At 37.8% G+C, this 144,179-nt stretch overlaps 1 protein-coding gene across 1 annotated transcript; it reads left to right on the forward strand.

The window, feature by feature from the left end:
• The first annotated feature begins 25,671 nt into the window (after positions 1–25,671).
• PLCL1 (phospholipase C like 1 (inactive)) lies at positions 25,672–92,729 on the forward strand. Its single transcript, XM_030916935.1, has 5 exons — positions 25,672–28,158; positions 30,784–30,987; positions 44,530–44,605; positions 47,076–47,185; positions 89,625–92,729. Exons 1-5 carry the CDS (start codon positions 25,738–25,740, stop codon positions 89,805–89,807), a joined length of 2,994 nt encoding a protein of 997 aa, XP_030772795.1. The 5' UTR covers positions 25,672–25,737; the 3' UTR covers positions 89,808–92,729.
• Positions 92,730–144,179: the final 51,450 nt, after the last annotated feature.

The following is a 144,179-nucleotide window of genomic DNA, read 5'->3' on the forward strand; positions in this document are numbered from 1 at the left end:
GATACAGTATAATATTTTTGTAGTCTTTTTTCTTTATGTAACATATTTGTATAAATAAGTGGCTGGAAAGATACTTGCCAAAGTATTAATAGTGATACCTCTGCATTTTTGTGATACTGGTTGAATTTTACTTCCCATTTTATGTCCTTCTGTGTGGTTGGTTTCATATAGACATTGCTTTCCTACAATTCTATAAATAAAATTCTATTTTTTTAATCAAACAGTACCTTTAATCAAAGACAGCATCCCAAATTAAGTATATCCCTTCTCAAGGTGTCTATTGTGAAAGAGGAAGAATTCATTTTAGTGTATGAGTTTCGATACTCAAAATAATATTAAGTTACTTTATAGTCAAATAATAGAAAAGAATTTTGAGGAATAAAAAGTGCCATTTAATAAGATCAAACATGCAATTACCAGGCTGCTTGGCTTCTGTGAACATTTAAAAAAATCATTTTGAGGGATATAGTTTATCAAATTAACAATTATCATAAACAATTTTAATTATATTAATAAATATAATTAAGAACTACTTTAATTATATTCTATATAAGCAAGTTGCTCTATCTGCCTGTACCAGATATCGTAGCAATCTAAAAAATAGCTGTTTTACTTATACAAATATATGTCTTATATAGGTCAGTTTGAAAAATTCTGCATTCTTTTTAGACTTTAGTATGAAGATAAAGACATATGATTGCTTTATTTTATTTTATTCTATTTCTTTTTTGTTCTTGAAATGGAGTCTCGCTCTGTCACCCAGGCTGGAGTGCAGTGGCGCCATCTTGGCTCACTGCAACCTCCACCTCCCAGGTTCAAGGGAGTCTTCTGCCTCAGCCTCCCAAGTAGCTGGGACTACACGCGTGTGCCACTACGCCTGGCTAATTTTTTATTTTTAGTAGAGACGGGGTTTTACCATCTTGTCCAGACTGGTCTTGAACTCCTGACCTTGTGATTCCCCCGCCTCGGCCTCCCAAAATGCTGGGATTACAGGCGTGAGCCACCGTGCCCGGCCTATTTTATTCTATTTCATTCCATTTTAGCGATTCCTTCAGTCAGGCTGAAGACAGAATTAAAATTATGCACATTAAATACTCATGCAAAAACAGATTATAGAGCAGGATATGACTTTCATTTTTGTCTTTTTCTTAGAGATTTCCAAGGAACGAACCTAAGAGAATCCTGAGTACATCATACTGTGGATGTCATTAATATATGCTGTTTCATTGCCTATAACCCCCAACAGGAATCATGAGCTCTGGCTGAGTTCATATAATTACTACCCCCTGAACACTTAGCAGTCCTGCCATTTGCCCCTTCTGGATAAGCAGGTTCCCTATTCTGGCTACTCTCCCGTATTCTTGTGTGACTTTATCCATCAGAGACCAACTCAAGCTTTTGGGCCATAGCCAACGCTCCCCTCTAAACATGTATACCTATGTAAAGGGACAACATGACCTGACAAAATTCTCTTTCTGATTTGTGAGTTGATACATATGAAAAGTCTTAGAACATATAAAAAGAAATCAAAGATTTAAATTTGACATATCTCATTTTTAAAAAATATATGAGGAATCAGGATGTTATTATCTGGAAACATCTGTTTGGTTTCTGTGTAGTACAGTGAAGTTGATTTTTATGTTGTATATTTTACATACTTTGAAAAAGAAAATTATCTTTAGGTTAACTATGTCTGACAGACATCATCTCATTTACTTAGGCAAGGCATTTCATGTGTGGGAGAAGAAGTACTTTGCTTGACAGAGAAGAGACCCCGAAGAACCTGGTGTAGTTAGAAGAAAGCAGTTTTGGCACTGAGGGAGGAGAAAGCTGAGAGAGGATGGGAGAGTGGGTTCAGCCAAGCGAGCCCTCTGCCTCCTCTACCCAGGACACACACAATCAGAATCTTATGTACAATCATGGAGTTTAATTATGTGTGGATTTCTCAGGAAATTGGGAAAGGTTCTGAATTCTCCGTTTTGCAGGCAGGGAGACCTTTGAGAACAGAGGTAGTCCAGGCAAACAGAGTAGGAAAGAGATGGCATTCTTGTTGCAGGAATTCCGTCGATGCACGAGGACAGGGGGGCTTTGAGCTGTCGTGGGCTGTGGAATTGGAGACAGGCCATGCTTCAACTGATCTCTAAAGATGTCAGGTTGGCAGGGCAGCGCAAGGTTATCTGGCTGCGTGCACTGTTACAGGCCTGGGGTGTCCCCTCCCTGTGTACAAATACAGGGGCCACAGGGGCTGCTGACAGCTCACAAGCTTCTGATACCCCACTGAATTTGAGTCCTTTGAAAAAGACCACTAGTTGGCTTTTCTCACTTCTTTTTCATTAAAAATGAACAAATCAGAAACGACCATTCGCTTAAAATGTGGAGAAACAAAACCTCCGATGGTCTGTCCATTCATTTCCTGCCATCTTCACAGCCGAAAAGTGTACTAACTTTAAGTGACTACAGTAAAGGGCAGTGTATCCCAATTCAAAATTCAGCAGAAAATTTCTGATCTAATTTTGATAGAGATATGTGAATTATCAATGAGTTGAAGCTGTCTCTGTGTTAAGTCATTACAGATGTTAAATTTAGCAAAGACCTATAAACTCCTGGGTGTGGAGACTGCTGAATATTGTAGTGTTAAACACAAATGCACTGCTGTTGAATTGGTCTCAGATGAATTTTCCTGCTGAGCTGACACAGTAGTTCTGGCCGAGTTGGAACGTTTCAGTCCTACAGTTCACCATCAGGCTGTCAATTTATCCATGGAGATAGTTTATGGGAATGGTTTGACACACATGTATCTGCTGTTGGAATCTGGATGGATTTCATTCTTTCCTTCCTTTCCACTGCCCCAAACTTTTGTACAGAACTTTTTGATTAGCATATTTCAAATTTATGTTTTGAAAATAATATATTTCAAATTTATGTTTTGAAAATAGGTTCAATTGATCAGAGCTTTCTACCTTTGCATCACTGTTTGTTTAAATAAATAGTTGATTTTTTTTGTTGTTATAAAATGGTAGATTTCATCCCTTGAGGTGACTTGAAAAATGCCGCCTTCCTTTAAAGTACCATTAAGTAAAATGAACATAATGAATGTTAATCAGATTGTCTCAAGATCAATGCACTGATATTGATGTGTCAAATATTGTGGTTATTAGCTGAAAGTATTTATTAACCCTAATAAGCCAGCAACTCTATGGAACTTTCTATTTAACTTTTCTTGTAAGCTACTTTGGGGGTAAACAAATCCCAATTGGAAGTAAGGACTGCAAATCAACCCAGCCAAGTGTGATGATTAGCAATGGAAATGTCCCATTGTGGAATTCTGGTTCCATCTGCTCGTGAAAAAAAGATTACAGATGATTATAATTAGGAACTCAGTGTGTGGGAATGAAAATAATGATCATGGTGGGAGTGGGGGTGTGTTATAAAGATGTGAACATTTTATCTAAAATGTGCACTCTGTTAATTAGTAACTTCAATACAACTTACATCCTACAGGTACAATTTCTATTATTTCTTGAACACTAGGAAATGCTTGAGGTGTGAATAATGTTTTCCAGTGTGATTTGTACTGCCTACACATGATAAAGGGATGTTAACTGTTCGAATCCTCTTTAATGGCCCCCAGAGTGAAGGAGGGTGGGCAGGGAGAGGAACAGCTGTTGCCTGAGAGGGGAAGGAAGGGAGGGAAGGGGAACTGGAGAAGTCGGCTTCATTGGTATATGATCTGGGATAATGAGAAGCACTGATTTAGGAATTATCAAATCATTCCTCCATTGCAAGTGTATTATTATTATTATTATTATTATTATTATTTTTGAGACAAGTCTCGCTCTGTCGCCCAGGCTGGAGTGCAGTGGCACCATCTTGGCTTACTGCAACGTCCACCTCTTGGGTTCAGGCAATTCTTCTGCTTCAGCCTCCTGAGTAGCTGAGATTACAGCCATGTGCCACCACGCCCAGCTAATTTTTTGTATGTTTAGTACAGATGGGGTTTTCACCATGTTAGCCAGGATGGTCTCGAACTCCTGATCTCATGATCTGGCCGCCTTGGCCTCCCAAAGTGCTGGGATTATAGGTGTGAGCCACTGTGCCTGGCTGCGAATGTATTATAAAGGTCAATAGGTATGTTGATTCTTACATTTTCCCTCAATATACTTAGCACAATACTGAGAAGAAATGTATTCGATCCTGTCTAGCATGGCAGTGGTGGGACTTTAATCAATGACAGCTCCCTTCCTCTTCATCTGAGTACATTGAACGGCTACAATTCATTAGTCAGAAATTTGAATTGTTTAGAACATGGTAAGATTCTGGAGCCTAATTCCAGGAAATGAAGTGAAGATTCAAAGGAAGCCCCAGAATGCTCCAAGCCTGCCCTTCAAATTATTTGTCTAATTTACACGTTATTTTTTTGAAATGGCAAAGATTATCCATTCTGATAAATTGTGTGCATTGCAAAACAAGTTTTATCTATTCTAGGGGAGCTCCAGATTTATACAAGACAATTGTGATAAATTCTTTCTTAAAGGAAGAAATCCTTTATTATGCAAATAAAGCTTCTTTATTAACTTCTGTGTATTTGAATGGAGGTTGGACTTTTCTCGGTTACCTACAGTTTACACATAACTCAATTATATGTACTTCTCTAGAACTGCTTATATAAAATAATATTTCTTAACGCATTTAAAGTGGTGACTCCCTATTATATTGCAATACCCTTCCTCTTTTTTTTCTGAACTAACAATGGAATTAAAATTCAAGTGCTGAAAAAATATGGTTTCAGTATCCTTATATTCTTAATATGGAACCATCATATAATTAAATGCAATGTCTAATTTTTTTCATAAGTGTACGAAGTTGAATATTCTGATTTGGTGCAGTGTTTTCAAATTTCCCTGACCATAAGAATCACTTGGAGGTTAGCCTAGGGTATCAATAAATTCCTGGCCTCCCCACTTTAACCTACTGAATCAGATGTGTAGAACCTGGGAATATACTAGGTCAATGAGCTATCACAGGTGATTCTTATAATCAGGTAAGCCTGGGACCAATGATGTAATGCACTAAAACTTAAGGGTGTATCAGAATCACCCTTGTCTTATTAAAACCAAATTTCTGAACCCCACCCCCAGATTCAGTGGGTGTAGAGTCTGAAAATCTGCAGTGTTAACAAGGTCCTTGGTAATGCAGTTGCTGGCAGTCCAAAGATCACACTGTGGGAACCACTGATGTGGAGGAAAGAATGTAGTCTTGAGATGAGACACTTCTGGGTTCCAGTCTCATTTAATAGTTGGAAATTTGTTAGTATATTTACTTAATACTAAGTACTTAATACTGTAATATACTGAGCTTTTTCCTCTTTATTTTCAATTTTTAAAAATATCTTTAAATAAATTTATACACTCATACATATATATTATGCTTGGGTATAAATGCTAACTGGAATAAATATGGAGCACAGATGGAAACCAAGAAGAAGGAGGCAGAAATGAGAGCAAGGAGGAGTCTGATAAGTAGGTTCAAGGGAGAGTGAGTGGTCTGCAAAGTAATAACTGTGTCCTAGAATTAACCAGAACCCAGCAAAACAACATAATCAGAAGCAAACTCAAAGTGAATTTATTAAAAGTCAAGCTAACTGTTTACTTTGCAAGGAGAAGAGAAAGGTCACTTTGCTGTATGAGTGTGATAGCATTGATTAATTTGAATGCTTTGTCTGAATCATTACTGTCGAGATTCTGAAAGTTCAGATACCGAAAAGAAGAAAATAATGTTGACATGGAGAAACTAATCATGTGAAAGCTGTGTTTCATGTCAGTGAGGATAAAATCATTGCTACCTCCTCTTTTTATACACATGACTAATGACATATTTGTAAACTTAGTTTTGTAAGAAAGAAATATAGCCATCACATTTCAGGTTCAAACCATTATTTAAATACGTATACTGTGTTCCATCAGCTTTTCATGGGAAGTATTTGTATTCTCTCTGATGATGTGAAAAACATAAGCCAATTAGGGTGTAAAATCCAATGTTCAGGCAGAAGCCTTATGTGGAGATAGTGTTCCCACGGAATTGAACTCCTGGAGTAGTGGTTAAGAGCAATCACCCCAGGAGTAAGATATCTGGGTTCCAATCTTGCTTTCACCTCTTAGGGTCCATCCTGTTGCCATAGGAGTGTTTAATAAACTAGTAATCATCATAGCACATAGCTATGGGATTTCTACAGGCTTTTATTCAACAAGTATTTATTGAGTGCTTGAGAAGTGCCAGGCATGGTGGCAGGTACTGGGGATATCCACTCTCAGGGAGCTCTGGGAGACAGGCAAGAAACCTGTGAATAAGAAAGTTAATATAATAATAGTAGGTGTTAGGGATGGAGCAACTAACAAAACTAAAACATAAGTCCCTGCTCCTCCAAGTTCCAGTATAGTGCCTTGTATTCTAATTTGTTTACCTTCCATAAGCTCATCAAAAGTCACATGTGACTTAGATTTACTGACTAGGTTGCTACTTTACTCATCAAACTGAGCTCCTTAATTCAGGGATTTAACAGAGATTAGTTTGCAACTTAAACTTCATTTCTATCCTCTCTTGGGCATTAATAGATTTTGTCCATATTACAAGTGCAAATAACAGTGAACTTTATGTTTTTATTCTCTATTTGATGTGCTTGTAATTTAAGGCTTAGCCACAATTAAAATGTATTTATGTTCACTTTATAATCTATTAGAAATTCTATATAATTTAATAATTTTCATTTTTTTGAGGTCAAATTTAACTACAAAATCTAGGAAGCTATTGATTCCCTCTAACTGCACCATTTTTATAGACTTAGTTTGTTTGAAAATTTAAGTAAAATGTGTTCCCTGGGCCAAAAGGAGAGTACTATTTTAGTTTTGCAGAACTTTGCCAAAATTGTTTTAATTATTAGCTGTCACTCATTTATGACTACTTCTTCTATAGGATTTTAACTAATTTAAAGCAAAGACTGAATGAAAGTCTTTATGTTTTGCAGACAAGAGAGCACCCATTTATCCTCAGCAAATGAATTGTTGGAGCAAATAATTTCAGTGAACCATTTGATATAGGAAAGCTGATGGAGACGGAAGCTTATGGAGACAGAAAATTCAAGGGATTAGGATTTTTGAAATGCAGAATAAGAATGAGGGGCAACCAAGATTTATGTGGTTTTCAAGAACATAGATTATGCAAATGCACACACCTACATTCTATAGACTGCATTGTAGGGAATAATGGACATACTCAATATCCTCTAAGATTAGGATAGAGAGAAAAGCTCCACTCTATTTGAAGGAAGGGGAATTTTTAGCAAATCAGAATAATATTAATCTAAGTCTTTCATTTTCTTCGGTGGTAGTCCTTTCTCGATTGGTTTAGTTGCCACCTTGCCAGAAAACTTCAGGAAACTTCTTTAAAAAAACTTCTTTAGTCCAAGGGGTACTCTCAATCCGGGATGAGTAAGGTTTTCAACTTTCCAGACCAAATAAATAAGTCAGCTTTTCTAGTCTAAATAACCTAATTCTTCTTAAAGAATTCTCTCCACCAATTGCTTGGTAAATGTCAATTCAATGAAATGACATTCGCATTCAGAATCATGGTAAATTTTTGTTTTTCATATCCTTCAGAATCATTTTTTAAACTTTCCCAAATCTTTGGCTTATCAATGACACATTATTTTGTCACCCTATTAATGTATGTTTTCTTTGTCATTCATAAAATGGTTGTATTGTTTGGCCTTATGCAAGGATGTTGATTAAGCACCTGTGAATGTTTGCTTTATTGGCATTGAGAAAGAAGAGAAAATGATTTGTTTTGCCAACAATGAATTATTGCATCTGTTTGTGGCTGTTAAATAATTTAATAGAACTTAAAGGGCCTGTTTTCTGTTGATTAAACTATAGGAAAATATCAGTCTCTGCCTCACCTTGGATACAAAGTTGGATGTAAAACATGTTTTTAATTTGCCTTTTGCCAGTTTAGATGTTGGTAAGACTCTGAGGGATTTTTATATTATGCCATTTTTACATTTAAGTTGAATATCTCTTTAAGCTTGAGACAAGAAAAAAGTGTTATAAACAACTTTATTTCTAAATAGCTTGTTCACTTTTATCATATAATATTAATAATCATGTCAAATTCCTAATTATACCAAATATCAGAGGGCTAGGCATTATTATTACTGAAAATTTCAAGGAATATGATTTATTTAGTGGAAATCCTGAGATTACCGATACCACCATTTTCCCTCTCCTTTGTTAGCTTTTCTCCTAACCAAACTCAAAATGTTCTACATTCTCAAAGGTCAATGCTAGGTACTCTTCTCTTTTTATTCTGCCTTCTTAAGTTATTTCATTCAGCCCCATGATTTCGAAAACTGCTAATAACCTGACAGTTTCTAAATCCCATATTTTTATCTTAAACTCAGAGGTTTATCTTGGGATCTAGTTCCTTATTTACAATTGTATTCTCAATACTCTAGAGCCACTTACAAGTATGTTCCTTCTATAGACTTCTCTGTTTTTGCAAGTGGCTCCTCCAGCCTCTCAGTTGCCCAAACCAGAGATCTGGGGATCCTTTTCCCTCTCCCCATTGCTCCCACTCCAGTTCATCTGTAGCTCCTCAAATAAATCCACTTCTCTCTTGTTCTCACCCTAGTTCAGTACACTCAGAACTCTCTTGCAATCACCAAGTGGTTACTCCATTAAATTGTATCTCCAAATCCATTCTCTAGCAGCTAGACATACTTTTTTTCTTTTGAAAACGTAAGAACTTTTACTTCTTTGCCTTAAAAACCTCCATAGAATAAACTCCAGATTTATAAAAAATGTCTTTCACAGCCCCTTGCCACAGCTTCATTTCATTTCCTTCCTCCTCTCCTATGCATTTGCTATAGGGGCCTGTGTTAGTGGAGTCTCCTCAGGCTCTTCCCGTGCTATTTCTTCTGCATGGAATATTTTTCCCACACTATTTGCTTGGCAATTTGCCTAGCTTGTGTTAGTTCCTCAGGGGATGCGTAGTACCCTGCTCCAGTCTAAATTAGTTCACCTCTACCTAAAATACCCCATATTTTCTTTCAGAGCAGTTCTTATGGTTTTAAATTACATGTTTGTGTGATTATCCTTTAATATATCTTTCTTCTACAGATGCCATTACAGTATATGCACTATACATCCAGCTCAGTGTCTGGCACTAAATTGGGACTCCATAAATATATGTTGAAGGACTTCAAATATTCCAAAATATGAAGAATTTTCCATACCATGTCCTCTTTTTTGTGGCCCTCTTTTTTTTTTTTTTTGTTAGAGACGGAGTTTTGCTCTTGTCACCCAGGTTGGAGTGCAATGACTCAATCTCGGCTCACTGCAACCTCTGCCTCCCGGCTTCAAGTGATTCTCCTGCTTCAGCCTCCCGAGTAGCTGGGATTATAGGCGCACGCCACCACACTCAGCTAATTTTTGTATTTTTAGTAGAGACGGGGTTTCACCATGTTGGCCAGGCTGGTCTCGAACTCCTAACCTCAGGTGATCTACCCGCCTTGGGCTCCCAAAGTGTTGGAATTACAGGCATGAGCCACCACGCCTGGCTTTTGTGGCCCTCTTTTTGAGTGGCATTTTTGCCGAGTAATATAGCACTGTTGAAAAGAGATAATTAGTGTAACAGTTCTTTTTATTCAACATTCAGTGAGGGAAAATATCAATAATGGTAAAACTTGTATTCCTTCCCGTAGTGAAGGGTGAGAAAATACACTGGGAACTAGAAAAGTATAGTAGTAAAATGCAGAGGTAGTATAAACTTAGGGGAAAAAATTTCTTCAGGAGTAGAAATACCTGGGTTTGGCATTCGACTCTGCCACTGATTTATGTTTTTGGCATGTTTTGTTAGTCTCCTGTGTCTTGCATTTTCTCATCTCAAATCTTGAGAGATCTCAACAGAAAACAAATGTGGAAACCCTTTAAAAAGATTAAAACTTCTTAGAAAGGTGAGATGCTCTTACCCTCCTTATTTTGATTTTCATTTTTGAACATAAAGTGGTTTTACTTGGGGGTTCTTAAAATAATAATGAACACAGTCACTCTCATAGATAAGACTAGCTGTCACTTTCTCCCAATTCATGCAAGTTATTAAGAAACCACTAGGGATGATAATATGAAATTAAGTGTAGTGAATTCATTATGGATTGCCTTTCTCATTTTTTACAAGGTTTCCTGATAGCAAAGCTAATAAAGTTTAAATATGTTGAGGTGTCAAGTCTTTTTTTCTAAGAGATTAATTAGAGCTCAGTCCCTAAGCTATTTGTAAATTACTATACTTTTTCATTGTAAAGTGTTTAGTGGAAATGCTGTTTTAATAACATGATTATAGATTATAAATGGTTTCATTAAGTACTTTATTTCCCTGTCACCATACCAGTTCTACAGAAATAAATGACTTTAATGTTCTTTTTACTGATAATTTAAATGAGATCTAAAAGATGAAATATTATTTTGGAACAAATTGAATTCAATTGGCCGAGCATGGCTTGGAATCTTTGCTGCCCATGATCCTTTTATGATTAAATACTAAAGAAGAATGTGTAATATGAATATTTTTCTTTTATTTCTACATCATGAGATTCACACTCCCTGGGGTGAAATATCTTATTCTTTCCAGAGAATATTAGTAGATGTACTAGAAATTTATCCTCTTAGGGGTTGTGCTGGTCAATTTCATCAACGAATGGGAATTCAAGGTCCCTTAGTAAAACGAATGAACTTATGTAACAACCACACCCTACACACAATCCAAATGTGTGTTAAATATCTTTATGTTCAGACAAATTGATAGCCTAGAGATCAGTATGTGCTAGCTTATAGTCCTGCAAACAACTGTGATGTTTATTCCATTTAAAAATTGCCTAGATAACCAAACATAACTATGTGAAATTTCGTAAGAGTTTGTAAACGTCTCTCAGTACCAAGAAAGCAAGCCACCTGGCAGTTTTTTTTTGTTTGTTTGTTTTTTAAGTGAACCAACACACAAGGATATATGCACCAGAGTTGGGCACGGTGGCTCATGTCTGTAATCCCAGCACTTCGGGAGGCTGAGGCGGGAGGATCACTTGAGCCCAGGAGTTTGAAAACAGCTTGGACAACATGGCAAGACCCTGTCTCTACAGAGATAAAGAAGCAGCCTGGAGTGGTGGTGCATGCCTCTACTCTCAGCCACTTGGGAGGCTGAGGCGAGAGGATTGCTTGAGCCCAGGATTTCAAGGCTGCAGTGAGCCATGATCCCACCATTGCACCCCAGCCTGAGTGACAGAGCAAGACCCTGACTCATAATAAAAAATATGCACCAGAATTGAGTGTTAATATTTTACCTGAATTTGGCTCAGATTTACATGGGCTATGAGAACATTTTTTTAAATTTTAGTTACCATTTCTTATTACTTGTAATTATATTCTCATTCTGCAGATATTCTCAGGAGGAATAAGCCTGGTGGTAATTGAACAGATTTAGTTTTTTGAAAAAATATATTGACAACTATATTTTTCCTGACAGTGTAAAAATGATTTGGAAAGTATCTGCTATTTTAAGTAACATTTTGGGTGAAATATTGCATTCATTAGTTGAATGTCCTGAGATTTCACATGTTAAATGTAGAGTTAAGTACAATTAGTAGAAGAGTGTTTTAAGTGGCAGAGATGGGCAGAAATTATTTCGAGGGGTGAGATTAGTTGAGTTCAGATAAGGACCCTCTATTAAAGAAGAAATAAAGGAATGCGGATTAGAAGACAATGAAAGACTTTTTGGTGAACTAAAGTATACTTTCTGAAGATTTGGGAGTGTACTGGGGGGCAGAATGCAAAGGCAAATTTGTAGTTACATATCTAGACATGAAAATAGAGGGATAGGCCAAGTTCACCTGATGGAGAACTTTTAAGGCTACATTCTATATTTGATGATTGTGGTTGAAAATTTTATAGTTATTAATAGTATGTATGCTCTGAAAGGTAAAAGACCTTGTAACATATGGAATTCTTACTGAGCCCAATACTTTGGGATATACTTAAATGCTAATTCAATATAGCAGATTTGAATCTTATTATCAGTGGAGTGCATTTAATTGAAATCAAATTGACTTAAACATCTAGTAAGGAATTCTCAAGTTTAACCTTCTTTTCCTCCTCTGGGAACATTCATATGCTTACATCTACTCTCAAAACTTAGAGGTAGAAAAAATTTGATTTAAGAGAAGATATACATTTTCATTCAAATTGATTGTTTAAATATTTATGAGACTAATTTTCCAGATACATTATAAAACTGAATTGTGCTTTGGACATTCTTTTCACCATAGCTAACTAATATTAGTAGTTCTAAAATGTAAGATAATAAAATAATTTCCAAATCAAAGATCTGACATGATATTTAAGGGCTATTTTTATATGTTATATTAGAAGTGCATTGACCATTCCCAAGAATAATAAATATTTCAAAAATTATATTTAACTAAAATAACACCAGTGTAATTATTTTAATAAAAATAATTTCAAAAGAGCCCTTGAATTCCTGGGCTCTTTGACATTTTAACCATTTTAATTATGACTCAAAAAAGCTTAAAAAGATGGATGTCATTAATCTCTAGAAGGTGTAGCTATCTTTCTGATAATTCATGAGGTAATTATAGGACTAATGCGTTCTAATTGTCTTTAATATGGAAATATCTTTAATATGTTTTCTCATAATATATGCTAATATATGTTAATTTTAAATAATTTGAGCAATACAGAGAAAGAAAATTCCATAATTTTGCTCCCTTTTTCTAGAGATAACCACTATCACCAATGGGAATATATTCTTCCAGATTTGTCATAGGTAAATGGTAAGCTCTCAAGCTCTCATATTATACTCTAAGTACTGTTCTGTTATCTGCTTTTTAAGTATACATACACACACACACACACACACACACAAAATGCATTTTAAGATTTATAGGTCTACATCACCCATTAAATGGGTTGTATAGAATCCTGTTACATGAAATGTACCATAATTTATTTTTCCAGTCCTTACTGGGAATGGATGTTTAGTTTATTAGTTTGTATTTACTTTTTAAAATACCAGCAGCATGGCAGTGAACCACCTCTTATATCTTTGCTCATTTACTCAAGTATTTCCTTCAGATTTCTTTAAATTCCTAAAAATTAAATTGCTGGATCAAAGTAGATGCATCTTTAATGTTTTAAAACATGTTATTACATTACCTTCCAGAAAAGTTGTACAAGTTTATATTCAATGTACTGTTGTATAAAAATTTCCATTTCCCTACAATCTCACATTTTTTAAACTTTAGTAATCTGATAGGCAAAAATAGTCATTTTATTTGTGTATACCTTTGTGTGTATATATATACACATAATGTATAATTATTTGTTTGAGCATCTTTTTATATATTCTCTAAACAGTTGTATAATTTTGTGAATTTGTCTTTTCAAAATTCATTTGTGAACAATTTTTATATATTAAGAAACATGTAGCAAATATATTCCAGTTTGAATTTTTTAAAAAATATTAATACAGTTTTAAGTTTCTCTATGGTCAAATCTATCAACTTTTTCCTCTGTGCTTTCTGGTCTTAATATGTTTGTTAAGAAAAGGTCTTCCTCACCCAAAACTATACAAAAATAGTCTTATAGTTTTTCCTAGTATTTCTGTGTTTTATTTAATCTTTATTTAAAATTATTTTTTGTCTGACATGAAGCAGAAATCTAGTTTTTTTGTTCAAATGAATACTGAATTTATTAACACTAATAATTGAATAACATATTGTTTCCTTTGTTATTTAAAATGCCTCTTACAACTGCATCCATTGAAACTATCCCATTGGGCTTTTCATTACAATTTTATTGTGTTTGTCTGCTAACTAATGAAGAATTTGAATTTTGCCAGTAGTATATTTTTGGTAATTTTTAATGTTTTTATTTATTTAATTTTTCCTTTTTAACTTTAAGTAAAATAAAATTCTGTATCTAAGTTTTGCAGACACCTTGTTAACTTTATTCTTGACTTGTTTATAGTCTTAATTACTACTTTGAATGGGATTCCTCTCACCCCTACTTACCCCTGCCATTATGTTTAGAAACAGGTCGGCATATAAGGCAGCTATTAATTTTTCTATATTTATATTATATTTTGCCACTATCATTTTTATTGGTTCTAATAAGTTTTTCATTTGATCTTTTGAGATTTTCTAGGTAAATAGTTATATTTTCTGCAAGTAATAATGATCTATCACTTTCTTTACAATATTTTACACTTAATTTCTTATCTTTATCTTATTGCTTTGACTTAACTATCCAAAATAATATTAAAATATAAAGTAAATAAATAGTAGGCTTTTTAATTTTGTTTTGCATTTTGATTTTCATGAGAATGCTTCTAAATCTTCACCAGTTGGTAAAATGTTTCCTCTAGGATTCTGAAATGGTTTTGATTATGTTAAGGAAGTTTTCTTCTCTTCTCAGTTTACTGAGTGTTTTGTTGTGAATTGATACTGCATTTTGTCAGATGTCTTTGGGGTAGTTTTAGTTATGATCAATTGTTTTTCTCTTTTGACCTGTTTACTTATTGAATTTCATTGATGGACTGTCTCATGTTGACTCATTCCTACATTCCTGGAATAAATCTGACTTTTTGAAGAATATATTTCTTTAACACATTGCCATATTTTACTTATTTTCATAAAAAGATCTATAATTCACTTTTGTGGAATTTTATCAGACTGTGGTCTGTGTTTTACAAAGTACTTTAGCATGCTTTATTTCCTTTATTCCTTGACACAGCCCTATGAATTGGGCTAGGAATTATATTTTTTGACAAATAAAAATTATAGACATAGAAATTTGCTTTGCAAAAAGTCATGCAAGTAGGTGGTGCTGATGAGTAAAATTTATTAATCTCTAATCCAATACTTTGGTTTGGAAAGAAGGAATTTAATTAGTTCAGTAATTTCTATCAGTATGATATTTATGGACTTTGAGTTTTATTATCTCAAATAAGAACTATGCTTACATAGTTTTCTTTTACATTTTTCTAAGTTAAGAGAATGAATTTGTTTCCATTATGACCATGGAGCCTTTACTGGATATGAATGGGGGTGAGGGAGAGTTCACCCTAAAGGAGTCCCTGAGCTGAGAATATTCATTCTCTGAAATCTGCCATCTGTTCCTTCAACATAAGCAGATGCTGATGTTCAGTTAATCAGAGGTAATGCAATAAGGATTAAAGTGTTAGATAGTTCTAACCCATTCCAGAAGTTATGGGTAAAACTTAAAACCTTTGATCAGATTCATCTTGACATTCAAGCCAAGTTGGCTATTTGAGCCAAAGATGATAACTAGTCCCAAAGGACATATTCTATTATTGTCCTAAGAGAAAACATATTAAGGATGTGTTTGCACATAGCATTGGGTCAAGATAATTGACATTCTATTTTATATGGGGTTCAGAGATCTGTCTTATGGAAAACTCAGAGATTGCTTTAAGGGGTTTATTTCTAAAGAAATATTCAATTAGGCAGTTTAAAATAATTTAAATGTCAGTTTTACAATACAGACTTAATACAAATGCAAGAAGGAGTCCATTTGTTAATATATATACCAATTTATTAAATGGTAGACTACACTTCTCCAAATCTAGAGAAAGATAGAAAGATCAGTTTAGACTATTAATGTATTATTTCTTAAGTTTGAATAGAATTGGGTTTTTTAAAAATTGAAATTTAGTCTCCTTGTCCCAAGTGACACACATTTATAAAATGTTTTTAAAAAGCAAATTCACTGTTTTTAAATCTTCTACAGAATATTTTTTGTAATGAAAAACCTACATGTGTATATTACTGTACAGTACAATAGAACTGATTTCATTTCTAAGAACTACCACTAGTAGTTATATATTTTATATCATTGAGTTGAATTTGTAAGTGATACATATAACCTGGAGTTTTGTCCTTAGCAAATGTTGCACAGAAAACCATAAATTCCTGGAAATTGACTATTTTTCAAACAATTTCACTGATGAAAACTTTATGCTCTGAAGAAAGGCTGATTATGTCTCTTATTTCCACTTAAGCTGGTATAACTGTGAATGATTTTATTTTTATAAATCATATCTGTTCTAAAACTCAGCTCCAATAACACTCTATGTTAATAAATGGCAAAACTCACATAATATTGAGGCACATTGGGTATTTCCTTTTCAGTTTTAAATATGCTTAATTCAAATTTAGATGACTAAAGAATATATTTGGACTCCAAAGTGACTAAAATCAATGTAAATAATATATTCGTGTGTCATAGTTGAGGGCAAATATTACCATTAAAAACTGAAAAGTCGCAATGAAGGAAAAACGTTTCTGTGAACTCACTACATAGGACACAAAGAGAGGTGGGAAATTTTGTCAGGAATGTTTGTGACATGAACTCTATTTAATAATGTTTTATTTCTGTTGATATTTTAATTTTTCAGATAAAGTATTTTAAGTAAATATGCAACAATTAGAATAAAATATAAAAGTACGTGTCAGTTTGAAAGCCTACCTAATTACATATAATTTTCTGATGAATGCCCTAATTAAGCACCAAGTTATATGTTTATACCTGTGAAATAATTGGAGCATTACATTTAATCTTTATAACAATACATTGAAAAAGATGTGTTAGCAATGTGGGTATTAGAAGTATACATTTAGCTAGCTTTCATCATTGATTTTCCTTTTAAAGGGATATGATATCCTGTTTTCCATAAAGAGAACATCCAATTAATCCTCACACCAGAAACAACAATCAGTGCTGGCATAAGCTCTGCCAGGATTCCTGGGCCCTGCTGTGCAGGGGTCTCCTGAGGAAGGACAGAATCGTATCTCAGTCTCCAAGCCCGCTTGGTTCTTGGCACCTCTGCTAAGAGTTGCGCAGGCTACCTATTAATTTTAAATGTATTGTTTTTGAGTGTGAGGCAGACATCTGTCTTAGAGGGACAGGACTGATAGACGCAAGTTGTTCCTCAGAGGCCGCTGAATGAATCATCAGATGACCTTTATTGCTGTCACCCTCATTTTGTTCAAGTTGACGCAGCTAAAGCACAGTACTAACAAAACTACTCATTGCATGCAGCGGTGGGATTAGTGAAAAGGACCATGTTGTTGACTAGAAAAATGGAAATTCATGTACCTCATAACTGTATACGAAGCAGTGGACTGTGAAGGATATAAGAGGAGACTGGCAAGATTAAAATAAGAAACGAGGCCTTTCCATGAAAGCAGCTGACACTACAAAGGAGTGTAGTACTTCTGTTTAATATGCCTCATCAGCCTTTTATGCTCCTTTGTGGACTTGGCTCATGAACATCTTTAATGTTATTTAAAGCTGCTTTTATTGTTTATTTAGAAGCATTCTTTGTACATTTTACCCTAATTATTAAATTTGATGATCTTTATTCTTATTTACTGATTTAATTAGCTACAAAATTCATACATTAAAATTTATTCCAGACAACATTAGTGTTGGGATTAATGATTTTTAAAAGAACAAATCACTTGTACAGTGCATAGCCCAGAGTAGGAGTTCAGTGAATCTTTGTGTAAATGAAAGTTGTATTTGAAATAATCCATGGAATGTGTATAATAAGAATCATTCTTGCAGAAAAACCCTAACTGGATGGAAACTATGTAGAAGAAGAGCTTGAGATAATCACTTTTATTTAGAGTGTCCCTTCTTAATGAGTTCTAATGAGCAAATGATTGCAGTGAGGTACAGCACAGGGGAAGCTTCTTCTGTTTAACAAAATAAATCAATGGTACTAACTACCCACTCTGAAATGGACTGTTTTGTTTTTGTTTTTTTCTCTGCACTGTATTGCTAGCCTTGCCTGTAGAACATCAATTATTTTTGCTTCCAAGTGAAGAGAGTCATTTCAGAGAAGATGTGTAAAATTTAGAGGGTCACTGGCTGCCTATATTTTAATTAGTATCCCATCCCCACCACAGCATATGTATCAGAGTGGGTTTCCTAAAGGAGATGGCTTTAGTGCATTTTGTGAAATGAATCACCTTTTATAAATAAAATTTAATGGTAAATTCAGACATAGAACTCAATTTGGCTAGAGAAATGTGCGTGCATACACTTAGCGTTGCCTTTAATTAATTCTGTTGACTTAGAAGATGGTGTAGACAATAAATGCTTTCTTTATTGATCATAAAATAACTGTTCAGATCCTCACCAATAAGGCACACACTAGGGAAGGTCAATGGTTTACTTGGGTTATGCTTCAGCTGCTTCTCAATAGTGGCTATTAGGACCTCCACTCCCACTGTATCACACAGTGACCCTGGGCAAGTCACATGGTGTTAACCATAAATAAGTGCATCACCAGTTTGTGTCTCTGCATTAAGTAACTGGAGTTGACCATGGGAATAATACTTGGGAAATTTTAACACGAAATTAATGGTATCATTCTACAGTTGTAGGCTTTCCTTTTCTGAAGCTTGAAGGCAACAGATATAGTGATGATCCCGTCTCCCCCACCACCTTGAATTTTGTGTGAAGAGTTAGGCCTTGTGTATGGGTATGGGTTTTCTCCAGACCACTTAACTGCCAAACATGGATGTGATTTTGGGCATAGGCCCATTGGACAGGCAAAGTGTGTGCATCAGAACTGAATTCCATTCTGTGATCACAATCCAGGTTAGTGAAGCCAACATTTTTGAGGATACCCCTCTTCTGGATTGGTTACTCTCTGCCTCTGCCTGTTGTTCAGTCTCACTTGGGGCCACTTTATCTCACTTAGTGTATGGTAGCCATCCTGGCTGTCTTTCCCACTGCAGGACTTTTGTTCCTTCCCTGGAACCCTTTACTCTCAGCTCATGTCATGGCTGCAGTTTGGGTCTCATTTTGTTCTCTATCCTAGGCATCTTAAAAGGAACATAAGACGTTCTCTTGCCCAAATTAGCAGTAACTGCTTAACTGCTGAATTCAGTAAGCTATCTTCAGATCTTAATTTCCAGTACGCTTTCCTTTTAGTCTTGGCATCTGTGGAAGCTCATGCTCCTGGTTTTCTTACCCTTCAGCTCTTTTTTTCTTTTATCTGCCCAGCCTCTACATACTGGTGTTCCTCTGGGTTTAGCCCATCTCCAACTGCTTTTATTTAATAGGTGACTCTACTCTGCTCAAGATTCTGTTTATCCCTTTACAGGTGTAACTTCCAACACTGAAACTGCAGCCCAGACTTCTCCCTGGAGGTTTGACTCATATATCCAACTTTCCATTGGACAACTTCACCTAGATGGCCCATAGTCATATAAAATTCACCATGGCTCAAAGTAAACTTAATTTCCACTTCAACTTCACTTCCCCTGATATTTCATAGCTCATTCAGTAATATTTCCATTCACTTCTCACTCAAACCAAAAACCTAGAAGTCATCCTTTACTCAGTCAAGAAGTTCTTGTTTTACCTCATGTTTCTTGATATTTCCTACTCCTCTTCATCCTTTTTATTAGGAACCTACCTAATCCCTTCATCCTTTTTATTAGGAATCCTTTTTATTAGGATACCTTCCTAATCTACCTAATACCTTCATCCTTTGTATTAGGAATCTAGCTCCGGTCATCATTATCTCTTTATTGTAATGCTGAATGAAATAGTCATCTAATGTATCATCTTCAGTTTTGTCCATATCAAATCCCTTTAGCACATATGCAGAATGATGTATCTAAGATAAAAATGAAACCTTATCAGTTTCCTCCAAACTCTGTAATGTGCTAGCCTCTATCACAGAGTAGGTACCTATTCTTGTTTGTCAAATGAATAAATGAAGAATAAGACCAGAGGCCTCTCAATATCCAAGGTTGGAGCTTATCTGGATTCTAGATTGTATATTGTCTACCATCCTTTGAGAATGTCATGTATCAACCAAATTTTTGTTTCTCAGTTTTGCTTGGAACTTCACAGAACCAGAATGAATAGCGTATTTTTATAGTGTGTAAGTTGTATGTAAGAACAGATAGGGTCCCTATGGTGAAAATCAAACCTATGTGCTATATGCTTATCTTTTAGTATAATCTATTAAATTTTTATTAATCATTTCTTAAGATAACTTTTCAAATATAAATCTTTCCCTCCCTTACACTACGTAGCTGGAGTTCAGTGTTATGAAACAAAGATTCCTTCTCATCACAGTTTGACAACTGGTGTTTTGATTTCTAGTCTTTAGAGTTGTGTAAATTTGTTCTAACAAAGAATCATTTTAGAACTGTTTGCTTAAAAACAACTTGCCAAAACACCAAAAAGTATATGTGATGATATAATTAGATGTTTAAACATGCTCATGAGGTCAAAGGCAGGGAAGCTTGGGCTTGGTATTTCCTTTACTCACTTTTAAATTTTTGTACAATGCTTCAGTGTGCATTTTTCCCCCTGTGTGTTAAAATATGCATAACATAAAAGTTACAATTTAACCATTTTTAAGTGTATAAGTACACTTAAGTACATAACCATTTTTAAGTGTATAAGCATTAGGTACATTCACATTTTTTGTGCAACTTCAGTATACTTTTTCCTGAAATTATATTTAAATAATTCAATATTTTCATGATTGAGACCCAAAACTTCCATTGAATAAGTAGAATTTGGGGGGGCTTATCAATGTGTTTTGAAGAAAAATGATTTTTTTTTATTTTGGTAAGGAGCTTGCATTATATCCAATCTTATTGGGCTTAGGGAAAGCAAATGTCAATGGAAATTTATTTGATTTATCTGAACTTTGTTTCCAATTTTAGCTTAATAAAATTATTAAACATTTTAAAATAATATTAAAATATTAAATATTTAGGAAGCTGAAAATCTTTTACTGTTGTGAAGAGTCTCATTGAATCATGATTGGTATCCTATTCCTTTTTTTTTTTTTTTTTTGAGGCGGAGTCTCGCTCTGTCGCCTAGACTGGAGTGCAGTGGCCGGATCTCAGCTCACTGCAAGCTCCGCCTTCCGGGTTTACGCCATTCTCCTGCCTCAGCCTCCCGAGGAGATGGGACTACAGGCGCCCGCCACCTCGCCCGGCTAGTTTTTGTATTTTTTTTAGTAGAGACGGGGTTTCACTGTGTTAGCCAGGATGGTCTCGATCTCCTGACCTCGTGATCCGCCCGTCTCGGCCTCCCAAAGTGCTGGAATTACAGACTTGAGCCACCGCGCCCGGCCAATTCCTAACAGTAGTCGATAAGCAACAATGTTGTAGAAAATAATTAAAAAATTAAAAAGACATTTGGCCATTTCCCCCTGTATTTTGAAATGATTTCTAAGTTTAGAAATCAGACCTTATAGCATAAGATTAGATAGAAATTATCTTTATTATATACATATATTAGAAACAGTGCATATAGATAAGTCAGTCTTGTGTTGTTTTAACAAAAGAGTAAAATATTTGTCTATTGCTTTACTAGTTCATGAGACTCGTCTTGTTTCTGATGATTGAATCCTTTATAAGATATTGATTGATTTCAAAAGACAGTAGATCCAAAATGTGAAGTATTATTTAGAGATGTTCAGAGACCATATAAACCCAATTTTGTTTATTTTTTTATTTAACTTATTGAAATGTGATTCCTTTCTTGAGAAATGATAATGTGGAAACTTATGTATAGAATGTTAGAAAGTAGAAAGGATTGAATTCAATGTCTGACTAATTATTGGACTCAACTGCAGTATGAGGTTAAGCTTTAATTTAGGGGACAGAGGCATGACAATGCACTATTTATCTTAATAAATTTAAAGCTTTTGTTGTAAGCTGCTCAAAGAGAATCTTTGGTTTTGGGACAGGAGTCGGGTGGAAGTGGTATTGGTACTTTAGCCTCTTGCCTTCATTCTCATGTGAGGAGAGTTAGCTTTGAAATAAACTGAAAGACCTTGGAGTGTATAAAAATCTCCTGGAAAGATGTTATGGTCATTGGAATCAGTTCAATCATCTAATGAGCTAGACATTGACTGGAGCACACCTGAACTGATAATAAACTTGGTTTCTTTTGGAAAGTGCCAGAAGTACCCATCTTCCCAATACATACATAACATAAAATTTACCGTTTGACCATTTTTAAGTATATAGTTGAATTGTGTTAAGTGTATAGTGAATCAAATTGACTCTCATTCAATCATCATCATCATAATTATTATGTTTTGTATTTACCAAGAAGGAAAACTGATACCTAACCTTCAACTTTTTCTAGTCTGTTTACCTTAATATTCCTTCTTTCCCACCACCAATCTGCCAAGTTCTTCTTGAGGGAATACAGATGTAGGGGTGTAGGACTGTGGTGGTGAAGAAGCTTAGAAGGTTTGAAGTCTTCCACCCTTCCTGTCTGCTGGGGCACCATTTCCACCTCCCCTCTTCTTTCCCAGCCTGTCAGAGCCAATTGCATGGCTATTGAAAGAACAGCATGATTGCTCTCTGAATCCAGACATTTTCCTTTCCTGTGGCAGACCTGGAGAAATATCAGAGTCCTGAACCTTTTCCAGCATATTTTGAATGTACATAATCTTGGCTGTAGTCATCAGCAGACAAACTAATTATTCATTCACACATGCTCTGGCCAAGTTTTAGCTCATTTGGAAACTTGTAATGACTTTGGATTCTGTCCTTTGTAAAATGACAACCTAAGAATCATATCTTTTTTGCTGGTTCCAAGTTTTAGGTGGGATTTTGCTATAAGTTTTATAATCATGTAGGAATTGTGGGTCAAAGCAAGAAATTAGCATTATGGGCAGGTGGATTCTTTTGCAGGCTAGATATAAAACATATATTTCTTGAAGGCTTGTCATGCTAGGGGGGAATGTCTTGATTTAAGGAGATACGGCAGAGGAGAGCCTTGTAAGAGAAAGCTATTCTGATAAGAGTGATTTTGTTCTTACAAATAAACAGTGGCTCAAATCAGTAACAGAGCGATAGACTATGGAGAATGCTAGCGTAATGTCATACTTGGGGTATAGGAACCATATACATTCATTTAGAGTAGCATTAATTTCCCATTTAATATTTGTTAGAAACTGTTAGAGATTTTATCACTCTGCTGACAACAATTCTATTTGGAACATGAACTGCTTATATAAAATCATTTTTAATGTGAAAGCTCTCATTAGCTTAAAACGTAAGTCAAATGGTTAGCTTTAAAAGCTGAGTCACAATCTCATTTACCATCAGAATTCACAGTTTTCTTCTTTATTTTACTTGGTAGATTAATCCCATCTCAGCAATGCCATTAGGTGCCTGCCTTGATGGTGTGGAAAAATACACACAAACATCTGATATTTCTAAGCATGTGGGTTGTGACAAATTTAAATGTGTTCTAATAGAGCATCTGTGTATAACTAGCTGAAGATTTATAGGTGTTTTTTAACTTAAGGATAAGGAAATTGACCACTATAAGATAATTAAAAATAGCTACTCTTTGTAAAAGCAGGAGCTAAGTTGTTAAATGCCAGGACACCAACAGGCAATATTCTGTAATCTAAATTGAGTAATTTCTATCATTGTCACTTGAAGATCTGATATATATTGGAGTCAATGAATCATCCCACCAACATCTCATAACTAAAGCAAATTTTGTTTCCTTTTCATGGGTAGAGTTTTAGTCAATTGAATAATAAATTATCCTGTCTTTTCTGAATCATAGGATAGGCAAGCTTATATAGGCAGAACTGATGAAATGAGGTCCCAGAGAAGATATTCTACCCTGTTTTAAAATATTTCCAATGAAGGATACGGTCCAGACTACTTTGGTTATAGTTTTCAGTATTTGAAATAGTAATCTTATGTGGTTGTTTTAAAAATATTTTCAATTTATCTCTGAAGATTTGTCTGAAATTTCAGAAGTCAGGAATGAATTAACTTCTGTATAATACCCAATATCCTGGTCAGTACCTACTCATAGTCCTACAGTTACTGGGTGTATAAGGCAATGCTCCTCTTCCTTTGAAAAGCATAACCTTTCAAGTGCTTACAGTTTATAAAGAACAGTCATGCATATTTTCTCTTTTCAGTCTCACAATGACACTATGTTATATAAAAAGATTACTAATTCCTATCAGAAATTAAGATTGAGAGAGGTTAAGTGACTTACTCAAGGTCATATATTTAGCGAGTGGAATAATTACAACTCAAGAACATGGTGGTATGTGCCTGTAATCCCAGCTACTTGGGAGGCTGAGGCAGGAGAATCACGTGAACTCGGGAGGCGGAGGTTGCATTGCACTGAGATCATGCCACTGCACTCCAACCTGGGCAACAGAGCGAGATTCTGTCAAAAAAAAAAAAAAAAAAAAAAAAAAAGAACAGTTATTTTTTCTCCAAGGACAAGGTACTTCGTACTCTACATTTTGCTGACTCTTTGGTATGCTTATAAAATTGGGCATGGTAAACATGCATTATGATGCTTTTGGGAAATTTGTTCCTGGGGCAGTCATGTGAATTGGGATGTGGTTGGGAGCATCATTAATTGAGTCTGTGGTCAGAACAGAGACTAGTGTAAAGAAATACCCAGTTTAAGTGGCATCAGTCAGATATTCAGTGTAAATGAATTGGGAATGATAGACACAGTGGACAGCCCAAGACTGAAATGAAATCCATCATCTCATGAGTATTCAGAGGACTGGAACTGTATTTTAGGAAGGATGATAGGGGAGAAGGCCTAGATACAATCAAGAGGGAAACAGTCTCAAAAAATAATAAACCTGCTTAAGATACTCTCTTCTGAACGGATGAAGTTTGATGACCTGTTGGCCCTGTTGGTCAGGGAAGGGTGAAATGGGCTGAGGAAACTGGAATTCTATAACACTAAGATCCAAGGACACTTCCAGAAATGGCATTTGCAAGGTGGAAGTGTTCTCTGTAAAATCTTCTGGCAAAGGGCTTTGAAATTTAACTTATATTGGAAGAACCTTAAAAAGATAGTAGAGCCATTCATATTTCTATTTGGTTTAAGCTGTGCCTGCTAATAACATTACACTGAAATGCAGGTGTGAATTCCTATAATGTTAAAATCAAATTGTTTACCTCAGTTTGAAAATTTGCTCAAATGCGAGTGATTGGCTATTATTAGCTCTCAATTTGACTTTCAAGACACCTTGAAAAAGCTTGAGAAAAAAAGTGATTTCTAGTTAAGCTGTTCAGTTAAGCACTTTGTGATACAAAGTATGTTAAGGTAAAACCGTTTATTTAAATCAACCTTAAGAAAACCTCTTTAAAAGGTTGCAAAGTATAAATGAGGAAACCTGTAAAAATATACAGCTTTATTTCTGTTGCATATTTATTGGGAGTTGAGCTAGGTTGTTGAGGCACCAGCATGAGGTTCTTAAGAAATCTGCTTTAAGGAACAAATCAGAGTGATTTGTACTTAATACTTGATTTTGTTTCAAAGACCACACAGGCATCTGAAAAATAAGCTTTTGCCTGAATCCTATAATTTCAGCTTTCTTAGCAATTTCTCTTTTCTGACACAGTGAAAAGGTGAACTTTAGGCTAGCCTCTATTTAAATAATCACAATATGTGAATCGAAGTTTGAGGAGTTCATAGAGTGTTACTGAATTTATCTGTTTTCTAAAAGATATTGATTCATTCTTTTCAAATTATTTTACAGGATCCTTCAAACCAAAAATGTGGTGGAAGAAAGAAAACCGTGTCTTTCAGCAGCATGCCATCGGAAAAGAAAATTAGCAGTGCAAATGACTGCATCAGCTTCATGCAAGCTGGCTGTGAGCTGAAGAAAGTCCGGCCAAATTCTCGCATTTACAACCGTTTTTTCACTCTAGACACAGACCTCCAAGCTCTTCGCTGGGAACCTTCAAAGAAAGACCTCGAGAAAGCCAAGCTTGATATTTCTGCCATAAAAGAGATCAGACTGGGGAAAAACACGGAAACATTTAGAAACAATGGCCTTGCTGACCAGATCTGTGAGGACTGTGCCTTTTCCATACTCCATGGGGAAAACTATGAGTCTCTGGACCTAGTTGCTAACTCAGCAGATGTGGCAAACATCTGGGTGTCTGGGTTACGGTACCTGGTTTCTCGAAGTAAGCAGCCTCTTGATTTTATGGAGGGCAACCAGAACACACCACGGTTCATGTGGTTGAAAACAGTGTTTGAAGCAGCAGATGTTGATGGGAATGGGATTATGTTGGAAGACACCTCTGTAGAGTTAATAAAACAACTCAACCCTACTCTGAAGGAAGCCAAGATCAGGTTAAAGTTTAAAGAAATCCAGAAGAGCAAGGAAAAACTAACCACCCGCGTGACCGAAGAGGAATTTTGTGAAGCTTTTTGTGAACTTTGCACCAGGCCAGAAGTGTATTTCTTACTTGTACAGATATCTAAAAACAAAGAATATTTGGATGCCAATGATCTCATGCTCTTTTTAGAAGCTGAGCAAGGAGTCACCCATATTACCGAGGATATTTGCTTAGACATCATAAGGAGATACGAACTTTCTGAAGAGGGACGTCAAAAAGGGTTTCTTGCAATTGATGGCTTTACCCAGTATTTATTGTCATCAGAATGTGACATTTTTGATCCTGAGCAAAAGAAGGTTGCCCAAGATATGACCCAGCCATTATCTCACTACTATATCAATGCCTCTCATAACACCTATCTAATAGAAGACCAGTTCAGGGGGCCAGCTGACATCAATGGGTATGTTAGAGCTTTGAAAATGGGCTGTCGAAGCATTGAACTCGATGTAAGTGATGGTTCCGATAATGAACCAATCCTTTGTAATCGAAATAACATGACAACACATGTTTCCTTTCGAAGTGTCATAGAGGTAATAAATAAATTTGCCTTTGTTGCTTCTGAATACCCACTCATTCTTTGCTTGGGAAATCATTGCTCCTTGCTACAGCAGAAGGTAATGGTTCAACAGATGAAAAAGGTCTTTGGCAATAAACTCTATACCGAAGCACCTTTGCCCTCAGAATCCTACCTCCCATCACCAGAAAAATTAAAAAGAATGATCATTGTGAAAGGAAAGAAGTTGCCTTCTGATCCAGATATGTTAGAAGGAGAAGTAACAGATGAAGATGAAGAAGCCGAAATGTCTCGAAGGATGTCGGTAGATTACAATGGTGAGCAGAAACAAATCCGACTCTGTAGGGAGCTCTCTGATTTGGTATCTATTTGTAAATCTGTTCAGTACAGGGATTTTGAACTATCTATGAAAAGCCAAAACTATTGGGAAATTTGTTCATTTAGTGAAACAGAGGCCAGCCGCATTGCAAATGAGTACCCAGAGGATTTTGTTAATTATAATAAGAAGTTCTTATCAAGAATCTATCCCAGTGCCATGAGGATCGATTCCAGTAACTTGAATCCACAGGACTTTTGGAATTGTGGCTGTCAGATTGTAGCAATGAATTTTCAGACTCCAGGTCCAATGATGGACCTTCACACGGGCTGGTTTCTTCAAAATGGGGGATGTGGTTATGTTCTAAGGCCGTCTATCATGCGAGATGAAGTTTCTTACTTCAGCGCAAATACAAAGGGCATTGTACCTGGGGTGTCTCCTCTAGCTCTTCATATCAAGATCATCAGTGGTCAGAATTTCCCAAAGCCCAAGGGAGCTTGTGCCAAAGGGGATGTCATAGATCCCTATGTGTGTATAGAGATACATGGAATTCCAGCGGATTGTTCCGAACAAAGAACTAAAACTGTACAGCAAAACAGTGATAATCCTATTTTTGATGAAACTTTTGAGTTCCAAGTAAACCTACCTGAGCTGGCCATGATCCGTTTTGTTGCTCTGGATGATGACTACATTGGGGATGAGTTTATAGGGCAATATACGATACCATTTGAATGTTTGCAGCCTGGATATCGGCATGTTCCCCTGCGCTCTTTTGTGGGTGACATCATGGAGCACGTAACCCTTTTTGTCCACATAGCAATAACTAATCGAAGTGGAGGAGGAAAGGCACAGAAGCGCAGTCTTTCAGTGAGAATGGGGAAGAAAGTTCGGGAGTATACCATGCTCAGGAATGTCGGTCTTAAAACCATTGATGACATCTTTAAAATAGCAGTTCATCCATTACGAGAAGCCATAGATATGAGAGAAAATATGCAGGTAGGAGAAACATCCCGCACTCTCCTTCCCTATTCCTGCTTATTCCTACCCTTCTAATGTTTTATTAATGAACTGATTTGCAAAAATTTATCAGAAAGATTGTTTAAGTCTGGACGCGGTGACTCATGCCTGTATCCCAGCACTTTGGGAGGCTGAGGCCAGGAGTTGGAGCCCAGCTTGGGAAACATGGTGAAACCCTGTATCCCTAAAAAATACAAAAGTTAGCAAGGTGTGGTGGTGAGCATGTGTAGTCCCAGCTACCCAGGAGGCTGAGGTGGAAGGATTACTTGAGCCTGGGAGGTCAATGATGCAGTGAGCTGTGATTGTACGAGTGCACTCCAGCCTGGGCAACAACAGAACAAGTCCCTATCTGAAAATGAAAAAAGAAAGAAAGATGTGTAAACCTGTGTACCATTGAACTAAGTTCAGTATTGTCTGTGATAAAACAGATATATTTTATGTTTCTAACTGTAAATGCTGTGTTAAGTTCGGACTGAACTAAGATGTAGCAAAATGCTGTATATCCATTAAATATCCTTAGTACAAAACTGAATTGATATATGGAAATGTGCATCTGAAACAATGGGAAAAAAGTAGAATATACAATATATGTGTAATAAAAAATTTATACAAACACACACATACTAATTACCAGTGTATATATAACATATTTGCAGATATGAACATGAGAGAGAATCTGAAGTGATATAAAACAAGTGTAATGCCTATTAGGTTACTTTTTAGTTTTAAATTATGTATAATGACAACAATAATAAATTACTTTCCACAAGAACAAGTAAAACTAAACAAAAAAAAAAAATCAGCACTCAAACTTGTTGAAAAATATTTAACCTTGTCTTAGAAATGTGGTTTAATTGAAAGAACATGGGTTCTTGATCAAATCTATCCCTGTGCGATCTTCAGCAAATTATTTCAGGTCTCTGCTCATCAATATTCTCCACATAAAGTAGAAAAATAATTATACTTATCACAAGATTATTATTAGAGTAAAATTAGAGTATATAGAAATTGACTAGCCTCAACATTTAGAAATTCAATGTTAAGTTTTCTTTCCTTCATTAATGCTTATAATCTGAGACAGTGTTAAACTTAAAAAAAAAACTACTTAATACACTTATTAGGCTAGTGTTATTAGATGCAAACAATAACAGATATTCACTGAGTACCTGGAATGTGCAAAGTGGATATTATTCAATTCACTTTATTTCTTTAGCTGATGTATTTATAATAATCCTCACCAAAAATCCCTGTTTTCAAGATAGAGAATAAATTTGAAAAGGTTAATACATTTCCCAAATATTGCAAGTTAACAAATAACAATGTTAGCCTTTAAATCCAGGACTGCCAGTATTTAATAGAACAACAGGGTGAGTATAGTTAATAATAACTGCACATTTTAGAGTAACGTAAAGAGTCTAATTGGATTGTTTGCAAGTCAATGGATAAATGCTTGAGGGGATGCCTACCCCATTCTTCATGATATGCTTATTTCATATTGCATGCTTGTATCAAGACATCTCATGTACCTCATAAATATATATACCTACTATGTACCTACAAAAGTTAAAAATTAAGGAAAATAAATCCAGGATTGCCTAATACCAAAATCCATTACCATTATCATTCACGTGATGCAGAACCATAAACCCATGACCCAGTTAAATACTTGTGGTGGGTTGTCTTAGCCACCATTTAAAAAATAGAATCCAAATAATATCAGCATATTCTATGTACCTTTTTCTGACATAATTCTAGTACTATTATAAATCCCTATGTTAGATTAGTTTTAAACCATTTCTGCATTTAACTTTATAGATTAGACTTTACATATTTTATATAATTCTTGAAATATGTACTTTGCATATTTTATATTATGTACTTAAAATACATAGAAGAAGAGTTATAGATAAAGCATATCCAGGTAGCATTGATAGTTTATATTATCTTAACATAAAGTCTTTGGGGTTAAGGATTTTTTGGAGTCTCATCAGTAGAAAAATGAAGGTGATCATTGTCATGAAATTCATGAGACACATAATAAGTTAGGTACTGTTTGCTGTGGGTAAAATGTAAAATAGTCATAATTTCTATTTCAAATGAATTTTTTGAAAAGACTGTAACATGGACAAATGTAGCTCTACATGAAATGTGCTTTCAGTGTGTGTGTCTGTCGGGTGCCTTTCTGATGAAGTGACAAAGGAATGCCATTGATTAGTCAGATGGAGGGTGGTGAACAGTAGCATCCTGCTACTTTAAGGAAAAAAGCCCTAGCGAAATACACCCCAGTATACAACCCCTGCCATTATGTTTTCCTGATCACCATGATACAAACCACACATGGCATTCATGATCAGCCAGTACTTAGTTGTGTGACTCTCCCAGTGCTCTGCTTTGAAAAGCACTGCATAGCCTTGTGTCCCAATCTGTTTTGCTTTCATGGGATGTTTGTGGTGATTGGTAAAAATTGAGCAAGGTGAAGTATAGTCATGAATTAGTTCTGTGTATTATCTTTTAAAAATGAATATACTTTTCTATAAACCTGGGAGTGCTGGGGATGATGTGTCAGGTGGTCAGAAGTGTGATTCCATGTTTTCTTCCTCACAGAATGCAATCGTGTCTATTAAGGAACTATGTGGACTCCCTCCAATTGCCAGTCTGAAGCAGTGCCTGTTAACTCTGTCATCTCGGCTCATCACCAGTGACAATACTCCTTCAGTCTCACTTGTGATGAAAGACAACTTTCCTTACCTGGAGCCTCTGAGTGCAATTCCAGATGTGCAGAAAAAGATGCTGGCTGCTTATGATCTGGTAAGAAATTGTGACTCCATGTTTTTTATGTGTGTGTGCATGTGAAATCATGAATAGCAGGGACTCCTTTGTGGAACTCCAGTGAATAACACAGGGTGACTACCTTTGAAACATGGATTGGAGGTAGCATGCCGAGCTGGCCCATTCAGCTTCCGCTAAGTCTCAGTGGAGACCTCTGAGAAAATGACTTGAACCTGGAGCTCCACAGGTTGTAAGTGGAAAAGCTCTGCTTTAGCAAAGAATGAATTATTTTTTAAAAACCCTCAAAAATATGTACACTCATCATCTAAATGACTTTAGAGTGCAATATAACCATTTAATTGTACACCTATAGGAAGTAAACATGTCTCAGTGCTGCCTTGTGATGGTTGAGACAAAATTTATATGGAATCTATATTTTTCCACTAATCCCTAGAATGTACCCCTTATCTTCATGGTCCAAAATGGGTGCTGAGCTCCAGCAATAATATCTGCATTCTAACCATCAGGAAAGATGAAAAGAAGTAAGACATAGCTTCTTCCTTTTAGGACATTTATCTGAAATAGAATAGATCATATTTGCTTTTATTTCATCAGCCTGGAGTTGACACATATCCACACTTAGTTGCAAAGGAGAATGGAAAATATCATTTCAAGGGGCCATATGCTAAATGTTGTCTCTTCTGTTACGAGGAAATAAAGGGAGAATGGATATCAAGGGACAACCAATAGTCTGCTACAGCGGTGAATAAGCAATTCACTTCCCCACCCCCCTCACCCAATAACAATGAAAAATGAAAAACAGTTAACCTTAAAATAAGTTTTAAATTAGAAATTAAGAAAATATAGTAAGATATTCCCCTCAATATTAAATTGACATTTTTTTTTTCTCTTTAAAAATAGTACCTTTGATCAAGGATTTAAGGAAGTGGATACCCTCATTCATCTACCTGTAGTGGAAAAATGAATTGATATAATATTTCTTGGAGAAACAATTGGCAATACAATTTAAAATGCTTATTAGTTTGATCTATAGCGTTCGTTTTCTTGAATTTATTCTAAGCCAATAGAGAGATGCATAAACATTTATGTTAATAATGTCAACATAGAAAGATTAGCTAAGTGAAATGTAATAATCTATATTATAGATTCCTTTGAAGATATTAAAATCATGTGTTAGAAGAATATTTAATGGTATGCAGAAGTCCTTACAATGTTTTGTAGAAAATTTGATTACAAAAAAATGGGCAATAGGATTTAAATTACATTTCTATGTATATGCACCTAAGTTGCTAGCAGGTTATAAATAGTGATTGTTTTTATATGAGAGTGAATTATATTTTCTTGTTTATGCTTTTCTATATTTTTTCTGTATTCACCAAACTCTTTATAATAAACCCAACTAATTGTATAATTGAATAAAATAAACCTTCAGGAAGAAAAGATGAAGATTTTATCATTAAAAAAACAACTAGAAGAAAGACATTTGAGGTAAATGTTCTATGAATGAAAAATGAAAATTTCCACAGGGCATGTTCTGCTTATGAATGACCATACCTGTTATAAACTGTACTTCATGGTTGCTAGGGAAAAGTTTACCTATTACCTGCATCTCATTTTTCATGAAATCAATTTTTTCAACATAAAATGGGGACTGAAAGCTATTCAGTGAATAGGTATAATTGCCATCTAAGAGGTGAAATTAGGGTACTAGTTGCCATAGAGACAGACAGTAGAAATCACTTATTCTTCCACTTCTCTTTTAAGCTAAGAAAGAGAAATCACTCGTGGCGAGGGAGCTCCCTGAAGCTGACCTGTAGTAAGCAGAAGGATACCTGGTCTGGGGCTGGGCAATTTCCATTTCACATCCCCGAGCGTGTGACAGTGTCTTGTTTTTTCAGTTTTATCTGCTGAAGCCAAGACTGAAATATTAGCCTTTTTCTCATATGTATTATTAAAATGCAAATTGTAATTGCAGGCAGAGCATGGTTTTCCAAAGGTTAATGTAAAAGGCTATGGTGGAAGCAGAAATACTTACAATGAAGTCTTTCATGTACAGTTCTCTATGGAAAACCATTTTGGGAGGGAATTAAGTGTAAATATCCCGACACCACATGGTAGACTTGGTAGAATTCAGAAGTGATTAAAAACACCGTTGTCATCTCTGTTGAGTATTTATTTTGAGGGATGGGGTGGTTGGGGACAGATACATGTAATGAGGATATTGGCCTTGAAATTAAAACACCATTTTTACTTTCTAGGATTTGCATTGTTATGGTTGGCATCCTTAGTGCTCTTAGTGTCTTACTGTTTGTATTAATCTTAAATAGGTCTTCTGAGATCTCTTCAGATCTAGAGTGAACATTTAAAAACATAGATCAAGGGTCTGGTTTACACCTGCAATCCCAGGACTTTAGGAGGCCAAGGCAGGTGGATCACCTGAAGTCAAGAGTTTGAGACCAGCCTGGCCAACATAGTGAAACCCCATCTCTACTAAAAATACAAAAATTAGCCAGACATGGTGGTGCACGCCTGTAGTCCCAGCTACTCGGGAGGCTGAGGCAGAAGAATCGCTTGAACCCAGGAGGCGGAGGTTGCAGTGAGCCGAGACTTCGCCATTACACTCCAGCCTGGGTGACAGAGCAAGACTCCATCTCAAATAAAAAATAAAATAAAATAAAATAAAATGAAATAAAAACAGATCAAATCAAGTCACTTTCCTGCTTAAAATCCTCCAGTGGCTTCCATTAAAATACAATGGAAACTCCTGACTGTGGCTTTACAAGGTCATTTAGGATTTGCCCCTGCTTGTCTACCTCACCTGCCTCTCCATCCTTGCCCAATCTCACTACATCTCCCAACCTCATCCACCTCTCCCAACCTCACCCATCTCTCCAGCCTCACCTGCCTCTCCCAGCCTCACCTGCCTCTCCAGCCTCCCCTGCCTCTTTAGTTTTACCTGCCTCTCCCAACTGTACCTGCATCTCCAGCCTCACCTGCTTCTCCTAACCTCACCTGCGTCTTTAGTTTTACTGCCTCTCCCAATCTCTCCTGCCTCTGTAGTTTTACTGCCTCTCCCAACTACACTTGCATCTCCAGCCTCACCTGCCTCTCCCAACCTCATCTGCCACTCCAGCCTCACCTGCCTCTCTCACCTGCTTCCCCAGCTCCATGTGCCTCTCCCAACCTCACCAGCTTCTCCCAGTCTCGCCTGCATCTCCAGTCTCATCTGCCTTTTCTAGCTTACCTGCCTCTCCAGCTTCACCTGCCTTCCCCAACCTCACCTGCCTCTCCAGTCTCATCTGCTTCTCCAGCCTCACTCCCACACCCTCTATTTTGCTCACCCTCTTCCAGCCACACTGGCTTTCTTTGCACATATTTATGGGGTATGGTGTGACATTTCCATACATGTATACAATGTGTAATGATCAAATTAGAGTAATTAGCGTATCCATCACCTCAAACATTTATTTCTTAGTGGTGAGAACATTTAAAATCCTCTCTTCTGGCTGTTTCGCAAGGCAGCTGTACTTACCACTATACCATTGACACCACCTCTTCTAGCTATTTGGAAATATACAATATATTATTGTTAACTATAGTCACTACTGTGCAATGGAACACTATAATTTATTCCTCCTTATCTCTTAATTCTTAGCTCAAATGTCATTTTCTCAGAAAAGCCTTCCCTAACTACTCTCCCCATCCATCCCTTTGTCACATAGCCATGTTTTATTTCCATCTTCCTGCTTAGCAGTATTGAAAAATACTTTGCTTGAACTTTTTAATTTCTGTCCTCTTTTACCCCTCAATTTGAATGTAAACTCCATGAGGTTAGAGATCCTGTCTACTTATTACTGTCACCTCTAGCACCCAAAACAATGTAGGCACATTAGCACGTTACAAGGTAGTGTTCATTGAATAAAAAGAATAAATAAAAGCATCTGTTGTTGGTGAAAATCGTGTAGTTTCCATCCTATAATTGAATATGTTTTATGATAAATTATTAAATCCCCTTGATTTTACCTTTCTGATACCACCCTTGCTGAATTGTTCCCTGTTTTATATTTGGCTAAAAAACTTACAGAGTAAGGCAAAACTATGGAGACAGTAAAAAGATTATTATTTGCCAGGGGCTTTGAGTCAGGCAGGGAGGGATGAACTGGTGGAGCACAAAGGATTTTTAAGGCAGTGAAACTATTCTGTATGATACTGTAATGGCAGATACATGTCATTATACACTAGTCAAAAACCTATAGAATGTACAACACAAAGAGTCAACCCTAATGTCAACTATGGACTTTAGCTAATAAGAATGTATCAATAGTAGATTGTCAATTGTAGTAAATATACCACACTAATGCAAAATGTAAACAGTAGGGAACACTGGGAGGTGGGGGTAGAGTTAGAGGGTGAGAACTCTGTACTTTCCATTTACTTTTTATGTAAACTTGAAACTTCTCATAAAAATACAGTCTAACCACCCCACCCCCCACCTACCACAGACTATTAATAAAAACTGATTTGGATGAATAAGGGAAAAAAGCAAATCCAGGATTTATTGCCTAGTGGTGGGGTTGGCGTGGGGAGAAGGTATTCCAAAATGAACGCTTTGGTTCAATTTAGACTTAAGTTGCTTAAATGTTTGGATTTCTCAAAAATGGTAATGAACTGCATAGATGCCATCCAAGAGGAAAAATTGTTACCACTAAAAAATGCAGAATATGTTTAGAATAAAAAACAACCTGAAATCTTTCCTGAACAGATACAGATGTTTTCTTTTTTCAGTATGGAAAGAAATAAATCAGGCAAGTTGAAAGCAAACTTGAGTCCATCAAATTATACTATTATTAAGGGAAAATAAAATAAAATATTCTAGAAAACACTGACCCTGAGTTCATCTGCACAGATTTTTCCCCTAAATTTAGCTTTCCCCATTTATTTCCCACTATAAATAAATAAATAAATAAATAAATAAATAAATACATCCCACTATTTATTACCAACACTTGCTCATTAAATATTTGAAAATATTTCCTCCTGAGGGTTTTAAAATTCAGTCTTAAAAGTCATTTTTTTCTCTCCTTTTTTTTTTCTTTTTTCTTTTTTTGGAAATGGAAGAGTCTCGCTCTGTCGCCCAGACTGGAGTGCAGTGGCGCGATCTCAGCTCACTGCAAGCTCCGCCTCCTGGGTTCATGCCATTCTCCTGCCTCAGCCTCCCAAGTAGCTGGGACTTTATAAGCACCCACCACCATGCCTGGCTAATTTTTTGTATTTTTAGTAGAGATGGGGTTTCACCATGTTAGCCAGGATGGTCTTGATCTCCTGACCTCGTGATCCGCCCACCTCGGCCTCCCAAAGTGCTGGGATTACAGGCGTGAGCCAATGCACCCAGCCTTAAAAGTCCTTTTAATATTAGTCTTGCAATTGTAATTCCATTATAGTAACTGTGTTGGTATCAAGAAATCAAAAATCAAATGTATTTGTAGCAAAATGGGCCTATTGACATGGCATAATTTCAGAAGAAAGGAAGACACACTCTCCCCTGTCTTAGCACATGTTATTTAAAGTGTACGTTTTCTGTCTGCTTCCTGGGACTTGAAATTTCAAAGTTACAACTAGCTCCCTAGGGTTAAGACTTTTTATCTATTTTAAATGCGGCAACATCCCTGTGAGTAATAACACATTGAGCTATTATTAATTCATTCATACCTTCTAGTGAATTTAGCAGATCCTGTTCCACAAGTGGGTTTTAACCTGGGAAAGAGAGAGATGGTAATGACAGAGGGTTCACCAAGTCTAGGTAAGGTGAAGGTGGGGTTGCTCAAAGAATTGCAATTTGCTTATGGGCAGCCCAGTTTACTATTACTATTAATACTCTGAATAGGATGTTGCTATGTAAATGCCTATCTAATATTTTGTGCAACTGAAGCAGAGATGACTTTGCTGATATAAAACGTGTCATGGCTGGAGGTGGGAAGTGTACAGCTTCTAAAACAGCACTAGAGGGAACTGGGAACACTATCAGTTAATAACTCTGGCAAGTAGAAAAGGCTCTAAAAGTCAATGATAGAATGGATGCCTCTTTCGCAAGCTAAATACACAAAGAGAAGAGCTGTTGGCATTGGATTGTTCACTACAGCGCCATTTCAGTGGCCCTCTGCTCATCAGGAAAGTTTTCGATAAACTGTCCCTGGAGCTTAATTTGAAATCAGAAGACCATTTCCAAGTGACTCTTCCATTTATTTTACTGTGATTCTTCTTTTTTGCCTCAGGTCTCTGAAAGAGCAAGCATCACTTCCCCACTGTGGATATTTACTTTCTCTGGAAAAATATCCCATTGAAGTAGGTAGTATAGTCACAGAGTCATTGTCTTTTAAGGCTCATAATGTCATATTATATTTGCAAATAAAAGTAATATGACTTTTTTTTCATTTAGGATTCATCTTAATTTGGGGGTTGTTAAGAATGAAAATTGGTTACAGAAAGAGTTACTTAGTGTTATAGCCAGAAAATGGAGATGTTTCATTTGATAAACATTTTCTGAACTCCTTTTAATGTGCAAGCCACTCCATTAAATACTGTGGAAGATTCAGCAGACCTTGTGCATCAGCAGCTTACCATCAGGAGATGTAACATGGTGAGGTACTACCCAGCCCTAGGAGTCTACGATTGAGGACGTGAACATGTTACTCATCATTTAACATGGAGTTGTAATAGCAGGTGATTAGATTGGAAAACATTTTGTGATTTTAGTAGGTCACTATCAAAACTAGTTTGTTTGAATGGGTTTGACTTTTTTCATTCTGCAATAGCGTTTGTAGGCATGTAGATTTAGCTCCAGCCCTAATGTTTTACTCTAGTCACATTTCTACATTTTATTCTATGTAATCAAAGATGAATGAACAAAGATAGAATCAGCACAGATAGTCGTGATAGAAAGAATGACAATTCTGTAACTCAAGATAAATAGGAAAATGTGTGGGAACACATACATTTGCCGCTTGTAAAATAACATTTTCTCATTTGATATGTCATTTTGTATGTGTCTTTAGGCTTTTAATTAGTTAACTAAGCAAGCATATTTTGGATGCCTACTATGTACAAGGCAGTGTGCAAGGTGCTAGAGAAAGAAATAGTATAAAGCAAAACTTCTGTCCTTGAGGAATGGGCAACCCTGATGGGAAAGGAAGACTTACACCTGAAAAGGGAAGGAGTAGTGACACGCAGTGTTCAGAGTTGACCACATGGTATTTTATGTCCTTAGTTGGAGTCTTAGATCATTTAGTCCTATGATGGACTTTTCACAGTGACTTATAACACACTTCTTCTACCCCTCTGCCACCTGGTACTCAGCAGAATTTTATTTGCAAATACATTTGAAAGAAAAATATTATCTGACTTTATATACTTTTTTCTTTAGATGGCTGAGCTTTTCCTTTTCAGTGTTCTCACCTTTCTAATTTTTCATGCAATCAAGAAGTATTTTCCTAATATATTTGATCATTTCCAGTATTTTAAGTTATTATGAAAATATTTGGGTAATATCTTAAATATATCATTCTGAAGTGGAATGGATACAGAAGGTTACAACTGTAAGAAAGAAGCCCATTTATTAAATAGGGAATCCTTTCCCCATTTCTTGTTTTTCTCAGGTTTATCAAAGATCAGATGGCTGTAGATGTGTGGTATTATTTCTGAGGACTCTGTTCTGTTCCATTGGTCTATATCTCTGTTTTGGTACCAGTACCATGCTGTTTTGGTTACTGTAGCCTTGTAGTATAGTTTGAAGTCAGGTATCGTGATGCCTCCAGCTTTGTTCTTTTGACTTAGGATTATCTTGGAAATGCGGGCTCTTTTTTGGTTCCATATGAACTTTAAAGCAGTTTTTTCCAATTCTGTGAAGAAACTCCTTGGTAGCTTGATGGGGATGGCATTGAATCTATAAATTACCTTGGGCAGTATGGCCATTTTCACGATATTGATTCTTCCTAACATTCATACACCCAACAGACACATGAAAAAATGCTCATCATCACTGGCCATCAGAGAAATGCAAATCAAAACCACAATGAGATACCATCTCACACCAGTTAGAATGGCAATAATTAAAAAGTCAGGAAACAACAGGTGCTGGAGAGGATGTGGAGAAATAGGAACACTTTTACACTGTTGGTGGGATTGTAAACTAGTTCAACCATTATGGAAAACAGTATGGTGATTCCTCAAGGATCTAGAACTAGAATTACCATATGACCCAGCCATCCCATTACTGGGTATATACCCAAAGGATTATAAATCATGCTGCTATAAAGACACATGCACACGTATGTTTACCACGGCACTATTCACGATAGCAAAGACTTGGAATCAACCCAAATGTCCATCTGTGACAGACTGGATTAAGAAAATGTGGCACATATACACAATGGAATACTATGCAACCATAAAAAAGGATGAGTTTGTGTCCTTTGTAGGGACATGGATGCAACTGGAAACCATCATTCTCAGCAAACTATCGCAAGAACAGAAAACCAAACACCGCATGTTCTCACTCATAGGTGGGAACTGAACAATGAGATCACTTGGACTCGGGAAGGGGAACATCACACACCGGGGCCTATCACAGGGAGGGGGGAGGGGGGAGGGATTGCATTGGGAGTTATACCTGATATAAATGACGAGTTGATGGGTGCTGACGAGTTGATGGGTGCAGCACACCAACATGGCACAAGTATACATATGTAACAAACCTGCACGTTATGCACATGTACCCTAGAACTTAAAGTATAATAATAAAGAATAAAAATAAAAAAGAAGCCCAAAGCATTCTCCAAAGGGGACTTCTGTGCTAACTTATTTAATGTTAACATAAAAGTTAAAACTTTACTATGGTAAGAACAATTTTTTTTAATTTGTTGTTTGAAAAAAGGAAATCAAAACAATCTAGAGAACATAAGTCAAGGGTTATTTAATCTTATACTAAGTCAGTTGGGGGGTGATTTGGAGAGCAGTTGATTGTGCTAGAGTGAGCAGGAATCCAGCAAAAAAGAGCTAATTGCTGTCTAATCATGCTTGCAATGGAACAAATACACTAGTAAGTATTGCAGTTAAGCCAGGTGTAATGGTTGGATTAAATACATTCTCTTATATCAGTGTTAGAACCAGTATATATTCAGCCTCAGGATGGGAAAGAATTGTAGTTATGTCTATAGTTCCCTAATTTAGTTTTGCTTATTGAAATCCATTTAAATTAAGATTGGGTTAAGTCAAAGATACTCTCCTTCCATCACTGTCTCTCATTGTGAAGTTTGTGTGGAACTCTATTAGTTTGCATTTCAAGAAGTATCTTTGCTTGTATAGTAATAGAACCTAAAAAAAGAATGGTCTGCTGGTGTGTGCCCAACCAGAGCTTGGTGTTTAAAAACAAGATGCTGTGCACTTGGAGCATGGAACCTTCCTTCACATATGGGTACAGCAATGTCTTTGGACACGTTTTCTGTATAAGGGGAAAATTATCAGCATCTTGAGGAGTGGCAAAATTTCCACTTGGTACTGGGATCTCTAGGACCATGGATATCAGAGATACATATCCATAAGCAAGTACTTCAGGTTGGCTATTTTGTGGAATTTTGTCCATGCATACCCAAAGTTCGCTTTGCATTCTTGAATGTTCAGGCTTTGTAACACTTTTGGTTAAAGGTAGTAAGGTAGTCAAATTGGCCTGAAAATGCTGGAGAAGGTTTACCAAGGCTACTCACTTGGAAGTTTTATGAAGGAGCTAAACTGTAATGACAGCTAGATAAAAACAAATATTTCTAATGACTACTCAAAGTATAGCTGACAACTCTTTGGGGAACAAAACAACAAGAGAAAAAAAATGATCTGTTTATGCCAAAAGGGCTCCCTGAAGTAGATTTTGTCACCATTGTGAACATGAAGACAAACATCCTCTGACCTGTTGTGTGTGCGAGTTCACTTGTCCTGTGCCATTACAAATCAGGCTTGCAAATGTGATGCATTAGTCCCAGGATGGAGAGCTCTGCTGCATACACCAAAGGCAGTGGACTTTCAGTGAACATGCAAATATTCTGACTTTACACTTGTTTCTGTATGACTGAGAGTTGATCACATTGACAGGTTTGATTGCTTAAAAACAAGATGCCAACCTATTAGCAATGCTTTTATTTGCTTCATTTTAAATATTTAAGGAACTCGAGAATTAAAGGAAATAATCTTCATTCTAGTTAGCAACTATATATGTAAGAGCAATCTGATTTACAAATGTACCAAGTTTAATAAAACTCACCTTGTTTTAAATGATCTGAAAAGATGAGCCACTGCAGAACCATAAAATCAAAACCCAGTTGTTGTTGTTGTTGTTGTTGTTTTGCTTAGAAGGAAAGTAAGAGCTAGAGGAATTATTCCAGTGTTCTGAAAAGGAGAGGACAAAAAAAGTCTAGAGTAGTGTAGCTTTTTATTGACTCACATTTTCTCGAGCAATAGCTTCTCCAAAGTTCCTGACTCCTTCCTGAAAAAGCAGAGGACTCAAGGAAATACATTTCTTCCTATGTTTCATATGAAAAAATATTTATCATGGTTGGTATGTGTTGTGAATTGGACTTGGAGGGAAAAGCAGTCATGGCAAACTTTATTTTCATGATGCTTAATTTGATGAATGTTACTTTATTAAGTGTTTATCACCAACTTGCACTTGCAATAGGAATTCTACACTTTAATATGGTCTGCTCCTCAAGAATGCCTAGATTCTAGTCTAAATTATTTCACTAACTATTCGTGTGGTTTTAAGCAAGCTAACTTTTAGCTCTTTTTTTTTTTTAATCTATAAAATGTGGTTGTCCATGATAGGCTGTCTGTAAGATGACTTCTAAGTAGAAAGATTTGGTTCTAGGAATTTAGATCTAATTCAGGATAAAATGGGAATCTGTGAAAGATTTTTGAGTCCTGATATGATGAAAGTGCATCTTTTCAGTATTATTAAATAATTACATTGACTCTGCAATGATTCTGGGCAATTAGTTAAACTTCTTACTGGAAAGAGCTGGAAGGATAGTTTCTTCACAAAAGCTGAACAATTTAATCCATCTTTGAGTAACAGTATCACTGCCCCCTTCAGTAAAGTTTTCTTTTAAAAGACATAATTTTACTCTTAACTAGTAACTTTACACACCCCTGCTCTGGATACATCTAATGCATAAAGTAATGTCAACCTTTATCTGGGTAAGTCCTCTATTCTTTTAGAGACAAAGCCCTGACAAGGAAATAAGATGCATTAGGAGAGATTCATGTGACAGAACCAGAGAAAAGCTCTTTGTATTACTACAACAGGCAAAGGCAACTAGCAGCTCAGGCTGAGACATCAGATATGTAAATCAGGCCACTGCCAGATTCTATCGACTGAGTCAACCCAGCCGTCATGGCTGAGTCGTGCTGACTTCCAGGCTCAGGGATTATCTGAGGACATCTTCTCACCTTCTCTGCTTGGCTTTTGCGCTTTGTGTTTTATTTACATCAGTATCAGTTAGAGATCTAGGAAGGAGATGAAACTCAAATCGACCATTTTTTCTCCCTGACAACTTAGATAAATTACTTAGTTGAAAGGAAAATTTGAAATTTTTGACTTAAATTGTGGTTTGGATTATTGGTGCATTTTAACTATTCATCTCATTTGTTTTTTCTATAGCTACTAATAATTGAAAGCTGACTGCAGAAAATAGAATACATTTATTATTCTCGATACAATAGAAGCTGTTGACATAGAGAAAATTGAATGCCCTTATGAAACAATTTCACATGAGCAATGATTTTATGTTCTGAGAGTATTAATGATGAAATATGTGAGGGCACAATTTGGGACTTTTATTACTAAAAGATTTCAGGTTATTTCTGAGGAATCTCAAAGAGAAGCTTGTTTTGAGGTAAAATTATACTTGATTATCTCTTTATGAGGTTTATTAGACAATGAGAAAAAAAGAAACAACTTATACTACGGGGTTAACAAATACTTATTTGGGGGCTTTTGAAAAGAACTTGAACTATAAGGTTTTGGAGTATGTTTTGATCCTAAATTTATTTGACCTCAAATAAGCATGTAATAAAGTTTTAACATTTGTTTTACTTTCTGATGTTTGAGTATTATATTTCTATAGGGGTAATCCTGTTAAAAGCTTTATGCTTATTTTTCAGTACTTAATTTGAAAGAGAATTAAGAGCATACAAAATTACAGAAAAATGAGGAAGCCTAGAAAAAAAAAAGAGTGGAGAAATCTAGAGACAAAAAGAGAGATGGGAGTTCAAAAAGATAATTACAAGTTTAAGAAGTGGTCAGTAATAAATAAAATGTTTTATTGCACACACATATGTGGGTAGTAGAGAGGGAGAAGAAATCAGTATCACAAAAGTAAAACAGGGAAAAAAAGTGATTATGTAAATGGATGGATGCATCTGGGAATACAAAGCTGAATAAGATTGAGTCCCTGCTCTACTGGAATTACAATTTACTGGAGAAGCAACAAGATGGAAGAATATAGGTAAAGAATAAATTATAAGATAGAAAATAAAAAATTCCATGAACAGATTGAAAAAATAGAATGTTTTGGGAATATGGGGAGTGAGAAGGAGACAGAAGGGGAAATCGGGAAACTAATAGAGAAGAGGGCACTGAAGTGAGCTTTGAGGCCTGTCAGGATTTTGATCAGGGGAGATGGCTTAAGAAGACTTCCCTAACAGAAAGAAATGTGTGGGAGGAGGAACAAGTAGGGCGCGTTTAGAGAAGCGTGATTCATCCATGTCAAATGAGACTTAGGGGAACTGGAACACCATAGCTCTAGGTTAGAAAAATTTTACTTCATTCAGTAAGCAAGGGAGAAAATGACAAAGCCGGGAATTAGTTAGTACTGTACTTTTGGATGATGATTCTGGAAGTGGCATTTAGGAAGGAGTGAGATGGGAAGGACCAGAGCCTGCTGGTAGCTGAGTGGGACTTCAAACCCACCTTTGAGTGCTACACAGGGAGCTTTGAGAGAATTTGGAGAAGATAGGAGATACTTCATTTTTTTGGTGGGAGTGGGGTTGGGGAGAGACAGGGAGGATAAAATGGAGCAGATAATATTTTTAAAGGTGACTTTGCTGCCTCTGGAAGGATAAACAACCCTATTCTTGTTCTCATTGCTATTATGTTCCAATACCACTTGCCTTGATATTGCAGTAATCTTTGGTGTTAAGGGAGTGGAATTAGGTATTTATGATTATGACCTGGGACATAAGGAATGTGTGTACATTTATTCGACAGCTACTTATTTGGTGCCCACTGTGTGCCAAGCGTGTTACACAAAGGAGTAATCATAAGGAAGGTGACACTAGCCTCAGTGTTAGGATGAATGGGGGTTGGAACAGAGCTCATCCTTCCCATCCCATCTGTTGTGGTGAGACTATGACTTCCTGTTACTGGAGTTACCACGTGGGTCTTTCTGTATGTCATCTTCCCAATGAGCCAGTTCAAGGATTCTGACAACTACCTTTTTGATGTTTGTTTTGTAACAGATGATTCAAGAGAGCCGGTTTCTCATAGAAATGGCAGACACAGTCCAGGAAAAGATTGTACAGTGTCAGAAAGCAGGTAACTGTTTTTAATTTTTTTCTGTTTCTTTTTCCTACTTTGTTTAGAAACTGTAATAATTCTTGGTAGATTTTTTTTCAAAAACTTTCTGCTGCTTCTCTTAAAATTCAATTATTTTATGGCATTGCTTAACTGTACTTTAAGTTACACTTTAGTCTTTGTTTAGTACAGACAAAATCCAAGTGATAATAGGTGGGTTATATGTGAGTATACAGGGTTGGGGTGGTATCTGAAGATGTCTAGAGGGATGAGGGATGAATCTAGTTTTGTTGTCTGGAACCCCATCAAAATCTTCTACTGCTGGTATTGAAGCTATGGTTCCATACAGTCCCTTAAAACCCACTTTAATTTTACAATTGGAACCAAAATCGTATTAATCTTCTAGGCTTTTGCCCCATTACTAGTTTTCACTTTAGATTTCGATTTGTTGTTTCTTTTTAAGTATGAGATGAGTCACATATCTGTGAGAGTGCACTTGTTTATTTCTGTTCACCTTCATCCACACCCTTGTGCTTTCATCTTCTGGATCCACAGCCTTCTCTATCCACACACACGATAGTGATGATAATGATTATGATGAGGAAGACGACAACAGTAGCAACTGCTTGATACATATGCATATGCTATACCAAGCACACACTGTTTTACTCATGACAACTCTGCAAAGTAATCATCATTATATCTGATTTATAGATGAGGCACCTGAGATTCTGAGAGACTGAGTGACTTACCCTAGGTCCCATATCAACACGTGGTGGAGCTGCCCTTTGAATTCAGACCAAACTTTTAAAATGGTGTTTTTCACTGACTGACCAGCAGGCTTAGATGTTTCTGTTGACAGGAAGCACAAAAATAATAATACCTGATACTTACTTGATGCCAGGCACTGCTCTGAGATCTTTATATGTATTGATTCACTTAAACTTTACCTCAATCCCATGAGGTAAACCCACTTGTTAACCACATGTCACCAGTGAAGAAATTGAAGCCCAGAGATGTCAGGGTCTTTCCTAGACTCACATAGCTAGTAAGTGGTAGAGCTGGGCTCCATGCTCATGTTCTTTACTATGCACTATGTCTGTGATGTTAGCACCAGGAAAGTTAACATGGTCTTAGGCTACATTAATAAAAATATAAAAACTAGAACAAGGAGAATGGTGGTAGATCCCTGACCTCATGTGGGCTTCTCCAAGCTTTTGAGTACATGTTCACTCCTGGAGACAGGTTCCCACAGAGCTCAGCTCCAGGAAACTGGGCAATGCAGTGGCCTTGCTTGGATGCCGTCCTTAAAGAAGAGTTTCATTGGTAAGCTGAATATGTTTGAATGGTTAACCTAGAGAAAACTTGAAGGGATTTTACCCAATATCTTTCTTCAAATATCTCAAAGCTTGCACTGTAGAAAAGAGTTTAGACCTTTTTGGTCTGTGTCCAGCTAGCACCAAGGAGTAGAAGTTCCAGGGAAGAAGTTCCAGGGAAGCTATGACTCGATATCAGTCATAGCTTTCAGAAGATGGAATGAGCTGTTCATAAGAGAATGAGACTTCCGTCTTTAAGGTGCTAAGACAAAGGCTGAAGAAACATGATGGTGATGGTTTTCATAGTCTTCAAGCTCAAGTAGATGGTTGAGCTAAAAATACTTTAAGGTCATTTCCAAATCTGAAACACTTGGGTGTTTCCCAGAATGGTATTTTTTAAAAAGTCTTTTTATTTTTAGTCAACATTGCTAATTACTTATTGTTATCTATGTGGGCTCCAGGGCCTACTATTAAGCCACAGGAATGGTTCATAAAGAAAAACAAGACATATGCATTCCTCACATATGGTTGCCATGGACACATCAGACCATTTCATGCATAAACCAGGAAGAGGACAAACAAGATCGATGTAACCTGTTGGAATAATTTGCCTCTTACTTATTTACTTAATAAATTTTTTTTAATTTTTAATTTTTGTGGGTACAGAGGTATATATATTTTTAGGGTACATGAGGTGTTCTGATACAAGCATGTAATGTGTAACAATTATATCATGAAAAATGGGGTATCCATCCCCTCAAACATTTCTCTTTTGTGTTACAAACACTCCAATTATAATGTTTTAGTTACTTTTAAGAGTACAATTAAATTATTATTGATTATAGTCATCCTGTTGTATTATTAAATACTAGGTCTTATTTGTTCTTCCTATTTTTTTGGACCCATGGAATTTACTTTTTTACTTCTCATGACATTTTCTATGGCTCCTGGCTGTTTTAAATGCAATTTAGTCCAATGCATTGACTATTGTCAATTTGTGCATAAGGACACTATTGGTGGGATGAACAGAGTGAAAAGGATGATTCAATTTAGGGATTTGGAAATTATGAGAAGACAGGAATGCGAAATTATATTTTACTGATAATATTTTCATTATAAGATGCCCATTTTTCTGAGATATATACTCAGATTTCTTATGCATTCTTTCTTCAAAGGGATGGAGTTCCATGAAGAACTTCATAATTTGGGGGCAAAAGAAGGCTTGAAGGGAAGAAAACTCAACAAAGCAACCGAGAGCTTTGCTTGGAACATCACAGTATTGAAGGTAGATGAAACATTCAGAAGTCCCCTGTGCCTTTACTTTTCTCCTCCTCATCTCTCCAATGTGTAGAGAAATGTCAAGGATTAAATATGATGGTTTGGATTTTTTAACCTCTACTTTAGATTCAGGGTTACATGTGCAGGTTTGTTATATAGGTAAACTGCATGTCACAGGGGGCTGCAGTACAGATTATTTCATCACCCAAGTAATAAGCATAGTATGCAGTAGGTAGTTTTTTGACCCTCTGTCTCCATCCTCAAGTAGGCCCTGGTGTCTGCTATTCCTCTCTTTGTGTCCATGTGGTCTCATTGTTTAGTTCCCACTTACAAGTGAGAACATATGGTATTTAGTTTTCTGTTTCTACATTAGTTTGCTTAGGATAATGCCCTCCAGCTCCATCCATGTTGCTGCAAAGGACATGATCTTATTATTTTTTATGGCTGTGTAGTATTCTGTGGTGTATATGTACCACATTTTCTTTATCCAGTTCACTGTTGATGGACATGTAGGTTGATTCCATGCTTTGCTATTGTGAATAGTGCTGTGACAAACAGACACGTCCATGTGTCTTTATGGTAGAAGGAATTATATTCCTTTGGGTATATACCCACTAATGGGATTTCTGGGGTCAAATGGTAATTCTATTTTAAGTTCTTTAAGAAATTGTCACACTGCTTTCCACATGGTTGAATGAATTTACATTCTCACAAGCATTGTATAAACATTCACTTTTCTCCACAACCTTGCCAGTATGTGTTATTTTCTGACTTTTAGCTATTCTGACTGTGAGATGGTATCTCATTGTGGTTTTGATTTGCATTTCTCTAAGGATCAGTGATGTTGAACACCTTTTTATATGCTTGTTGGCTGCATGTGTGTCTTCTGCTGAGAAGTGTCCATTCATGTCCTTTGCCTACTTTCTAATGGGGTTGTTTAATTTTGCTTGTTAATTTAAGTTCCTTATAAATTCTGAATGTTAGACCTTTGTTGGATGCATAGTTTGCAAATATCTTCTCCCATTCTGTAGGTTGTTTGTTTGCTGTCTTGATAGTTTCTTTTGCTGTGCAGAAGTTCTTTAATTAGGTCCCACCGTCAATTTTTGTTTTTGTTGCAATTGTTTTTGGTGTCTTTGTCATGAAATCTTTGTTAGGTCCTATGTCCAGAATGGTATTTCCTAGGTTAGCTTCCAATTTCAATCTTCTGCACATGACTAGCTAGTTGTTCCAGCACCACTTATTGAATAGGGAGTCTTTTCTCTATTGCTTGTTGTTGACTTTATTGAAGATGACATGGTTGTAGGTGTGCAGCATTATTTCTGGGCTCTCTATTCTGTTCCATTGGTCTATATATCTGTTTTTATACTAATACCATGCTGTTTTGATTATTGAAGCCTTGTAGTATCGTTTGAAGTTGGGTCATGTGACGCCTTAAGGAATGTGTGGCTTGATCTCTAGGTTCATACTCTAGGAGATGGGGAGCTGCATACTGGAATTGACATGGTTTTTGCCTTAATAAGGCAATGAGGTTTTCGGTGCAGGCAGGGTACAGCCCATGTGTGAGATTAATTTGCCTGGTGTGTGTGTGTGTGTGTGTTTACTCACATGAACACTTACGTTCAAGTTAATATGGCTGTTCTTATTTCTGGAAAGAATAATGACAAATGCTTCTGGGGAAGATTCCAACACAAATGATTTCGAAGAGACAAAGTACAGAAGAATATCTAGGGCCATTGAGGATTTTTATTTTAAGAACAGTTCCTATAAATACATTTCTTTTTGCAAATAGCTTTGGAAGTAATTTTCTTGAGAATATGATTTGCTGTCTGCTGCACATTAATTTTAGGATTTTGAAGTAAATATGCCACCTTTTATATTTTCTTACATGAAAAGAGAAATGATTTAGGCAGACAGAATATATTCTTGATAGCTAAATGGGAGAAAAATAGCTACAAAAATTAATAATTGCTGACATTTAAAGAACACTCATTTTGTGCTAGGTACTGTTTTATGAGGTTTATATGAATTAACAATTTAACACTCACACCACCTCAGTATTGTTATTAATCTCATTTTACAGGTGAAAAAACAGAGGCATTGCAAGTCTGTGTATATTTCCTTAGGCTGCTCAGCTAGTAAATGGTGGAACTAAAGTCTGAGCTCAGGTAGTCTGGCTCCAGACCCTATGTCTTTAACCTGTGCTGCAGAGATACTGCACATGTTTATGTGAAAGTGTTAGGTTAACTGTAAAACATACTACAAATGTCTATTAAAAATTCAATCCACAAGTGATAAGCCCCTACTATGCATTGGGCTCTGTGTTAGGCATTGGGGATACATGGAGATCACGAGATACAGACTCTGACCTCATGAAGTTAGCAGTCTGAGGCCAGTGGAGGAGGGGAATGGATAAGGCATCATTTGCTTAAGGAGCAGGGATGACCTAGAGCTGTAGTGTTAAAGAGGTGCTTATTATAACCCTAGATTATAATGTGGCAGTGTGATCCCTGATATAAACACTTTATGTTCAGGAGATTTTTATATGGGCTTGTTAATGTACCAATCACAGGAAGGTACTAGGGATCCAAATAACAAGAGGATTACCTGGGTCTCCAAGACTAGTCTATAAGGAGAGACAGACATATAATAATGGCCATCGATTGTTCAGCACTTAATTTGTGATCAGCACTCAAGGCTAGGTACTTTATATGTATTTCCCCTTTCTTCCTTGCCACAACAGTGCAATCTTGCAACATGACATGCTGACTCTGGTAGGACTCTCTCCATCTCACAAATGAGGAAATTGAGGCTTGTGGGGGGTTGAAATTTCTTGCCTGGAGTCACACAGCTAGTAAATGGCCAGCCTGCAATTTTTAACTCATGCCCATGGTTCTATCCACTACAATGTTCTGCCTCCTCTAAAACTCCATCCATGTGGCTGAGTCCCTGTATTAGTCTTTTCTCATGCTGCTAATAAAGACATATCTGAGAATGAGTAATTAATTTATAAGAGAAAGAGGTTTAATTGTCTCACAGTTCAGCATGGCTGAGAGAGCCACAGGAAACTTACAATCATGGTGGAAGAGGAAGTAAACATGTCCTTCTTCATATGGCAGCAGCAAGGAGAAGTGCTGAGCAAAAGGTGGAAAAGCCCCTTATAAAACCATCAGATCTTGTGAGAACTCACTCACTATTATGAAAACAGCATGAGGGTAACCTCCCTTATGATTTGATTACGTCCCACTGGGTCCCTCCCACAACACATGGGGATTGTGGGAACTACAATTCAAGATGACATTTGGGTGGGGACACAGCCAAACCATATCAGTCCCATTGGGTCCAGGCAGCCTAGTGCAGAAATAAGAATGCAGACCCCGTGTGATTACCTGATAGTGGTGAGACTAGCCAAGTTGTGTTATCTCCCTCAGGGTGGTAATAATACTTACATCCCAGAGTTTGTGAGAATTAAATGAGATAATACATACAAAAGATGTAAGTCACAGTGCAGAAAACTAGACAGTATATATGTTAGCTGTTAGTTTTGTTTGTTTGCCAGGTGAGGATGAACATGGAGGAGCTAGTTTTTGTTATTTTTGTTTCTTTGTTAACTTCTGACTTAAGGCCACTTAGTGTTGTCAGAGATTTGTTAATGTGTCTGGTTTAGTGACAGAAGCTTATTGCTAGATGTGATTGAGCAAATGCTGTTCAAATTATTCCAAGATAAAGCTTTTCAGACAGAATTGATCTTCTATTATTATAACTCACATACTATAGCTGCTGGTATTTCAGCTTGAGCACCAGAGTAGTGGACTACTACTCAACAAGAGTAGAGAATATTTCCATACTTCCTATAGCTCCTTTTTCTCCTCCATTGAGTTTGGGGCCTGTTAATCTGGTGTCCTTTCCTCAAGAACTGGACAAATGACCTCCTCTGAGTTTGAATTGTTAGCTGAGAGAAAAAGAACCTGGGCTCTGCTGAAGACTTTTTATTCCAGTGGTGCTGCTCTAAGAAGACATCTTTTTCTATAAGATTCTTCCTTTAGTTCTTATGCCTTAGATCTGAAATACTTGGTTCCTACTTGATTCTCCAGCCTTGCTATTGGTTTACTGAGCTCCTCAAAGTCTTTTAATAAATACTCTTTGTTTATAAGCTTACTAGATTCAATTTACCCTTGCTTCCAGTTGGTTGAATGATTAATAACCATCCTGGAAAGACATAATCACTGAATTAGGAGGCTGTGGCATGACTTACCTATACAATTCTGCATTGCCTACTGAAAAAGTTTCCTTACACATGATTTAGACTAGTATTCCCCACTATCTAGAGAGAGAGAGTGGGAATTAACCAATACTGGTTAAATATGTTGGTTTATATTTCTAAAAAATATTTAATTCCAGTGTAATTTCCAATAAGTAAGGAAGGAGCTGGAAAAAAATGAGAAATGTGTCCTCAGCCAGTTGGGGGATTGACAGCATGGAGTGGTGCAAAGGGGCATAGGCTTTAGAGTAAATTGAGCTGAGACTGAAAAATAAATTGTTTAATGTTTTCTGCAGTTCAATATTACATTTATCTGATATTAAAAATGACAGGGAAGCTGAAGAAAAAATTGCAGAAAGAAACATGACTAACTCTACAATATAATGAATAAGAATTATAATTACAGTGTCCAAATTGTTCCAGAGACCAGGACTTAGTATTTAGCAAGGAAACTGAAATCCAGGTGGTTCTGGAAGATCCCATACTTTTGTTTTTTTTTAATTCATATTCTAGCACCTACATGGGTCCAGTGTAGGGACTTGCTTAGCATATGTTTTGCATTTTTCCACACTTTTGCCATATGTTTATATCCAACTGTAGCAGTCAATTTCCTCTTCCTTTCTTTCTTTTTCACTATTGTACACAAAATTGGTCTCCTTACATAGCCATTGTATTTATTTAGGATGATAGGATGACTCAGTCCTCGGTACCTTTTCAAGACAATCACTGAATCAAAATAACTCCATTCCATTCCACCCTCACATGTTAACAGACCTTTCCCTCTGTTTCTTCTCCATGATGTCCTTCAAAAATGAGTTTTGTGTCTTAATCTGTTTGTGCTGATATAATAAAATACCTGAGACTGGGTAATTTATAAACAACAGAAATTTATTTCTCACAGTTCTTGAGGCTGGGAAGTCCAAGATCAAGGCAGGAGTGGGTTTGGTGTCTGGTGATAGCACATTCTCTCCTTCCAAGATGGTGACTTCTTGCTTCATCCTTCAGAGGGGAGAAACGGTGTCTCCTCAAATGGCCAAAGGGAAAGAAAGGCAAAATAAGGCAAAGGGCCTAGATAGTTCCCCTCAGCCCTTTTATAAAGCACTAATCACCTCCTAAAGGCCTCACCTCTTGATATTATTGCATTGGGGATTAAGTTCAACATGAATTTTGGAAGGGACACAAACATTCAAACTATAGACATTTGGTTGTTAGCATAATATTAAAATCTCACAATGGAAATTTTTCCTGTTTTTTTAAGGCTTTCAGAAAGGGATACTACAACTTCACTTACATAGCCAACATATTCTAGTACGTTGTTAGTCATTTTGGAAGTGTTTCACTCATGAGAGTTCTGAGGATCTCTTGGGAGCAAGATGTGGACTTACACTATATCACTGATAAAATGCTATTTGCAATGAAGTGGAATTCATCTAAAGTCTTGAACTCTATCCTGAGTGATTTGACTTTTTAAGTACAAAACCAACTGCATTGTAAAGGTGATCACATCTATAAAACTGAAATCAGAAAGAACCCAAGGGGAGCATTCTAGTGAGCTTTCCCAATATGTATTTTTCTAAGTTGTCCTGTTGGCTACTTTAAGAAACTAAATTTTATTACTTTGTATTTTTAAAGGTTTTATGGAAAAATCAGTTTTAGCAGGCTGGAGAAGTGTCAAGTACAGATGTATAAAAATAATACTAAAGAAATATAATTAATAAGTATTTTATTACAAAGGAAAAACTATGAAGTAGGCAATCACTAGGGCTTAAAGAAGAAATAAAAGGGTTAAGAAGTAGCTGCCCTTCTTATTTATTCATGAATTTCATTGATTACTAGTTGAATAACAGGCAATAAATAAAAAATGAATGAAACTATTACCCCTTCAATGGTCATTCCTATTAAATATGTATTTACACTCTTCCTGAATAGATTTACAACTTATAATTTAATGCATTCCAATGTGTGCCATGATTCTGGGCTGCTTTTATAAATTTATGTTTAGTATATGTGACTATTATTTTTCCTCCTAACGCTTTTGCCTTTTACCACTACTTAAGCCTTTGCTCTTTGTGCTTTTATCTAAAACATTTTCAGTTTCCGTGGGAAGAGCCGAGATTTAAGCTTCTCACTTCTCCATGTGTAGTTGTGTTTCTTTTTTTTTTTTTTTTTTTTTTGAGACAGAGTCTCGCTCTGTCGCCCAGGCTGGAGTACAGTGGCGCGATCTCGGCTCGCTGCAAGCTCCGCCTCCCGGGTTCACGCCATTCTCCTGCCTCAGCCTCCCGAGTAGCTGGGACGACAAGCACCCGCCACCTCGCCCGGCTAGTTTTTTGTATTTTTTTTAGTAGAGACGGGGTTTCACCGTGTTAGCCAGGATGGTCTCGTTCTCCTGACCTCGTGATCCGCCCATCTCGGCCTCCCAAAGTGCTGGGATTACAGGCTTGAGCCACCGCGCCCGGCCGTGTAGTTGTGTTTCTAACCCAGGCAGATTCCCTCTCGGAATTCCCAAATTTCAGGACCTCACAGTTCTGGGGAATCTTGCTACATAGGGGAAATTACATGGATGTCATTGTAATTTCACTGTCAAAGAAATATGCTTTCAGTTAGAGCCTGAAAACACATTTGAAGTCTCTGTTCATTGTTGAGAGACAAAAGAAAGGAAGCAGATGATGGGCTAATGAGAAAAGAAGTATGAGGAGAGGCATCCATCTCTGAAAGCTGAGTGAGAGTGAGAAGTGGGCTACGCTTCACTTACTGGCCATAGATATTTAAAATCATTCTATGAGATACTGTGGAGAGGGGGCTGTTAGTGTGAATGTTCAGACCAGGCTCTTCTAACAGACATAGTGACTGTGCCTTTGGGGGCTGCCTGAGGGTATATAAAGAAGGAACATGCCCAGTGTCATCCACATTGTCCATTGAGAACTTTTCCAGTGGTGTCTCTGGCATCTGCCAGCTGTTGTTGCTGTAGAATCTAGAGAAAGGCTAGGGTTCCTTTTGAATATTCAGAAAAAAGCATATATTTACAAAGTCTAGAAACAGACCTCCAAATAACAACAATAATGCTTTAATAATAAACCATTCTTAATATTGATATTATTATACTATCAATTATTGAGAAACAGCAGGCAAAGTGATTTAGTGTACAGACACTGCAACCAGACACTTCCTAGCTGTGTGTCCTTGGGAAAATTTTGTTTTGTCTCTATGCTCTTGTATCAATTGGGGTATGCTGGGTTGTGCTATAGTAACCAAAATCTGAAAATCTACTGCAATATAACACAATGACTTATTTCTTGCTTGTACTACGTGTCCATCACAGGTAAGTAATGGTCACTCAGGAACACAGGCTAATGGGGACTCCATCCCAGCAAACACTTCTACAATCCCAGAGGTAGGGATGCAAAAATGGGCTTTAAAAGCTTCTGCCCAGTAGAGTCACATGTCCCTTCCACTCATATTTGACTGGTCAAAGCAAGCCACAGTCAAGTCTGATTTCAGTGGAGTGGAACAAATGTAAACCTTCTTAGGGAAGAGGAGCAGATATTGGTAAATACAGTCTACCAGTGACAGGTTCTTCGACTATCCCCACCTCATAGGGTTATAATGAGGACTAAATGAGTAAATATATATAAAACAGTATCTGGCACATGCTATACGAGTGTTTGTTATTTTTATTAATAAAAATGAACATTCAGTGCTTACAATAATCAACATTTTAATTACTTTTAAGGATAACCCTATAAAATTACTCCCATTATACTCATTTTACAGATAGGGGAAATGAGGCTCAAGAGGTTAAGAACCTTCCCATTGGCATATAGGAAGTGAGTGATGGAGCAAGGATTTAATTCTAAAGGCCATGTTGTCATCCCACTATGCTATATTGTCAAAATACTTGCATACCATAATAATAATGGTTTGTATTAACTGAGCACTTACTATGTATTAAGTATCCTACCAAGTGCTTTATATTTATTATTTTACTTATCTAAGGGAGTGAGTGTCCTGTCCATCTAGTATGACTATTTCAATCACCTTGACAGAATATGCCTACTGTCAGTAGTCAGTGGTTAGTGCAGAAAGCTACAGTGAGAGAGTGTAGCTTGATAATAATTTATTTATAACACTGTATTTACAAAGCAACTCTCTTTTCTCAATCTAGTTTCCCAGGTATACTTTTCTAGTGGGAAATAGAATGAATTGACCAAGTGACATAACTAGTTCCATCTGCCCAGTAGTCACATTTCTGTTTGTAAGTAAATCAGTTAACTTCCTTTTTTATTGGTCCATCTCCTGTGAGCTTGGTTAGCATGAATCAGCTTCCCAGGGCCTGTTCACCCCTGAGCGAATGGATACAGTTGAGTCCTTGGACAGGTATGACTGAGAATCACGAAAGCAAAGCAAAACAACAATACCAAAGCAGAAGAGCAGACCCAGGACCCCTGAGAGCCCAGTCAGCCTCCTCTTGTTTCTCTTGGACAGCTTTGCTCTTCATTGGCTTTTAGTATGGACATTGCCAGCTGCCATTTCTTGATGGGACAGAGGAAGTTTAAGAGCCACGCCTCTAGCAAAAACTTTACAAAGGCTATACTCCTTTCATATTCCTTCCTCATGCGCCGTCCTCCACAGCCACAGTTCCACTGTTCAGACCTACAATCTGCCCTTTATCAACTGAGGAGTTAGAGCAGAGTCTATTCTGCGTCTTCTCTAGGTAACATTTACTTCTTCAATTTTCATTTTCTTGTAAAATGTATTTTAATTTTTTTTGTCTGTTAAACTTTTAAAAATAATGTTGGAATTTTGGCAAACAGTTATGGTAACAGTCATGCCAGAAACATTTGGTGAATGCAACTGGGGCGGGGGGGGGGGTCAAAATAGGGATGAAGCCAAAATTGAGGGTCTTATTCCAACGGCAGCCAGTTTAGTCTCACTCAACCTAGTAAGCCCTAAACTCACTTGGAATCTTAACCAGCCACTTTACAATGGATATCATTGATTATCAGGAAGAAGGTGGGTGACAGAAGGGAGAGAATGGATAGATCAGTTTTAGAAAAACAGCTTGAATCTCATGTGTCAGTACCATTATTTTTATACACAAAAGAAAACATTATTAGGCCTTATAAAGTGTAGAGTATACATTTAGAAGGCATAACATCTATCTGGGGGTTATAAAGTAAGTTTGATATATTTATCCCTGGACAGGGTATTTGAGAAGATGCTCCTGACACATTTGTAGAATACTGTTATTGTTTGGCTAATTAGTGCAAAATAAAGACCCTTCTCTCCCACTTCAAGAAGGTGATTTCGTTTATTTCCACATCGACATTTATAAATAAGGAAGTGCAATGCATAAATGAGGCTTCTAATCCATAAATGAGCAAATAATAATTTAACAAACTTTTATTTTATTTTTGGTAAACCAAATTTATTAATTCAACAAATGTATCTGTTACATCTTTACTGGGTGACAGGCTTTGTGCTTGGGAATGTACTGGTGAATAAAAATGTGGCCTTCTGGTCTCAGAGCTGACAGTCTAGTGGGGGAAGCTGTTGCTTAACAATCACACAATGTGTAAATTTGTCCTTATGATGGGTGCCTTTAAAAAGTGCATGGCACTATGAGAGTGTGCAATGGGGTTTGACCTAATTGGAGAGGTCAGGGAAGTCTTCCATGAGGAAATACCGGTTCAGCGGTGAGTAAATATTCTAGCCTTTCATAGATTCCAAAACCCTGCCTTGTATCTTGATACTTGAGTGTGGTTGTCAAAACAATTTGAGAATAATGGTGAAAAGAAAACACATCAAAATAAAGATGTGCTGGATCTCTTCAACATGGTCTGGGGAGGTCTAAATTTCTGCCTTGCTCATTTAATTACCACTCATTAGCATTATGGCTAATTTGTTATATCAAATCTGGCCATATTAATAACAAATTAATTTAATCATCCACCTTCTAAAATATAATCTGCGGCAAAGTTTTACAACCATGTGCATCCATAAAATTCATTTGATAGCTTATAGTTGCAGAGGAGGATGTTATAAGGTTGGTTTTTGAGAAATTTCTACAATTTAAAGCTGAAAAGATGCAGAGAGAGAGAGAGAGTTATATAATATAGAATATTCGTATTAGTGTTAGATATATGGGTAAATTTTTTGAAGTATAATTGATCCATCTATAATTTAAGAAAAGCCACAAGTTTAAAACATTATTTCAAACAGCTCTTATCTAACAATATAGGACAGTTCAAATAGAATGTTAATGCTTCTTAGCAATAGGCAGATTGGTTACATGGTGTCCAGATTTCTGCCTTGGGTGGCTGCATCCCAACTGTGCTGCCCAGGAGTTTAGTAGAGATAAAAGCCAGGCTGTTGACATGATTATGGAAGCACACACCACTTTATCTCCAGTAGAACTAAATTTAGCATTTCTTGGAGGTACACTTTTTTTTTTCAGATGAAAGCTGCATTTTATAATGAATCTGAATAATTCAAAAGTGGCAGGATCCTAATGAATAGATGCATCATAGACCAGAGGACTTGGCTCCAACTTGTGAAGTTATTGAAGGTCTTACTTTTCTTTCAGGAAAATTTTCTTTAGAGAAAATTTGTTTCTTACACACAGAATTTTAGCCTAAGGTGAGTTGTAGCTTAAGTGAGTTTGATGTCTTAACTCTGCATTAACTATTTCTTACAGTGATATAAGTGGAAAGAAAACATTGATAACCAGTTGTTTCATTCTGGTTTCTTACAGCCCTTGTAGGTTTTATAGTCACAAGCTTCTTTTCTGATATTGTTACTCAAGGAAGACAAAAATGGGCTATATCTATCTAATTTCCTTATTGTTAACCCAAATCAGAGCAAAATGATTTCACTTCTCTGAATGTGTGTGTGTGTGTGTGTGTGTATATATATATATATACATACACATATATGGTACAAACATAGACATTGTCAAATAAAATCAAATCTGAATTTAGATAGAGAATCTGTTCAAAAGAATTATCACAATAAGAAGAGGGGACTACTGTGATAGGGGAACTATTGTAACAGGGAGAATGCTCCTACCTTAAGATCTATAAGCATTTGAAAGGCCAGGCAGAAAGGATTTTTCTTTTATAGGGAAGGGCAAAGGAGGTCAGAAAGAAGCACATATGAGGGAGTGGGTAGCGTGATCCCACAGTTGATCCTACAGTTAGGAAACATCTTTCCTGTGGTCAGCGCTTTCTTGGTAAGAGGCGATTACGGAGAGGCTGTGTGCTGGCTTAGGGTGAGAGTGGGTCAAAGTTCCAGGGCCTAAGGGGAAGAGAGAAGCCTAATTAAAGTTTGGCCAAGTCCAGGTAGTAGGTATTAATATTTTGTTCATATTGGTTAGTGGACACAAACAGTTCAGCTAATCATTTATGAGGCAAGAAAGGGAATTTGAAAGGTCTGTGTCTGGCCTTGTTACAGATAAACAGGGGAGATTCCGTGAGTCTTAGCTGAGTCCTTTGGGGAAGAGGGGTTCTTTGCAGTAAGTAAAGTCTTCTGAGGAACGCAAAAGGATGGGGGGATTTCTTAACCATCCCTGATTTCCTGGAACACAGGCTCAGATAAAGTTGAACATTGTCAACATATGCATTTATATATTGTATTAGTCTGTTCTCATGCTGCTAATAAAGATATACTGGAGACTGGCTACTTTATAAAAGAAAGAGGTTTAATGGACTCACAGTTCCACGTGGCTGGGGAGGTTCACAATCATGGCAGAAGATGGAAGAAGAGCAAAGGAATGTCTTACATGGTGGCAGGCAAGAGAGCTTGTGCAGTGGAACTCCCATTTATAAAACCATCAGGTCTCATGAGACTTATTCACTACCACTAGAACAGTATGGGGGAAACCACCCCCATGATTCAGTTATTTCCATTTGGCCCCGCCCTTGACACATGGGGATTATTACAGTTCAAGGTGAGATTTGAGTGAGGACACAGCCAAGCCGTATCTCATATATATATAAATTTATTAAATATAAATTATTACATATATAAAATATATACATATAAATATATAAATATATACTTATTAAATAAATAGATACATATAAATATACATGTATGCATGTGTATATATAAAATGTTATGTGTATATATGTATATACATATATGTAAATGTAAAAATCTAAAGGATAATTTAGGTTAAGTATAATGAAATTAGATGCTACTTTTTAAAAGTCACATTGAAAAGATCATAATTATGGAGCAGCAAGAAAGTTACCCTGGAGTCATAAGTGGTTATTTTTGAGTTTAATTAAACATTTCTTATTTCAAGTAGATACAATGTGCTCAAAGAAACATCATATATGAGATTACATACTCATAGTAATAGGCCAGAAGGATATATCTTTTTATTTCATTTCCCACTTTTTATAAAATGATTTTGTATTATTAATTACTCTCCATACATTATTGATACTTTTAGTATTTGTGGTAAGTGAAGATACCTATTCATGGATGCAGAATAATTAATTTTCCTTTTAAGGAAAAATTCATGGCTTTATGAGATTAATTATAGATTCTTTGAAAAACATATCCCCTTGGAGTTTTAAAAATACGTTTAGATTCATAAAAATTTACACATAACTCTTCAGATAACTATTTAAATAAGACAGGAAATACAGATCATTATTATAATTATATTAATGCTTTGAAAAAAGGTAACTTCTGGAAGGAAAAGACTCTCACAGAACCATGACTTAGAATTAAGTATTAGACTTTGGCATCATTGCATAATACGGAAAGGTTAACAAGTAGTTACGTAGAAGCTCCAGGGTTTCAGAGACAAAGAAGAGAATCCTTCCCTATACAGTGAAATGCACTAATCCCTCATGATGGGATTTGTAAATCTGCCAGGACAAAGCTATGTGTTCTAAAAATAGCTAAAGTCTTTGAGTGTTTATTTAAAAGATAACTATTCTCAATGGATTTTTGAGTCAGTTGTACTGAGGGATGGAAAGTTTTTAAATTGCTTTACAATGTTTTCCAGGGACAAAATATTGTGATTCAAATCTCTCAGAGGTATTCCTTAATCAACTAGAATATTCTAGATCTCCCAGTTGTCTGCTACTCAGCAGCTGGCATTATGAAAAAAACTAGAATAAAATTGGTTCATGAATCTGTTGCCTGGGAATTATCCTTTTCTTGGGTCAAAAAGTTCCTGATCAATTAGAAATAAATCTAGTCTCAGAAAGTTAAGCTCCTTTTCTTAAGCATGTGTTAAGAGATGTGTTTTTCACATACATTTAAAATATACTGGATGCCCTCAAAATATAACTTGGATTTCAGCAACAAATTCTGATTTCCTTAGGTCAGAAATATGAGTCTGTATCAGTCATTTTCTGTTTTTTTTTTTTTTTTTTTTTTTTTTCAGATTTAATTGGGCTTCACTTTTTTGTAAGCAAAGATATATAGAAAGGGAAGGTTAAATGCGTTAGAATTACTCATGTTCTCTGGTGGTACATTATTGTAACAAGTGTATTCCTCCAAACTGCTTGGATGGGCACAATTTGAACATATGCTTTAACAGTCCTATAGACACTTGAGAGTTACATACAGTTTATTTGCTGGTGAAATCATCGATGGTTACACACCACTTCCTCATTCCCTTACCTTCTAGATGGCTCTTCACACTTACCACACATGTTGCAGGAAACAGGTTCTTGTTTATCGTGGGTTTGCTATCAACTAAGAAACTGATATCTAAGACTGCTAAAAAACAAAGCGAGTGTATAAAGTCTTGTATATGAAAAAGTACGTTTTAGAGGTAGCTATGTCCTAGTATTAAATCTGAGTAAGTGAGACTGAAGCTTCTTAACAATGTGTATTGTGTATGCTCTGAGTCAGTCCATGAGTCCTTACATGTACTCTGAAACTAGAGAGGGAAAAAGCCAGCAACTTCCTTCCTGTTCTCCTTTATCAATAGTACATTTTAGCCTGGGAGAGGAAGAATACCATCGAAAGGAACAATTATATGTATGCATAGTGTGTGTTTGTGTATGTGTTGTATCATAGGCTCTGGTTTCTTATATTAAACAACTCATTTATTAAACCCTGCTTATTGTAAGCTCTGTAATAATACATGTAGATATGATAATAACAATAATAGAGGAATGAAATTTTCCTTGGAGGTTTTGGTTAACTAAATATATTCTCAGCTGTTCTTATGAAAAGCGTAAAAATGTGTAAGCAATATAATAATCACAAATGCCATCAAGATGGAAATTACATTTTTAAATTCTGAAAAATACAGTCTTTGCTACTAAATCACAGTTTTATCAACCATGCTGAATCATTTGGTCATCCTCTGCTTAATAAACACCACCTTAAAAATTGCTGGGTTCATGTCAGGAAGTATAATTTTGTTCTAGAGATTCTTCTCTGGTCAGAAAGAGAGAGAGAGGACAGAGAGAGAGGAGCAAATAATAAAGTCATTACTACTGTCCTTACTCTTTAAATAACAGCTCCTGGGAAGGTCAGATCCTTTGGCGGTTTTGTCAGAGATACCCGGGAAGAGTTTTCATAGAGATCTCTGAACTACAGGAGCCTTGAAAATTAATTACATGAAACTTTATGAATTTCACTGAAGTTAAACATCAGCACAACCAGAATTATTTTCCTGAAGCTTTTGATTAGACATTTCTATACCAGTTTGTCTGTCATTTCTTTTTTGCAGCATAAGGTTTAACAGTCTAATCCCTGAATTGGCCAGAGCTGCTGCATACTCCTATGTCAGTTGTGTACCGCACAACCGTCGGGGGTGCCATTCCCACTGAATGTATGTGTGTGAGTAGTGCCCTCTGGATTTGTCATGTAGTTACCATGAAGTTGTCAGTCTGAGCATTGTTCTATCTCTAGCCTTTTGTTCTCCATGAAGTTTTGAGTGCCTTTAACTATTATTACATTAATTATAATTATTGTCTAATGTAGTGATTTTCCCTACTAAGATTTACATTTAGGATAAATCTTCAGTCATTTCAAAAGGATTCATATGCAGTAGTGTGTCTTCTTGTGAAACTATCGTTATTTGTGTATTGAAGCACAGTAGAGAAGCCCAAGAATCCAGAGTAATACATCAGATGAGGAAAATGTCAATTGTAACTCAGCTAGATCTTAACTTTGATTGGTTTTGACGACCAAACGTAGTTGATTCAGTTTGTAACTTGACAACAGAAACTGTAGACATTTGGAAAATAATATCCAGTCCTTTTTTCAAATCTAATACATCTTTCTTGTGTAAGAAAATTTAATGAAATTCATTTAATCCTCTGAAAAATGCTCTAAATCCATTTAAGAGAGTTAAAAATAAATAAATCTTTAAAAAAGCCTAAGACTTGAGTGAGAGAAATGATTTGATGTTAGTCTGTTAGCTTCAAGAAAAAATGCCAAGTTCTTGACCTCGATAGAAGGTCCTCTGTGATGGGGTCTTTGCTTACCCCAGTCTCTTCACATGTTATATTCTCCATACCCGCAGTTCTGTTTCTTAGAAATATCAGGCAGTTTTGGGATTCCAGGCCTTTGCACTGCTGTTCCTGCCAGCTGTGATGTTCTTTCCCTCCTTAGTCACCCATCAGCTCCTCTTCATCACTCAGATCCAGCATTAGGGTTATCCATTGCCTATCTAGTGAAGCCTTCCCTGCTCTTGTCCCTCCATACCCCTCACCTCGCAATTTTCATCAAAACCAAATTGTCTCCTGTTTAGTGCCAGATCTGTATCTTGTTCACAACTTTATTCCCGTGCTCACCATCCTGACTCACTAAATGTTAATGATGTGTCCCTATGTCTTTTTCTCATACAAAATCCAGCTCCTTCAGGGTGGGGACTGTGCCTTAGTACAGTGCTGAGTTTTAGATGAGAAAATAGGATTACAGAAGCTCTGCAAGTTGTTCAAGATGATGCGACTAACTAGTAAGCCGTGGGGGTGGGTGAACACTTTGATCTGTGTGACTCCAAAACCTGTCCTTAATATCCAAGTCATGATGTCCAATGTCACTGTACATGCCTGTGTACCAAAACTTGTTCTTTATATTGGACATTGTGTCTAATGTCACCATTGGATGCCTATGTGTCATTTGGGAGGATGGGCATTTCTGCAGTTCTTGGCAGCTCCATTTTCTCATGGGGTTGAAATTTTGTCCTGTTCTTCCTACTTCAACCTCTGGGGAGTTTCATTTTTCCTGGTCTACTCTTTTTAAAAAATTAATTTTTGTGGATACATAGGTGTATATATTTGTGGGGTACATAAGATGTTTTGGTACAGTCATGCAATGCACAATAATCATATCATGGAAAACTGGTTATCCATCCCCTCAAGGATCTATCCCTTGTGTTTTAAATAAACCAGTTGTACTCTTTTAGTTATTTTTAAATATACAATTAAATTATTATTGACTATAGTCATTCTGTTGTGCTATCAAATACTTGGTCTTATTTATTCTAACTTTTTTTGTACCCATTAACCATCCTCATCTCCCCTCATCCCCCACTACCCTTCCCAGCCTCTAGTAACCATCCTTCTACTTTCTATGTCCATGAGTTCAATTCTTTTAATTTTTAGCTCCCACAAATAACTTAGAACATGTAAAGTTTGTTTTTCTGTGCCTAGCTTATTTAAGTTAACATAATGACCTCCAGTTCCATCCATGTTGTTGCAAATGACAGGATCTCAATCTCCTTTTATGACTGAATAGTACTCCATTGTGTATATGTACTATGACGTTTTCTTTATCCATTCATCTGCAGATGGACACTTAGGTTGCTTCCAAATCTTGGCTATTATGAATAGTGCTGCAATAAACCTGAGAGTGCAGGTAACTCTTTGATATACTGATTTCCTTTCTTTTGAATATATACCTAGAAGTGGGACTGCTGGATTGTATGGTAGCTCTATTTTTAGTTTTTTGAGGAAGCTCCAAATTTTTCTTCATAGTGGCCGTACTAATTTACATTCCCACCAACAGTGTATGAGGGTTCCCTTTTCTCCATATCTTCACCAGCATTTTTTATTGACTGTCTCTTGGATATGTTGTTTTACTGGGGTGAGATGATATCTTATTGTAGTTTTGGTTTGCATTTCTCTGATGATCAGTGTTGTGGAATACTTTTTCATGTGCCTGTTTGCCATTTGTCTTCTTTTGAGAAATGTCTATTCAGATCTTTTGCCCAGTTTTTAATCAGATTATTAGAGTTTTTCCTATAGAATTGTTTGAGATCCTTATGTATTCTGATTATTAATCCCTTGTCAGATAGGTAGTTTGCGAATATTTTCTTCCGTTCTGTAGGTTGTCTCTTCACTTTGTGCGTTGTTGCCTTTGCTGTGCAGAAGCTTTTTAACTTGATGTGATTTAATTTGTCCAGTTTTGCGTTGGTTTCCTGTGCTTGTGGGGTATTACTCAAGACACATTTGCCCAGACAAATGTTCTGGAGAATTTCCCCAATGTTTTCTTGTAGTAATTTCATAGTTTGAGGGCTTATATTTAATTCATTTTGATTTGATTTTTGTAAATGGTGAGAGACAGGGGTCTAGTTTCATTCTTTTGCATATGGACATCCAGTTTTCCTAGCACCATTATTGAAGAGACTGTCTCTTCCCCATTGTATGTTTGTGGCACCTTTGTCGAAAATGAGTTTACTGTAGGTGTGTAGATTTGTTTCTGGGTTCTCTATTCTGTTCCATTGGTCGATATGTCTGTTTTTATGCCAGCACCATCCTGTTTTGGTTATTACAGCTCTGTCTTATAATTCAAAGAACCTGGCCTACTCTTTTACTCAGTTTCATCTTTTCCTACCAGAGTATTCCATCTTTTCAGAATACAGGCAGGCTCCCATATGCACTGGACTGGTAATTTGCTTTTGGCTTTTTCTCTCAATAGAACCAGTGTCCACCTTTATTTTTCTCTTCCTTCCGGTGGCCATCTTTTGACTATCAGGCAAGTGGTGACTGTTCTCAGGGTTATTTGATATAATTGCACAGGTTTCTAGACCAGTGCTTCAGCTCCTTCAAGTCATTTCCCTCAATTCATACTGTGTACAGGCATCTATATACATAAGTACACAGATATCCTGAGTATACAGTATATACAATTTTTGGTGGCCCTATTCTACATTCTGTTCTTCTAGTGCCTATGTTTAATTTTTTATTGTTACTATAGAAGAAGCACACAAATTGTGCTCAAGATGTGATTGATGAATTGAATTATATGAATTAAATCTATAAAAATATTAACAATTATCCCAGTGCTAGAAGACATTGGTCACTGTTGCCTTTGGTTGCTCGTAAGAGGATTAAAAAAAGACACTTTAATTCCCTTTAGGTTTATTGTGTTTTTCCAGCATGGTTCAGATATTAACAATCAAAGTGACTGAACTTTAGATTTTTTATATGATCTTTTCTTCAAATCTGGGTAACTTTTATCTTTGAGTTTCTTCCTTTCTTTGTGAATCATCTCCATCTTCATCACTGCCAATCTTTAAATATTTACCAAGAATTCATCGTATATCTAGTGCCATGAATATATAAAAATGCTTTTAGAAAATGCTCTCCTCCCTGGTATTCACTTATGTTCCAAATTGGCAAACCCTTTGGTCTCAGTTACACTTTTGGAATAATCCTCTCATCTTGAGATCTCATTATTTCCATTCAATAAACTAGAGAATTATTGTAAAACAAATTGGGTATACCAGAAAGAAGTGGGACATTTTAGAGAAAATCAGAATATTCACCATAAAGCTGGAATCAAGCATATGACTGATTGGAACTGAATTTGTTCTAGTTTTAAAATATATTTTTAAAATGTAAAATACACTTAAACAACAACAAATAATCACTTATTGTTATAAAATATGTATTCTCTGTAGACAGTGTTCTAAGTGTTTTGTACTTATTAAATCAGTAAATTCTAATAGCCACTATGTGTATATGTACACAGTATTATGATATCCATTTTCTACAGGAGAAAACCAAGGGACAGAAAGGTTAGCTAATAGCTAATGACTGGCAGTGCCGTGATTGAAAACCAGGCAGTGTGTACCCAGAGTCCTTGTCCACAGTCTAACAAGACTGCCCCACCTGGTACATAGCTGTTTAATGAATGAATGAAAAAGCTCAATAACAATGGTAAATCCACACTTCATAATAACAATTAAACTCCTAAACTTGTAAATATATAAAAGCAAAGAGATAGATGCTCATCTTCAGATGGGGAGGGAAGGGTTTGTTATTCATGTTACAATAGACAAACTCTCCCTCAATTTTAAACACAGAGGGTTCTAGTGTGGTTGGCTGCAGATAACAATTCCACTTGCAACAGAGATCGGAACATTAGGAGGGGTTGACTGTTATGGACTTGATGGTGTCCCCTTCACAAATTTGTATGTTGAAATCCTAAACCCCTAGTACCTCAGGATGTGGCTGAATTTAGAGATAGGGCCTTTAAAGGGTAACTAAATTGAAATGAGGTAATTGGTGGTGTGGGGGGGGGGGGGGTGGATAATACAATATGATAGGTGTCATTATAAGAAGAAGAAATTTAGACTTAGACAGGTAGAGAAGGAAGACCACGTGAAGACATAGGGAAAAGATGGTCATCTATATAAGCCAAGCAGTGAGATCTCAGAAGAAACCAACCCTGCCAACACCTTGATATGGGACTTTTAGCTTCTAGAATTGTCAGAAATAAATTTCTGTTGCTTAAGCTACAGAGCAACCCTTGCTCCGTGACCTATTAGGAACCAGGCCGTGCAGCAGTAAGCATTACTGCCTGAGCCCCGCCTCCTGTCAGATCAGCAGTGGCATTAGATTCTCGTAGGAATGGGAACCCAATTGTGAACTCTGCATGTGAGGAATCTAGGTTGTTTGCTCCTTGTGAGAATCTAATGTCTGATGATCTGAGGTGGAACAGTTTCATCCTGAAACCATGCACCACCCTCCAGCCCCCCAGTCCATGGAAAAATTGTATTCCATGAAACCAATCCCTGGTGCCAAAAAGGTTGGGGACCCTGGCTTAAGCCACCCTGTCTATGGTGCTTTGTCATGGCAGCCCTAGCAGACTAATACAGGGACCCAGGAGGAGAAAGCTAAAGTTTGAGTTTCCTAGTGCAAAACTCATCAGGAAACAAAACTCCACAGTTTTCTTTTGATCTTTGGCAGAAAAATGTAATTTAATTAGGATACATTTTTATGTAAAGTGGGGTGCCCTTGGTCACATGACTTGTTCTGTACGTGGGCAGATGGGACAGTCTTCCTAACCAGCATGATTAGAATTTCACTGGCTTATCTCTCAACAAATACACACACTGTTACTCCACTGGCTTCTGCCTTTCCCAGATATACCTGTTATAATATAATTAAAATAATTATAATTCCCTCTGACCTTGAAATTACTAATTAGCATGATGGTCAGTCCTTTGGTAATTTTCTCCAGAAAACTTTTGTTAAAATGGGCCTGCATAAAATGTTGGGGGCAATGTACTAGTTATAAAAGGATGGGCTAATTTTTGGATAAGTTGACTATTCCTTGCCAGAATTAAGAAGTTGGAAAATGAGGTTTCTTGGGGGTGATTAGTCATGGTCCTGGGAAATTGGGACCTTGGCTGAGGACAGTAGGTATTCAGTGACACTCAATTTATTTTTTCATTCAACAAACACTTTGGAGTCTGACTTTGGCCGGGCCCTGTGCTAATTCCTGGGATACCTCTATGAACATGATACAAGCAGCTATTGCATTCAGAGTTTATGTTCTTATGGGAGATACAGATATTACAAAGTATAAGCCATAATTAGTTATTTAATTGTAATTGTGGCAAGTGCTACCTCTGGAAAGAGGCTAGAGCGAATGAAAAATAATTTTATTTAATTCATTATCTTGCTGAAGGTTGGCACCTTTTAGCCTGTGTTGTCCAATGCAGAAAGCACTAGCCGTAGGTGTGCTATTTTAAGTAATACAAAATAATTACAATGGAATAAAATTAGATATTCCATTCCTCAAGGGCATTTGTCACATTTCAAGTGCTCAGTAGCCACATGTGGCTAGTGACTACCGTGATGGACAACAGAGATATAAAATGTTCCTTCATTGCTGAAAGTTTCACCAGAGAACGCTATCTGGGCTCTAGAGTGGTGCCAGAACAGTAAAGTCAAGAAAGAGAGCCCTTAACTTAATTCCTTAGAGAACAGAAGATATATGTATCTACCAAAATAGTCCACTTTTGGCTGCAGGCCATAGTATAAATCTCATCATAGTCTGGCCTTCAAAATGAAGAATGGGCTTGGTTTTCAACCAAGGACAGATTTCCTTTCCTCTTGGTCTTCTGAGTACTGGGGTTTTGCATTTTGTGAGTGCTCATTTTCATATGTATGAGCAAGTTGTCCATAGGAACTAGGAGATTCTTATATTTTTTCCTTTTATTTAAAATATCTGACTACATAAAATAAATAACATGTGGTTTACAGATATGAGGAGTGTTGGAATCTGTTACTTTAAAATAGTATAGCAATGTTTGGGCTTTTCACAGCTGAAAGAATTAAACTCGGCTTCAGTACCACCAATCCCCATTTTTTTTCAAGTACAAGAGAAAAAAGAAGAAAAGAATATGTGGGTGGAGAATACAGAAATCAGCTGTGATGGTTTAATACCCTTGAAGTTGACATTAGTAGAAGACTTTATTAAAACATGCAACCTGAAGCTGAGGATTATAAAACGTAATATGTCATGGTGGGGGATATACTTTGGCTGCCACACCTAAAGGTCACTCTTTGAAGGGAGCTGAGACGGCTGCCAGGATCCATCGATTTCTTTCTAGTACTAAAACATCCTCTGGCAGGTGTCAGCCTGGCTGTTTGAACAAAAAGATATGGGAAAAGTAAAGCGTAAGCAAGAATGGGCCATGGGATTCTCCTTGTAGACTCAGCAGAATGCTCCAGTGTTTGTTCTGAACAGACATGTGTAAATTTTTGCTTTAGCAACACAACAGACATATGCAGTATTCAAATATTATTCAACATATATTTTCTTTAGTGGAATATAGCTTCTCAAGTCTCTAGGATAACAAAGTTTTAAAATCCTGTCTAGGTGTATATAATTCTTTAATTTGTTTCTAGTGGGGCTGCTCCCTCATGTAAAGTAGGCCACTTTCCCTACAACAGATTTCATTTTTCTTTGGTTAGTTTCCACTTACTCCTTCTGCTCCTACCATGGCTATCCCTCTGCAATTCTCCAAATATCCCTTGTGTGTTCTTGCCTCTATGTCTCTGCATACACCATTTCTCTTCTGTGCTTACCCCCCAACTCCTCTACAATCTAGAAGACTCAGCCTTGAAATCTTTTTGAACAAGAATTGCATTTATGATGATAAATCTGTGCCTGTCCTACAAAAAAAAAAGCCCTTGTCTCCTTCTGAGGTGATTTTGCTTAGTGGCTAATCTTTTCAATTTTTTTTGTCGTTAGGTTTTGCAGAAAATCAGGAAAGATGGAAAGAGTGAGAGGTGACATGATTTGCTGCCTGGGCTGTGGGGACCACCCAGGGGCTGTGTGGAGGGAACCACCCCTACTTTAGCGCTGAGCTCATAACCGTGGGGATTCCAAATCTAGGTGCTCACATTCATTTTGCACCATTAGCAAGTTAAAAATGATAAAGCCAGGCCAAGCGTGTTGGCTCATTCCTGTAATCTCAGCACTTTGAGAGGTTGAAGTGGGCAGATCCCTTGAGCTCAGGAGTTCGAGTCCAGCCTAGGCAACCTGGTGAGACCCCATCTCTACAAAAAATACAAAAATTTGCTGGGCATGGTGGCATGTGTCTGTAGTCTCAGCTTCTTGGGAGGCTGAGGGGACGGTCGCTTGAGCCTGGGAGGGTGAGGCTGCAGTGAGCCATGATTGCACCTCTGCACTTCAGCCAGTGTGACAGAGTGAGACCCTGTCTCAAACAGCAACAACAACAACAACAACAACAACAACAACAACAAAAAGAGCCATTTCCTGAGCAGATTGGCAGGTGAGGGATGCTGGTTTTAGCTAGTATAGTGAATGAGTGTGTGTGTGTGTTGGGGGGGGCGTTGTATTCTTAGTCCCTTTTACACTGACAGTTGAAAAACAGACCTTTGCCCTTCTCTCTCCCATGTTATTTCTGATATTAGTAGGCAGTTTGCAGCACAGCAGGATGGGAGAGTTGCAAAGGGAGGTGTCTATGGTGAACCTTTTCAATGGCCCTTCCATCCACATACCCTCTTCACTGTGAATAATCATAAATGCATAATGATAACATTTTCCACATGCTAAATCAAGCTAATGACCCCTACCAAGTAAAGAACGTTGTCTTATAATACCAACAAATTATTTAAACCTGAGAGCTTTACATCATATTAGACTAAGTTGTGTATATTAAAATTTTCCAAAAGGATAAAGATACTGTCTTACACATATGAGGTATGACGATTTTAACCTGTTTTTTCAATTATATGAAGTAAACTTTATTGGACATATTTTTATATTACCATTTTTTTTTCTCCTTTCACCAAATTGTGAAAGCACATAGCTAGATATGCTTTCTCCCTTTGAAGAGGCATGGCAGTTTTGGGTTTTACTAAGAAAGATAGTGTCCATCTGAAACTGTGTGTGCATAGTGTTTACTTCTAATTTAAATGCCTATTTACACAGGTTGGGGATACACCAATGTTTTTTGATGATGTCGTAAGTTTTCAAAATCTATTTGAGGTCATTTTTATATGCTTAGAATGACTTAGGTGCAAGTCTACATGGAAGCAGAGGAATAAACCACATGGTTTTAGAAGCCATTTCTGATCACTGGAGCACAAGCTTTTTGTGGACAGCAGGCACTCCCTCCCTAAGTCCAAAGCAGGGGAGCCACCTGCTGGACTGTGTGAAAAATCTTCATTTTCTGGAGGTAGTCATCCCTGCTTTTTTAAAGTTTAGGTAGATTTACTTACATATTGAAATTTATGCGCTTTGTATTTTGCTGAGTAAATTTCTTACTTCACACAAATAAAGGGGCTCTAAAATAAGGAGAAAAAAATTAGGATGCTATGAAACACAAATTTGAACACAATGATCAATCCTAGAAGTAGAGGCTTTTAGTCATTCCATTTCATATTTTGAATTTTTCCTTTTACTCATAGTTCAGCCTAACTGCATTTATATTATAAACCAAAAATAAAATTCTAAGCCCCTTAACCGACTGAATGGACCTCTCCTCTGGGGACAAGGGGATTCCAAAAAAATCCAAAAAGCTAGTTCAGACCATGATGGGAACCTGATGGTGTAACCACCCAATGGGTTCACCTTTCACGCTACCTAGAAAGAGTTGATTTATCAAGACAGGGGAATTGCAATAGAGAAAGAATAATTTGCACAGAACCAGCTGTGCAGGAGTCTGGAGTTTTATTATTACTCCAATCTGTCTCCCCAGGATCGGAGTTTTGAAAGACAATTTGTGGGAGGGGAGGGGCAGTGAGTCAGGGAGTGCTGACTGGCTGGGTCGGAGATGAAATAATGGAGGGTAAATCATGGGGCGTTACTGTCTTCTTGTGCTTAGTCAGTTCCTGGGTGGGCATCGTAGGATCAGATGGGCCAGTTTCTTGATCTGGTAATGCCAGTTGATCCATCAAGTTCAGGGTCTGCAAAACATCTCAAGTACTGATCTCAGGAGCAGTTTAGGGAGGGTCAGAATCTTGTAGCCTCCAGCTATGTGACTCCTAAACCATAATTTCTAATCTTGTAGCTAATGTTAGTAGTCAAGAAGGGGATTTATTTTCCTTGTTTTAAACCATAAACTATAAACTAAGTTCTTCCTAAAGTTAGTTAAGCTTATGCCCAGGAATGAACAGCTTGGAGGTTAGAGGCAAGATGGAGTCATTTAGGTTGGATCTCTTTCACTGTCTCAGTCATAATTTTGCAAAGGCAGTTTCAATGGTAAAAGGGGATTGGACATGCTGCATTATACTCTCCTCCCTTGGGAATTCAGGCTGAACTGATCAGCCTTAAAATTAAAACAGAGGGCCGGGCGCGGTGGCTCAAGCCTGTAATCCCAGCACTTTGGGAGGCCGAGACGGGCGGATCACGAGGTCAGGAGATCGAGACCATCCTGGCTAACACAGTGAAACCCCGTCTCTACTAAAAAAAACACACAAAAAACTAGCCGGGCGTGGTGGCGGGCACCTGTAGTCCCAGCTACTCGGGAGGCTGAGGCAGGAGAATGGCGTAAACCTGGGAGGCGGAGCTTGCAGTGAGCTGAGATCCGGCCACTGCACTCCAGCCTGGGCGACAGAGCGAGACTCCGTCTCAAAAAAAAAAAAAAAAAAAAAAAAAAAAATTAAAACAGAGATCTTAAGACAAAGTAGACTGTAGCAATAAGATACCAAATTCCAACCTGACTCCAGTATAGCATCACATGACAGATAGCAGGCCCTGAAAGAAATCAAGTATTTTACCCCAAAATATATTTCTTTGACATATTTTACAATGGCCCTGCAAAGCTGTCTTGTGGGGAAAATTTACATTCTTTAGAGAAGCCCCTTCCCTTTCCAGGTCTTTTTCTGATCCTGAAGGGTTTAGCTGAGAGTCTGGTACCTATTAAAGGTATGAATAGGAAGCATTTGCCATCTATTGCCTCTAAGGATGGCCACCTGTAAGACTTCATGTACATAATAAGAACGTTGGTCTTCAACACCCCTTATCTTTGCCCAGACACTCTTTTCTATTGATTCCAGATTTTTAGATAATAACTTAATTCCAACCAATTGCCAATCAGAAAATCTTTGAATCCACCTATGACCTGTAAGTCTCCGGCTTTGAGCTGTCCTGCCTTTCCCTACCAAACCAGTGGATGCCTTACATGTACTGATTGATGTCTTATGTCTCCCTAAAATGTAAAATATCAAGCTGTAACCCAACCTCCTTAGCCACATGTTCTCAGGACCTCCTGAGACTGTGTCACAGGTCATGGTCTTCACATTTGGCTCAGAATAACTCTCTTCAAATATTTTACAGAGTTTGACTGGCTTTTTTCATCAACAATATGTATATAAAAGGGCTTTGCTAAAGGACTTTCAACCCTCCTCCTGCTCATCTCCTTCCTCTTTCTTTCCCCTGGCCTACATAGTCAAACTTCTTATCAGGGTTGTTTATACTTGCTGAATCCACTTCCTTACCTCCCACTCACTTCTTAGCCAACTTTAATCTTTCTTCTTCCCCTCACACTCCATTAAATCATTCTCGCCAAGGTCACCAATAACCTCCTTGTCACAAAATCTCATGGACACTTTTTCAGTTTTTATCTTTTTTGACTAGTTGGGAACATTCTACATGGCTAATCACTCCCTACTTTTTTTTTTTTTTTTTTTTTAAGACAGGGTCTTCTCTGTCACCCAGACTGGAATGTGGTGGCATGATCATGGCTCACGGCAGCCTCGACCTCCTGGTCTCAAGCAATCCTCCTGCTTCAGTCTCCCAAGTGACTGGGACTACACGCACATGCCACCACACCCTGCTAATTTTATTTTTTTGTAGAGATAGAATGTTGTGATGTTTCCCAGGCTGACTCCCCACTTCTTCCAACACTGCTTCCCTTGATTTCTGGGACACCATCCCCTTTTCTCTTCTTCCTACATCTCTGGCTCTTTCTTCCCAGAATCCTTTGCAGATTCCCCTTCCTCCACTATTCTGTTAAATGCTGGTATTTCTTAGGGTTCTAGCTTAGACTATCTTCTCACTTCACCTTGTGTCCCTGGGGGACGCTGTTCATGCAAAGGGTTTTGATTATCTTCATCATGCTGTCAAATCTCAAGTGTGTATTTTTGGCCCAGGTGTCACTCTTTATCTCTAGATGTTCCCTGCTCATCCTCCCACAAAATTTATATACCAAATTACCTCCCAGGCATTGTACCTGGGAGGTCACTCAGCCACAGCAATGTCGGGATTTCTCAAACTGTGCTTCTTTATCCGTATGTCCTGCTTACCCTCAGTGACACCTCTGGAATTCCTACTTGAATGAATAAATGACAACTCAGAGTTATCCAAGCCTAAATCCTGGGGGTTATCCTTGATCCTTTCCCTAACCCTCCACCTCTAATTGGTTAGGAAGCACTGTTGGGTCAACCTCCTAAATACCTCCCTAGGAAACCTCCATTCCCATAGCTGTCACCTTAGATTATGTTCATTTATCACCTGAGTTAGTGAAAAGTCATTTCTCCTCTTTCCTTGTCCCACCCCATAGCCCAGCAGCTGGAGTGATCTTTTTGAATGTAAAGCTGGTCATGACCATTCTTCCTTCTTTAAGCCCTTCCACGGCTTCCCACAGCTCCTCTTAACTTCTCTTCTGAAGCTCTTTGTGGCCTGGCTTCTCAGCTCCCCTCCTTCCTCTGCAGCTTCGTCTCTCATTGCCTTCCTCTTCCATGCACTATTCCAGCCACATGGAACTTTCTCCATTTCCTCAGTGGCACCAGGGATGCTTTCGTGCTGCGTGGTCACATGGACTGTCCCTTCTTCCTTGAAAGTGTGTAACCCTGCTTGTATCCCTGCTCCCTGGGAGCCCCCATACTGTTGTTTTCACACTGCATGGGGCACTGTTACCTGTGCTTCAGGTGTTTGCTCAGGTACGGAGTCTTCAGGATGCCTTCACGGACACCTCCCCTTCTCCTGCCTCCTATCTTCAACAGAGTTAGGTATCCCTGCATGGATTCCCACAGAACCCTGCTATTCCACTATCATAGCACTTTAATTGCTTTTTTATCTTTCACTAGACAGTCTGTATTATTTTAAGCAATTAGGTGATGAATTTTAACATAGCAATTTTAACCTGATCCCTAGTTAATAAACAATAGACTTTTAGCATATGAGGTCAAATCAAAGAACGTCTCATCAAATCCCCATGTTTTGGAGAAAAGGAAACTGCTGCCCACAGGAGTTAGGGACATTTCCAAAGTCACAAAGTCAATTCATAACTTATTAATCATTCTTCCCACTGCAGACGTCAGCCATAACCCCAATTCTTTCTATCCTTTTGACTGATGCTGGTTTTCTCTACAAGAAGCTTGAAAGCCTTAGCCGGGACATGGTTTAAACTCTATTTTGCCTTGGTTTTCAAGCAATCAAATGGTGTGGTTAAAATTGTAGCAGGCCTGTCATTTCTCATTTAAAGTAAAACAGGACTCATTCGGGCTTCTTGAAGTGAGACTGCATGTGACAATGCAGGGAACACATCTCCTAGGAAGAAGAGGAGCCACAGAATGGACAGCTCATGGAATCTCAGGCTAGAAGATCCTTCACATTTGAAGCAGGCTTTAGAGGACTGTGTTATCTTTTCCTTTTGCATTTCCCCTTTCCTTGCCTTCAGAGCAAGAATTGTAAATTTTCACTTTAGTGCTGTGTCCTTATAGGGGCTCAGCTCTGCTGCTCTCTTTCCTCTCTGTATTTTCTAGCGCTTCATTATGTTCACAGCTAAGACTTAGAATTTTTCAGTTTCAGTCTCAGAAAGAGTTAATCCAATTGCTTTATCTAATTACTGTCATTACTGCCTGACATCAGGACATCTCATAGGTCACTGGTCAGCTACTGATAGGCTGCACTTGGCCCATGTGTGAATCCTTGGTCCAACCAGTTTTGGATGGGGAGGTTGGTTCCAACATTGCAGAGCAGGGCCACTCCAACTCAGGGTCAGCCTGGGGCTATTTTCTTTAGCAGAGGTCTGTGGACATGGACAGCGTTGCATAAGGCTGTCAAATAAACCTCTGGTTTCCCTACATGGTGATAATTTAAAGTTTCTTTAAAAATGTGTTTTTTTGGGGGGTCCACAATTCAAAGTTCTAAGAAATCTCAACTACTGACATATTAAGGAATTGAATATGAATGTCCTCTCCCACTAGATGCTGATAGTTTGATTTTCACAGTAAGATATTCTGAGAAGAAATCTGGATAGGAAGGATTAGGGAGGCCTTATCATGACACTCACAAAGTTGAATGGGTTTGGTGAATGTATGGTGAATTTTTTCCAGGCATATATACTTATAAAGTTGATTTAAAAATAAGGATGTAAGAGTGATGGTATTTGACATTTAGAAGAAATGTTTTGACAAGTGTATGTGATGATTTAATGGTGCATATTCCATAAAGTCGACAGGAGTGAAGCTGTGGAAATGTTTGTCTTCTGAGTGAGTGGTATTTACTGCTGTGAATTTGCTGTTCCGTTTGCCAATACACTCTCCCTCACTCAAGCTTTTACTCTAACTTCACGTAACTGAGTTGCTATTTTCAAAGGTGCTAGTAATGTGTGATTGGATTCTGGATTTTTAAAAAAAGTAATAAGATGTTTTGGGACAACTGGGCAAATTTAGTATGTACTGTATATCAGATGCAATTACTGAATGAATGTTAATTTCTTTGGGGTTAATAAGAGTATTGTAGTTACGTAGAATGTCCTCATTTTCATGATCTGCACACTGAGGTATTTAGGGTGAGGTATACATTGTTAGACAGATGGGGATAGATAAGTTGATCAAGCCAACATGACACAATCTGAAAAACTGGGAAATATGGATGCTACTCATTCAATTTTTGTGTAGGGTTGGAAAATCCTTGAGTAATATAAAAAGTTAGAGAAAAAAGCATAACTAGTAGTCTGGTGGTGTAGATGGCCTGAGTCGGAGATCTGAAATTGGAGCCAGTCTCAGATTAGAGAAAATAGGTCTTGACTTTCCTTGCAGTAACATTAATCTGGTGTTTAAATGAATTCTTTGCTGAATCTGGGGCACTGAGAGTGAATATCTCATTAATGACCAAATCTACAAACCAGTCATTGTGGAGGAAGCCGAGTTGGCCACATCCTTGATTTAACTAAGAACTAGCATGTTTTATTTGATAGCTGCCTTAGCCTCATTCATTAAAACCTGACTCATTGGGTTGAGGGTGGAAGAAATTGCCCCTTTAGAAATATCTTGCTAATAACTGGCCACTTCAGCTAACACTGAACCTGGAAGTCATGTCAGCATAGAAGGGTGGCTACAAGGCTACTGGATGGGCCAGCCATACGCATGCCATGATTCACTCTCAAAGAGGACAATTTCAGCCTCTTAAAAAGCATTATGATTTTGCAGAGAATAAAGAATAAATGTCCTTGGTAAAAGGACATATCTAGACCAGATGTAATACAACTGTCATTGGGCTATAAGGAATGCCATGCACGTAGAAGGCAGGGTGACTTGTGCCCCTGGAGTTGTGTAACAAGGGACAGATGCCATGAAAAACCATTTACTTGCTAAAATCCAGCACTGTGGAGGTGATGAAGCAGTTGAAGCCATTTTTGTGATCAGTTCACTCTATGGTATACTGTTGTTATTGTGTCTGCACTTTTGTTCTGGCATGTTTGCAGAATTACTTTTTGGACGGATCAAGTAACCAATAATTTGAGCAACAATTTAACAGTAACTTTTTAGAGTGAAGCCTTACTAACCAAATACCAGAATGTATTTAAAAATATTCTACTAATATTTGTAACTATCTTGATAGCCTTTTCTGTGGGGTTTGGGCCATCCTCTGTCTTTCCAGCTGTTATAAATGATCTTTTTTGAAATGGGAATAGCATAAATTGGTCAGGTAGAGAGTTCTATAGAAGCTCCTTCTGTATTCAGCTTATGACACTCATGACAGTAGTATGAATTCAGATCTCAGGGTCATTTATTATCCATGGAAAGTTAATGTGAGATATTAGAACTTTTAAACAGTGTTTGTTTATTGTGCTAATGACGATCTATTACTAAATCTCATTTGAAATGCAATTAATTACCTTCATCACCTTGCTAAAGATTGACATTAATCTTCTGTCCTATCCTGTTAGTTCTGTTGACATAGAGGGAGATGGTCACAATGATGGGAAGGAAAGAGCAGAGAGCAGGGGAATCAGCAAGCAGTGACTGCTATTATTTTATCGAATGGTTCTTTTATCAAAATGACTGCAAGAAAATTCTTAGAATACCAGTATCATCACACAAACCTAAATTCATAAGGCTTCCTGCAGTTGAATCATATTTTTAAAGTTTAGCTTGGGGTTTTCTATTATTCAGCTCACTGGTGTTGAAGCAATTTTGTTGACATTTTCTGTAAGTGGATTAGGCTTGCAGTCATTTGCCCAAAGCAGACAGATGGCTTCTTAAACAGAGCACCCCCGTAGGAACCTATCTTATGGGATCTTCAGAAATAAAACAGGTCTGTCACAAAAGATAATGTTTGGCATTAATTTCTTTTGGTGACAAATGATTTCAGTTCATTTTTACTTTCTCCGCTGGCTTAAATGAAACAGCTGTTTTACATTTTTTGTTCCAATAGGAGCAACACTCTGGTGTTTGACACTGAACAATGTTGTAGTCTCTAAATTATGAATAAGAAAATAAGCTTTTGAGAGGGGAGGATGATGCCTTTTGGATTTCCCCAAGGAAAGTTGCCACATTAATGCAATTGTCATTTATTGGACTAATGAGTAATGCAATCCTGGCTTTTATTCCGTCGCATTTTATTCTCTCCACTTTGTCAACTTGTCTTTTTAAGTTTCAAAGTATTTTTGTTTCCTCACATTTTTACGATGCAAAGGACAGTGGACTTATCTACAACATTGTTATTTCTGTTTATATAATAGAATATTAATTGCTAACCGTCATTAGAGTTTTCCACATATGGCAAGCATTGTTCTAAAGAATTTAGATATATTATCTCTCTTAATCTCACAAAATATCTATGAGGTGAGTACAATTATTATAGCCAGTTTATGGATGAGGAAACTGAGGCACCCAGTAATCTTGCCCAAGGTCAAAAAGCTAGTAAGTCTGGAGCCAGGATTTGAGCCCAGGTACAGTAAGAGTGGAGCTCATGCTGTAAATTCACTTATAAGAATGGCGATACGGTTACGACTCAAAGTCTCTAGTCTAGATTGTTATTCTGCGAGAGAAATGAGGAATCCTTAGAATCAGATTTATTTCTTCATCACTCCTGGGGTTCCACTCCTCAGCTTGTGTGTTCTGCCATCTTGGGCAGCCAGCTTGTGGGGGCTCATGGGTGCTGCAAGGAGAAACCGGTACAGGGGCCCTGAGAATGGATTGATGAGGCCTCACATTAGTAGCATCTTTCAAAATGTTCAGCAGATGCCTGTCATGAGTATGATTCTTTAATAATGTTCTTTTTGGCTCTGATCCGTCAGGGCTTATGATGATACCTTTGAAGTGAAAACCAGTCATTTTTTCCAGCATTTCTCCCACTTGTGAATCCTCTATCATTGCTTTTGTATTTCAGTTTTCTGAAAATCTGACTCAGATTAAAATTACTAAATGCCTCCAAACCCTGTACCCACACTGAAGACAAAAGCTAGAAATCAAAACATCAGTGCAAGGATAGTATTTATGTCTGGGACATTCGTGAAGTTCTATCAAGAAATTCTTTTGTAAACCAAAGGAGTCTTAAGCTAATTTTTCTTTTCTGCATTTCTAAGATCTATCTGATGACATGTTCACCATATCATGTAATGTACTTAAACAAAAAACACAAAAAAAAACAAATAAACAATATAGTGATTAAGAAAAACAACTCTTGGCCTGGGAAGCCAGCATTATTAGTTATTTGCTTCACACTTATTTCTTGTGTGAACCTGGGCAATGTTTTTTTTTTTGTTTGTTTGTTTGTTTCTTGGGTCCATTTATTCACCTGTAAAGTTAAAAAAGCAGTCCTTTGAATAGCTCAGAAATTTGAAATAGTTACTAAGAACTGTTATTTAACAGAACTCAATGATACTGTCACTAAATGACACTTCATTGTTTTCCACTTTCAGTGTTTCTTTCAGTATAAATGTCAAGGAAACAAAATAAATCCTAAATAGAGAAAACGTAAGGAAAAATGGAATGTATTAGGCAATTTGGTGCTGTGCCATAAAGGCGGTAACCTTCCAGAACACTCTCCCATACCATATATATCTGTATCTGTAAGACTGGAGGAGGATTCTTGCCTCTCCTCCAGGCAAGCATCAAAAAAATCCTTGTACTGCGTTTCACTGATCATAAGATGCCAAGAAATAAATGAAGATGTCTGCTCATCTTGCAAATCATAGCTCTCTTGTTACTTTCTGTGGGAAGGCTTGTCTAATCTCCTAGTCCTCACAGCAATACATTCTTTTCCCTCAAGTACTTAGCATAATTTAAGGTTAGATATAACTTTATTTTTGTGGTTATTTTATATATACCTGTATCCCACACTAAACTTGGGTTCTGTAGGGGCAGAGATGATGTCTGTGCTCACTTTTGTACTCCCCAGAGTCCAGCCTGGTGATTCTCAGTGAATCACCAGTACTGCCCCCTAGGGTGTGTTCTGGAAAATTGTGGAGGTGATTGGGAGGATTCTTCTGCCATTTAGTGGAAACAGACAGGAATATTTGATGTCATGCTCTGGGCAGGACAGTACAACATAATGAAAAATTGCCCTGTGTCCTGCAAGATTTCCAATAATTCCTGCCTGAGTAAACCCTCTATATTAGTCTGTTGTCATACTGCTATAAAGAACTACCTGAGACTGGGTAATTTATAAAGAAAAGAGGTTTTATTGGCTCAGTCCTCCACGCTGTACAGGAGGCATGCCTGGGGAGGCCTCAGTGAACTTACAGTCATGGCATAAGGCAAAAGGGAAGCAAGCACACTTCACATGGTGGCAGGAAAGAGCAACAGCTAAGGGGAAGTGCTACACACTTGCAAACAACCAGCTCTCCTGAGAACTCACTATCACAAGAACAACAAGGGGAAAATCTGCCCCCATGATCCATTCACCTCCCACCAAATCCCTTCCCGGAACACTAGGGTTTACAATTCAACATGAGATTTGGGTGGGGACACAGAACCAAACCATATCACCCGCTAAAATACAAATCAGAATACTTTAGTGTATGATATTAATTAATTAATTATTATTATTTTTTACAAGAAGTTGTTTGAAGACCAGTACTTGTGTAAAAGGTAGTTATTGAGAGGTAAGTCTAAATGAAATAAAGACATTGTTTCCAAACTATTGAATAATTTACTCACCTTGGGTACTTTGTCCACTTGATGGTATAATTGCTACACAGTAATATTGGAACAAAGTGGGAAGAGATAACTTGATGCTTTACTTTTTATTATTGATAATCCATGGTAGGCATCCGCCTGGGTCCCACAAAGTATCAGCTGATATTTTCAATCACAAGAAAAATGGCCTTTGAAGTACTTTTAAAGATTTGTCAGTTTTGCTGGGTATGGTGGCTCACGCCTGTAATCCCAGCACTTTGGGAGGACAAGGCGGGTGGATCACCTGAGGTCGGGAGTTTGAGACCAGCCTGACCAATATGGAGAAACTCCTTCTCTACTAAAAATACAAAATTAGCTGGGTGTGGTGGCCCATGCCTGTAATCCCAGCTACTCGGGAGGCTGAGGCAGGAGAATTGCTTGAACCTGGGAGGCGGAGGTTGCTGTGAGCCAAGATTGTACCACTGCACTCCAGCCTGGGCAACAACAGCAAAACTCAGTCTCAAAAAAAAAAAAAACAGGTTCGGTAGTTTTGATGTGGTGTATGGACATTATTTACTTCCTCATTCATGGGATTATCAGCTTTTTCTTTCCACAGTGGAAGTTTGTATTTGTCTTGGCATGTTATGCCTACCTTACTTGAGGTTGTTTCTTTCCTACTTTTATTCTATGCAAATACATCTATTCTATTGCCATTATTTGTTTTCATACTAGTGTCTATCTGTACATTTGCATTATCATTTTTCTATAAATATGTATTTTTTGTGTGGAATGGCATCTGATCTTATTTCTCTTTCATATTTAATTGCATTCATATTAAGTAGAGGCATCTGCCTACTTCAGGTTTCTGGTGTGCCTGCCTGACCATTCACATATGGTAATACATGTTATTTTATTTTAAATGACCATTCCCTTTTTCTCCTTTATATTATAGCTAGGGTATCATATCTACTTTATTTTAATAAGAAATAAATAGGTTATATTATCTATGAATTTAAGTTTAGGGTAATAAAGGAAACCTCACAAAATATTTGTTTCAAAGGGTTAGTTTTGATAGGTTGAGAACCACAGGCCAAAGTCTGGTATACAGTAAGTGTTTAACAAATATTTGTTTGCTGGATAAGTGAATGAAGTGAAAACTAAGGTGCAAGTCCTCATTAATAGCTAAGAGAGACCACCATTGTTCCCAAAATACAGGGAAGAGATGGGTGTATTTCAGTTCACATATACATAGCTTTGAACAAGGTATAACAGGGACAATAAATGGGAATTTGAAACATTAAATTTCATACTTTTTTTTTTTTCCGAGATGGAGTCATGTTCTGTCACCCAGGCTGGAAGGCAGTGGCGTGATCTTGGCTCAATGCAACCTCCGCCTCCCTGGTTCAAGCAATTCTCCTGCCTCAGCCTCCTGAGTAGCTGGGATTACAGGTGCCCGCCAACACACCCAGCTAATTTTTGTACTTTTAATAGAGATGGAATCTCAATGCAGTGGGTTTTATTGAGTGATACAGATGTCTTCCACCAGTAACAGGACCTATTGTCAGCATTGTTGCCCCTGGATTATTAATAGTTTTTTAATTATATCATTATTAGTGAGTAGTGTTTAAATAATGTTGAAAGGCTTCACTTATATGTAGAATTCTATATATACAAGGACATAAAAATTGCCTCCTTATATTAAAACTATTTTTAGAAACATGGCTAATACAAGGGTTTTCTGCTTAAAATGCAGTCATTGCTATTTTGAAGTAACCGGGGTCCTTCATTTCTTCAACATTCAAGTTAGTCTACATTTCTTGATAAATAAAGCTATTGTAACAAAGAAAGCTTGGTAAGAAAGCTATTGTAACAATGCAGGTGTTATTTGAGAAAGAAATGTGGGAAAAGAAGATCTTTCAAATTTAACTTTCAAATTTAATTTTCATTATGTCGAATTTTAACAGGGTATGATTTCAAAAATTTTCGAGCCTTTCATATGGCTTATTAAACATGTCATCTGCTACATTTTACAATTTTCTGTGGACTCTTTGGCATTAAATTATTCTTAACTTTTCTTTAAAGTGTCTTCTATACTTTATAAATTATTTTTTCTTGAGAATTAGATTCTCAGGAACTAAAAAGATGTATTTATATTCGGTTTCCATAGTTTTCAGAGGTATTCAAATTAATCAGAGTTCATGACCAATCCTAAAATACATCTTTTACATAACTAATTAAAAAATGAACTTTATATACAGTTACAAAATCCAATGTCTCAGGTGAGCATGTCCAGTGTAATTCTCTTCACATTCCTGTACAGATTATTTTTATTGCATTATATAATAAAGATTTGAAAAGCAGAGTTTCATTTGTTTTGGGTTTAGAGTTTCAGAAGAATAACAGATAAAGCTTCATTCAGCCAAGACTGTTAAAACAGAACTACTCTACGACTATCCATCCATATTTCTTGAGTATTCATGGAGTAAAAATTTAACTTTTTAAATAGCAAGTAGAATGCAGTTGAAATATTTGATTGCTGAGGTGTTGCAAGACAATAAATCTGAACATTGATGACTTAGTGCAATGGACTCTTCTATTTTTGTGCAAAATTAAGGTATTTTATATGCAATTTCCTAATAGCTACACCTTTGTGCCTTTTAACTCTTGTTAACATCTTGTATATATTTCCTACACAGATAGGCTTTCATTCTAAAGAGCAAGAATTCCAGGCCATCTTTAATAACTTCACCCAGTATTCCAAACAGTGTAACATACCAAGAGTGTAACATCAAAAAAAAAAAAAAAAGTCTGACATGACATCAAAACATTTTTGATCTGTTGTTTTAATTTCTCAAATGGAGGACATTGTAGCAGTTGTTTTTACCTCTTCAGAGCAAAGGATTAAACTTCTTAAATGATAGAGTCCCAAAGGATGTTTTTTGAGTTAGTAAGATGGCAGTTGTGCATAGCCCTCCACAGTATGGTCCACCAGTGTGGTCCACCAGTGGACCAAATAAAGAACTACTCATCCCACTATGATGTTCGTGACTGGTTTCTACTGCAGCACTGTCCAAGGGTGATTCCACTGTGGGTATGGATTCTCCCATGGATAAAAGAGTATCAGAAAACTCAGTCTGCTGATGAGTGTGGGCTCAGAAATACCCACACGAGTTGACCTGTGGACAGGGCTGCATTTGTTTATGTGTGTAGTTTTGTATAAGTGAGGGTTTTACTATTCCCAGAGTCCCAATTAGCTGCTTTAAATATTTGTGTTGTGCTCTGAAACAACCCACTCATTTCCTTTACACGTAATGAGAACACTAGTTATGATGTTCTCCTACTCTTTTGTGTACTAATATCACAAGGGACAGTGCGGTTCATGGGAAAAATGGGTGTGAAGGAGCCACGGATGTCTTTTGTGAATAATTCTGCCAGATTTGTAGCCAAAACCATTTTCAGAGGTGGTGGGGGGAGGACTGCATTTCTTGGTAAAAATGGAAGTCACAGAAATCCTAAACATCTTTTGATGGGTTATAAGATATATAACTAAAAGATCATTTACAGGTAGAATTCTACCCTATTTTAAGGTTAGGATATAATGAGATGTGTGCGAATTGGTTTATGTTTAGTATATTAAATGTTCAGTAAATGTTAGCTGCTGTTTAGTGTTGTGACAATATTTCTTGTCAGTAGTAAATTTAGTAGTAGTAATCAAAATTGTGGAGATATATCACCAAGCAGTGCATGGCAGACCAATTTGCAATCTAAATTCCATCAGTTATTTCCTGATTTCTAGATAATGTATTTTAATTATAAGTTAATGCAGCTGGAAAGATTTAATAAGGAATGCTTAGTGTTTGTTTTTTAAATATTCACTAATCATCACTCATTTTAAATTCAGAATTTCTATAATGATCTCTGTGGCTTTGCATGAGTCCATGTCACTTTCTAAATGTGTTGGACCTGCCAGTGGAGCCTTACATTCAGAAGCCAAATCACTGTGGAGGCTAAATGGTGGACATTGCTCTCGGGACTTCTGTTAGTCTTGGTGTCCCATCAGCATCAGTCTACCTGAGCGGCTCTCTATTACCCTTACTTTCTTTTGAGTTAAAGCATCCTTCTCATTTTTTTTTCCTGAAGGATCCACAGTAGCAGAGGATACTTCAAATCCTCATGAGATTGCTAATATAAAAATGCCGGCAGCAGCTTGACATTTTTTTTCAAGTTGAGTGTTCAGTGATCAACTTATACATTAATTCTGCATTTCATGTCATAACAACCCTAAACTTATTTTAGTATACAATAAGTGTTTCCATGTCTATATCACCAAAGAAAATGAATTCTCCCAGGGTTCCTCTTCTTCCCCTAAGACCTCTGTTTAGGGAGAATAAGGTTAAAACACTTTCTTAAGAATGACTTGTTAGATTACTTTTTAAATATATACTACAGACAAATACCTTTACATGGCTTGGCTGACCTGAATACCATGGGGGGTGTCGGGGGATGGTTTGGGGATGAAACTGGATCAACCTCGGATCACCAGGGATTAGATTCTCATAAGGAACACACAACCTAGATCCCTTGCAGGTGCAGTTCACAGTAGGGTTCACACTCATATGAGAATCTAATGTCTCCGCTGATGTGACAGGGGGTGGAGCTCAGGCAGTAATGCTCACTCACCCACCGCTCACCTCCTGCTGTGCAGCCTGGTTCCTCACAGGTCACAGGGACTGGTATCAGTCCATGGCCCCAGAGCTGGGGATACCTGCTGTACCTAATACATTTTGGAGGAAATGATATACAGGACAAAGATGTTTAGAGGGAGATCTGGTATAAGCTGGCTGGTTAAGAGAAGTTTGGGGGTGTTTGTGATAGAGTAGAGAGAGATTGCTAGATGATTAGGGAAAGTTGCTGCATATAAAATGGGAAAAAAGTCAGCATGCCAAAGGAAAATGCCAGGGTGGTGGTTGTTAACAATCAAATTCGCCCTCTCTACGATTTTCACCAGAATGTGTCTTTTCTGGTTCTGGCGCCTTGATTAGGAAGACCCAAAGAAGAGATGCATGTTGTGATTCCTTGAACCACAGAGCAGAAAGATGATTGCTATTTCTCCTTCACAAAAAAAGACAAAACAAAAGTTTATATCAATGTTTCAATGTACACTCTTCACAACACAGCCTTTCATTTTTGCTTCTTTTATTAGTTAATAGTTTAATGACTTTTTTCTGCCTGTATGGTACAGCCAGTATGTGTTGTCTGCAGGGTTATCAGGAGATGATGTAGTTGTGTTAGTTATGCACTGGTACAAACTGTTTTCTCCCATTGGCCATTGTTTTCTACAGAGACTGACTTCTATTTGCCAGAAATGGCACAGTCTGGCATTTGGATGCCACCTCATAGAACCAATGAGATGACATTCTGGATTATTAAAATATGTTTCATGCAATGTTGTGGGAAAAGGGGATGTGAGAACTTTATGCATTAGGAGGATAAAATGATGTTTTTGCATGTTTCACTGTTCTCTTGCAATTAGGAAAGTTGCCAGTTTTTCTACTGCTATGCTTTTAAAATGCTTGATGAAACTTTCAAAACTAAATGAAAAGGAAACACTTAAAAGTAATACTCTGAAAATGAAGGAGGATATAATCTCATTACTAATAGATTATTTTTAAAGGAATCTTTCCATTTGTAAAAGTAGTAGTACATATACATTATACATATCTCTGTAAAACAGACTCCAGTAGATGCATTTTAAATATTAGTCAAATTCTTAATAAAATATAGATAGTACCAAGATACTTATTATATATAGTAGCAGATAATGTTAACCACTTTCCAAATCACCTTATAGCATTGTGATTCCTATACTTATGATCATTTAAATCATAAAGAGCTCTTCAATATATTGTCTTTAATCTTAGAACTGTGAGGAAGGTGGAAGGACATTTTCATCATTTTTGCAGAAGAGAAAATGGCCCAGATAAAAATTGGTGGAAGATGCTCTGACCCTCGTCCCTGCCAGTGTGTTCTCGCTTTGCCCTGTCTTCTGATTCCGGATGCTATCTCTAAGTTGTGTCAGGCTGTGTCACATGGGCAATACTTATCTTTTATCTGCATTGCTTCCATGGGTAACAATGAATAGGAGTCTTTAGGGTGCGTTGCAGAGAGTGCCTGCTTTGCTGTTAAAATATGCCTATCAGGTAGTGGTTAAAACCACAGACCCTGGAGCTAGCTGCTGGACTTTAAGCTCCAGCTCTACCACTTAGCAACTGTATGACTTTGGGAAGGGTGATTGTGCTCTGGGCCTCAGTTTTTTTAATCAGTAAATTGAGAATAATGGAAGTACCTATCTCATAAGGATGTTGTAATGAATGATTGAATGCACATATATAAAGCACAAAGAGTGACCACACTGAGCAATTGCTTCATATGTTGGTCTGTTATTATTATTGCTGAAGAGTTGCGCTTTTCAAAGTGGATGTGACTTCACTTATTTTTTTTAACTTTATGTTCTGGGATACATGTGCAGAATGTGCAGGTTTGTTGGGCAGACTCATTCATGATGTCTAGCCTGTTAAGAACAGACTTCCCAAAGTCTGCTGGTGTAGTGAATGTTTTTTCTTTAGAAAATATATCTCTCACTGACAGAGTCTTTAGGCTCTAATCTCTAGTCTTTAGTCTCAGACTAGATTGTGAACATGGTGTGGGGAATAGAGCACTGATCCAGGAGGCCAAAGGCCTGAACTTTAGTCCCAGCTCTGCTATTAACCAGCTGTGACCTTGGGCCAGTCAATTAACCTTATCGGGCTCAGCTTCATTTCTCCTCATGAGAAGGCAGAACTATCCACCTCCAACCCTTCTTTCAAAATCCCATACCATAATTGATGTACTTGAGAAGAAGTCTGCTTTAACACAAACATCAGGCAAAGCTCAACTATTTCATCATCCCATATAATTAAAAGCTGCTATTAGAAGGATTTAGCTATTTTTTTTTTTTTTTTTTACAAAGGATAGAATTGGCAAGTGCACGTTTAGGTTTTGAGAAATAAAATATTCCAAGCTTTTGTAAAATACAAGTTTCTTCATACATCCTAAGGAAAAAACATTTATCAAATTAAAAATATGGAATGGCCTTTCATAAAATAGGTGAATTATCCTTTCTCTGACCCTCTGCTTTGTAGAATAATGCTCCAGCAATCGTCATAACCCCACATCCTCCCATATTGTCCTTTACTTTCAAGGTCACACTTACAGACACTGCAGTGAGAATGGAGAGGAGAGGGAAGAAGCCACTTCCTCCTCTGTCTATGCACCGTAGACACCTGTCCCCGCTCCCCCACACTCAGTTCTTCAGCCATTGGGCCAGTACCAGCATATGCACTTTACCATTGTAACAATGAAGTAAAATAAGAAATAAAAATAGCAGGAAAAGAGCTCTGTTGGGCACTGATGTAAATGACAGCTAATGTGTTCCTGCAGTCTTCATTTCCTTTCTGCTTTGATTAACATGTTGAGCTTCTGGAGACTCTTCTTCTCCATCTACCAGGTGGGAACATCGTCTTCAGGATGACGGGAAAGGCAGAAGTAATGTGGGTAACTAATAATTTAACAACAGGCAGATTGCAAGGATGACCCAGTATATTAAAAACCAGCTCACCAAGCATAAGGGTATGTGACTTTACAGAAGACACTTTGCTTTGTAAGCTCTTGTACACAGAGGGGGAGATTTTATTTTCACTTCTTTAAGGAAGGGCTTCTTTCCTTGTTTTCTCCCGAGACTAGGAATGCTGGATCTGGGTGGGGTAGGTATTGCAGCAGTGTGCAGAGTCTCACACCATATGATGATGGAAGAGTTGATGTCCTCAGCACATAAAGTGGAGGGTTCCTCACAACAAGAATCTCAACAGACTGCCAGCAACCGCATAGCCAGTTGGTCAGGCTCAGGTTGAGGTACTTGGTTTAACAAGCAAAGTCACTTAGTAATGTTAGAAAAGAACCTTGCGTTAAACCCTGGAAAAGTGAGCTTGCAGGTCTGGGTCTGTTTCCTTATTCAGCAATGGGCAGTAAGGACACAGAGTGATGTCACTCAGCACATTCCTGGCCCATAACTGTCTTCTTTCATGCCTATTTTTTTCTGTTTGTAGGGCCAAGGAGATCTGTTGAAGAATGCCAAGAATGAAGCTTTAGAAAACATGAAGCAGATCCAGCTGGCATGCTTGTCCTGTGGACTGAGTAAAGCCCCCAGCAGCAGTGCTGAGGCCAAGAGCAAGCGCAGCCTGGAGGCCATAGAGGAGAAGGAAAGCAGTGAGGAGAATGGGAAGCTGTGACTGGGCATTATTGACACGTTCACCCATCTTATCAAGGACTCTGGTTTCTCATTCTTGTTTTCTTTCTTTAAATGTTTTAGAAGTTCACAAAATGATGTCCTCTATGGGGTATTGGATATAGATATTTTCACAATGTCAGTAGTTTAGTGTAGTTAATTTATCTAAATTAAAGCCTTTAGTATCAGTATTTTAAATTCTGAGACAAGTGTCAGCACCCCTGTGTGGATGCCTGTGGAAGAGGGTGTGTGTGTGTGTGTGTGTGTGTGTGTGTGTGTATGTGTGGCAGAGAGAGAGAGAGAGAAATTCTGTTACAATGTATTCCGTGTTGCATTATTCATTTAGTGAATTATTCCTTGATCATTTTGGGACAATTGTGTTCATCTGAAATTCTGAAGAGCACTTACTGTAACCTGTCGCTGTGTTTAATTTTACTTCTCTGCCTTTGACATTTAATTTAGTGATCATAGCATAGCTTATTACTGAAGGAAGCCAAATTTATCAAAGCATAGATGTTTTGGTAGATTAAATATAGATTAGAAAAATTCCTAAGAATCAGGTAGAAATAAAAGTGAATGAAAGATTAAACAGATGATCAGAATTTCTGGAAAGATTAGCAAAGTCATTTCTTCAGTTAGAAAACTTTAAAAAAATTTATTAAATAAAATCAAATTTTAGGAAGTTTTCTGTAGTCATTTACTAAGCATATGATTTCACTAGAAAAGCTGATCATAAGTGAATTTATAGCTACCTGTGTGGTACTCTGAAACACACTGAAAGCTCTGTTGCAATTAGGATTTTGATGTGACAATAATATTGTTGTATAATTTCAGGATTTGTAGGAAGGTCTCATTCTTCCAAACGGAGAGTCTAGCACTCATTTTCTGTAACAGATATGGCAGCTTAGAGGTCTTGGCTTTATTTGGTTGTAATATAGGGTACTAAATTTAAATTTAAAGATATTGCTCAAAGAATATCATGTCATCACATTGAGCTGATATAAATTCTGTGGGTCAGATAATATCTTTGTGATAATTGAAAAACTAACCATTTACCAAACATCTATGATATAACCCTAACACACACAGAAAAGCATATGTGCAAAAAGAAATGACAAATTAGGGTACATTTATAATTGCATCTAGATAATTTTTACCCTAATGTCTTCATAAAGTACTTGAGTGTAATGTTTGTTACCTCGAACAGAACTAGATGTTCTATGGTTATGAAAGAATATATTTATTTAAAACATTGCTTTTATTTTGAAAAGCTTCTTAATTAATTTGATTAACAAATATGCTAATTTGGGGAAACCTAGAGAAGATAACTGTTGAAATTTTGCAAATATAAACATCTCCTATAGCTTCTGTGTTAAGTTATTTCTGACTTCTTAACACTATTACGTTCATGTTGCACATTACTGAAAGAGTAAAGATATGATAAAAACACTTATTGTTTTCTTTCATTGCAAATTGAAAAAGCAAAGCTAATGAAAATGGGTTACTACATCAAAAATATCTTAAAGAATTTGCTATTTCCATGGACCAGATATGATGAAATTATTCCCTGGGTTTAAAACTGGGCACTCGAGGAGGAGGTACCCGAAGTCATTTGAAGGCAAGTTTCCAATGATACTACAATGACCTGAAAAAATTTCTTTACCCTCTATTATATTTAACTTGCTGGTAGGAGGAATAGTGGAATGCAGTTGTTAAGCCCTTTGTGGTGAAAAAGAGGTTCTAAAGACAGAAACAAAACCCACCTCACATCAGCTGATTGGTTGATTTTACTAGTGTACCTCTTCATCTACTTGAATTCCATTTGGTAAATCCATGTCTTTACTGGATATACAGTTAGGCAGGAAGAGAAGATAAAGGATGGCAAATGCTCAAACGATATTTATACATTTATTTACTCCAGAGTCAAATCCAATCCTTGGAAGTAGCTTCCCTAGTTTATTTTATTTGTCCTAGAGCTCTACTCACACTTAGGACCTACCCAACACTTCTCGAAAACATAGCATGGATTCTGCCTCATCTGATGCTACTGCTGGTAGTGGGTCGTCAGCCATACTCTGCTTCATTCCACTGGGTGTCCTTGCTAGATGAGGAGTGAGATGTGGAGCAAGGAGGAGCTTTGGATTCTGGGAGTGGAGCAGTGGCAAGGGAAAAGTCTCCTAGCCTCCTGTGATGTTGCTGTCTCCAGATAGAATAGCAAAAACAAACAGTGTTTTTGTGTGTGTATTATGCCTCCATGACATTGTTACCTTCTATGAGGAGCATCTGCCTCCTTTCTAGACTTGAACTGTGGTAGAAAAAGCCCCCTTCTCTCTTCTGTCTACTTAGATTTGGTGATGCTAGGAACGTAGTGTTTTAGATATTAATTCTATTTTTATTTATTCATTTTTACATCACCAGTGGGATCTGAGGTGGTGATGACAGGTATTATCATTGGCATTTTACAGGTGAGAAAGCCCAAGGCCACTGAGGTATAAATGGAATAACTGATTTTGAATTCGGGTCTGTCTGATTTCATGTGCAAGATTATATACTTACTGATTTTGATTTTAAATTTATTCTCAACATTTTAAACCAGACTATTAACTCTTACCTTTATAACTACAGATACAAAGAGCTGTATCATTTATTCTTTGAATATAAAATATCAATGGTCAATATAAAAATACAAAAATAGAGAACTATATACAACAGAAAAGCAAAATTACCCACTATTAACATTTTGATTTATATCCGTTTAGACACTGTTTAGAGTTTATACATACATGTAAATATGCTTTTATTTTAACAAAATTGAGATATTATATAAACTGTTTGTAGCAGGGTGTTTAAAATTTTAACAATATGTTATGGATATCTTTCTATGTCAATAAATGTGTATTTACATTAGAGTTCCAAGCCTTTGAACTGAATCTAGTCCAAAAATGATGTGTTTTATTTGGTCATTGATCATTTTTTAAAAAAATGTTTAAGCAATAGACAGCTTTTGAAATTCAGAAAATGTTACGTACAATTCAATGTCCTGCATGTTTTAAAATATTGGATAATCTAACAACAAAGGACACCTCCCACTCCCCACCTCACAACCACCACACATATACTTTCTTGCTTGGCATCAATTAATTGAAACTGCCCTCTCCAAAAGGGGCATATGCTGTCCAATTTTCTAAAGAGTCTTTTCATTCATTTATGTTACATCTGGACCCTGTGGACATAATAGGTGGTGAAACTTGAAGAAAATTATCATTTATTGAGAGGCAAAATGAGAGAATTACTTGAGGCCAGGAATTGAGACTAGCCTGGGAAACAAAGTAAGACTTTGTCTTTAAAAAATAAAAAAAAAATTTAATGATCATTTATAATAATTACATAGTATCTTATTATATGTCTTACCAGAATATATTTAACCGATCTCCTATTGTTAGACTTTACTCACCTAATATCCTGTTATATAAACATTCCAGTAATAAAATCAATTTTTGCAAAGTTGTTCAACTTTTTCTTTGGGATACATTTCTAAAAGTGGAATTCTTGGGTCAAAGGACACAGAGATTTTTTGTTTTGTTTTGTTTTTGGTTTTTAGGGATTTTGAGATACATTGCCAAATAGTCTCTGGAAAACTTGTTCAATTTAAAACCCCACCAGGAGTTTATGAGAGTGCTCAAATCTTTGCTAATGATAAATTTAATTTTTCTTATTTTCATCTTTGCCAATCTTCTAAGTTACAAAAATCTTATTTCTCTTTATCTTTAATCTAGAATGAGATTGGATGCATATTAATATGTTCATTGACTCTAAATAATCTCATTAAAAGTAAAAACTTTCATACTCCAAAGGATACTACCAAGAAAGTAAAAATAGAAACCACGGAACAGGTTTGCAGGTCATATATCTGATAGAGACTGGCGTCCAAAATTTATAAAGAACTATTACTTATTAAAAAGAAAACCAAATTTTTAAAAACTGGACAAAGGATTGGAATAGACTTTTCTTCCAAGAAGATATGCAAACAGGAAATAAGCACATAGAAACATGCTAAAGATCATTAACAACTAAGATCGCATAAATCATAGCCACAATTAGATATTACTTCACACCAAATAGGTTGGCTATAATAAGAAAAAGACAGATAATAACAAGTGTTAGTGAGGATGTGGAGAAATTGGAACCATCCTACCCTGCTGGTGGAAATGTAAAATAGTCCAGCTGCTTTGGAAAATAGCTTGGCACTTCCTCAAAAGGCAGCAGGTGGAAATGTAAAATAGTCCAGCTGCTTTGGAAAATAGCTTGGCACTTCCTCAAAAGGTTAAAAAAACATGGAGTTACCATATGACCCAGAAATTCTACTCTTAGATTTCTACCCAAGAGAAATGAAAATATATGTCCACACAAAAGCTTGTACACAAATGTTCATGGCAGCATTATTTATGATAGTCAAAAGTAGAAACAATCCAAATGTCTATCAACTGATGAAAGGATAAATAAAAATTACATATTCAGACATTGGATTATTCAACAATAAAAAGAAATGAAGTACTGATACATGCTACAAGAGTATACCTTGAAAACATTATGCTAAGTGAGGAAATCAGGCACAAAGGCCACATATTGTACAGTTCTATTTTTATAAAATATCCAGAATAGGCAAATCAATAGAGATAGAAAGTAGACTAATGATTGCCAGTGGCTGTGGGGGTCTGGGAGTGACTGCTAATGGGTATGAGTTTTCTTATTGGTGTGATGAAAACGTTCTGGAATTAGAAATAATGCTGATGTTTGTTTACATAATTTGTGAATGTACTAAAAGCTATTTAATTGTATATTTTAAAGAGTGAATTTTATGGTATGTAAATTATCTCAGTAAAAGGGTTATAAAAGGAGAAATAAAAAGAGAATTTAAACAATGAACAGGGTGTCAGAGAACAGTGAAATAGCTTCAAGAATCTAATATATATGAAACTGGAGAGAAGAGCAGGAAAGAAGAAAATTTGAAGAAATAATGGCTAAAAAAATTCTCTTTTGTAATGAAAACTATAACGCAAAGATCAAAGAATCTCAAAAATTTCAAGGACAAGAAACTTGAGAAAAACAAGTTAGTCTGGGCTGGGCGCGGTGGCTCAAGCCTGTAATCCCAGCACTTTGGGAGGCCGAGATGGGCGGATCACGAGGTAACAATATCAAGACCATCCTGGCTAACACGGTGAAACCCCGTCTCTACTAAAAAATACAAAAAACTAGCTGGGCGAGGTGGCGGGCGCCTGTAGTCCCAGCTACTCGGGAGGCTGAGGCAGGAGAATGGTGTGAACCCGGGAGGCGGAGCTTGCAGTGAGCTGAGATCCGGCCACTGCACTCCAGCCTGGGCAACAGAGCGAGACTCTGTCTTAAAAAAAAAAAAAAAAAAAAAAAAAGCAAGTTAGTCTGTTTTGTGCTGCTGTAATAGAATGTCACAGATTGTGTAATTTACAAAGAAAATAAGTTTATTTGGTTTACAGTTCTGGAGGCTGAGAAGTCCAAGAGCATGGCTTTGGCATCTGCTGAGTGTAATTCCATGCCAGAAGGGAAAAAGGTGGAAGGTCAAGAGAGCCCATATGAAGGAGGTTTTGCTATTATAACAAAGTCACCTCCTCTACAACTACCCGACTCCAGTGATAACACCCTTCATGAGGGTGGAGCCCTCATGACCCAATTACCCCTTATTTGCCCCCACTTCCCAACACTCTGGCATTGGGAATCCAATTAAGTTTCCAACACATGAATTTTGGTGACACCTTCAAACCATTGCAACAACCAAGGCCTATCATAACCAAATAGTTCAAAAGTAGTGATAATGAGATAATCTTAAAAGCAGTCAGTAAAAAAAGACATGCACAGAGAAAATAAGAAAGATAGCATATGTCTTATTGTTACCATGCAAATGAGATGCCAGTGGAGTAACTTCTTTAAAGTATTGAAAACGAAGCAAAAACTGTAATCCTAGAATTCTATACCCAGTAAAGATGAATTCTAGAATTCTATACCTATTCAAAAATGAAGGTTATACAAAAAATTTTTCAAAAGCTGAATTCATCACCAATAGACTTACATTATAAGAAATGTTAAAGGAAATCCTTCAGGCTGAAGGAAAATGATGCCAGGTCAAAATATGGATGTACAAAAACAGATGAAGAGAGAGAGCTAGAAATAGTAACTGCAGGGATAAATATGGCTGGCCCTTTGTATCTAGGGTTGTGTGTCTGTGGATTCAACCAACAATGGATTAAAAATACTTTAAAAAATCGATAAAAATAACAACACAAAATTAAACACAAATAAAAATACAGTACAATTATTTACATAGCATTTACATTTAATTGGGTATTATAAGTAGTCTAGGGATAATTTAAGGTATACAGGAAGACATATAAAGGTTATATGCAAACACTATGTTATTTTATGAAAGAGACTTGAACATCTAAGGATTTTGGTATTTGCAAGAGGTGAATGGGGTATTTGCAAGCGGTGAATGAGGAGGCCTGGAACCAATCTTCTGCTGATATTGAGGTACAACTGTAAAAGGTGTATTACTTAAATCTCTTATTGTATTGTAACTTGTATAAGTAATGAAATTAAAAGGCAGAAATCGTCAGACTGAATAAAATGAAAAGGCCAAATATTATGCTGCTTACAAGAAATGCAATTCAAATATAAGGACACAATTAGTTTAAAGGAAAAGAATCGGAAAAGATACACCATGACAACACAAGTCAAAAGAAAGCTGCTGTGGATATATTAATATCAGATGTAGTGGATTTCAGAGCAATGAATATTGCCAGGGATAAAGAAAGGTCTTACATAATAATTAAGGCATCAATTAATCAAGAAGATGTAATAAACCGAAGCATTTATGCAACTCATATCAGAGCTTCAAAATACATGAAGCAAAAACCAGTGGAATTGATAGGAGAAACACACAATTACACAATTATAGTCAGAATTTTCAATATCTTTCTCAATAGAGAGAACAACTAGACAGGAAATCATTAAGGATATAGATGATTTAAATTATATGATCAACTACCTCGACATAATTGACATTTATGGAACATTCCACCACGAACAGCAGAGTACATATTATTTTCAAGTACACAGAAAGCAGTTACCAATATAGACCATATTCTGGATCATAAAACACATCTCAATAAATTTAAAATAATTAATGTTATATAAAGTATGTGCTCTGACCTCAAAGGAATTAGAGATCAATAAAAGAAATATTTTTGAAAAATCTCAACATAATTTGAAAACTAAATAACTCACTTCTAAATAACTCCTGTGTCAAAGAAGACATTAAAAAGGAAATCAGAAAGTACTTTGAATTTAAGTGTCAAACATCAAAATTCATGGGATAACACTAACACTATACTTAGGAAATTCATAGCAATTAACACCTGTATTAGAAAAAAAGAAATTTCCCTAACCAAAGACTTCCATTTTCATCTTAAGAAACTAGAAAAAAAGAGAAAATTAAGTTCAAAATAGAAACAAGAATAAAGATTAGAGTAGAAATAAGATAGAAAACAAACAATAGAGAAAATCAATAAAACAAAAAGGTTGAATTTTTGGGAGGATCAATAAAATTAGTAAACCTCTAGTTAAAAACAAGGAAGAAAAGGAACACTCAAATTACCAATATCAAAAGTAACATCAGACATCATTTCAATATTGAATCAAAAAAAGGAGTGAGAATATATCACTCCAAATTTTAAGGATATTAAAAGGATAGTAGACAAACATTATGAAGACTTTCTGCCTATAAATTCTACAACTTCGTGAAATGGGCAAATTGCTTAAAAGACACAAATTGCCCAATCTCAAAATGATGAGTTAAATAACTCAGACAAAAAGTACATGCTGTATGTCCAGTAATATACATTTCTGGAAATGCAAACTGATGAATAGTAACAAAAAGTAGATAAGTGGTTACCTGGGGTCAGTGTGGAATGGGGAGGGTGAGATTACAAAGTGGATAAGGACATATTTGGGAATAATATATGTGATTATTATTGTGGTGGTGTTTTCACATGTTAGATATATGTCAAAATTTAAATTGTATACTTTGAATATGTGCAGTTTGTTTTATGGAATTATATCTCAATAAAGCTCTTAGAAATACATAGGAGCACCTCTAAGTTAATAATTTTAAGGCAGCTTTTAAAAAATATAATAATTAGCCAGGCACGGTGGCTCACGCTTGTAATCCTAGCATTTTGGGAGGCAGAGGCAGGTGGATCACAAGGTCAGGAGATCGAGACCATCCTGGCTAACACGTGAAACCCTGTCTCTTCTAAAAATACAAAAAATTAACTGGATATGGTGGCAGGCACCTGTAGTCCCAGCTACTCGGGAGGCTGAGGCAGGAGAATGGCGTGAACCTGGGAGCAGAGCTTGCAGTGAGCTGAGATTGTGCCACTGCACTCCAGCCTGGGTGACAGAGCAAGACTCCATCTCAAAAAAAAAAAAAAAAAAGTTGAATTTGGCTGGGTGCAGTGGCTCACGCCTGTAATCCCAGCACTTTGGGAGGCTGAGACAGGCGGATTGCCCGAGCTCGGGAGTTCGAAGCCAGCCTGAGCAACATGGCAAAACTCCGTCTCTACTAAAAATACAAAATAAACAAATAAATAAATAAGTTGAGCATGGTGCAGCCGCCTGTAATGCCAGCTACTCAGGAGGCTGAGGCAGGAGAATCACTTGAACTGGGAGGCGGAGGTTGCAGTGAGCCAAGATTGCACCACTGCACTCCAGCCTGGGTGACAGAGCAAGATAACGTCTCAAAAAACAACAAAACAAAACAAAACCAAAAAAAAAAAAAAAAGCAAAACAAAAAGAGATAGTTGAATTTTTCTTTTGTCTTGGAATTAGTGAATTCATAGATTAAGCTTTTTTCCGTTTATAGACATTTTCTTTTTCATATTTTTATTTTTATTTTTGCGTGTGCTGTGTGCATGTATGTGTGTGTTTTGAAATTAGAAACACATGCACACAGCACACACATGGAAATATATAAGAATATGAAATATTTGCTTTTGTTGCAGCTTCTTTGGATTCTTTGGGAACAGCAGTTGGCTATGTCATCATTATATCCTTTCCCTCATCTTTTCTGTAATCATGTTGATTTTCTTTTTTTTTTTTTTTTTTTTTTATTATACTTTAAGTTCTAGGGTACATGTGCATAACGTGCAGGTTTGTTACATATGTATACTTATGCCATGTTGGTGTGCTGCACCCATCAACTCGTCAGCACCCATCAATTCATCATTTATATCATGTATAACTCCCCAATGCAATCCCTCCCTCCTCCCCCCTCCCCCCTCCCCATGATAGACCCCAGTGTGTGATGTTCCCCTTCCCGAGTCCAAGTGATCTCATTGTTCAGTTCCCACCTATGAGTGAGAACATGCGGTGTTTGGTTTTCTCTTCTTGTGATAGTTTGCTAAGAATGATGGTTTCCAGCTGCATCCATGTCCCTACAAAGGACGCAAACAATCATGTTGATTTTCTTCACTTTCCTTTGAATCATGGGAAGTATTCTTGTACCTTTCCCATACAACAAAAATTCAACTTCATACACTTTTCCTTTATGGTACTTGACCACATTTTGCATGTCAAAGCATTTCTTATTTATCTCCTCATCCAGCTCCTTCTTTTTTCTTATGATTGATTGATTACATCTTTAATAATTAACATTTACTATGTCTTCTATATGTGAAGTACTGTGTTAAATGCTCACATACATAATCTTAGTTAGTTCTCAATACAGCCCTAGAGGCCAGGTGTGGTGGCTCATGCCTGTAATCCCAGCTCTTTGGGGGCCAAGATGGGAAGATTGATTGCTTGAGCCCAGGAATTCACGACCATCCTAGGTAACATAGTGAGACCCTATCTCTATAAGAAATAAAAACAATTAGCCATGCATGGTGGTGCACACCTGTAGTTCCAGCTACTCAGGAGGCTGAAGTGGGAGGATTGTTTGGGCCTGGGAGGTCAAGGCTGCAGTGAGCATGATTGCACCACTGCATTCTCTGCATTCTAGCCTGGGCAACAGAGTGAGACCCTTGTGAAAGGAAAATATCTTGGACCCCCAAAATCACTAAGGAAAACTCAAGCTGGAAACCACTTAGGGCAAACCTGCCTTCCATTCTATTCAAAGTCACCCCTCTGCTCACTGAGATAGATGCATATCTGATTGCCTCCTTTGGAAAGACTAATCAGAAACTCAAAAGAGTGTAACCATTTGTGTATCACCTATCTGTGACCTGGAAGCTCCCTCCCTGCTTCCAGTCTTCCTGCTTTTGCAAGCTGTCCTACCTTTCCAGACCAAACCAATATATGGCTTACATATATTGATTGATGTCTCATGTCTCCTTAAAATGTATAAAACCAAGCTGTGACCCAACCACCTTGGGCACATGTCCTCAGGACTTCCTGAGGCTGTGTCATGGGCGCATCCTCAACGCTGGAAAAATAAACATTCTAAATTAACTGAGACCTGTCTCAGATTTTCTGCATTCACATTCTGTTTAAAAACAAAAACAAGAAAAAAACAAAAACAAAAGTAATCTTACAGGTTGGTATTTGATATGTTTCGGCTGTGTCCCCACCTAAATTTCATCTTGAATTGTAGTTTCCATAATCCCCACATGTTGTAGGAGGGTCCTGGTTGGAGGTAATTGAATAGTGGGTGTGGTTACCCCATGCTGCTGTTCTTGGAATAGTGAGTGAGTTCTCACAAAATCTGATGGTTTTATAAAGGGCTTTTCCCACTTTTGCTTGGCACTTCTCCTTGATGCCACTATGTGAAAAAAGACATGTTTGCTTTGCCTTCCACCATGACTGTAAGTTTCCTGAAGCCTCCCCAGCCCTGCAGAACTGTGGGTCAACTAAACCTCTTTTCCTGTATAAATTACCCAGGTTCAGTTAATTTATTAGCAGTGTGAAAATGGAGTAATATGATAAATTGATGCTGCAGAGATACTGCTATAAAGAAACCCAAAAATATGGAAGCAATTTTGGAACTGGATAACAGGCAGAGGTTGGAACAGTTTGGAGGGTTAAGAGGAAGACAGGAACATGTGGGAAAGTTTTGAACTTCCTAGAGACTTGGAAGGCTCAGAAGACAGGAAAAAGGGAAAGTTGGGAACTGCCTCGAGACTTGTTAAATGGCTTTGACCAAAATTCTGATCATGATATGGAAAATAAGGTCTTGGCTGAAGTGGTCTCAGATGGAGATGAGGAACTTGTTGGGAACTGGAGTAAAGGTCACTCTTGCTATGCAAAGGGACTGGCAGCATTTTGCCCCTGCACTAGAGATCTGTGGAACTTTTAACTTGGGAGAGACGATATAGGGTATCTGGGGGACAAAATGTCTTAGCGGTGAAGTGTTCAAGAGAAAGCAGAGAACAGAAGTTTGAAAATTTTGCAGCCTGATGATGTGATAGAAAAGAAACTCATTTTCTGGGGAGAAATTCAAGCCAGCTGCAGAAATTTGCATAGTAACCAGGAGCCAAATGTTATTCACCAAGACAATGGGGAAAATGTCTCCAGAGCATGTCAGAGACCTTCACAGCAGCCCCTCCCATCACAGACCTATCAAATACCAACCTCTAAGATTGTTTTGTTTTTGTTTTTGTTCTTGTTTTTGTTTTTGAAACAGAATGTGAATGCAGAAAATCTGAGACAGTCTCAGTTAATTTAGAATGTTTATTTTGCCAGTGTTGAGGATGCACCCATGACACAGCCTCAAGAAGTCCTGAGGACATGTGCCCAAGGTGGTCAGGTCACAACTTGGTTTTACACATTTTAAGGAGAGAGGAGACATCAATCATTTTCCTAGGAGGAAAAAATGGTTTCATGGGCTTGGCTGAGGGCCCCCCTCCTGTGTGCAGCATAAGTACTTGGTGATCTGTGTCCCAGTTGCTCCAGCCATGGCTAAAGTGGGCCAAGGTACAGCTCAGGCCATTGCTTCAGAGGTGCAAGCCCTAAGCCTTGGCAGCTTCCATGTAATGTTGAGCCTGCAGGTGCACAAAAGTCAGGAACTGAGGTTTGTGAACCTCCAGTTAGATTTCAGAGGAGGTATGGAAATGCCTGGATGTCCAGGAAGAAATCTGCTGCAGGGGCGGGGCCCTCATGGAGCACCTCTGCTAGAGCAGTGTGGAAGGAAAATGTGGGGTTGGAGCTCCCACACAGAGTCCCCACTGGGGCACTGCCTAGTGGAGCAGTGAGAAGAGGGCCACCGTCCTCCAGACACCAGAATGCTTGATCCACTGAGACCTTGCACCATGCACCTGGAAAAGCTGCAGACACTGAATGCCAGCCCATGAAAGCAGCTGGGGCGGGGGGTGGGGGGGACTGTGCCCTGCAAAGACACATGGGTGGAGTTGCCCAAGGCCATGGGAGCTCACCTCTTACATCAGTGTGACCTGGATGTGAGACATCGAGTCAAAGGAGATCATTTTGGAAATTTAAAGTTCAATGACTGCCCTATTGCTTTTCAGACTTGCATGGAGCCTATAGCCCCTTTGTTTTTGGCCAATCTCTCTCATTTGGAATAAGTATATTTGTGTAATGCCTGTAGCCCCATTATGTCTAGGACATAACTAACTTGCTTTTGATTTTACATGTTCATGGGCAGAAGGGACTTGCCTTGTCTCAGATGAGACTTTGGACTTGGACTTTTGGGTTAATGCTGGAATAAGTTAAGACTTTGGGGGACTGTTCAGAAGGCATAACTGTGTTTTGAAATGTGAGAACATGAGATTTGGAAGAGCCCAGGGGCAGAATGATAGGGTTTGGCTATGTCCCCACCCAAATTTCATCTTGTAGTTCCCATAATCCCCACGTGTTGTGGGAGGGAGCCCATGAATCATGGGGATTCCACCCATGCTGCTGTTCTCATGATAGTGAATGAGTTCTCATGAGATCTGATGGTTTTATAAGGGACTTTTCCCCCTTTTACTTGGCACTTCTTCTTGCTGCTGCTATTTGAAGAAGGACATGTTTGCTTTCCCTTCTGCCATGATTGTAAGTTTCCTGAGACCTCCCTAACCCTGCTGAACTGAGTCACTTAAACCTCTTTTTCTTTATAAATTACCCAGTCCTGAGTATTTCTTCATAGCAGTATGAAAATGGACTAATACAGTCTTATTATAATTCTCATTTCAAAAGAGGAAACTGAGGCTTAAGGAGTGCTCTGCCTATCTACTGCTACATAACAAATCACACCCAAACCTGAAGCCCATTATTTTGTTTACAAATCTGCAATTTACGTAGGGTTCAACTTGGGTGCCCATTTCTGTTCTACTGGCATCACTTGGGGGGTAATTTGAAGGAATAAGCCTGGAATTATCTGGAGGCTTGTTCTTGCCCATGCCTGGCAGTGGATGCTGACTGTTGGCTTAGACCTTAGCTAGAAAACCTATAAGCAGTCTCTGCATGTGGCCAGGGCTTCTTCACAACATAGTGGTTAGGTTCCAAGAGTGAGTATTTCTAGATAGAGCAAGCCAGGAAGAAATTGTTCTATGTATTATGAGCTACCTAGCTTTACAAGTCACACAGATAATCTCTATCACATTACATTCATTGAAACAGCCACAAAGGTACACCCAATATCAGGGAGGTAGGTGGGATAAACATGAACTCTTCATGAGGTAACGGTAAGGTTCTGGAAGAGTATGTAAAACCAGAAATGTTGTGGTTGCCATTTTTTGAAAATTATACTATTCCGCAAATAAATTAAGCAATTTTTATAAGGTCATACAATAATTAATGGCACTGGAATTTCCTATTTCATAGAAATCAGTTCTTCTTAAATTTGAGTATAAAAGAGATGCTAATTCAATTTAAAACTTTTACAAGTGTGACCTTACATTACTCTTGTTTCTTTATGTTACGTGGTCTTGTATTACAGTATCTTACTTTATATTACAAAATATTTCTGTAAGATTCATTCTGATTTTTTCTGATTACTCTTGTAATTTTTTATCTAAACCTATTTTTTTCTTAAGAAATGGCATGCATTTATTCTTGCTAGCTTTTCTTTTTGGCTTTTATGTTATTAAAATTCTTACTTAAATTTGAGTGAAAAATTAACTATGTGGTCTTAAGCTGCAGGATCTGATGTTATTTATTTAGTGATCTTCTTATTTTAGGGGTAAGGACCTAAAACAAACCAAAGTGCAAGTGTTTCACTTCCTAATTAAAAAAACAACTATATGGTAATAAAGGGGAATGACTTTACATGGTTTTAAAATACAATTTTATTATTATTTTTAGAGATGGGATCCAGCTACATTGTCCAGGCTAGTCACAAACTCCTGGGCTCAAGTAATCTTCCTGCCTTAGCCTTCTGAGTAGTGGGGATTACAGGAGCAAGCCACTGCACCCAGTGGTTTATTTTATTCCTAAATGGTGTAATAATTTCATTTCAGTGGATAGTATCTATGAAATGATTTGTTTTGCAACTCCTAATGTTTTACAACAGTTTTTAACATCTTCATTTGGCTACTGGGGAAACCAAAGCATATTTGTTTTTCTAGTAGATCCTAAAAGTTATATAGACTGGCTCCTTATTTAGTATTCATTCACAGGAATTTTAGCAGTATCTTGTGAACAAGATAAAGGAAACCAGAAAGTAATTCATTCAAAATATCTTTAGGGCATAGCTGATTTCAGTTTAAACTCAAGGAAGTTCTGAGGATGCAATGATAGGCATTTGTATTCCTTTCTTTATCATAGTGATCATAGTGAGCATGTTATTGGCATCATGGTGACATTACATAAAAATGATCTTCCAGGCTCTAAATTATTTCTAAAGTCTTCAAATTTCCACAGGCCCAGATTGGGAAAAAATGAATACGTATGTTGGATATATATATGTGTGTGTGTGTATATATATATATATATATATATATATATATATATATATATATACACACACACACACACACACACACAAAGATATGTATTATATTGTAGTCTTATTCTATCTGTGAAATATATTTTAAATAATTGTTTAGAAACTGTGAAAGAAGGACAGAAGTAATGAATGAATATTTTCTTACTCCAAAATGTATTTTAAATCTTAGAGGAGTTGTATATATTCTATTCAATTAGCCTTTCGAGCAAGAGAAATGCCAAGCTGTCTGGAAATATATATATGAAATATATATACCTACATACATTATGTATATAATGTATATACATACATGTTAGAAAATAGATATGTAAGTTAGAATATATACTTATAGGAATGTGTATACAGTTGGCCCTCTACATTCATGAGTTCCACATCCCTGGATTCCAACCAACTACGATGGAAAATATTTGGAAAAAAATTGTATCTCTAATGAACATGTACAGACTTTTTTTCTTGCCATTATTCCCTAAACAAGATAGTATAACAACTATTTACACAACATTTACATTGTATGAAATATAAGTTATTCAGAGATGATCTAATGTATATGGGAGGATGTGCATTGGTTACATGCAAATACTATATCACTTTCTATCAGAGGCTTGAGTATTTGCACATTTTTGTATTCAAGGGAGGTCCTGGAACCATTGCTCCTCAGTTGCTGAGGGACAACTGTAGTTCGTTTGTTGTCTGTTGTTTGGTAGATTGGATGCTGCTCTACTGATTTTTTTGTGTCTGCATTGGTCCATTTCCAAATGTGCCACATAAATATCATCATCTCTTCATAAAATATAATATATAAATGTTTAGATTTTAGAATTACTAAAATAAACAAACATACTAACAGCTTCTGACACATTGCTTAGAAGTCCTTTTAACTGTCTTTTATTTATGTAACCACAAAATTCAGCATTTCTCAACAAAGAATTCACAATAACTTGTTGGGAAAAACAAACCATTGACATAGGCGAGAATAACAATAGCTTTTACATAAATATTGTACAGCATCTCTTATCTCTAAAGAAAGTAATGAGACACAGCTGAACGGAAAAAAAATTTTGTTCACATAAAATCTTAAGAGCATTGTAGCTATTCAATGATTAAAAGTTTAGCTCAGTAGCTAATATTAATGTCTATATTTTTAAAGTTCTCTTTATCTGTTTTACTTAGAATATACAGCTGCTACCAATCAGCGCATATAGTATAAGTAATTTGACCTTGCAAGCTGGAGAGTCCAGATTTTAGATTTTCTGCCCAGAGTCTCTCATCAGTATATCTATACTTGAGACACTATGTATTCTGATTTTTCCTTCATAGAATATAACGACTTAGGTTAAAAAAAAGGCCTAAATAACACAGTGAATTTGCAGTACTCCAATCTCTTTGCCATCAAATTTGGGTCAGGTTTCAGGGGATAGTACCTACGAAGGCCTGTATTGCTTTTGGCAAAGCAACAGGGGGACACATGGTAAAAGATCCTGGTTTACAATTATAGCTACTTATTCTGAATTTCTTCTCTCCCTTCTCATGGCAGTCTTCTTGTTGCTGCTCCACTACACTTTGGATATTTTTCTTTGTTTCCATGATCTGTTCATTGATTCCCCCTCCTGTGCTCAAATTTTCAATTAGCCTTTCAAGCAAAAGAAATACCAAGCTGTCTGGAAAAATTTAAAAACATCACTCCTAGACCACCATACAAAGATAAGGCAATTAACACTCTGCGTTTGTTCCTCCAACAAATCAAATCCTCTATTATCCTTGTGCCATCTTTATTGGATTTTTAACTCCTGTGTGCCATTCTAACTTCTAACTGATTAATTCTTCTAGAAGAAGACATGTTTCTGAACCTGTTCCATGGGCCAGACATTTCCTGGTGAACCACCCTCCATTGTGAAAACAAAGGGCTTTCACACTGAAGCTGTGTATTGTAGCAGTCACCAAGTGAGGAGGCTTTTGTTTTGGTTTAAATATCACAATAGAGTTCTTTACTATCAATTTCTCTGTGCTGTCAATTCAATTTAGTTGTGAGGAGGAATTCAACATGACAATTTGAGGAATTACAGTTCTGCTACTTTAAAAACCAATGCTATTAAAATTTGTTTCTATATTTGTTCATTTGTTAACAGTGTCAGATTTTACCAAATTTTGTTTGTAGAGAACATTTTGACACCTCTAAGATTTAAAATAAATTTCTGAGTAAGAAAGTGTTCATTCATTACTTCTGTCCTTTAACAGTTTCTAAATAGTTATAAAAAGTATGTTCCACGGATAGAATAAGCCTCATGGATTATGTGCTCATTTTTTATCAGTGATAGATTGTGTTGTTTCCTCAAGGTATGTGCAGGGAATGCCTCTTTGTTGCAGTTTACAAAATAATGCCTTCTTTCTTTCTTTTTTTTCCGAGAAGGAGTGTGGCTCTGTCTCCCAGGCTGGAGTGCAGTGGGGCGATCTCGGCTCACTGCATCCTCCGCCTCCTTTCTTAAGTCATAAACATGCCGGCAGTATTCACTACTGTCATAACTAGAAAAGTTTAAAGTCAAAGTATCATGTAAAAAGTCTTGATTTCTCAACAACTACATGCCTCTTACCACCTGTCCTTCCCCAAATCTTCTCCCTCTTACTCAGCTGCATTGACATCTTCCTAGAAGCTCAGGCTTGAATCCCAGAAGCCCATCTTCATGTCACTCCTCTCACTGCCCATATCCAATCTATGACCAATTTCTGTCAGCACCTCCTCCTCAATATCTCCTGGGATCTTCCTGCTTCTTTCTATCTAGAATTCTGTCACCTACTTGTATCACCTAGCATTGCCTTGTCAGGGTTATTGAAAAAGCTTCCAACTAAATTCCCTTTAGTCTGTTTTTCTCTGCAGTAGTCAGAGTGAATGAAAGAAATGTATGTATACATGTGTATATCTGAATCTGTCTAATGATACGTGTGTGTATAGTTGTGTCATGCTTCTACTTAAAACCATCAAATAGCTTCTGTTTGCATTTAAAACCCAAATTCCTAAGCATGATCCTTATGACTCATAAACTTTGGTTCCTGCCTACTTACTGTCTTTCGCATCTGCTGGTCCCTCTGCCATTGTATTCTAACCTCAAACCCACGAGATTATACCTACCTCTGTACTAGATCTTTTCTCTCCCAGTGACTGGTTTCTTTGGGTCATTCTGGTCTCAAATGTTGCCTTTTTGGAATGACCTTCCCTGACCACACAATCCGAAGTAATGTCCCCAAATATTCTCCAGCTAATTACTGTTGTATTTCTTTGGAGCATTCTGTTTATTTGTTGGCTTCCTTGTTTATTATCTGCCTTCTCCAAGTAAAATGTAAACATGCAGAGACCTTATCTGTCTTATTCACCAACCTATCCCTGGCTTCTAGTACGGTACCTGGAATATAGGAAATGCCCTATAAATCTCTGATTCATGAAGGTTATAAAGCAACTAACATATGATAAATTAGCTAACAGAAATTGCATAGGGAAGATCAGACTTTGCTTCGGGAAAAGCTGACTTTTCCTGAAAAGGATTCATTCTGGAATCCTTTAGTCCACTGGAATATTTTTGCAGGTACAATAATTCTACACTTTAAAACTGAACTTCTGACTGGGTGCAGTGGCTCACGCCTGTAATCCCTGCACTTTGGGAGGCCAAGGCAGGCAGATCACCTGAGGTCAGGAGTTTGAGACCAGCCTGGGCAACATGGTGAAACCCCGTCTCTACTAAAAATACAAAAATCAGCCAGGCATGGTGGCGCACACATGTAATCTCAGCTATTTGGGAGGCTGAAGCAGGAGAATTGCTTGAACCCAGGAGGCGGAGGTTGTAGTGAGCCAAGATTGTGCCATTGCACTCCAGCCTGAGTGATAAGAGGGAAACTCTATCTCAACCACCTCCAACCCCCACCAAAAAACCCTGAACTTCATCTCAAGTGTATCTGTTGTTACTGTGTATCTTATCTCTGAAAAAGGGCATTATTATAATTTGAGTTTAATGTAGTAGGCTGCCCTTTGTATAGCAAGGGTAGCTGATGTTTTTCATGTTTATGTACTCAAGACAATGTAATCTCTTTTGCCTTATTTCCAGACTTGGTACCTTGCAATATGGCTAATGTTAGCAAGTGAATTTACTATCATTCTGTAAGGGTCAGCTCTGGGCTTCCAGATTACTTTGGTGAAAAGTGTGACATAGTATATAATAAAACTCTCTGCCTCTAGTCCTCTCATGGGACAAATTTGGGAGATACTTTTTATGCTGCTCGGGAGGTCCTGGTGAACTCAAACCCTTGCCATCACTGTTGCAATAGCAGTGACTCGCCTATTTTGTTGTTGTTGTTTTCCCCCTTTCTTACTCTTCCTGGTGGCTCATTCCTCTGTCCTGTAATAAGCTCTCAAATAGACTACTAACACACAGGTCTTGTTTCAGGCACTAATTTGCTGGGAAGCTAAGGCAAGAGAGTTGGTATCAGGAATAGCTTTTGAAAGCAGCCGGTTAGGATAGATTCCGGAACACTCACTCACCTGTCAAATAGTAACAAGGACCTGTTGCTGATTCCTGATGTAACCTGTGGCATGCTGAGGCATCCCCAAAACAAAGACTCACCTGGGTAGATTCAGATGAGGTACAGGTGGGAGGCGAGGGATTTACCTACACAATAGCTAAAGCACCAGAATAGTAGGAGGGGCGTGGTAACTTAAAAGATTATGGCACTGGCTATAAAAGTCCTCAAGAAAGAAAACCACTGCGTCAGTTTAGGCATTTACTATCAACTCAGAGTGAGCGTAAAATCTGAAAGTCCTTTAAGGTAGTATTTAAAGAGATTCTCTTCTCATAAAGCCACAGGCAGACTGTGTTGAAAATCAGGCCTGCATTGTAGAGATAAGGGGATAAAATGCATAGAGTGACAGGTTTCCTACGCAGAAAATGAGGGCCCTGATAAAGAAGACTTAAGCTGGGAATATTTGGATGCATGAGTCCAAAAATGCTAGAGCCTCCAGATTCTTTTGGACTGTCTCAGTCAGCAGAAGCAGCCACTTTCTCCATGTCTTGAGGTGTAGAAAGCAGCCTGGAGACCATTACAATGCTGACCTGAGAAAGATGCCATGGGAGGTGAGGCTTGTCTTCCTCAAGATTCATCATCACCTTGCCTTATTCCTCCAGACCAGTACCTGAGGTAAGGGCTCAGCATATAGGGGAGTAAGTCCCTGCTCCTGGAGAACATAGCTTACTCATGGAGAAAACTGGCTAATGTATACTGGTGAAACCAGGAGAACCCACGTGGGATGGGCTGTTGAAAGTGTTGGATTAGGGGAAATAGAATATAATGCTTGCAGAAGGGGATGTATTGACCTGGGGAAATTCTCCTATAAGACAGGCTTCCTGGAGACAGCAAGAACTTGCAGCTGGACATAATGTGCTGCTGCATGACTCCTGGAAGCCGGGACACAACAGTGCCCTACAATTTTAAAAAGGTGTAAATGCCCGATGGGGTCAGTCTCAACAGTCCCTGCTTTCTCCAAACAGACCAAAGCAGCTGTGTTCCCAGTGCTTTATCACTGGGAGTTTCACATAAAGTTTTGCTTAATAACAGCTTCCTGCTGCTGTTAAAAAAAAATGAAGAAAACTCTAGATTAAATTGAACCCCTTCCCGGCCCCAGCTCACCATAGACCCTGATTGGTTATGCTCTGGAGTCTGACTGCCCAAGGTCAAAGTCTCACTTCACATCTTCTGGGCTATAAGAAATAGGATAAAATATTCCATCTGTTTTAGCCTCAATTTGATCTTAAAATTGGGTAATAATTTTATCTACCTCATAGTTATTGTCTTAAATTATAAAAACCACACATGGTTCTTAGCACAGTGCCTGACACATAGTAAATACTCAGTACTTACAAAAAATATAGAAATGTCTAAAAAATAAATTTCTTTAGCCAGGTTAGATAGGGCATAGATAAATGATATAGTTACATCTATACAATTATATAGATTTTAAATCATACAGCATTTTAAATATCAAATATAAGTGTTTAGTAGCTGCACTCTAAGTAGAGCCTAGCAGAATAACAATTTATTAGGTGGAAATTGCCATTATTATAGGTCAAAAGAGGCTGAAGATAGGCAATTCCTTTTTTTTAAACCTAATATCCAAAAATGTAGCAACTTTTAGAAAAGGATGGACCTTCCTGAGGTACAGGCTGGTAGGGCTGTTGGCCAATGACTCCCTACCCCTGTGAATGTAGCACTAAGCTACCTATTTCTTGGCGATGACCTCACAGTGTCCACGGACTGCTGATTAGGCCAACTTTCATCACGACTTCCAAACATGAGTTCCGTGATGAAGGACAGAGTTATATCAAGTCAGAATAACTTCCTGGTTCAGTGTCTGTTGCAGCAAAACCAGTCAGCTTAATCCTTAGGACACTTATTTGAAACCCAAATTAAGACAAAATGTGCACGAAGGTAGGCGATGGAGTGGCTACAGGCCTCATGATTGTGTGAATTGCAACGCTTAGTACTGCTTGTCTTGGGAAAGAGTTAGAGACATGAAAATGAGAAGTCTACTGGTGTTTTCAGTGGGAATGTTGTTATCCCGTACATTTTACTTCAAGCTTTCATGGGATTACAATTTAGGCAATCTATTGTTATTTTCTCTCATTTTGCTTTTTTGCAGTTTGTATAGCAACTAAAAAGAACATTCAGATAGAAATTTTGTAATGCCTGAGTCACATAAAGACTACTTATATATTCCTTTCATCTTGAGTTTTTCCTTCTCTAGAATTTTACCAGGTAAATATATGAGCACAGGGTTGATGTCTAAAAGGAGTCCTTTCCACTCAGCTTATGTGGTCCCTGGAAATGTCATAGAATCTTTGGACTCATTCCCATGGCAACAGGCAACTCTGTCACCAAGAACACTGCCAGCTTTTCTTAAGGTTTGCTCTGTATTTGAGATTCAAAGCTATCTGCTTTAATAATATTTATTTTTGGATGCATTATGATGCACCGTGACTGCAGAAATGACTTATTTGTTATACACGCTTGAGATGGGAAGATAATCAATGCCTCTTCACTAAAGAAGCAAAATACGGATTATGTTTAAAGGGCTTTGCTGTGCTGCATTCTTGGAAGTTTTTGTATGGCTAGGCACTGGAATAAGCTAAAGGAATGGGGGTAGATAGAAAATAACAAATTAGGCATTGCTAACTGGAACACACACACATACACATGTGCACGCACATACATACATGCACACCATCAACAGCAAAACAGTGGACATCATGGAATAATAAACAGCCACTGTGCATGCTCAAGCACTAAAGTGGAAGGGTTTGTTTTCAGCCATCTTAACTGAAATTTGTCATGGAGATAAAAGCTGTATTCAGTGGTGTCTTGTCACCAAGTGTCTGTGCTGTTAGGGATATTAGCAAGGGTCACTGGGGCATGACTGTTTTTCTGCAACTGAACCTCATTCTTTTGTCCCATTTTCTATGATGCGACATGAGGGGAGGAAATTATTGGCGACATCGGTAGATATGATCTATTAAAAGAAGCATGTCTGGTGAAATGAAAACAAATTTGAAACGCTACACAAGGGAGACTGAAAAAAATTAGCAATGCCTCCCCCACTCACAGAGGATAGTTTGGGGTGGTACTTACATAGGTTTAGAAAGATCTCCAGGTGATTCCAAAGTTTGACCAAGACTGATTGGCTTAATCACCTGAGAGATTATTAACATTTAACTTGGTAAATGTTTCTTTTTGCATCATATCACTCTGATATATGGGCCTACATTCCAGTTTTAATCAAGATACACTAGGTTATTTTAAATCTTTCAAGTTATCCTTATCATCTCACTAAATTATCAGAATAATCTCATTAATAGGGAATGTACTACTTTTTGCCAGAAAAAGAAGCAGGCATCGTGTAACTCAATGACACAGTCACATTTGTGGCATACAATCTGATTCTAACGCTGGTATTTTACTATTCCACACTGTCTTCATCAACGTCTATCAGATTATATTCTCGGAACCTGAGGTTACCATCCCTTTTTCCTAAAAGGGGATGGCAGAAAGTGAAGGACAGGTTTGGGCATATTAAGGTTGACTGTTTCTCTGTGTATTTGCTTCCTAAGGTTGCTGTACAAAGTACCCTAAATAGGGTGACTTAACACATTCTTTTGCAGTTCTGGAGGCCAGAAGTTTGAAATCAAGTCTCCCTGCAATTCTGGCATTCCTTGGCTTGTAGCTGACTCACTCTAGTCTCTGCTTCTGTCTTCACATAGCCTTCTTTGCAGCTCTTCTATGCTTCTGCTGCAAACCTCTGTATTATTTCTCTTATGGAGACACTTGTCATTGGATTTAGGGCCCATCATAATCTAGGATGGAGATCTCATCTAGAGATTCTAAACTAATTACACCTGCAAAGACTCTATTCCCAAATAAGGTCATAGTCTGAGGTTCCAGGTGGCCATGAATTTTGGGGGGACACTATTTAACCCCCTATACTCTGCAGTTGACATTTGGATCTACTAGTCATTCCTCTGTAAGGAAAGCGGTGTTTCTGTCTCGTGAGATTTGTACAGAATGGAAAAAAAAGGTGAGAACAGGCAACTGAGAGGCAGGCTTTCTGGGAGCCCTGGAAAAACCCAGGCAGGTTCTACAGAACATTTCTAGGAGATCTTCTGAAGGATTACAAAGCAAACTGTGGAAACCTTTTGCTCTCAAGGCAATTAGTCACTGATGTAGAGTGGCATAAAAAGGCTTGTCTTCCTATCTATGCTGGTTGGTTTAACACGAATTACTGGGTACAGTATTTGTTTTTTTTGTTTGTTTGTTTGTTTGTTTTAACAAGCATTAAACAGAATTTGGGGGCACAGAGAAAAAGCCATGGACTCTGATCTGGAGGAGTTGACAACTTGGAGTATGAGGTAACTTTGTCTCCTACCAGAGGAGCTGAACAGGCTTATGGGAATACCAGCTAGCTTGTCAGCTAATGACAAGAGTTCCTAATAAAAAGAAATAATCCATGAAGGAAATGGGCAAAGACTTTGACCAGGCAAAGAGAACCAAAACCAGTGTCAAGGTACCCTGGGGATATCACGCTGTACATTCACAGAAGATTCTTTCCACAAAGGATGAATCTGTGGCACATGGAGGGTAAGTGATGTCCCTTGTTCCCTGGAATGTAGCAGGGATTCAGAGGTGTTGGTGGATGGGAAGAAACCTCTGACTATTCCCAGGAGGAGCTGCTTTATACAGACAGGTTTTTGCTGGGAGGTGATGGAGGTGGAGAAGCTGAAATTGCCTTGGTTAATTGGAAACACTGAGTCTCACACAGAACTCAATGTCTGCTGAAACTTATAAACTCCACAAGGTAGAATTTCACCTGTTGTCGACCAAGGTTAGGTAACCCACTGAAGTATGTTTTCTAGAGAGTTTCATCAGCTTATGGGTGGTCTTGTAGGGCTTGAATGTGTACCAGTTGTGTCTGGGTCCAGTGATCTTTCTCCACTCTACTTGAAGAGAAGTGTGTGTAAACCATGATTCTTCCTCCTCAAAACCTCTTGCTTATTCAAGTTAAGCTAAAGTTTTGCTTTTAAGAGGTTTTAGAAAGAAAAACCATAACTTAAGCTTTTCTGGAAAAAATTTGTATTCTTGTTCTTTTATTTCATTATCTGCAAGTAAAGCAAGTACAGGACCTTAAAAGTCACTTGCAGTTAAGGAAATACCCTAACTTCACTATGTCTACCATGTTTCCCAAGGGGTCTCTCTTCACCTTCCCGCCCCCTTATAATTCTCTACTTAGACTATACCCTGTGGCTTTCCTTGTGCCTAGTCACTTGTACACGTGTTCCCATTTGCCTATAATGGCATCCTATTTTAAGATCCTTGTAGAGACTGAGACTAAATCAAATGAAACAGTTTAAGATAATGGTGTTAGTTCAAACAGCACAGGTTTTTCCACTGGTGCATTTAATTACTGTATTAGGATTCAGAGCTGGTGGTGAATACATTTTCTTCCTAATTAAAATACACCAGGGAAGGTGACATTGAAAGGATTTGACCCAATTCACTTTGGAAGTCTTCTGTTGAGGAACCTTAGAAGACTTTCAGTGTTGAATATTTAGGGCCAGAGGTACTTTATCAGTATTTTGTTTCTTTGCATTTTTGTCTATGGGAATATCTATAGACGTCAGGAAGTAGCATAGGTGTCAGGATGTTTCTTCAGCTCCGTAGCTTACAAATACACATGCAGGTCACGTTAAACAAAGTAATCCATATTTTTATCCTTCTAACCCTCATAACTGTGATAGGACTTGCAGTCCCACTTAGGTGAAAACCTCACCCAGTTGTCGCTGAGAGTCCTCAGGGAACATCTCACATGCTCACAAATACCTTTCTCATACTGTCTTCCATTCTGACCCCTCTCTTAGAATTTGTTTGGGAGTAAGAGGTGATGTGGTGATTGGAACAGAAATGTCATGGTCACAATAATGTAAATAGCAGTGGTTACATCAATTTGGTATGAATTTCTTTCTGGAAACCAAGACTTAGTTTGAGTTATATAGGATATAGTGTAAGTACAGCTTTCTTCATCCAAAAATATTCTGGTTAATTTAAGAAATGTGTTATGTGTTGTAAGTCTCTAACTTCGTGTATAAATTTCATAACCTCAGTATTTCGATATTTGATATTTCCACATTTAAAACATTACTAAAACAAAAATTAATTTTGCCTTAAAGTTAAAATAAGAATATATTTAACCTTGTAGATGTTGGTAGTATCTGAAGTCAGGTTGAATCTTGTGTCAGGAGAAAAGTAAGATGGCTGAAAATCAAGGCACTGATTCTTAAATCACTATTTCTCAGCTCTCCTTTGAAAGCTGTTAACAGGCCAGACATGGTGGCTCACGCCTATAATTCCCACATTTTGGGAGCCTGAGGCAGGGGATTGCTTGAGCCCAGGAGTTCGAGACCAGCCTGGGGCAATAAAGTGAGACCTCTTCTCTACAAAAAATAGAAAAAAATCAGCCAGGAATAGTGGTATAAGCCTGTAGTCCCAGCTACTTGGGAGACTGAGCTGGGAGGATTGCTTATGCCCAGGAGGTTGAGATTGCAGTGAACTGTGATCATGCCACTGTACTCCAGCCTGGGCAACAGAGTGAGACCCTGTCTCAAAAAAAAGTTGTTAACAATCTTTTCCTTTATGCTACTCAAGGGATTTCTAGAATTGTGATGTTTACCTTGCATAATTTATTGTTACAAAGACATTTGTATTTATACTTGACCTTTATTATGCTCTTCTGGAATAGAGAGAGCCATGGATGTCACCCTCCTTTTCCATTTGAAGACTTGGAAGCTCAGGAAGGCACTTAAGTGTCCCAAGATCATACAGCTTTTGTGTGGCGGAGCTGAACTTTGTAGCCAGGTCTCCTAGCTCCAGCCTTGGCACATTCCCTCATGTGGCATTTAGTGGCATGAGAACAGGTGTCCCTGTTCCTGTTTACTCAGCATCAGGGATTCTTTCTATGGTCCTGGCTAGCCTGGGCTGCCCAGGAGAACACATGGCAGTCTCAGTTTATGGCTTTCTGTCTTGGAGAAAAGAAACTGACTTTTGAGAGCCTAGGATGTGCCAAGCATCAAACAGTTCTCGCAGCTACCCTATAAAGGTAGACATAATCACCAGTTTTTACAGATGAATTTTAGATTCAGAGAGGTTTAACTTGCCAAGCACCTCATTCAGATGATGGGAAAGTCAGGATTTAAGTCCAGGTCATCTTGTTCTTTCTATTGTATCAATTGCCTTCTGATTATATCTAAAGAGAATAGACAAGGAAGCAGGAAAAGAGTCACGGAAAAAAATACTGTGCTCAAAATGAGGGGAGATGGGACGGTCTTCATGCTTAGATGAACTTTATTTAGTGAAGGTTAGATACTGGGCTAGTCTGACTACCAGGCAGAGATGTAACTGCTTAACTTGTGTGACTTGAGAATCCCTGGAGGACTCCTAAACAACCTGAAAATGTTTCTCTCACCAACACGCAGGAAACTATATCTTGGAGTCCTTTTTTAAAAAATCAAAATGCTCCTGCAAGGATCATATACATTAGGGTTAGTTTGTTTAACTAGAGATTAATATAAGATTCAGTAGCTCTCTGCTGTAAACTCTAAGATCCTCTGGGATAAAAAACACACAGCAGGTGTGCTGGAGAGCAGTCGGTGAACAGGGGCTGATCTGGACAGAGTAGGCTGAAGAGGGGTCTCAAAGAGGAAGATGATCTGTAAGCTGGCAGGGACCAAAGCTCCACATGAAGTTGTGAAAGTGACAAATATGGAGAGGAGAGAAAGTTCCAGAGACCCATTTTTGCCCATTTGTACCATGTATTTCACTGCTACTGTTGCTTACATTTGTCCCCTGCTTTCATTTCTATGGAAATTCTAGAAGTTTTCCTTCATCATTAAAAGCAAGGGTATTTTATTTTCATAGACCAGCATTTCAAATATTCTGTGAATTCCGATTCATTATTTTTCCATACTCTGCAAACAGTACCATTCAACAGCAAAGTATTATCACTTGATTCATAAAAGCTTACTCCTGACAGTTCATTTTTGAGAAATACCAACTCACACTCACTTGTCTCTATTCGTGATCCTGCAGCACACTAACTTTTTTGCTCTCAGTATTTGGCAAAATCTTACTATCACAGCAACTGTTCCCCGAAATTCTCCTGTTGTTCATCACAGACCTGACAGCCCACGTTCCTCCTGCTGCTCTTGCTGACACCCATTTTAAGCTTGGTGCACCATAAATAGGATCCTCGGCCCCTGCTGGCTGCCTCATTATCTTCATCTGATTTCTACTGCTTTACACCTATCAGGTTTTCTATAGCCAGTCAAGCATATCCATAATTAACGAGTAGTTTTCTACTTTCTCCTTCTGAATATAATATACAGTTTCTTCCTAACAGGTCAGGTGTGTGGTTTTACTTTTTAATTTTTTCTTTTCAGCTAGCTCGGAAATCTACCATCCAACATCATCACTCACAATGTGACAAGGCTTGGAAACCTCGGGCAGCACATGAAAGGGACAAAAGATAAATTAGTAAAGTTGATCTGCCTATAATTAGAGGACCCAATTTCTTTTCTGTTGTCTTGTGTTTACGGCTAGTGAAAATGGTCAGGAGATCACATTTATATTTTGCACACTGATTTGTTTTGGCCTGTGCTTTTTAATGACAAATGAGGTTAGTATAATTATCTCAAGTCACCCTGACTCTACAGAGACCCTGTGATCCAGATGACAGCATCTAGCCATTAGCTCCTTCAGGATCCACCTTAGCTGCAGAAGGGTATTCAGTTTATGCTGACCCTTTCCTGGTCAGCTGCATATAGTGAGTCAGTGTGGCAGGGGTACAAAGAACAAATTGTCTGGATGTGACTTGGGACGTACTTACCAGGGACACCTCAGAGTTCCCCTCCAAGTTGAGCAAGGCTTTGCTGGCCTTGGCCACAGTTTGATTATCCTTCTGCCCAACCCTCTTTTAGTCCTGTCCCTTTCCTTTCACAGACTGGTTCCTCATGAATCTCTTGCCCTCAACTCAGTATCAGTATCTGCTTTCAGATAACCCAACCTGTGACAGTGAATGACACTATTTATTTTAAATAAGTCCATGCTTTCTGGGTTCTTGGAGTCTCACAAATAGAGGTACCCAGGTTTCTCTTAGGATTTCTGAGACACTCCACCTGGGCCAGGTCAGGCAGTCAGGGTGGAAGGGGAGGCGTGGAAGGCAAGGACGCAGGCTTATTCCTGGGGAGGCCAGTGGCTCTTACTCTGATGACCTCAAAGCTCCTCTGTGAAGAGGCAGCTTGTGTCTTCCTAAGTAGCCTCACTCCAAGATCAGAGCATGCAGGATTAAAACATGGCAAGCTGTTATTTACAGCCTGGTGTCAGTGGTTAGACTTTCCATGCTGCAACTCCTTCCTGTCATGCAAGAGAAGGTAGAACATCATGGTGAAATGTGCAGGCATTGGACTCAATGCAGGTCTGGGCTTTTGATAGCTTTATTGAGAGATAATTAACATATAATAAACCACATATTTAAAGGGTTTGACTTATATAGCATTTAAAAAACTGGTCTGTTTCCTGTGTGTGTGTGTGTGTGTACACAAACATACCATTATCACAATCAAGATAACAAACATATCCATCATCCCTAGAATTTCCTCTTGACCATTTGCAATCCTTTCCTCTGCCTCTCTGCCCCAGCCCCCATCTCCAGGCAACAACTGATTTGCACTTTGTCATTATAAGTTTTCCTTTTCCCACAACTTTATATAATTGGAATCATTCAATATGTAGTCTTCATTTTTGTCTGCCTCCTTTCGCTCAGCATAATTATTTTGAGATTCATGTATTCATTATTTTTCATTATTCATTATTTTGTGCTGTTTCATGTATCAATTATTCATTCCTTTTTATTGCTGAGTAAAATTCCATTCTATAGATTTACCACAGTTTCTTAATCCATTCACATATCAAAGAACATTTGGGTTGTTTCTGGTTGTTTTTTGGGGGCAATTATGACTAAAGCTGCTATAAATATTTGTGTTCATTTCTTTAGGGACAGATCAACAACTTTTTTCTGTAAAGGGACAGATTATAAATATTTAGGCTTTGCTGGCCATATAGTTTCTGTTGCAACTCCTCAGCACTTCCCCTGAAGTATAAAAAGAACCACAGTCATTACATAAATAAGTGTGGCTGTGTTCCAATACAACTTCATTTTCAAAAATGTGTGACTCTTGCTTTAGGGTAAATACTTTCAAGTGGAATTGATGGACCATATGGAAAGTGTATGTTTAATTTTATAAGAACTGCCAAACTGTTTTCAAGAGCAGCTCTATTTTGCAATCTCATTAGCAACATATGAGAGTTCCAGTTGCTCCCCATCCTCATCAACACTTGGTATGGGTAGTTCTTTGTTATGTATTTTTTATATTTAGCCTTTCTTATAGGTATACATTGGTCATCTTTGTGGTTTTAATTTACATGGTTGTTGTTGTGTTTTTTTTTTTTGTTTTTGTTTTTTCTTTTTTTTTGAGATGGAGTCTTGCTCTGTCACCCAGGCTAGAGTGCAGTGGTGTGATCTTGGCTCACTGCAAGCTCCGCCTTCTGGGTTCAAGTGATTCTCCTGCCTCAGCCTCCCAAGTAGCTGGGATTACAGGTGCCTGCCACCATGCCTGGCTAATTTTTGTATTTTTAGTATAGATGGGGTTTCACCATCTTGGCCAGGCTGGTCTCAAACTCCTGACCTCATGATCCACCCGCCTCGGCCTCCCAAAGTGCTGGCTGATGTTTCATGTGCTTGTTGGCCATCAGTATATCTTCAGTGGAGTGTTAACTCAATTTGTTGGTGCATTTAAAAAAATTGGTCTGTTTCCTGCTTGTTGGGTTTTGAGAGTTCTTGAACCTGGATACAAGTCCTTTGTCAGATATATGGTTTGCACATATTTTTTCCCAGTCATTAGCTTGTCTTTTCATTTCTTAACATTTTTTGGAGCAAAAAAGTTCTAAATTGTTATTGTCTAATATGTCAACTCTTTTTGCATTATAGACTGTACTTTTGTTGTTATATCTAAAAACTCTGGCCAAATGTCACAACAATTTTCTTCTATATTTTCTTCCAAATATTTAATACAATTTTATTAACTGTAATCCTCATTTTGTACATTAGAGCTCTAGACTTGTTTATCATACATATGTGTTACTTCATATCTTTTGATGAAATCTGCCTGTTACCCCTTCCCATGATAACCATTGTTTCTTTATCTTTGTAAGTTCCATATTTTTTTTTTTTTTTTATAAATTACACATATAAGTCAGGTTATGCAATATTTTTATTTCTGTGTCTGGCTTATTTCACTTAGCATAATGCCTTTCAGTTTTATCTATGTTGTGGCAAATTGCAAGATCTCTTTCAAGGCTGGGTAATACTCCATTGTACATATATGCCACATTTTATTTATCCACTCATCTGTTGATGGACACTCAGGTTGGTTCCATATCTTGGCCATTGTGAATGATGCTGGATTGAACACGGAAGTGCAGATATCTTTATGAGGTGGTTATATAATCTCCTTTGGGATATACACAACAGAGGTTATCTGGTGGTTCTATTTTTAATTTCTTTGGAACCCTTCATACTGTTTCCGTAATGGCTGTACCAATCTATATTTCCACCAACAATGTTCCAGGGTTTCTCTTTCTCTACACCCTCACCAACATTTATTATTTCTTATCTTTTTGATAATAGCCATCCTAAGAAGTGTGAGGTGATACAGTGGTTTTTACTTGTATTTCCCTGATGATTAGTGATGCTGAGTACCTTGTGTATCTGTTGGCAATTTTTATGTCTTCTTAGGAGAAATGTATGTTCAGGTCCTTTGCCCATTTTTTAATCTGGTTATTTGTTTTTTGTTATTAAGTTGTAAGAGTTCTATATACATTTTGGATATTAACCCCTCATGCGATATGTGATTTGTGAATACTTTTTAGTTTGATGTAGTTCCATTTATTTATTTTTGCTTTTGTAGCCTGAGTTTTTGGTGTTATCAAAAAAATTGTTGCTAAGGCCAGTGTCAAGGAGTTCTTCCCTTGTGTTCTTTTCTAGGATTTTTATGGTTTCAGGGCTTACATTTAGGTCTTTTATTAATTTTTGAGTTAATTTTTGTGTATGGTGTAAGATAAGGATCCCATTTTATTATTTTGCATATGGAGATTCAGTTTTCCCTGCACAATTTATTGAATACACTATTCTTTTACCACTGTGTTCTTTTGGTACCTTTGTTGAAAATTAATTGACTATTTATGTTTGGATTTGTTCCTGGGCTCTCTATTCTGTTCCATTAGTCTATGTTTCTGTTTTTTTTTTTTTTTAGGAGGAGTCTTGCTCTGTCGCCCAGGCTGGAGTGCAGTGGCCGGATCTCAGCTCACTGCAAGCTCCGCCTCCCGGGTTCACGCTATTCTCCTGCCTCAGCCTCCCAAGTAGCTGGGACTACAGGCACCCGCCACCTCGCCCGGCTAGTTTTTGTATTTTTTAGTAGAGACGGGGTTTCACCGTGTTCGCCAGGATGGTCTCGATCTCCTGACCTCGTGATCCGCCCGTCTCGGCCTCCCAAAGTGCTGGGATTACAGGCTTGAGCCACCGCGCCCGGCCTATGTTTCTGTTTTTATGCCAGTACCATACTATTTCGATTAATGTAGCTTTATGATATAATTTTAAATCGGGAAGTATGATGCCTCTAACTTTGTTTTTCTTTTTCAGTATTGCTTTGACTATTCAGGGTTTTGTTGTTGTTGTTGGCAGTCAGGGTCCTATACAAATTGTAGGACTGTTTTTCTATTTCTATGAAGAATGCCATTGGAATTTTGAGAGAGATTACATTAAATCTGTATATTATGTTCAATAATAGAATATTTTAACAATATTCTTCTGATCCATAAACACAGAATCTCTTTCAATTTATTTTTGTTCAATTTATTTCATCAATGTTTTGTAGTTTTTAGTATACAAATCTTTCACCTTCTTGGTTAAATTTATTCCTAAATTTTTTATTTTAATACTTTCATAAATGGGATCATTTTCTTGATTTCTTTTTCAACTAGGTCTAATTTGTACACAGAAATGCTACTGATTTTTGTATGTTGATTTTTATACCCTGCAACACTCGTGAGTCCATTTAGTAATTCTAAGATTTTTTTTTGTAAAATCTTTAGAGTTTCTATATGTAGAAACATATAGGATCATGCCATCTGCAAACAGAGATAATTTTATTCCTTCATTTTCAATTTGGACGCTGTTTACTTGTTTTCTTGTCTGATTACTCTCACTAGCACTTCCAGTGCTGTGTTAAATAGAAGTGGTGAAAGTGGGCTTGCCTGACTTGTGCTGGTTCTTGGTTAAATATCTTAGTAGTTCCCTATTGGTTATGGTGTTGGCTGTGGGTTTTTAATGAATGGCCTTTATTATGTTAAGAATCTCCCCTTCTATACCTCAACTGTCCAGAGTTTTTATCAAGAAAAAAGTGCTGAACTTTGTCAAATCTTTTTCTGCATTAAGTAAGATGAGCATGTGGTTTTTATCTTTCACTCTATTAATGTGATGTATTATCTTGATTGATCTGTATTTGGTAAACCAGCCTTGCATGCCAGGGATGAATCTCATCTGGTCACAATGTATAATTTTTTTTCATGTGTTTTTAATTCAGTTTGCTAATATTTTATTGAGGTTTTTTGCATCAGCGTTCATCAGAGATACTGGCCTGTCGTTTTCTTGAAGTATCTTTGTCTGGCTTAGGTATCAAAGTAATACCTAATTGTTTAGGTATTACTGGCCTTGTACATGTGTTTGGAAGTATTTCTTCTAGCTCTATTGTTATGAAGAGTCTAAGAAGTATTAGTGATAATTCTTTTTAAAATATTTGGTAGAATTCGCTATATTCATCTTTGGTTTGGAAAGATATATTCAATGGGTAAAGAATTCCAGTTGCCCACTTTTTTTCTTTTTGTACTTTCCAGATGATTCTCCACTGTTTTCTAGCTTGCATTGTTTCCCACAAGAAATCTGCTGTCACTCTTATCTTTGTTCCTCTGTACACAGTATATCTTTTAAGATATGATACTTTTAAGATTTCTCTTTATCACTGGTTTTAAGAATTTGATTTTGATATACCTTGGTGTAATTTTCTTCAAGTTTCTTGTACTTCAGATTTGTTTAGCTCATTGTATGATCTGGGAGGTTATACTTTTCATCAAATTTGGAAAAATTTTGACCATTATCTCTTAAAATATTTTATGTCGCATTCTGCCCTTTCAGGACTCTAATTACATACATATATATTTAGCTGCTTCAAATTGTCCCACAGTTCATTGATGCTCTGTTCATTTTTTTTTCATTTTTGTCCTTTGCTGTTTCAATTTGCATGGTTTTTATTCCTATCTCTTCAAATTCACTAATCTTTGTCCTGCAACATCTCACTGCTATTAATGCCATCCATGAGGTTTTCATCTCAGACATCTCTAAAAGGTTCAAACCGGGTCTTTTTTGTATCTCCCATGTCTCTACTCCACAAGTTTAATCTTTCCTGTAATTTACTGGGCCTGTGGAATACAGTTACAATAACAGTTACAGTACATTTACAATAATAAAATAATACAATAATACTGTTTAATGGCTTTATCTACTAATTTTATTTTCTATATAATTTCTCGATCCATTGTGATTGATTTCTTATTATGGGTTGTATATTTTTGCTTTTTTATCTGCTTGGCAAGTTTTGATTGGATGCCAGAAATTATATATTATATATTTTAATAATATATAAAATGCAATGTATATATTTTAATAATTGTATATTATTTTTGTATTCCTTTAAATATTCTACATAATTTATTCTGCAATATTCTGCAGTGCAGTTAAGCTTTTTAGAAACAGATCTTCCTATGTCTTGCACTCAAACCTTGTTATAGTGTTTAGTCAAGCTTTAACTTTTTCCTACTACTTAAGCAAAAGACTTTTTAGTTCTCTAACCAATGCTCCATTAATGCTGAGGTTTTCCACTCTGGCTTCAGAGCAGGACCTATGCTTGATCCTATGTGGTCTTTGGGCACTATTCTTGCCAATCCTTTCCAGCTACCACCCCACCCCCTACCCCAGCCAAGACCTCAGGTTGTTTCCTTAAATACGTGTTCTGATCGTTACTCAACTGAGTACTTGAGGGGGACCCTTTGAGTTCTCTCTCTGTGTAGCTATGACCTTTCCAGTACCATGTCCTTTGAATTTCAGCCACCTTGTGCTCCTTAGATTCCCAACCTTGTATATCTTCAACACAAGGAGATCACTGACTCTGCCTCGGTTCCTGCTCCCTACATCACAGTCTGGAAAAAACTTTCTTTAGGCAGTAATCTGGGGCACTCATGGGGCTCATCTATTCCCCATCTCTTATATATCACTGTTCTTTGTTACCTGATGTGCAATGTCACAGGAGATGTGCAATGTTTAATGTCAGCGTTTCTTATATATATGCATATTTTGGTTTTTTAGTTGTGTCACACAGGAAGATAAATCTGGTCTCTGTTACATCATATTGGTTGGAAGTGCAAGTGCATCATCTGGGCTCCATTCCTCTCCTATTTCATTTTCTTTTCTTTACTCACAAGTCTTGAATGCTGCCTCAGTTTTAGAGATGGAACTGGAAGGACATCGTGGAAATAGCCTCTGGCCTATAGGCGCTAATTCGTAAGGCTCTAGTATGGCAAGGGCCAATCTTCCTGCAGTTCAAACCTTTCCCATTTGGCCTAATGCTGTGGGCTCTGACCTTGACCTTCATCTCTCTGGAGTTGCTGCCAGGCTATTATCCTATCCAAGACTGACATAGGTGTTTGTATGTTGCTGACAGCCCTGTAAATGAGCAAGGTTCTATTTGGTTTCTCCTGAGGCCTCTCCCTGGCTTGCAGATGGCCACCTTCTTGCTGTGTCCTCACATGGCCTCCTCCTTTGTTGACTGTATAATGAATGATGCGATGATTCTGCCACATACAGTGACTATGTGTGCACATCCCTGGTGTCTCTCCTATGCCCGAGTCTCCTCTTCTCATAAAGACACAAGTCAGATTAGATTGGAGCCCACCCTAATAACCTCATTTTAACCTACCGACCTCTTTGAAGGATCTATCTCCTAATACAGTCACATGCTGAGGTGCTGGGGGTTAGGGCTTCAACATGTGAATTAGGGGGAGACATAGTTCAGTCCACAACAAGCAGGATGTTGATTTTTGTGATTCTGTATGATAGATACATGGGAGTTCATCATATATTTCTCTCTACTTTTGTTTTATGTTTGAAACTTTTCATAATGAAAGAGTTAAAAAATACTGCATACTTGAGCTAACACATGGAAACATTTTGCTGAAACAAATATTTCTTCATGAAAATGTTTTGTTTTATTTATTGTCCTCTTGGGACATGCTCAACACATTTGCATATATACACTCACACCCACAAACACACATACACACTCCTACACATAGCATTGTAACCTTAAGCACTCTAAGTTCTTGGAGCGCAATTACCTCTGTCCTATGTTTATTTACACATACCCACTTCCTTTATTGCTCTTATCATATTGGGCCATGACTGTCTTTCCAAGTATACTGTAAGAGCCCTGAGCAAAAATTGTGCCACTTTTCCTTGACTGTTTAAAACTTAGCACCATATCTAGCATGAAGCAAAAGCTCAATAAATGTTAGTTGAAAGAATAAATAGAATGCAGGATTTGCTCAATAATTACTGCTGATATTTACGTGATTCGCAGAGATAGCTTGATCTCTTGGTTGGTCTTCCATCCCAATTAGCATGTGTCTCCTACATAATTCACAACAGCAAAACAAATAGATCCATAAAAAAAAATTTTTAGGACTCAAACGTCAGCTATTATTTCTATATAGTACAGAAATTTCACATTTCTTAAGATTTTTTAAGCACCATATCTCAAGTACTATCAAAACTGGCTTTGACAACAATAACCACAATGGTAGTTAACATTTATATATTGAAAAGAGATTGCACATATTTTTCACATATTTCCCATTTGAGCCTCAGGGAGGCAGGTAGTGTGGGTGATAGTATCTGCAGTGCAGGGGTGAGGAAAGGAGCTCCTGGGCCAGCAACTTGCCTCCACTCCCCCAGGTGATATTTGCAGTGCCATCAAGTGCCATGGCTTCTGACTCCAATGCAGTGAACTTCCCTGTGGATATGTTCCCTTCATGATGGAACAATCAGTTGTAACTCTCATATTATTTTGCTCTGTCTATATTACAAAAAACTATGGTTGAATGATTATACCTCTGGAAATGAGTGCTTTTAAATTGCTGTCAGTTTGTGTTAAATGTTACTGCTTCAAACTGGCACTTTCATCTATCAATATCAAAACCTGCTTTCATGTTTAGCTGATTGTGTTTAATTTCTGAAGTGCTGAGTCTTATGATGTTTTTATATTTTGGGGAAGATTGAATTTACAAAATGGACACACAGGAAAACTTTATGCTGTGTACTATATTTTGCTTTTTAATGAAATAGGCACTTCTAAGTATCATCTTTGTTAGGATTACTGCTTTCTCAGGTCTATTAATTATCTTGATATAAACTGAAATACTGTTCATTTCAGAGGAAGGCTGGGCTATAAATAAGGAAAATCTTTTCCGTGAACTTTTTATCTTCAAATCTGTCCTCTGAAATATACTTTCATCATTTTTGTTCAAGAAACAATTTAAATGTACTCCAGGAGTTCAGAATGATTTTTCCCCAAGGACGAGAATACCAAATTCTCCTTTCTCAAATACCATGTGCAATAGGATGAGATATTAGTAAAAAGAAAATAAAAACTGTTATTCTGCTTCTTGTGAACTATTTCCTTTCACACCGGACCCCCACCCCAGAAAAGAGAAATCTGACCTTGCTCCCTAGAGGCGGGCCTCCTTTCCCTCCTGCCATCCTTACCTGTCAGTCCTCTGGGTGGAGCAGTTGAAGGGTTTGTAGATCACTGATTTGGATTAGCCTGGATTGTCCCAAAGGTAAATGGCTGAGGGTTAGACAACGCAAGGGTGGAAAAACCCAAGAGACAGAAAGTCATCTTCAGAAAAAGGGGGGATGATGGGGACTGAGGGTTTCCTTCAGTGGCAGCACCAGGCCCAACTTGCATGCAGTGGACAGATAAGGGATGGCTGGACGATGGCTGTGGCACTAGACACCAAGTGCCTTGAGAGCATCAGTGAGGGTCTCTGTGACCATGCCTGAGGTTAAGGAGAGATCTGTGGAAAGGGGTGCCTATAAGTGTACTCAGACAGCACACTCAAGGGATAGGGCCAGGCCAGGCACAGCACAGCCGTGCAGGGTAGCAAAGGGAGTGGCAGCAAAAAAGACAATCACTGTGGACTACCAGTTTCCTGCTCTGTTTATATCCTATCCATTCACTCATTTATTGTTGGTCTACCTCTGTGGTAAGTTTCTCATGATTTTTTGATTGTATAATGAATGATTCAGTGAGTTTTCCAACTATTATTTAAAGCTCCTCAATTCTTATATGACAACAGAGAAGGCTCCAAAACATGTCTAGTTCAAATTTCTTGCCACCCTGTGATTCCTGTTATTGTTTGGATCTGTGTCCTCACCCAAATCCTATGTTGAATTGTAATCCCCAATGTCGAAGGTAGGGCCTGGTAGGAGGCAATTGGATCATGAGGTTGGTTTCTAATGGTTTAGCAGCATCCCCCTAGTGCTGTTCTCATGATAGTTATTGTGAGATCTTGTTTAAAAGTGTGCAGCACCTGCCCGCTCTCTCTCATGATCTGCTCCACCATGTAAGATGCCTGGCTCCCCATTCGCCTTCTGCCATGATTGCAAGTTTCCTGAGGCCTCACCAGAAGCTGAGCCAATTAAAACTCTTTTCTTTATAAATTACCCAGTCTCAGCTATCTCTTTATAGCAGTGCAAGAATGGACCTATACCCTTTTTTATATGTTAAGCCTTAGCAGCACCCTCTCTCCTGTTGCAGTGGTACAGGTCCTTTGAGTAATCCTGGTACTCTTTTCATTATGTCACTTCAACATTTGAATTCCTCAGAAGATACTTGTGTGCAAATAAATTTGTTCATATCTTCTAGATCTTTGTATCACTTGGAATGCTTTTGGTTGTGCTTTGGTTATCTACTGCTGCATAAAAAAAAAAAACAGTAAAACTTGGTGTTTTAAAACAATTTGTTATATCTCTCATGATTCTATAATTTGATGGGGCTCAGCTGGGTGGTTCTTGGTATATTTTGTGTGGTTGCAGTGAGATGGCAGCTTGGGCTAGAGTCATCTAAAGACTTGACTGGGCTGGATATCCCAGATGTCACTCATGTGACTAGCAGTTGATGTGGCTGTTGGTGACAAGGAATCCCTACTTGAACAAACTTCAGTCAGGCTTCTCTAAGCCATCTTCTTTACCAGAACTCATCCGCGGCCTCTTGTTCTTGGTCTGCCTAGCCTAGTTTTATCAAGAATCCTGCCAAGCGAATTTAGCAAGAATATTCTACCTTTACAGCTTATCAAGTTCACCTTATTATTTTTCCATCCACTGACTTCCTTATCCTGCCCATTAGCTATAACCCCCCAGTTGCTACTGTTGTATTCAGAGTTCAGTTCTATCTCTCTTCCCTATTGCAGTAGTTTTGAATAAAGTCTTTCTTGCCTGCTTAACTTATTCGATGCAATTTGTCTTTGAAACTGGCTAGGAAGTCAGGTTGGGCTATCAGCTAGAGTACCTATGTGTTTCCTTTCCATGTGGCTTGGGCTTCTCACTGCATCACAGTCTAAGGATAGTTGAATTTCTTACATTGCCACTACTGTCTTTCAGAGGGAGCCTTTCAAGAAAATAGTATGGATGCCAGGCATGGTGGTTGACACCTGTAATCTCAACACTTTGGGAGGCTGAGGTGGGAGGATTGCTTGAGCCCAGGAGTTTGAGACCAGCCTGGGCAACATAGTGAGACGTCATCTCTAAAAAAATAAATAAGTAAATAAAAAGAAGACTATATGGGAACTGCAAAGCTTCATGTGACCTAAGCTCATAAGTCTCCCATTGTATTCTATTGATCAAGCAAGGCACTAGGGTTCACCTGGCTTCCAGGGGAGAGGAACTGGACAATACTGCTCAATAAGAGAAGTAAATAATGTATGGACATCTTTAATCTTCCATAGACTATAAGGAATAAAAGGAAAACACACCAAAAAGTGGCCTAAATAATAAGAATACTTACTATACTGCATACCTAGAAGTTTGAAGGCAGGGCAATTCTAAGTTTGCCTCAAATGTCAACAGAGACACTTTTATTTATGTCATCCTCTTTTGCTGACTCCCCACAGTGGCTGCTTGGTTCCAAGTAATCTTATGAAGACAAGAATATCCAGAGATAGAAAAGGGGAAATATTCCTGTTTTTGCTTTTTTGTTTTGTTTTGTTTTTTTAGAATAATGAAAACCTTTCTAGAATCATCCCAGTTGGTTTCCCCTCACTTATAACTGGACAGAATTATATTATACATTCATATTTAAACCAGTTACCTGGCAAGAGAATAAAACAACCATGAATGACTTGGATCAGTCATGATTCAATCCCTGGGCTGAGAGTAACCTCAACAAGAGAACATAGCTACTCAGAGAAAAATGAACAAAACTAGGGCTTCATCAGGAACAGGTCCCTGAGCAATATAACAAGGCCAAATGTCTCCTGAGGTTAGACACGAAGCCCAGCCCATAAGGTCAAACCTTTGAAAAGTCATTGGCATGGTAGAGATCAACATACCATCTCTTACAAGTCCGACAAAGTATTAGAATGGATTTCTGTTTCTATAATTTAGCACTAGATTAAATACCTATGTTTAGATGCCTTACTCTACAAAAAATTAAATGTTTGAAGAGATTAGTTCAGCAAGATGTTTATATTGTGAGAGGCATGTGGGTACCAAATGGCTAAGGGAACAATGGATACATATCTCCCATTTGGAGGTGCTCAGTGCATGGAACACAATGTAGTGATTTCTCATTTATTCTTTCTTTCTAGTCTCCTCTCTTTACTCCTTCTCCTCAACTCCTACCCTCACTCTCTCACTCCCTGTTGTGGAGCAGAAGGAGGTGAATGTGTGAAAGCAAAGTGTGTATACCATGCAACTCTACTGTCCACTACGTGGTTGCTAGATCCCTCTATAGTCCCAGCCATCTTACCTCTCTGGAAAGCCTGGGCTGACTATGCTCAAGGAAAGCTTTGGAAGTCCCTTTATTTTTCTGTCTCTTGATTCTGGTAAGCAGCCAGCTTTCCTTCTTCTCTGCCCTGCTCCAGTTCCTTTTAGCTCTTCAGAATCAAAAATAACCTGCAGACTGAAGGTATCTCCAGCCCCCAAGTGGACCTCCAGCTGACAAGGTGGCCACTAGAGACCCTGAAACAGCTTCCCAGGGCTCTTAAATCAGCTTTTCCACTCAGTAAGGTTTTAGTAAACTTTTTATGGTGCCAGGCTCTCTGCTAGGTAACAAGGACTCTGTGGTAAACAAAACTTAGTCATAAATCACATTCCTTCTAAAAAACAAACAACAGTCTAACCTAGTGCCACCTGTCTTTGTACCTCATGGAACACATAGGAAAATTATATTTTGCGTTACACACCTGGACTTGTGCTATATCATAGCCTTTATGGAGGACTCTCTGTAGATTGCTATTCATCCAAGCTTACCAGCAAGATAAGAATTCACGAGTTCCGGAAACATCCAGAGAGACATTTACAAAAATACTTGTCAACCATAATTTCAACTGTTGTAAATTTGGAAATGATTCAATTTTGTCATCACTGAAAAAAAAGTACAAACATCAATATCTTGTGGCACACCTGTTATCTATTTGCAGAACCTCTAGTTTAATGAATTCTTTCGTTTTTCCCTAAAATCCAACCCACAGCCCTCTAAAAATTTTAGGGAAGGAGAAAGAAAGAATTCACCGCCTCCAGGCTGGACACTGTCCTGAAGTCCTCGTTGCCCTTCTCTACGGTGGTCTTTGGTGTTTGTCTTCATTATAGGTTGTTGACTTTCATTTCTTTTTTTAAATTTTTAGTTTTTAGAGATAGGGTCTTGCTTTGTTGTCTAGGCTGGGTGCAGTGGCATGATCATTGCTCACTGCAGCCTTGAACCTCTGGGCTCAAGTGATCCTCCTGAATAGCTGGGACTACTGGCATAGGCCACTGTGCCCAGCATTTTTTTTTTTTTTTGTAATTTCCAGTTTTTTAAAAAAAATTTTTAATTTTTATTTTTTATTATACTTTAAGTTCTAGGGTACATGTGCATAATGTGCAGGTTTGTTACATATGTATACTTGTGCCATGTTGGTGTGCTGCACCCATCAACTCGTCAGCACCCATCAATTCATCATTTATATCATGTATAACTCCCAATGCTATCCCTCCCCCCTCCCCCCTCCCCCCTCCCCATGATAGGCCCCAGTGTGTGATGTTCCCCTTCCCGAGTCCCAGTGATCTCATTGTTCAGTTCCCACCTATGAGTGAGAACATGTGGTGTTTGGTTTTCTGTTCTTGTGATAGTTTGCTAAGAATGATGGTTTCCAGCTGCATCCTACAAAGGACGCAAACTCATCCTTTTTTATGGCTGCATAGTATTCCATGGTGTATATGTGCCACATTTTCTTCATCCAGTCTGTCACAGATGGACATTTGGGTTGATTCCAAGTCTTTGCTATTGTGAATAGTGCCGCAATAAACATACGTGTGCATGTGTCTTTGTAGTAGAATAATTTATAATCCTTTGGGTATATACCCAGAAGTGGGATGGCTGGGTCATATGGTACATCTAGTTCTAGATCCTTGAGGAATTGCCATACTGTTTTCCATAATGGTTGAACTAGTTTACAATCCCACCAACAGTGTAAAAGTGTTCCTATTTCTCCACATCCTCTCCAACACCTGTTGTTTCCTGACTTTTTAATGATTGCCATTCTAACTGGTGTGAGATGGTATCTCATTGTGGTTTTGATTTGCATTTCTCTGATGGCGAGTTGATGATGAGCATTTTTTCATGTGTCTGTTGGCTGTATGAATGTCTTCTTTTGAGAAATGTCTGTTCATATCCTTTGCCCACTTTTTGATGGTGTTATTTGTTTTTTTCTTGTATATTTGTTTGAGTTCTTTGTAGGTTCTGGATATTAGCCCTTTGTCAGATGAGTAGATTGCAAAAATTTTCTCCCATTCTGTAGGTTGCCTGTTCACTCTGGTGGTAGTTTCTTTTGCTGTGCAGAAGCTCTTTAGTTTAATTAGATCCCATTTGTCAATTTTGGCTTTTGCTGCCATTGCTTTTGGTGTTTTAGACATGAAGTCCTTGCCCATGCCTATGTCCTGAATGGTACTACCTAGATTTTCTTCTAGGGTTTTTATGGTATTAGGTCTAACATTTAAGTCTCTAATCCACCTTGAATTAATCTTCGTATAAGGAGTAAGGAAAGGATCCAGTTTCAGCTTTCTACTTATGGCTAGCCAATTTTCCCAGCACCATTTATTAAATAGGGAATCCTTTCCCCATTGCTTGTTTCTCTCAGGTTTGTCAAAGATCAGATGGCTGTAGATGTGTGGTATTATTTCTGAGGACTCTGTTCTGTTCCATTGGTCTATATCTCTGTTTTGGTACCAGTACCATGCTGTTTTGGTTACTGTAGCCTTGTAGTATAGTTTGAAGTCAGGTATCGTGATGCCTCCAGCTTTGTTCTTTTGACTTAGGATTATCTTGGAAATGCGGGCTCTTTTTTGGTTCCATATGAACTTTAAAGCAGTTTTTTCCAATTCTGTGAAGAAACTCATTGGTAGCTTGATGGGGATGGCATTGAATCTATAAATAACCTTGGGCAGTATGGCCATTTTCACAATATTGATTCTTCCTATCCATGAGCATGGTATGTTCTTCCATTTGTTTGTGTCCTCTTTGATTTCACTGAGCAGTGGTTTGTAGTTCTCCTTGAAGAGGTCCTTTACATCCCTTGTAAGTTGGATTCCTAGGTATTTTATTCTCTTTGAAGCAATTGTGAATGGAAGTTCATTCATGATTTGGCTCTCTGTTTGTCTGTTACTGGTGTATAAGAATGCTTGTGATTTTTGCACATTAATTTTGTATCCTGAGACTTTGCTGAAGTTGCTTATCAGCTTAAGGAGATTTTGGGCTGAGACAATGGGGTTTTCTAAATATACAATCATGTCATCTGCAAACAGGGACAATTTGACTTCTTCTTTTCCTAACTGAATACCCTTGATTTCTTTCTCTTGCCTGATTGCCCTAGCCAGAACTTCCCACACTATGTTGAATAGGAGTGGTGAGAGAGGGCATCCCTGTCTTGTGCCAGTTTTCAAAGGGAATTTTTCCAATTTTTGCCCATTCAGTATGATATTAGCTGTGGGTTTGTCATAAATAGCTCTTATTATTTTGAGGTACATTCCATCAATACCGAATTTATTGAGCGTTTTTAGCATGAAGGGCTGTTGAGTTTTGTCAAAAGCCTTTTCTGCATCTATTGAGATGATCATGTGGTTCTTGTCTTTGGTTCTGTTTATATGCTGGATTACGTTTATTGATTTGTGAATGTTGAACCAGCCTTGCATCCCAGGGATGAAGCCCACTTGGTCATGGTGGATAAGCTTTTTGATGTGCTGCTGAATCCGGTTTGCCAGTATTTTATTGAGGATTTTTGCATCGATGTTCATCAGGGATATTGGTCTAAAATTCTCTTTTTTTGTTGTGTCTCTGCCAGGCTTTGGTATCAGGATGATGTTGGCCTCATAAAATGAGTTAGGGAGGATTCCATCTTTTTCTATTGATTGGAATATTTTCAGAAGGAATAGTGATTCTTTCACCTCATCCTCTGAAAGCACTAGGATAACAGACATGAGTCACAGAGCCCAGCCTACTTTCAGTTCTTTTAGTCTTCTAACAGAAAGCTAGCTCAGGCACAGCCCAGGCCCTCCTTCTCCCTTACTCCTGTCTGCATACCACCTTCAACCCTGCTCTTTTCTCCATTGCCAGGCTCCCAACCTTCACCTGTCTCTGCTGTATGGCAGTACCTACCCTCATTGCATCTGTGTCGTGTGGCAGTGACCTTTGTGGTGGGCACACATGCTGGTGGGTGACTGACCATGGTGTGGTTAATGTCTGTGTGAGTGGGAAGGAGTTAGGAGCCACCAGAATCTTTTATTTCCCATTTTCATCCATGACAATAAAGATATTGGATAATATCACTGTTGTAAGCTAAGACCACTTCAAAGTTTTCTTCTTCCTTTCTGGTAGGTAGCACTTGCTTTTGGAAGTGAGGAAAAGGTCCAGATACTCCCTTCAGTCACTCATGGATGCTGCAGGCTGGGCAATACATAACTCTCAGGTTTTCTCTGCCAGCTTCCCCAACATCTTCTGGCTTTCAGCACATTTACAGTTGTCTCTGGTCCAAGTTACTGGAAAGAGACCTCCTCAGCGTTCCAGGTTCTATGAGAAGCTTATTCTTATTTACAAACCACAGACATGTTGCCGCCGTGGTTTAGTCAATCATAATTTCTCATTATTATTGTAATATAGTAGTTCACAATAGTTTTCTAGGTGGTCCTCTAGCTCTCCTCAACCTCAACTCCCTGTTACCACTCCAAGCCATTAGCCAAAAGTGGCTTCCAGAAAAGGAAATCTTATCAAATCACATCCTTACTTAAACTCCTTCATGAACTGTCCCTGCTTATAAAATAAAGGCTTCCTTCATTTGCATTCTCTGTGCAAATGCCTTATCAGACACCACCCTATCTCAAATAGCACCCACCCCTCACTCTGTGTCTCCTTACATTGGTTGATTTTCATCCTTAGCACTTACCACTGATACAGGACAGGGGCAGGGCAGTGTTGGGTAGAGAAGGGCAGGGTCCCTGGTGAGGGCTCCACCCTCAGGCCTATACCCACAGACCTGTGGTATAGTGAGGTCAGGCACTCCTGTTTCACGCCCAAATGTTGCATTTTTCTAAGACCGCTCTGGCCCACCATATCCCTCATCCTGTGACTCTAAAACCCCCAAGACCCTAGTGGGCACACACATAAGCAACTGGAGGTAGAGAGAAACACACAAGCAGAAGAAAACACTGGCAGATGCCGGCAGGCCATCGACGGCAGAAAGAGGCAGATGCTGAGGGGAATTCCAATGGAAGAGAGTCTAGTCCCTGGGCGGCCCGATTCCATGGGAAGACCACCTTCCCGCTCCATCCCACTTCTGGCTTCCCCATCTACCTCTCTGAGAGCTGCCTTCATTCAATAACACCTTGCACCCATCCTCCAAGTCCACATGCGATCTGATTTTTCCAGTACACTAGGGCAAGAATCCCAGGATACAGAAAGCCCTCTGTCCTTGCAGTAAGGCAGAGGGTCTAATTGAGCTGATTAACACAAGCCGCCTGCAGATGGCAAAACCGAAAGAGCGCACTGTAACACACGCCCACTGGGGCTTCCGGAGCTGTAAACACTCGACCCTAGATGCGCTGTGGGGTCGGAGCCCCATGACTTGCCCCTCTGCATGTTCCCCCTAGGGGTCTGAGCAGCGGGACGCAGAAGAAGCGAGCCACAGTCCCATCGCACGCCCTGTGAGGGGGATAAGGGAAAACTTCTCTTGTTTCATTACCACATGCCACAGTACACACGTTTATTGTCTGTCACCTCCCCCGCTAGGATGTAAGCCCCATAAAGGGTTTCTGTCTGCTTTATTCATGGCTGTGTGCTGGCATGTAGTAGGTGTTCAGTAAATAGTTGATTGTGAAATGTTGAATGAAAATATCTTTACAATCAGTTCCCAGCCCACATTCAGAGTCTCTAGCCCTGCTCCCCTACTCCACCCCTTACTACCTTCTTTACACATGGAATTTGCCAGGTGCTTTCAGATCTCTATAATTTGGGATAATTTTTTCTCTTTGCCTGCTTGTTTTCTTTCCCACCTGCACACACTACGCCTTCTCTGTTCCTTTGGCACTTGGAACAGAGTTCTTTTTGGGCATGGAACAATGTAATTACCTGTTTAGTTGGAAGGTAGTAGAAAGTCCTGGATATGAGTATGGGAACTAGACTCAGGTTGCTAAGGTTTAAATAATGACTTCATCATTTGCTCACTGTGACTTTGGGCTAATTGCATAATCTCAGTTTCTTAGTGTACTCATAGATAATAATGAGAAGGATGATGGCAACTATTTATAGAGTAGGGCCGGACACATAGTAAGTGCTCAGTGAATGCTACCAGGGGTAGCAATGCTGTTGCTCTTTTCCATGTGTGTGAGTGGATCATGGGCAAAGATTTTTTTTTTTTCTTGAGTCTAGCAATGTCTCTGTCCTCAAGAGGACCAATCAGTATTCTTTCTCTCTTTTTCTTTCCCTTCATTTCTCTCTTTCTCCCCCTCTTTCATTCATCCACTATTATCTACGCAGGCACCATGTTAGATACCATTCATAGATACATGAATAGAATTTTAGTACTATGTAAAAGGTATGTTAATAGAGGCAGAAACAGTTTGGTGCTTTGAGAATTGTCTTTGTGGATGAAAATACTGTGTGAGCTGAGGACTTGGTGTCTTGAAGGGCAAGTAGAATATAGATTGAGGTCATTTCATTTAGAAAGTGATAATTATGTTATTTTGTAATGATAGTTTAAAAGGCATATTTAATGAAAGAATAAAAATATATACAAATAAAATTTCATTTTTAATATCTTTAGTTCGTAAATGAATCTAATACCATTATAACTTAAGACCCACTAACTTTGAGTACGTGTTGGAATTTATTTCTGAACCTAGTTAAGGCTAACTTCATCCAAGCTTTTCAGCAGCTGAAGGATAAAAAGAGGTACTCTTTCTTCCTCCCCTCTTCTTTGTCCTTGTGCCATTTTTACTCTTTAAACTTGCACTCAATTTATCTAAGTAGTTCTGTGATCTTTAGAAAATATATTCTGAAGTCAGTTTCATACATATTAAAATCTTTAATAATTCATATCTTTATTTTTCATATTTTAATGAGTGGAAATAATTCTTTTTAAAGGCACCTGCTATAGGTTGAATGTTTGTATTATCCCTAAAATTCATATGTTGAAATTCGAATCCCCAATATGATGGTATTAGGCAGTAGGGCCTTTAGGAAGTGATTAGTCATGAAGGTGGAGTCCTCATAAATGAGTAGCGCTCTTATAAAAATACAGGAGAAAGCATATCTCTCTGCTCTCTGCTTTCTGCCTTCTGTTCTCTGCCATGTGAGGATACAATGAAAAGATGGAAATCTACAAACCAAGAAGCCGGTCCTCACCAAACATGGATCTGCTGGCATCTTTACCTTGGACTTCCCAGCCTCCAGAACTGAGAAATACGTTTCTGTTATTTAAGCCTCCCAGGCTTAAACAACATTTTAAAACTAGCATCTTGCACTAAGACACTACCAGAGACAATTCCCTTTAACTCAGGTTCTTGTGCATTTATGTGCAGTAGAAAAAACACAGATAAGTTAACATCTTTACTACATGTTAGCAATTTGATTTTGGGCAAATTAATCAATCTCTCTGAATATTGATGTCCTTATTTGAAAATTGGAGCTAATTATACTTACCTCATGGAATTAGCTTTTTGGAGAAGTAAATCTAGTCCTAAACATAATGTCCTTAACACAGTACCTGACTCAAAGGCAAGCAATTTATGAAAGCTTGCACCTTCAGTGCCTATGTGGAATTCACTGTAATAGTTCAGAATGGTGGTATCAGCTATTTATTTTTTCAAGAATAGATAATCAGGTTTTATTAACCACTTCTTATCCCAGTCTCATCCAAACTGCTCCTTTTCCCAGCTGGCTTCAGTAATATTTTCAGAAAAATCTGGAGACAAAACCTGGAGGGAAAGAGGGGAGCAAGTTCATAAAGAACTAAAGATTCTTCTAGTAAGGGATGGGCCCTAATTTTGTTCTGTGCACATCTATCATGTCCCTTGCTGGTAAATTTCTGGAGAACAGGCACCATATCTTAACTGGATTCCTCACTACCTTTCACCTCATTTGAAAGTGAGACATATTAAAAGAGTAACTGCAATACATGGCCACACATAATGTTTTAGGGACCCCGGAGTGATATGAACATAGTGATAATGATATCTCACCAACATGGAAGTCACTTAAGCGTCTTAACTTTAGCAGTGTTGGGAATGCATGTGGAAAAATCAGAGCGGGAAGGAAGCCAAACTCAGTGAAATTCCAGGCTGTCTCCTTCTATTTCTTCCTTCCTTGCTTAGTAATTAGATTTTCGGAAGAGTGACAATGAGGAGAAAATGAATGGAAGGGTGGCAGCAGAAAGGTTATTTCAGGGTCATGTCTATAGATTCAAAAAAAAAGTGAATGAGTGAAAATGAAATAAAGCTACTAAGAGAAATGAAACATGTTTCCAGTCCCAGAGTTATCTCACAGTCTTTCACAAGCTTCAAAGTCAGGAAGCTTGCTCTTATATGATCACATCTCTCTGGTTTAATCAGCCAGAATATTTCAGTGTTTATTATTCTCCCTTGGTGAATTGATAGAACTAGATGTTCTCAGTTGTTTATTATAAAATAGGTAGTAGAATGTCAATTATATAATATGGACTTAGTACATTTAGCAGGGTTATATGATGGAAATTTGTACAAATAATTACTGAAGTTTGATCAAAGCTCATACCTTTGCTGGAAAAAAATAGCAGCTGGACAAGCAATGCCGAGGAGATAGCGTTGTTATGGTCTATTGCATATGTAAGCCAATATATATCAGCAATGATTTCAGGTTTTTAGGTATTAGTAAGACTTTATTTGGAAAGAGAAAAGTCCATTCTCAGTTCTGTAGCATGAGGACCAAACATGCACAACTAAAGAACTGAGACCCACTTTCCCAAAATTGACCATTGCCATGGTGACCACTTAGTTGTCCACTAAAACTATTTTTACTTTTATACTGAGCACGTGGCTGGACTACATTTCCTAGTCCTCCTTGCAATTAGGTGCATCCACATGACTAAGATCTCATAGTGGAATGTGAGTGCAAGTGAAGGTGCCTCCTTCACCTGGGCCCGAACACAGTGGGTAATTCTCTTCTAGTGTTCTTCTCCTCTATGCATTCCTCCATGTTCCTTTCTCCTCTGTGATGGTCATTTCTATGTGCCAACTTGGCTAGGTGATAATCCCCAGTTAATTTGATAAAATGAGAATTGAGGTATTGATGTGAAGGTATTTTACTTATTTATTTATTATTAATTAATTAATTAATTTTAAATAGAGTCAGAATCTCACTATATTGCCCTAGCTGGTCTGGAATTCTTGGGCCAAGCAGTCCTCCTGCGTTGGCCTCACAATATGTTGGGGTGACAAATAAGAGCCACTGCACCTAGCCTGTGAAGGTATTTTATAGATACCTTCTGTAACTGTGATTGATATCTGAGTTGGATTTACGTAAAAGATGTTATCCTTGCACTGGGACCAATCCAGTCAGTTGAAAGTGCTTAAGAGCAGAAGTGAGATTTCCTCGAGGAGGAAGAAATTCTATCTGTGAGCTTTAGTTTCTGTTGTAGAGTTTACTACAGCCTGCCCTTCCTAAGGTGCCTGCTCTATAGATTTGAAATTTTCCTAGCCATTATTCCTTGGATTCCTACCCAAAATCTCAGAAGCCAATTCCTTGCAATAAATCTCTTGATATATGTATTAGTCTATTCTCACACTGCTATAAAGAACTACCTGAGAATGAGTAATTTATAAGAAATGCAATTTAATTGACTCACAGTTCTGCAGGCTGTACAGGAAGCATGGCTGGGGGAGGCCTCAGAAAACTTACAACCATGGCGGAAGGGTGAAGGGGAAGCAAGAACATCTTCACATGGTGGCAGGAGAGAGAGAGTGAAGGGGGAAGTGCTACACACTTTTAAACAACTATATCTCCTGAGAACTCACTCAATATCACAAGAACAGTAAAGGAGAAATTCACCCCCATGATCTAATCACCTCCCACCAGGTCCTTCCCCCAACACTAGGGATTACAGTTCAACATCAGATTTGGGTGAGAACACAGAGCCAAATCATATTATTTCACCCCTGGCCCCTCTCAAATCTCATGTCCTTCTCACATTTCAAAACCAACCCGGCCTTCCTGACAAGTCCCCAAAGTCTTAATTCATTCCAGCGTTTACTCAAAAGTCCAAGTCCAAAATCTCATCTGAGGCAAGGCAAGTCCCTTTCACCTATGAACCTGTAAAATCAAAAACAACTTAGTTACTTTCAAGATAAAACGGTGACACAGGCATTGGGTAAATGCTCCCATTCTAAAAGGGAGACATTGGCCAATACAAAGTGGTTACAAGTCCCATGTAAGTCCAACACCCAGCAGAATGGTCATTAAATCCTAAACTCCAAAATAATATCCTTTGACTCCATGTCTCACATCCACGGCATGCTGACGCAAGAAGTGGGTTCCTATAGCTTTGAGTAGCTCTTCTTCTGTGGCTCTGTGGGATACAGCCCCCGCAGCTTCTTTCATGGGTTGGCATTGAGTGCATGAAACTTTCTCAGATGCATGGTGCAACCTGTTGGTGGATCTATGATTCTGGGGTCTGGAGGACAGTGGCCCTCTACTTATAGCTCCACTACGCAGTGCCCCATGGGGGACTCTGTGTGAGGACTCCAACCTCACATTCCCATCCACACTGTCCCAGTAGAGGTTCTCTATGTGAGCTCTGCCCTTGCAGCAAACTTCTACATGGACATTGATTTGTTTCCATACATCTTCTGAAATCTAGGCAGAGGCTCCCAAAGCTCAACTCTTGTCTTCTGTGCACCTGCGGGCCCAACACCACATGGAAGCTACCAAGGCTTGGGGCTTGCACCTTCTGAAGCAACAGCCTGAAATGTAACTTGGCCCCTTTTAGCCACTACTATAGCTGAAGCAGTTAAGACACAGGGAGCCATGTCCTTAGGCTGCGCAGAGCAGCAGGGCCTTGGGCCCAGCCCACAAACCATTTTTCCCTCCTAGATTTCCAGACCTGTTATGGGAGAGGCTGCTGTGAAGACATCTGAAATGCCCTGGAAACATTTTCCCCATTATCTTGGCTATTAACGTTTGGCTCCTCTTCACTTATGCAAGTTTCTATAGCCAGCTAGAATTTCTTCACAGAAAATGAGTTTTTCTTTTCTACCACATGGTCAGGCTGCAAATTTTCCAAACTTTTAAGGTCTGCTTCTTTTCAATGTAAGTTCCAGTTTCAGACCATCTCTTCTTGAATGCATATGAGCATATGCTGTTAGAAGCAGCCAGGCTACATCTTGATCACTTTGCTGCTTAAAAATTTCTTCCACCAGCCACTCTAAATCCTCTCTTTCAAGTTCAAAGTTCCACAGATCTCTAGGGCAGGGGCATAATGCTGCCAGTCTCCTTGTGTTGTAGCATAGCAAGAGTGACCTTTGCTCCAATTCCCAATAAGTTCCTCGTCTCCATCTGAGACCTCATCAGCCTGGACTTCACTGTCCATATCACTATCAGCATTTTGGTCAAAACCGTTCAAAAAGTCTCTAGGAAGTTCCAAACTTTCTCATATCTTCCTGTCTTCTTTTGGTCCCTCCAAACTGTTCCAAACTCTGCCCAATACCCAGCTCCAAAGTTGCTTTTACATTTTCAGATATCTTTATAACAATGTCCCACTTCTCTGGCACCAATTTTTTGTATTCGTCTGTTCTCACACTGCTATAGAGAACTACCTGAGACTGGGTAATTTATGAAGAAAAGAGGTTTAATTGACTCACAGTTCCACAGGCTGTAAGGGGGCCTCAGGAAAGTTACAATCACAGCAGAAGGGTGAAGGGGAAGCAAGTGTGTCTCCACATAGTGGCAGGGGAGAGAGAGTGAAGGGGGAAGTGCAACACACTTTTAAACAACCAGTTCTCTTGAGAACTCACTATCATGAGAACAGCAAGGGAAAAATATGCCCCCAGGGATCCAATCACCTCCCACCAGGTCCCTTCTTCAACAATGGGGATTACAATACAACATGAGATTTGGGTGGGGACACAGAGCCAAACCATGTCAATATATGTCTATCCTACTGCTTCTGTTTTTCTGTTAGAAGCCAGGCTGATACATCCTCTTTTCTCTTGTCTCTTCCATGTTCTCTTCTTCTTTTTCACTGGCTAGAACTCATGGTGACCTCGTTTTGACCATGTAGATGGTGGCACAATCCCCAAGAGAGTGAAGGAGCTGTATGAGAAAAGGACTCAGGTCCTTGAATGTCCATATGGACAATAGTTGCTCTGCCAACCTGGACAACCCACATTCGAACTGTAATGTGAGTGGGAAATACATTTCTTGTTTTAAGCCACTTTCCTTATGAGTCTCTTTGTTACAGCTACGTATATCCTTTTCTTCTAATATAATTACTATTTTGAAAGTGCAGTTGATTTTGGTGTTTCTATTTATAGATATTAATGTGAAGAGAACTCTGACATGTCTTTATATTGAATATACATGTAGGTTTTGTCTGTGGTCCAACCAAACTTAGTCTATCAATCACTTTAAAAGTATTGAGTCCTCACTTATACCAAACACTCTGAAAACACAATAGCATAAAAATTAAATGTTGTGACCACCATTATTCACATTAATAGGCAGTAGCAGAGAGAAGAACAAAGTTTATAATATGTTCGAGGAACAGAACAATATTCAGTATGGTAGAGGATTGAGTATAAGAAAAAGTGGCACAGTTGTTGGGGCTAGAGAGATACACAAGGAATGGTTAATACAGGACTTTTTAAGCCTGGCTAAGGTGGATGAACTTTATTCTCAGAATATCAAGGAGAATAGTAACATGATTATACTTATACTTTTCCAAGACAAATCTGATTGCACTATGGAGGACAAATTGGTGAAAAGCAAGAATATAAGCAGAGAAATCAGGAGTCTATTGCAGTAATCGAGCCAGGTGATGATGCCTGGAATGAAAGTGTCAAAAGTGGGCATAGAGAAAAGTGGTTGGATTCCAGAGAGCTCTTGATAATTAGCCTTGTATAACAGAGAAGAGGAAGGACTCAATATTGACAGATGTCCCTTTTTAAAAATTAGGTGGATGAGGTAATAACTGAGAGAGATCAGAGCTATAGGAGAAGGTTAGGTGGAAGGTTGGTGGGGAAGAGGAAAATGATGAGCTTGTTTTGTGTCTGGTTGTATTTAACAAAGCTGTGGATGCAATTAAATATGTGGGTCTCTATTAGTTAAGGTAAATAATGTTAGTTATTGAAACAGACAAGCCTTTAGTACAGTAGTCCCCATCTTATCCGTGGGAGATACATTCCAAGACCCCCAGTATCCACTGAAACTACAGTTAGTATGGAATTCTATATATACTATGTTTTTCCTATACATATATACCAATGATAAAGTTTAATTTATAAATGAGGCACGGTGAGAGATTAGCAACAATAGCAATAGAACAATTATAACAATATACTGTTATAAAAGTTATATAAATGTGGTTTCTTTCTCTCTCTCCCTCTCTCTCTCTCTCTCCAAATAGCAAATTGTATTGTATTGTTGTATTGTGGGTAACTGAAACCACAGAAAGCGAAACCGTGGATAAGGGGAGAATGCTGTGTTAAACTAAACACAATAAAAGCTTATTTCACACTCACTTAAAAGTCCAATGTGGGTGGGAGTGGTAGAAAAGGAATCTGCTCCATATGCTAATTAAGACTTCTTTCATCCAGGACTTTTGTCCAGGTCTCTG

This window comes from Rhinopithecus roxellana, chromosome 14 (assembly GCF_007565055.1).
Source record: "Rhinopithecus roxellana isolate Shanxi Qingling chromosome 14, ASM756505v1, whole genome shotgun sequence".
Taxonomy (NCBI): domain Eukaryota; kingdom Metazoa; phylum Chordata; class Mammalia; order Primates; family Cercopithecidae; genus Rhinopithecus; species Rhinopithecus roxellana.

Coding starts and splice junctions, on each gene's coding strand:
- PLCL1 (XM_030916935.1), top strand. CDS start 25,738: ATGCCATCGGAAAAGAAAATTAGCAGTGCAAATGACTGCATCAGCTTC. Junction 30,988..44,529: donor TGCTGGCTGCTTATGATCTG/GTAAGAAATTGT, acceptor GTTTTGTAACAG/ATGATTCAAGAGAGCCGGTT. Junction 47,186..89,624: donor GGAACATCACAGTATTGAAG/GTAGATGAAACA, acceptor TTCTGTTTGTAG/GGCCAAGGAGATCTGTTGAA.